The sequence below is a fragment of the Haemaphysalis longicornis genome, unplaced genomic scaffold (genome assembly GCF_048455015.1).
Source record: "Haemaphysalis longicornis isolate Haplotype H1 unplaced genomic scaffold, Haemaphysalis longicornis Haplotype H1 scaffold_8, whole genome shotgun sequence".
In the NCBI taxonomy this organism is placed as follows: domain Eukaryota; kingdom Metazoa; phylum Arthropoda; class Arachnida; order Ixodida; family Ixodidae; genus Haemaphysalis; species Haemaphysalis longicornis.
This window is the reverse complement of record NW_027526445.1, coordinates 8,524,738-8,668,484: the sequence shown is the minus strand read 5'-3', so window position 1 is coordinate 8,668,484 and position 143,747 is coordinate 8,524,738. Positions and strand designations below refer to the sequence as shown.

Below are 143,747 nucleotides of genomic sequence, written 5' to 3'. Positions count from 1 at the left end.
AATAGACTCCTCAAGTTCATTCAAGCACTTTTGGGATTTTGAAAGCTCGACACGAAGCATAGCAGTTTCAGCCATCGTCGCTTGGAGCTGCTGCTGCAGCCGCTCATTCTCTCGCTCAACTTTCAGCTCCCTTGCTTTACTTTCTGCATGTTGGCGTTCTAGAAGAACCACTTGTTCTTTTAAAGCACAACACGCAGTACAGGTGGCAGTTTGAACCGGGTCCTCGCTGTCGGAAATTGCATGCTGCATTTCCGCAGGACTGTGTCTCGTGGTGTCTTCCTCACCAGTCGCACTCGCTTCGCATTTGTACTCTGGACATCTTCATTCCTGCTTTTCTTTTTTTGCGGTGGAGCTGTCACTTGTCTTTTGCGAGGAGATTTCCTTAGGGGCTTTTTTGGGCGAAAGGAAAATTGCGATGGCACGTAAGACTCGTGCAGGTACCGACGACCACTGGGAACGTTTGCCACACAGTCAGTTTCCAGGAAGTGATGGGAGCAGGCTTTAGTAGAACGTGAAACTGTAAAAAGTAGCCCTTCATCACGCTTGATGGCTGCGATCCACTTCTTTCGCATCACTGGATCAACAGGAAACCCGTGATAAGTGATCTGCATTTGTGAGGCACATGTTCAAATTTAGCACAGGTTGCAAAACAGGTTAATAGAGGGGGAAAAGTTGAAATAGCACAAACAGCTTACACGTCTAACGTTAGACTTAGCGCTTTTCTGATTGAGACAACACTCTGACTAACAGACGAGCTTCAAAAAATATACACGCAGCTTACATATGACGGGCCAAATATTGTTTTCATTCACGTTTTCATCCCCACAGCTCGTCTTCTTTTCAGCGGTAGTAACCATCGCGAAGTTCAGCAAACACAAACTAGCCCAATTTTTACTTTGCTACAGATCTAAATAAAACCTAGGCAGAACCTAAAAGCGCGCTTTACCCGTTCCCGAAAGCAAGAACCCTTTAAATTTCGTCATGTATAACCGAAAGGCGCGCGTTGCACAGCCAGCTGTGCTCCCTCGCGCAGCTTACGGCCCTCGTTTTCCGCCAATCTGTACCAACCGATGTGTGCACGCACTGCAAAAACGCGCACTTCAAACGATTAACCTTATTTTATGAGCTAGCAATATGCAACTGACGCCGTTGAGAGCGATTAACTAGGAGAAAAACAAACACCGGCAGCCGTACTGAGAGTTGAGGGTCATCTATACTTCCACAAAAAGACGAAACCAAGCCTTCACGACATGTACACAAAGAGAGAGCCAGCCACACACGCTGGGGTGCTGTACCAAAAGACCTCGCACCCAACCAATCTACACCCACGCAGGACAGAGTGGGAAATCGCAAGAAAAAGTTGTCATCCTTTGCACCTGCGCGCATGCAGGCAGGGCTAGGCAATGCATACACGCTACGCGCGGAGAGCATTTACCGTGTGCTTACCTTTTTTCCGGACTTGTCGCACCGACCGTACCGTGTGCACAGTGGAACACCGCAGTTGACGGGCATGCTGAACAGCGCGCGAAAAAACAGGCAGCGCGATATCGGACGAACGATCTTTCATCAAACATGGCCGCCTGAGTCTAGTTCCGGAAAAGGCCGTCGCGTGGCGCGTCTTTCGGAAATTGTCTATAGGCAAATCCAGGAACTCTGTGTATCGGGACAAGGCGGCCATTGTTTGGCACCACCGTCGGTTCAGCCAACAGCGCCGCCCGTGGCGAACCGCTCGTCAGTGAAATTCCGGTGGCGGTCAGCGCAGCGTAGTTGTGCATGGCTTTCTGTCGTTGTGCTGCAGCGGGGCTTGAAAAGTGTAGATGACCACAAGTACTTTTTTCAGATCGGTAAATCTTGAAAGTAGAGGCGACCTTTGCGAGGCATTGTTTGTGTGGGATTGACGTCACACTCAGTAATTACAAATAGCAGACGACACTCAATACACTTAGCTGGAAGTCAAGCTGGAAGTGCAATTCCGTTGCATCGTGCAAATTTTTCATGCCTGCATGCAGTTTGTCGTACCCGGAAATATATGTCACGGTCACCGCACCCCCTCCACCTTATACAGGGTGCCCCAGCTATCATGCACCAAGTTTTAAAAAAAGAGTAATGGCGTAACTCGAAGAAAACCTAGTGGATAATGTTTGCAGTACTGTGAAGAAGCGCTGACTAATTTTTTCGTTATTGAGACTTAACTAATTATTTGTAATTAATTATCTAACTTGATAATTACTGTCCTAATCACTGAAGTGTCAATGAGGCCTTTGTATGTATCACCAAGGGGCATTTAACTGCGGTATTTTCAGCGACCAAATAATTGCGTACTCATTTATTCTGACTGATAAAGAAAACCCGTGAAATATAAAAAATACCACGTGATGGCGCATCCGCGCTCATTGTAAAGCAGCGTAAACCAGCTGATTGTAAAGCAGCTGATTGAAAGCAACTGCTTCGCGTGTTACCGAACCGAAGAGGCAGCGCATCACCTTGATAAGGCGCGTGTGCAGATAAGGCGCAAACTTGGTGGGGATTTCATCTTTCTTTCTTTTGTTTCTTTCATTATGGCAAACTCAGAGGCAGCCTGTTTAAAGGCGTTGCTTTACGATGCGCGCGGACGCACCAACACGTGGTCTTTTTCATATTTCGCGGGTTTTCTTTATCAGTCAGAATAAATGTGTACGCAAAGAGTTCGTCGCTGAAAATACCGCAGTTAGATGCCCCTCGGTGATACCTACAAATGCCTCATTGACACTTCAGTGATTAGGACAGTGATTATCAAGTTAGATAATTAATTACAAATAATTAGTTAAGTCTCAATAACGAAAAAATTAGTCACCGCTTCTTCACAGTACTCAAAACTTTATCCACTAGGTTTTCTTCGAGTTACGCCATTACTCTTTTTTAAAATCGTGGTGCATGATAGCTGGGACACCCTGTATATTGGGCTGTTTTTATAAGCTGTTAATGACTGTATCAGAGAAAATACAGACTTCTTTCAGCAAGCACATCTGCAAGCTTTGAAAACTATGTCTTCTATCCTTGGTAGGAATACGTTTATTTAAACTTTCTAAATATGAGGCGACAGCATCCTATAACTTTCAATCCTTTTTGTCTAGGCAGTAGCACACCTTGTCGTGGCAGAGTCCTCTGCAATGATACGTCTGAAACAGAAAATAAAATATAGTGTTACCGCTGGACTAATATGGCTCATTGAAGGGTCTTCAAACGTACAAAGTGACTAGGGAAGGGTGAAAAGGCTGCTTCATCTGCACCTGATCACTCAGCGCTGGCAGCACCGTCCGCGTGCGGGCTTCAGCGCCAGCGGACGACATGACAAGTCGAACGCTTCGCGGCTGCTTCGCCGGCGCTTGGTCCCACAGTGTCTCCATCAATGGCGCGATGGCTGGGTTGTCTACGCGTGCCCTATAACGCAAGCGAAATGATTAATGCAATCAAACAGTAAGGAGGATACAGCTAGACGGCACGCTGGGGAGTCTCAAGCAAAGGCAAACTTTCACTGTAAACAGTGTACGCATTCCTGATTCTCAGTCATGATAACTGAGTTTAGATGTGTTAAGCCTGAGCCATCTTTTTTTAATGCTCAGCCTGTGGGGATCCTTGTTTCCGTACGCCTCGCCTGCACTTGTTTTCGCGAGCTGGGAGCCACCATTTTGGGCAGCCGGCGCGTCGCGTGAGTCGTTACCTCTTCATGACCCCAAGCGACGCGCCGAACCGGCTCGCCGCGAAAGTGTGCGTGAGGGCGCTAGGGAACGAGGGCCAGCTTGTCTCCTTCCTTCGCGCCACCCTCTTCCCGACCAGGGGAAGACCTCCTCTTCCCCGGAACCTACCTGCGGGACGAACGAGCGCTCCGCCGGCAGTCGACTGGGCGATTTGGTCAGAATCGGTTAGCTCGGTAGTGCCTACTCCGAATGTCCCGATGACGGTGAACCCAGTTGGCTCCAAGGGACTCTGCTAAGAGAGTCTGTCCTGGTCGGTCGCAAGGGATGCCTCTCCCACTCCCGCGGCCATGATGACATATATCGAGGTCTGAATCCCGCGGATTGGGAGCGAACGGAGCCACTGTCTCCCCGCAAGCAATGGTCCTGTTGTCTGGTGTATGCCCTGTATCTGCCAGGCAATAAAGCCTAACTTTGGACTGCCGGAGTCTGTCTACCGCAAGTGAGTACCCGAACGTGTGCGTGAGTCCTCGGATTCTGCAGAGGCTAGCTTATGGCGCGTAGCACTTTCTCTAGCGAAGCTAGCTGGGGTTCTCGCTATCCCGTACGTTAGCCCACAAGCCTTGAACTCTGCACGCGTGGCCAGCAGCGACACGCCGTTGCAATATTGGTCACATCCCTTTCCAGTTCAAGATCCAGTTCTTCCCTTTGTGGTCAAGATTAGATTGTGGATGGTGCTTACTGATCTGAAGAGGCAAAGTGGGTGGGGAGATTACAAAGTTGACGGTACGTGCAATAAGAAAGCGCATAATTGCATTGACCCACGCATTACGAACAACTAATGACCGAAACGGTTTGTCGGGAACCGTTCACCGTTATTTATTGTCTGATTTGAAGCGACGTTCTGCAGCTGCGTGCTTTAATAATGACAGTTTGGGTTCTGGTTCAGTTTAGTACGGCCTCCGCAATCGGCTCCCGGCGGCGCGCCACCGGCAGCCGATCGCAGAGGCCGTGAGTTTAGTAAGGTTGAAGTCTGGGCTATTTGGTTACACATGACTCAAGGTACGGCGCAGCAAGAACACGCACAAGGACAAGAAAGGGACGTAGGAAGCGCTGATTTCCAACTGATGGTTTATTAACAAGGAAAACATTTATAAGCATGCCGGATAAGGTAAAACAGCAGCTTGAAAGCAGATAAACAAAGATTAAAAACGCAAAGGTAACAACGCAGTACACTCATTCTATCCGCCGTTGCCGTCCAGCGCCAACACGTGCATCTTTAAGCACGCGAGTTCATTCTCGGTTAGAAGCACGTGTTGGCGATTGAAACAGATAAGAAATTTGGAAAGACTTGGAAAGGAATTTGGAAAGGAATTTGGAAATTCCTTATCTCGTTCAATAACCTACCACATCCTCCCCTTTGCTTTCCGGGGTTTTCTTGACTGCTAACCCTTATTTCTGTCTTAATTCAAGGAGCCCCTCATTTACTATTTCCATTCGCTACATGCATAGCGGGGGCCTCTGTTCTGGCAGTCTTGGTGCCAAAGGTAGCTTCAGAGGGTTCAATGCTGGTCGACCACTCTCGACCTGTCGTAGACACTCGAGGCACGGCCCGGGTGTTAAAAAGAAGGTCCCCTGCACCCCGATTTGTCCGAGTGGCACTGGCGACCACCCCCAAGTGCAGGAAGCAAAAATGCCTTAACATACATACCCCAGAAAGTGGAGGAGAAAATAGCCCCGCCGGTAGCGTAGTGGTCATTGCACCAGACGCGTATTCTGTAGGTCGTTGTTCGGATACCTCCCGGCGGGCATTTTTTCTCCACTTTTGTTCGGTCTTTCCAAATTCCTTATCTGTTTCAATGTCCTACCACATCCTCCCCTTTGCTTTCCGAGGTTTTCTTGACCACACCAGTACTTTTGAAATCATTCTCCACTGTGATAGCAAAGTGAACATTGCTCTCTCCGAGTCGCAATACTCACCGCGCATTCCTTGCCGTCTTCGGCATCGGATACGCACCCAGGAAAAGTGAGGTCATCGTGTATTCCCTGTAATCAGCGGAAAACGTACTGTGAGATTCAGAGTGGAACGCAGCCGTGTTTTCTCATTCAACGTAGTCGCGGTGTTCCCTACCAGGCATGAGAAAAGTAGAAACACAGGCCCGCTGCCTAGCTTCTTCGCAAGTCGCTCAGTTGTCTTTCTCTATTGTCAAACTATACGGGGGTTTGCTACAATGCAGGACATGCCCAGGTGCTGTAGCGAGGTTTGTTCGCCTCAAAGTCAAAGCACGTCAAGCGGGCTCTCAAATCCTCGAGCTAGTCTCGCGAACAGGCCCAGCCGATGAGACTGCCTCTCAGCGGCCGTCACGTCCCCACTCGGAGAATTATGCCAATTCCGCCTCTTTGTCTCTCAGCTGAGCACATACAAAACACGCCTACTTAGCTGAGAGCAGATGTGCTTTAAAGGAGCCATGAGGACAAAATACAAGCTTGTTTTATTCGAAATATTTCGTGTTTTATAGGGCTCCTAGCGCTTGTACGCAGCAAAATAATGATGCCGTATTCACTGAGAAATTAATCAATTTAGGTTAGAATTTTGATTCTCCCGCCAAATCGTGCGTTTCCGGGACGTCAGCAATGAAGTCATAAGCGCGCATATACAAACGAACTTGCACTGCGTGATTCGGCTGCAGAGCTGCTTGCCCTCAGTCTTCCCAGATACCATACTCATGCACGGACCGATGTCTGCCGTTGCTTTGTTTTTTGCCGTATTTGCACCTGGCTTGTTTTTGTTACTGAGGTAATCGTTTCGTGAAACATTGAATATCCTCGACAAACAGGGTCACGTAAGACAACGTCGCTTACGCCAATCGGCCCGTTCGTGTAAGACAACTCGAAAACGGCGGATTGCTCTGCAGCTAAAACAAGCGTAGTGCGCGCAGTACCAACAACAGTACGCTACTTTATGTTTACGTGTGCTTTCGCAACTCCCACTGTTTATTCCACAATTCTTACTGCTTTAAAAAGAATGTGCACTAAATTGAAGCGCAAATATCTCGCTCGGCAATCTTATAAGCTCTGCCTAATCTGCGTTCGCTTTCACCGGCCTCCGCCAATCGCAGATCTGGCAGGCATGACATCATAGGTTCTGTTGCGGGAAATGAGCCAGTGGGTCGCATGGCCATTCTCTTTTTTCCTAATTATAAAGCATATTTGAGCGAAGTGTGTGTTAAAAGTGGTGTCAGTGTGTTTCTAACGAGGCAATCTTTCGAATGAACCAACTTGTCTTTTTCTTGTCCTCATACCCCCTTCAAGGCATCACCAGAGGCCTGAAAGGCATGAACACAGGGGCAAGGAATGTGTGTCGCAGCCCCACTAAAAAGAAAATGTTCGTTTCACCTTGTAAACAGGGAGTTGTCAGTAAAGTGATATTTCGACAATAACATGGGCTAGCTTTGGGGCAAAGCCATAACGTGACATAGCTAACGTTGTACGGCTAGCTTCGCCAGAGTGTATCTATTGCGATCATGGTCGTACCCAGGTGAAATATGGGGTTGTGAGACCCCAACCCCCCGCTAAATATTTTCTGGCTTCAACATTTTGTGGAACAAGTAATGAAAAAATCCGCAAAATACACTAAACCCCTTTACATGGCATTTATAGACTGTGAAAAAGCGTTTGTTGCCGTGCTCACCGCGGCCGTGCTAGAAGCACTAAAAGACAAGAGAATAAAGGATACCTACTTAACACTTTTAGAAGACTACAGAGAATGCACGGGCACGATGACCCTCCACAAGCAAAGCGATAAATTCCCGATCCGGAAGGGAGTAAGACCGGGAGATATCATCTTCAAAAACTATTCACAGCATGTCTGGACGGGACGTTTAGAAACTTGACTAGGAAAACAGCATTAGGGATTAACTGGAATACTTGAGCCATTTGAGGTTGGCCGACGACATAGTATTGCTGAGTGAGACTGCAGAGCACCTGCAAACAATGCCTGAGGAACTACAATCAGAAAGCGCTTCCGCGGGGCTAAAAATAAACATGAATAAATGTAAAGTAACGAAAAATAGGCACGCGAAAAACGGCCTCTTCAACTTAGGAAACGAAACGCTAGAATACATAAAAGAATAAAACTATCTCGGATAGATGGTTAGTACAATTCCCCACCAGGAAAGAGAAATCCGGCGCACAATAGGCATGGACTGGGGATCACTCGGCGAGCACTCCCAAATAATGAAGTGTAAGCTACCTCTGTCACTCAAAAGAAAAATCTACAACCACTGACTACTGTCGGTTATGAGGTATGGAGCTGAAACTTGGCGCCTTACATACAACTAGAAAGCAAACTTAGGTCGGCTTAACGGGCCATGGAACGTATAATGCTAGGGTTAACACTCATGGACAGGAAACGAGCTACCTGGATCAGAGAAGAAACTAGCGTTGAAAATATAGTTGAAACGAAGAAAAAGAAATGCACTTGGGCTGGCCATGTAGTGAGGCGAACGGACAGCCGGTGGACAATGTCGATACCAAGAGATGAGTCTACAAGAAGGTGAAGGCCTGTAACACGATGGACAGATGAAATAAGGAAATGCGGGGGTAAACTGTGGACCGAGCAGTGCAGGGCGGGAGCAGTTGGAGGTCAGTGAAAAAGGCCTTCGACCTGCAGTGACCCTGGGTAGGCTGATGATGATGATGATTAGGCGCATGATGCATATGCGGAAATAAGCCAATATAAATTTTTAAGGTGACCGCCGTTATGCCCGCACCTGCCCCCCCCCCCCAAACGGAAAAACATTTCCGAGTATGGCCCCAATTGCTACAAAGAGTACTTGCACGCATAATTGCAACACAGTCATTCGGACTGTAGGGCAATATGAAATATACAAGCAAAACGAGAAGCATAAAGTGGTAAGGCCCATTAAAAAGTCCGAATGCCAGATGGCGTGTATTACACACAACATTAATAAGAAAAAGCGGAACAATTATGAAATAAAGCTGAGCGGAAGTAGCCTAAAAACAAATGCATTAATGGGGGACACCAAAAGCAAACATTAAGGTTCTCTCATCGTAGAAAGCTCACGCATTTTTAAGACGATATTCTTTCTTGGGTCAGGTCAACACCAAAATTTCCGTCTGTCTGTCTGTCTGTGCCTTCAATGAGCCTACCGGCAAACATTTAAAGCATATTTGAACGAGACGTTTGTACAGGCAAAGCTTTTCTGAACCACTAGAGCACGCTTCATGCTTGTAAACGTTGTTAAGCAAAAAAGAAAACATTTGGCACATTTGAAGCAAAATATGAATGCATAGGTTGTATTTGCAATGTTATTTTCATTAAAAATACATGGTTGTTTCTAATTTGCGTATTGCAGATTAAAAATGCATGTTGAAAGGAAAGTTTTGCCCCAAGAAACACCAAAAGCGCTCGTGGTTGAGCCTACACCTCGTGGAGAGATTCGAAGTAGAACAGTACCGAAACGTTCTAATATATGGTAAGCGAGCAGAGCAATTGGGGAAAACTGAATATACTTGCTGACAGAAATTCAGGCTGCTAGCCTAGATTGCACGATACGCCTGCTCCACGAACATATACGGGTCAGCGCAAGCGTGAAATTTATGAAACTTACCTAATTCACAAGGCAGGCGGCGACTGTGTTAGTAAGGCTTCTGTTGAATTACGAAGTAAGGAAATGCGCTATCGGTAATCATAAAAATTTGGTTGTTCCCTCTTCCATAGGAACCGGTAAAACCCTAAAGTGAAATGTGCGTTCACAGGAGCTGTTGAATGTTTATTGTGCATCGACATGAACTTGCACGTCGCTGTTTATATTTAGTAGGTATGACGTTTTTCTGGCGATGTGATTTCTGTGACAGATATGTCGTCAGTTAGGTCTTGGTGGACCCCTACAAAAAACACTTTCGTGTTTACAAAAAAAAAACAAGCTGCACCGTCCAGGATTGCCTCTCCTTGCCTCGCGCCTCTGGCAACGTGTTATATCGCTGCGCTGTATCAGCATTGCTATCTTTTTGGTCAATTCACGTGTATAGATTACGTGTTTTCTGTCAATAATTGGATGTACTTCCTTTGTATCTTCCTTCTCGGCTTCCTTCCTTCCTTGGGTATATTTCGCAAACCGCGGAATAAACCAACCAGTTGCTAGTCAGCGCCGTGTGTCGTCGGTTCTTGTCCCGTCTTTTTGCGATGTCTTCAATTTCAGGTGGTATGCACCAACTAGTCCAAACCACCATCCTAACGCAGTGGATATACTTGAGCGAGCATCCACCGGGTTTATCCTGCGAGGAGCGAGCCGGGAAGAGGAGGAGTAGAGCGTGAGAGGTGGGCCCGGAGAGCGAAAAGAGGCACTTACGCGTGGCAGGGGCAGCAAAAGAAAGCATCGTCTTTCTACGACATTTGCCGCAAAGTGGGCAGATACGCGGCCAAGCCTGTGTGCAGGGGTTAAGCGGCAGCGACGCTCGCCGTTTACAGCAAAACACACGGTGAAAATATGGTGGAATAAAATCACGGGACGACACCAGGTTCTGAATATGTGAGCGAGCAGCATCAAGGAATGCACTCGCAAATGAAGCAGCATGGAGCCTGATAAAGGCCGAGAGAGAGAGAGAGAGAGAGAGAGAGAGAGAGAGGGAGAGAGAGAGAGAGAGAGAGAGAGAGAGAGAGAGAGAGAGAGAGAGAGAGAGAGAGAGAGAATAAACTTTCTTTATTGAGAAAAAAATAAAACAAAATGGAGCCTTTGGGGTGGCTTCCCTAGTCCAGGACGCCTTGAGGTCGGGCCGCGTCCACAACCCTCTCGACCAGCTGACGCTTATCCTCGAGAGTGGAGCTGGCCAAAGCTCTCTCTCAAAGCTCATAGGTGGGATAGAGATTGCGGCGGGGAAGCGAGGCTTGGTCGCAGCCTCCTACAATATGATAGTGTCCCGGGGGCCCCGCAGAAGCGGTACTGCGAGGGGAAACAGGTAGGAGCCAAAATGTGACTTCTGGTGGATGACGGAAACTGTTCGTTTGAAGGGCAGAGGAGTCGCTCAAGCTTTCTGGGGAGTTGTTTGTGCGCTGGGGGGTAATGTTGTCACTCTAGGCGGTCGAGTTGCACTGAACCGCGTTTCCGACAACCAGGCATGCCTGCTATTACAGCAGCCGCTAACTATGCGACTTTATTAGGCCAAAGCCTTACATGTCTCGTCGTTCAGCCGAACTTCAAATTCTTTGAGCGGAAATCGGTGGTTAACACCGACGATTGCACACCAAATATGTTGGATGCCACCAGCGAATTAACTGCACTTATAGCCGATAAAAGCATGTCTGGATATGAAATCAGGACCAATTGTATAATGAAGGGTGACAAAGTGGATTACAAGCGATCAATCTAAATTACGAAAAATCAAAGTGAACTAGCGAGAACCACAGTGAATTAGATCCGAAAGAATAACAAGGGATACATTTGAATGGAGATGGATCGCAGTGAATTAAGGAAAATAACGCCACTTAAAAGGAAACAGTCTGAATGGAGACTAATGAGAGCAAATTAAAATATAATTAAGTGGAATAAAATATATCAATGTGCATTCAGAGGAATGAAATTGAATTAGACTGGATTAGGAGTATTCAAAGCGAACTAGAGTGAATATCGAAGTCGTTTAAATGAATGACGAAGCGATTGAAGTGGATGACTCAGTTAATTATCCTAGATGACTAAGCGGCGCAAAAAGACAATGAAAAAAAGGTAGAGGACGACAACGTAAATCATGTGTCTTCCTTTATTTCATCGCCACTCAGAATTTCGCCCTAAAGTCGTCTTAGATATTGCGTAAGAGACCCTGAGAATTTTTTCCATTTCTTTAACGCTATCATAACGGTGGCCGAAACATAGCGGATTCGCCGCCGCTACAGGACTTCTGCCGAAGATTCAAGCTGCGAAACAGGCGAAAAAAGCTTCCACTCTAATCAAGCTACGTACAAACACAGGGCCGTGGGTTATGGAAGGTCCGTGTCCAAACTGGAAGGTTCATTGGTCGTCCGCATGGTGCTGCAACCTGATAGTCGAAAGCTAGTTGAAAACAACTAGCTTTCTGTGTTTTAACAATGCCAACTTATTTTTACGAGAAGGTCCTCAAAAATGCGAGTACTTAGATTGTGCCAAGGTACGACAACCTTTAAATAAGGACTGACACAAAATTTTCGTGCTACGTTTTTTTCGTTGCTATGGGTGTCTATTAGCCCAATAATCATAGAATGGCACATTAGACGGTCGATCGCAGCGTAAACAATCATTTACGGAGTCGTTTATTCGTGTCAGTTTCAGTTTCGCCAAAACGAACGCCGAGCAGCCGCCAAGACAGGAGATAGCATCTGACGTCACAATTCTTGTCGCAACGCTGTCGGCCTGGACACGCGAACGAGCGAGCGAGCGCACGCGATCGCCCAGGCTGGCCGAGGTCTACACCATCCCCGTTTGCCCGGGCAGCGCGACGTCAGTCCCAAAACCATGACGTGTACACACGGTGTAGCAGCGCGCGCCAACCGCGGACAGCGCGTCGGCTACGTCACGGGAACCTCGACGTCGGTAGTTTGAAGCAGTAGCAGATGATGTCATGCTGGCCTGCTCTGGGCTTTACCGTGCGGGCAGAGATTAAAATGGGTCTGAAATGTGTTATACTGAACGGCTACTATTGAAACTAGCTGGGATATTTTACATAGCATTTGCCATAGTTATTTACATAGCATAGTTACATAGCATTTTACATAGCATTTTATAGAGTTATCTCAACTGTGAAATTTTGTGTCACTAGAGAATGATACACGCCCTCGACACTAGAAATAAAGTTGAGGCAATGCAGTGAGTGATAGTTTTTCATCCAACATTTTAGGCACAGCCGCAAGGCGGCGCACAGGTACGCAGCAGCAGTTGCAGCTTTTTGGCAGAAACTGCTTACTTTAAAGTAAAAGGTACCGACCGGAGCCCTTGCGACGGCCCAAGAAAGAATAGCAGCAGGGCTAGAGGTGTTCTATCGTCTCAGTTGACATCTGACGTCTGACTTCCCCTTTTACTCATCATCATCATCATCATCATCATCATAGTCGTCAACAACAGCCTATTTATGCCCCCTGCGGGACAAAGCCCTCTCCCATTGACCTCCATTCACTCCTGTCTTCCGCAGCCCGAGTCCATTCTTTGCTTCCGGATTTTCTCCATAAAGTTAACGGCCCTCCTCTCTTTCTACTCCCGTCTCTGGGTGTCCTTTCTTTTACTCTCGTCATCCACCTGTTGTCGATTCGTCTCCCTACACGGCCAGCCCAAGTCCACTTCTTTTTCTTAATTTGAGCTACGATATCTTCTACTCGAGTTTTCTTCTTGGTCCACTATGCTCGTTTCCTGCACCTAAGAGTTACGCCAATCATTATTCCCGCCATTGCCCGCTGGGCAGAGCTTAGTTCACTTCCCAGTTGTTTCGTAAGACGCCATATTTCTGCTCCACGCGTCATAACCGGCAGCGCACATTGGTTATATACTATTCCTTTCAAGGAGAGAGGGAATTTGCTCTTTATAATTTGCGAGTGCTTCCCGATTGCACACCAGCCCATGGCTACTCTTCGCTGGATTTCTTTCTCGTGGTTGTGATCAGCCCTGACCGTCTGGCCAAGAGTTATATTCTTCTACTTGTTCTAGCGTTTCGTTATCCATGCCGAGGAAGAGCGCATTCACCCTGTTTATTTGTCATTGCTTCAGATTTATCTATACTTGTTTAAGCCCTACGGCGCAGCTTTCCTATTGTAGTAAGCTTCAGTCATTTTTCTAACTGTTCTGCAGATTCATTGAGCAAGACCACGTCCTCTGCAATCCTTAGCGTTTCCACGAAGGATCTGTCAACTCGGTGAGCTGCGGCGCCCTACATTTATTGTCGGTGCGTACGGCCCGGCCGGAACTGGGGAGCTGTGGTGACATGCGCCCGACCGGGTGCGTAGTCGTGTTCTATCTTTCTTACGGCAACTCTGATTCGCCAGTCCACGCACCGCTTATGATGATGGTAGGATGCCGGTTATGATGATGATGATAATGTTAGTGTGGCTGATAGCAGATTACGTTGCCGTCACTACAAGTTCAACTATCCTCTAAATATTAGTAGCCCTGCGTTTTCCCAGTCAAGGTTCTTTTTAGGTGCGGAGTACCTTTTAGGACCACACAATGTCCGTCAACGTCCGTGCGCATAGCCTTCACAATCGCAAAAAATCACACAGGCACCGGCAGGATTGGAGCCTGTGTCTAGTAGACCAGACAGAGTTGGTGTCAGTCGTCTTACCCATTGGGCTACGACCGTGAGTTAGTAACCGAGAGTCAAACGGCTTACTCCCTCGACCGTAACAAATGTCCGTCCGCGTCCATCCGTGCGCACACCACCATCAAGCGAAAACCAAGTGAAATTCGACTTCAGCCGTGCAGTTTCCGTTAGAGACTAATCAAGGTGCAACTCATGGCTCAAATCGAATGACGGTCGGGGTGCAACTTGTATGTCATTTTGAGCCCCCGCCCTCCGAAACCTCGCCATCATCCACGGAGTAGAGATGCTGCCATTTTTTAAATGCAGAGCATTTCAGTAACTCACGATGTCACCCGCGTTGACGTCCGTAGTCCGCACCGCACCCCTCCCTGCTATATAAAAAAAATACTATCCGGCGGCCGGTTTCCATCCCTCGACCCTGCGGGCGGAACGCAATGTACATGGTGCTCTACCGACTATGCCACAAAGCCGACACAGAATGGGACGCTACGATCGCGCCTTATATCGTTGACTCATTCAAATTACTGCTGACGAGCACTCTCTCGTCAGCAGTTGCCACAAGTGCAACAACATTAACGTAACGCAAACTACTTAACGTCGTGCGCCCCCGGAAATGCTCTGCATTTCGCGCACGGATCGTGCCCCTCGAGAGGGGGATGTTTCACTGCGTCTTCTGTCGGTCGCGGGACCCGTGGCGCCATCTGGCGGAGGCGCGGTACAACTCGTAGCACTTTCTTTGAAAAAGCGCCTCGAAAGCGCGGCAAATATGAAATAGGGATGACGCGCTTTCGAGGCAATCCGCCGACACGGCTGCTTTGTGTACAGACTCGGCGGCGAGCGTCCCGGGATTCTGGTGCCGACTGATTTCCTTCTTGCTTTTAGAAAACTAAGTGCATACGAGTTCAATCTTCATTCAAATCGAAATGGGTTCATGCTCTCCTTTCAAGCTGACTAGTAATAATCAAACTGTTTTATGTAAATAACCTCACCAGCCCGAAGCACAGTTAAAGCGTATAACTTCTGCATCTGAAAAGGCAACACTACGTCAAAGTTAACAACATTTTTTTCAGTTCCACTTTCAGATATGCTGCGAACAATTTCGGTGAGATGGTATATCCCTGCTGTACTCCCTTCCGGATCTGGAACATTTCGCGTTGCTTGTGACGGATAATCCTGCCCGTGCATCCGTCATATATGTCGTCCAGGAGTCTTATACGCAGGCATCCTGCATTTCTTAGTCTTTTAACGATTTCAACACTGCTGCGGTGTCTATTGAATCAAACGGTTGTTCGTAGTTTATAAATGTCATGCAAAGTGGTTTTCTGTACTCTGCGAATTTTTCCATTACTTGATTGGTGACACGGACGTGAGCCACGTGATGCCCACCAGCGCATTCCTATTCTGTGCCGGTTTCCTTCCTCGCGGCTGGGATCAGCCCTGACCTACTAGCCACGAGTGTTCTATTCTTCTACTTGGTCTAGCGCTTCGTTATCAATGCTGAAGAGTGCGTATTCAGCATGTCTATTTATCATTACTTTAGATTCATTTATATTTATCTTTAACCCTACCGCGAAGCACTCTGATTGTACTTCTTCAATCATTCTTCGAGAAACTAATATATTTAACTGGTATTTTGATCAAACGACCATTCGGCGCGTATTCAAGTGCCACAAATGAAGACACTACATCCGAGAAAAGTTGCATTTTATCTCTCACTCGTAATATTTCTTAACTTTGTCGGTACTCCAAAAAACAAGTGCATATTGCAAAGATTTGACATAGAGATAAATTCTGTCACTTGTCCGAGTGAACTGTCAATGACTTTAAGGAAAACGACAAATGATGCTTACAATGTCACCTAGTGGAACCATTTCTTCCTCTTCTGTAATATTTGTCCCCTCCAGGGAACGCTCAGCAGATTTGGGCATACACTGAAAAAAACAAATAGTTACAACTCAAGTTGCTGAACCCTGTTTGATACAAAGTTCGGGTGACCATTCTTACCTACTCCCACTTCGTGTGCGCGAAACTTTCGTGACATTAGGGCGGAGTGCGATCCCGTGATTAAGCATCAAAATCACATATAGGGAATCCTGAACGTATTACGCTGTGGCCATATGCTTCGTGAAGTCTGTAATTAGCAGCGTCTACATATATGTACCGTATTTGGCCTGATAGGGTACTTTTTGGCCAATGCCCGTGCACGCTGTACTCTTCGCTTCTGATTGTGCGCTGGATGCATATTGCGCGGGAGTGGGCGCCCACGTGCAAGCCATTAATTTCTTGGTGAATGGGGACACGCGCGTCACTTATTATAGGTGCTTTGATGCCTAGCCTGTTCATAATGTGTCAGCCAGTAGGTGCTTCCCACAGGCGAGAGAAGTGGTTAAGTGGGTGAGCTTTAATTAGCTCTTCCGCGGTATTATAGACGCCGAGCTGTTCCAGTCGGGCAGTGGAAGTACTTTGAGGTATCTGGAGAGCAGTTTATAAGTTTTGTGATTAAGACAATTGATTTTAGATAATTCACATGGAGAGGGATTAGGGTATGGCGAAAAGTAAGTAATGCGGCTAATTACAAAGCTTGGATTAGCTGTATTCGCTCGGCTTCTTTTAGCCCCTGGTAGCGAACAGTAATTCGGCGTATGAGGCCAATCATTTGATTGATCTGGGAGGTGAGCTGGGCTATGTAACGAGTGTTGGCTCGGCTATTATTTATAGTGAGCCCTAGAATTTTTATGCTCTGTACTGACGGTACATTTGTATGGCTCCTATAGATTTTTATTCAGGTAGTTGACTGAGCAGTTCGTTTTGCTGGAAGTACAAGAAGTTCGGACTTTTCTGGGGAGCATTCAAGGCGTCCCTTAGTAGCTTCTGTAACGACTATGTCAGCCCCCGTTTGAAGAACATCGATTTGTGCATCGCTGCCCCCCGACGTCCAAAAGATGATGTCGTTAGCATAAATACTATGCCGAAGATGAGGAATCGGAGCAAGCTGCTGAGGAAATATAGTTCAACAACGTGTGGGTACGAGCGAGTTGGTAATCCATGAAAACTCCGTTAGCGCAGTAAAGGAAACACAGGACTAGAGAGACAAGGGCGAGTGACACAACTGAATTTTAATAACAACCACGGGACATATAAATAGAAAAGAAGAACCACACGCTCAAATGACTATGAAGTTTATCACGGCACTGCACAGCCCCCCCCCCTCCCCCTACGCACTCGTCAGGCACGCACGTGTGGAAAGTGCTTATCCATGAAGGAGAGCTCTTTCGAACTCAAAGATATGGACGTCGTGCTGACGCAGTCACCTATCCGCTGTATTTCCGCGGCCTCAACAATCTCTCGCGGGCGCTGATCCGCGTCTCGAAAAATGACGGAACACGCATCGTACTTAGGCTCGCACTTGCCGCACTTTTGGCAATTAATACCCAAATTGCTATCTTTGCCTTTCTGTATCTTGTTGCAATGTTCCCGTAGGCGAGTGTTGAGTCAACGTCCAGTCTGGCCGACGTATGCTTTTTTGCAAGTAAGCGGCAAATTGTCGATTACACCCTCCGTGCAGCGCACGTACTGGTTTTGGTGATTAAAGGGACACTGAAGTGATATGTAAACATTGCGGGATTACTAGCGCAAATTGTAGTCCGGAGTCCCCAGGCCATGTTTCGACCACTCTAGGCGCGTTTACGCGATTTTATTTAGTAGAAAAACTAATTCGAAAACGCTGTCCTCCTCTCTTAACGCTCGCCCATTTTCTGTGGCGTTTTGGTGTGACGTCAGGAGGGGATGAGCTGGCAATTGGCTGCGCCACGGCTGCGCTACTGCACGGCTCCCCGGCCGACAGAGTCAGTCGGCCCAGCGTTTCGTCCGCCGGCCGCCGGCGGGTCGTCGCAATCAAGGAGGTTAAAAAAAAATTGCTTGGTCGCAATTCGTTCGCTTAGTTAAAACGAAGCCAGGACACGTTTGTGAATGGAAGAATGTGCCTTTCTTTACTTGGTTTGTTTGTACACTGTATCTAGCTCCAAGTCAAGGTCGCTTCACACAAGCGCTGCACATGCGACGCTTCGCTGACTGGTACGCCAGTAGGAAAATATAAGGCCTCTTGAAGGCGGGAGAAGAGTCAGCGAAGTCAATATAGGTACTAAGCAAATAAAATCAACTGATATTTTTACCGTACAGCGTAAAACTAGGGCGCGGGAAGCACTTTTTTGCGCTGGGCGAACAAGCACAGCAGTCAGCAGCACGACTACGCATCTGCGAACGCTTTTCCGTCTACGAAAAGCAATTGCTAGACGTGAGCTACTGTGGAAACTCGGGCGACGCTTACTGCACGATCGCAGTACAACAAATAGTCACCTAAGCGGCTTGAAATGCCAAAACTAAATAAAAGTGTAAACCGGTTATGCAATCTATACCCTATATTAGCAAGGCATTCGCGTCCCGCTCCGTGGCCTAGCAGTCTGGGGCGCAAGGAATTCACCGCAAATGTTTTGCGAGTCACGAGTTTGAATCCCCGCGGGTACGTGCTTTTCTTTTTTGTAAGTTAACTTTTTTGTTTTCCGCCGATGTTTTCTATATTGAGTTCACCTTTTTTGGGGCCGCAACGTTCATGGCTACACGAACTAGTTCACAAAACGCGCGCAGGCTGGCACTGGCGCGCTAGCGAGTTCTCGTTGGCGTGCTGTTGCCATAAGCACCGACTGCTTGCAGGCAGTGGGCACAGGCCAGAATGAACAGACCCTTGGCCTGGTGCGAACACGCTTTTTACGATACAGGCATGAGGGAGACAAGCTCCAAATATGGGGGAAAAGCGCATGACATTTGGGCGTCTGCGGGTACGCGGAGGGCGTTCATGCACTGCGTAGGTCTCGGCTAGTGAATGCTACGACTACAAGCCGTCCTGGGAGGCTTATCTTGTGCATTTTACAGCCGACAACATGGCAGAAGCGCGGTACGATGATTACTGAGATATTGAGAATGCCCATCCAACAAAGCCATTGGTTATGTTTTACAGAACCGAAACCGAAACCGAAACTTCTGTGATTGCTAACCTTGGGCATCGTCCAATCACGGCGCCCCTCCTCTCAACGTCACAGCCTTAGTTGGTGCGGCCGCCGCAAACCGCGCATGGTAGTTTTTCTTCTTTCGCGCTTTGTAAAATAATTACCGATTTGTCAACCGGATAAACGATGAAAAGTGTGCTAATTTGAGCCAGTCTACGCAGTGCAAGCAAAAACGGGAGCTTGACAAATTCACTTCAGTGTCCCTTTAATGAAGCATCTGTTCTTTTTTTTCTTTCCTGACATGGCACGTGTGGCTGCAGAGACTAGACCGTTTATTAGTGAAAGTTTTTATGTCGGCCTCTGATAAACTGTATAGGCTCTGCAGCCAAACGTGCCATGTCAGGAAAGGAAAAAACCACTTCCACTGCCTCGCCACCTATCTTAAACCGCTGTGCAGTCCCGAGGTTATTGTAGCAGGGTGGCGAGTTGGGCGAGTTGGTGTACTTGCATCTTGGGGAACAGCGCGAACTAACAGGGACACAAAAAGAAAGAAGTAGACAGGACTAGCGCTGATCGACAGTGGACAGGAAGCGCTAGTCCTGTCCACTTCTTTCTTTTTGTGTCCCTGTTAGTTCGCGCTGTTCCCCAAGATGCCGAGGTTATTGATCATTACGTTAGTTTTGCGCATAATAATTTTCAGGCTCACGGCTCTACTCTGTCCAGTGCGGTAGGCATGCTTTGAAATGTGACGATATCGGCTCGTAAACCCCATTCCCAGCTATGGAGGGCGCAGTGGTTAGCAGGGCGGGGTTACTTATTCTCCCGCTAGGAGAGGGAGCCCCGTGCTGCTGACATTTATCTGCTGATTCTTTCGCGCGAACCATAGATTTTGCGCGACGGCGGCGCTTCCGTTCTTGGGCGAGCGCCGTTGACGTGAGAGCCGGTGCGGGAAAACCACAGATCCGCTGTTTCCGCCGATTTCACACTGGCTGGAGTTGGGTTTTGTTTCAATTACTCTTTACATCGGCTGCCATTTTTGTACCGCCGGACAACAGCACCAACGACCACATCAACGGCAGATTTTCGCACACTTGGGCCCCTAAGGCTTCCTTCTTAATAAACAGCGAGAGAAATAAGGGCGTCCCAGACTCCTCGAGGGCAGGCTTTGTTCAAAAGCACTCATTCATCGTTTCAGCTTTGTGACTTACACACTGAAATGTTCGGAAGCACTCAGTTAACGCCGTGCTTTTGCACATTTCATTCTTCAGCATTTCTTTGACGCGGTTAATTTATTTTCTCCCCGTTTAATTATATAGGGTGGGGAATTTCTCACTAGCAACTCCAGGCACCTTTCAGGAAGAGTAGAAATACATTGCCTTACATCAACGCCAAATGGACAGTTGTCCAAAAACAGCTGCAGCGCTGAAAAAGAAGAAAGACAGTTAGCGCTTCGAGTGGCTTTCGGACAAACGCGGCAATATTAATTTGCGTGAAGTTCTCAAGAAATGCTGTCGAAGTCGAGGCGAAGCTTTCAGAAAGGGAGACGTAATTATGGCACTTGAGTCCTGAAAATGTCTCTCCATCGTCCTATCATACAGAGACACGTGAAAGCGGGTTATTAATACAGTGATCTTCCTAACATATCTTTGTCCAGCGCGTTTAATGTGCGTCGTTGTTCTGAAATACGCAAAAAAAACGTCTTTCGCAGCATCCAACAGCCGTTACTGACGTTGAATTGCACTCTAGCAGCCCCCTTGCGTAGAAAGGTTTCTGTATGTACCTACAGAGCGATTTCACTTAATCTCAGTGTTGAGGTGACGTCGGCCACAAGGTCATGATACATTACATTTGCAAGGTGCACCTGCAAAAGCCTTCATGCAAGCTTATTTCATTCAAGTTTCACGCAAAATAATCCAATGCTCTAAATTTCGCCTCGCATAACAATCACTAACTGGAAGATTTGGTGTCAGTGTTGATTCTTTTACATTATTCGAGACCATCGGTGTAAGAAAAAACGAGAGGCTAGGTTGGTTTTTACGCTGTCACCTGTGTTGTATCTTTCTTGCGAAATATGGCAATATTACTGATAACCTTTCATCATATAACATTATGGTTCCCGAAACACCGAGGAGGCACGGAATCACTCGAGCCGCTCTACTTGACTGCAGGAAACTCAAATCCTCTCAGTGGAAACTCCTCGATATTGAGTACCATGTTTTCAGCCATTGTTGTACAAGCAGTATAATGACCACTCACCTATTACAAAAGTTATGATTTTCAGCATCCTGATGAATTAAACAACTGCACAAATTTTCACTTGCCTCTTACTTTACTCAGTTGAGGAACACGAAAAGCCCCCGCGGTTCTGAGGGGCACTGCTTTTTATCGCGCAAAACAGGTGCCACGTTTTATTTAGCTATATTGTAATGTTCCCGAAAGAAAAAGATTATGGTCCCGAAGAAAGAAATTTTGTTTATTCCTTTCCGGAATATATGGCCGTCTGCCCTTCTCGCATTCGAACTGCTTATCCGGCATCCGTCTCCTGCTTAGTGAGTTTTCTGTACGCCTGTGATATTGTTGTTTTTAGATAGATTCAACACTTATTTTTTGTTACCTTCTTAAAGACAAGGCAATATCTTACTGTCACGCAATTTATGTTGTAGCCTCCATCTTACTTTATTGCGCTTTTAACCATTCATTCTTTTACTCTCGTTTTAATTGTTTTCCAGCTATAAGAGCCTGTTTTAACGGCAAGCACGTACTTTGCGCAGCTCTTTCGAGCTATTGTTAGTCAGAAACAGCTGTTCTGCTTAGTGCTAAGCCATGCCATTTCGACAACTCGTCGAACTTTTCTGGGAATGAACAGGAGCCTGCCATAAATTTCTATCGGGGTAGCGGTACTGAGCCGTTAGATAACATGCGTACCTGACTCGGAGAAGCATCACACTTACGTGCACACGAGTAATATTCCGCGCGTTCCAGAGTATCAAGTGTTTTGAAGCTCAACATTTAAATTTGGGGGTTATATAACGCGCTGAAGCTACACCTGGTGCGGTATTCTCGTGTTTTGTCCGTTTTGTGTCCGTTTCAAAAGTGTCCGTTTTGAGCAAGCCCTCATCGGATAAAAGCGAACCCCCAGATGTGACGTCATGCAAGCACAGCGAGCTATAGCAGCGGCTTCTCGGAGCGACTCGGTGGAGACGATTTAGAGCAGATGATTTGTCCTCGCATTGTTGCTGGTTCGCTGGCGGAACAATTAGCACATAAAATATAATTTAAAATAGGTTTAGTCCTGTAAAATGTGTTTACAAGAACAGTTGCGCAAAAGCTAACCCAAAGCCCGCCTACAACTGGAACTACGTCACAACAAAACAGACGCAAAATGGACGTTTTCAATACAGACAACTACGAGAATACCGCCCCTGGGCTATGGGTGCGCCGTAGTGGAGGACACCGTTTTAATTTTGAACACCTGGTCATCTTTACCGTGTGCCAAAATCTCGCCTCACTGGCGTTTTTGCTTTCCCCTACATCTGAAAAGCACCCACTGCCGAGTCCGAGATCTTGTTTTTGCAGCTTTTAGAGATGTCTCGGGCTGTATACTTACAACGAAGTCAAGCCAGCTTTCACCTCCATATTTGAGCATGAGTTTTTTTACACGTTCTCGTGTTTGTAAACGTCCTGTTCGCCGCGAATATGTTCCTTGTTGCTTGTGCTCTGTTCCAAAGAAAAACTTTTAATGGACAATTTGGTAAATGTGGATTCTGTTGTCGTCGTCGGCGTTCGCGACTGCTTGTCTGAGTATATAGGAATGCAACTCCGTCCTCCTACTCCGGGCATTTGTTTGTCGCACCTCTCTCGACGGAGCTCTTGGCGTTACACGCCGAGCCCAACTTGGATGGTCACAATAAAGACTTGACATGCCCGGCAAATCATTACTAATTCTTTCGCAATAGCTACTTTATAGGGAGTTCTCAGGTGCCACACATTACTTCCTTTCGTTGAGTGACAAAATTTTAGAAAGTCTTGAGTGTTTTCCTTCATGTGCATGAGCAATTTATTTAGAAGGAAACGAGTGGGGTAACTTGACACGACTTCCGAATATTGAGCCAGGAATTTCCAAAAGAACGTTTCGGCATTTTGTTCTTGTTATGAGCGAATTCCAAAGAATCGTAGATTTTATTTTATTGCCGAAACCAATCGGTAACCTTAAGGCACAGCAGACAGTCACAGCAAAGTTCGTTCTCACAGAAGGTCTTTATTATATGGCGATGCGAACGCGGAATTGTGCCACATCGTAATAATGGAGTACAAGTAATTGGTCACGCGTAGTAAGCGTGAAACGCTGCTTGGTGTCGCAAACTTCTTTTTGAGTACCACGTGACTCAAAATACGCGTTGTTCTCCACCTTCTAAGCGTGACGCGGGTCGAGAAAATCCACATTCGCTTTCTTTTACACGTGATGCAGGATTGTATGCGTTTGAACCGGAAAAATTAAGCTTAAGAAATCCCCGCCCCGGCGATCGCGTCTGTCTTCATCACGCATATACATAACGGGATTGAATCCCGAATGGTGCCGTGCGACGGGTTGCTGCATGCGGGTGTGACTCATGCTTCCTCTGTTTCTGTTTTCTTTCTTTTTTAACACGAAGGCATTGAAAGGTGGCGCTTGCTTTAGTGGTTTTGGCGGGAAAACGGAGTTACAGCCGTTGGAGGCATCGGCCGAAGCAGGCGCTTTGTGCGTCGTGTTTGCTTGCCATTCAAGTGTGTGCTGTGCGGAGTGCTCGCTTTCTTGCGGAAAAGAGTGGCGAAGAAGGAACAACGTGATGAGTAACTTGACATCGACTGGCCCGTAAGGTGTGCCGCGTGGTAGGTGCGAGAACACCGAGTGTCGATTGCCGGAAATTCTCGGGCGACACGGCGAATTCCACTTTTATTTCCGGGTGGCGTTGTTGCAGTCGGCAGTCAGCTGTCATCCACGGTCACATGGAACATACAGGTACGCAAATTATAAACTGACATCTTTGCTCATTGTGTATTTTAGAACTATTTTCGGAATAACGACGTTTTTAGTTTATTGTGTAGGTCTTCCTATTGACCTCGGAACGTCGCATTAGTGTCAGGCCTAGTTCTCTTTGAAGCTTCTGTTTGACACGGGTCATGCAGTCGAACGGGAAATATGACCATAAAGAAGGAAGGGATGCGTTTCTTCTTGTAGTGGCTGTGAGTCGTTTCTTTCTTTCGCCGTCCGGTTTCCGCCGGTCTCGGCGCCTCCCGTTAGGCATATTTGGCTCAGTGGAATTAAATTTCGCGGCCGCGCTCGCGGTTCTCGTCGGTGGCCGTTCTCGGGCGAGGAGACGCGACACCTCCGGTGCACTCTAAGAAAAAAGCGTGTGGTAGTTTTAATTCCGGTTCCTCGATGCCAGCGCTACAGTACGGCGGAGACGCGCGTGAATCGAGGCGGCCGACTTCAAGGCTTATAGAACCACGTTGCCGTGCTCCACGTGCGTTCCATGCAGAACGTGGAACCTAGCTTGTGGAACCTTTCGTTGCAGTTGCCGAGTGATTTCTCATATGCCGCCAGGAGATGGCGCGGGCAACAGCAGGCGGCGATTTTCTGCATATCATTTGCTATCGAAAAACCATGCATCCATGAATTTTTTATTAAAGGAACACTGTATATATCCCTTGTGTACTAAATTTCGGTCTTATATTTGCGTAATGTCTGGTTCATGTTGAACAAAGTTGACAAGTATGAACATATAAACCGGGCTTAGACGCTCACATTTGGCTGTGAGTATATAAGACTATTGCGCAGTAATATTTTACTCTGGTCGGGTGGCTGAGTCGAGTCACAGACAGACATACAGACAGACCAGAATTTCTGGGTTTAAGTAGCCCAAGAAAGACTATCGTCTTTAATAAATGAAATGAAAATACTCTTGCTCGAGTCGTGTGCAATCACCGAAACGGTTTTTCAGCATTGCAAGAGAATCCTGGTAACATGCCTCCGTCGTAGGTAGCCCGCCGATTGCCGAAGCAGCATCTCCTTTCAGAAAGAGTCGTAGGTAGTGAAATTTCTCGCAAACTGAAAGGCCGCTATTCTTGTTTATCACTTGGTCGAATAGCTCCCAAAATTCATTCCATCGGCACAGGTAGCCATAGAAAGGAGTGATGGCCAGTTTCGGTAGGCTTGGCCCGGTTCTCTCCAAAGAAGTAGCAGCGGCTGGGGGGGGGGGGGGGGGGGGAACGACGTTCGTTACGGGTCCTGAAATAGGTGCAGCTGCCTGGGAAAGGTGGTTGCTCTTCTGTTTAGCTCACCGAGGAGGCGTGTCGCGTTATCTTGGTACTCGATCACGCTCGCATATTTGGCCTCAAATACCCCTTGATTCTGAATGTAGCTTCGAGCTCTTCGTTGATTTTATTTAGCTCATCGTTATTCGCCTTGAGCCTCCCGGAAAGTTACGCTAACAGGTCGGTCGTTGCGCAAGGATCGGCCATGGCGGCACTTGCCTCGTTGATGATCCTTGTGTTCTGCGCCTGCCTCGATGTCCTCTCAAACTTGAGCTTCCCCATGGTGGCTCCGCTGCCTGGATGCTCTCGGTAGGTCCGGCTGTGGGTCCCGGGTCGTCGGCACCAAAAAATGTTGAGCCAAGGCGTGGTGGGAACCGAGAAAAAAGTAAAAGTGATGTCACTAGGGCTTGTGAGGTATCAAATTTTAGGGCTCGATGAGGGGACACATGGGACAAACTAAACTACGAGTTGTGCCGCGGCTCCGCCAGATGGCGCCACGGATCCCGCGACCGAGAGAAGACGCAGTGAAACATCCCCCTCGCGAGGGGCACGATAAAATGCAGAGCATTTCCGGGGGCGCACGACGTTAAGTAGTTTGCGTTACGTTAATGTTGTTGCATTTGTGGCAACTGCTGACGAGAGAGCGCTCGTCAGCAGTAATTTGAATGAGTCAACGATATAAGGCGCGTTTCTAGCTTGTCCCATCCTGTGTCGGCTTTGTGGCGCAGTGGGTAGAGCACCATGTACATTGCATTCCGCCCGCAGGGTCGAGGGATCGAAACCGGGCGCCGGATAGTATTTTTTTATATAGTAGGGACAACGACGGTGTGAACTACGGACGTCAACGCGGGTGACATCGTGAGTTACTGAAATGCTCTGCATTTAAAATGGCCGACGATTGCTGCACTCCCTAAAGCGAAATTTGTGCGCCGCGCGAACTGCAGTCTTCTCGGTCACGGCGAACAGCTGCTGCGTCTGAGGAAGTGATCGCGTGATAAGCGGGCTGACGGCAGCGCGCGCTACTCTGCCGCTACTTCGCATTGCGCCGCCGCGCATGTCGTTGTAAATAGTGTTTGAACCCCCCGCGCAAATGTCAGCGATGGTAACCCTTTGCGTCGGCGGCGCGAATTGCGTCTCAGGAAGTGAACGCGTTATCGTCGAGCGCACGACGGCACGCGCTACTTGGCGGCATCTCGCAGAGCGTCACCACCGCCCACCGTGTCTCACTGCCTCCCCTTCACGCTTTCTCCGCGCGTCACGCCGAGGAGCGTCTCGCGCCGCTTCGGCATATACTGCCCTCCCCCTCAGAATTCCGCCCCTTTTCTTCGCTTCTGTTTTTTTTTTTTAATGCAGAGCATTTCAGTAACTCACGATGTCACCCGCGTTGATGTCCGTAGTCCGCACCGTCGCACCCCTCCCTACTATATAAAAAAAATAATACTTACCGGCGCCAGGTTTCGATCCCACGACTCCGCGGGCGGAACGCAAGGTACATGGTGCTCTACCGACTGCTCCACAAAGCCATGAGAGAATGGCTCGTTACGAACGCGCCATATATCCTTGACTCATTCAACCGTCGGGCACTGGTGCGCCCTCTCCCCCGTGTCCTCCTCTCCTTCTCTCCGCTCGCAACACCCTCTCTCACCGCGTTGGGTTCGCGATGAGCAACAGTCGGTTCGCGCGCAAGAACAGGTGGGGGCGCTCGCATCGCGCTCTCTCGCCGCGGTCGGTTCGCGCTTAAACCACATATGTCGTGACGTCAACATCACGCGTGATCGTGACGTCAACATCACGCGTTCGTGTGGTGGCTCGATTTCGGCGCTATAACTCTCTCTCGCGAGGGGCATTGGATTGGCTTGGCTTGGCTTGGATTGGATTAAAGTGGATTGTGTTGGATTGTGTTGCGTCATAGCCGCTCCACGTTGCGTCATAGCCGCGGCAGGGGGTTCACGGCACGTTTCACGTTTCACCATCGACTTCATCGACAATGTCTGTGCTGGAAGACAACAATTACAACAACAACCAATACGTAATCCATACGACTTGCAGGCGCGCCCCCCGCGGAAATGCTCTGCATTTGATCGTGCCCCTCGCGAGGGGGATGTTTTTTCTAGAACGTAATTATCGAGACGTCTTTAAACCACCTAAAATGCCGATTGAAAAGTCCCATTGACAGTCTTATACACCTCTTGCAAAATCCCACTTTTAGACCAATTTCCGAAGATGTCTTAAAGCGGGTGAATAAGTTGTCTAGAAATAGTAATACCCGCTGGACATTAAACGTGATATAAGAACTCTTTAAAACGCCGCGAAGCGTTATGGGATTGTCTGTTATGTTTACAAGCCGTTTCTTTCGTCCGGAAAAATCGTGATAGTAGACGTCCTTAAGCTCTTTCTGTCTTTCGTGCTTGCTAGTGCCAGAGTCCTTCGATGCATTGAAGGACTGTGCTAGTGCTAAGCGTGTTGAATGGCACCGCGAATATACGCCTGCGCCGACAGCAGAGAAAACTGTTTTGCACCGACGGCGTGAACCGCATGCGAATTCAATCTGATTTTGGCTTTCGTTGTGAGGCCCCGACCAAACGGCCAGGGCCATCCAAAAATTGGCTGTTAAAGCTCATTGTACAGCCCCTCCCCACGGTGATCTTTAGTAAAAGGCGAAAGATCAATCCGCGTTGCTTTGAGGGGAGGCTTGAGCGTATAATTAAAGGTGCGTTTTGTGGACGGTGCCCATGGCGACGAACCGACAACATTCGCCGCTGGCCAAATGTATTTGTAACAAATTTAACAACCACTGGGTAAGGCAGTCACACTTACGTCTTTTGATTGTCGTTTCCCAGGTCAAGAGGCACGTCTTTATTATTGTAATGATTTATATTTACCCTTGGTAAGTGATTTAAAAGATATAGTTTTTGGTCAAAGGCTGGCTTTGGTTGATGTCAGAGTTCAGAGCTAAAATCGAAGCATGCTTGCCTCATAAGTTGGGCTTGTTGCCAACTGAACGTGTACTGCGGGAGCCCATGAAGGCACGGGTCGCCAATGACTATGGCAGCTGGCACTAGAAGTTCAAACACTTCATCGCCTCTCGGAAACAGCTTGTGCCAAAACTCGCTAAGAAATATACCATCGTCATTATCGTCGTCGCCGTCATCATGAAGCAGTCCTTGGCCGAAGAGTTGTGCGAGTGACGTCCCGAGCATCTGCCTGGTGATCGGGTTACAAAAAATAAGATGCATGCCGCGCTATCTCCACTAACATAAAACCTGGGGAGGGGCGAATATAGGTGTATTCTTGGGAACTTGGCCTTTTTTACCAACGGAAATGAAACCATTGGGCGTTAGAGGTATACAACTTTGCTGTAAAAATCTTTGCCTTTGAAGGACGAAGCTCTCTAGCGCGAGGCGTAAACGACCGCGAAGTCGGCGTCTCTAGCGCGAACTAGGCGCCTGTGCTCCCCACAGTGAGAAACCGTATGGTGCTCCCCACTTCAGGCGCGGGCGCATGTCAAGTGGCCTGGAGAACAGCATGCGAGATCATGCCACGAGCTCTGGGCAGAGTGTTTTCGAAGGCCCAGCTGGCCGACGCCTGGCGCTCCTTACGAAGCGCACACTCACGTGCGCTCGGCATTTTCTCTCGGTATTTTAAATGCAGAGCATTTCTTTAACTCACATGTAGCGTCCGCCGTCCGTCCGCAACAGCTCAGCGCGCAGGTGCGCCCTCTCCCCCACTCCTCCTCTCCCGCATCACGCTACCCTCCACGCTCTCAACAACAGGTGCGCACCCCTCCCCTTACACTATATAAAAAACCGCATTTCCCTGAGGGGAAGAATGTGAAAGTGCGAATGCAGGAGTTGAATTCGCGCGGTTCGGTAATGTTCGCGAAAGAGAGATCACACACACACACACACACACACACACACACAACTACAAAGAAAGAAAGATACATTTATTCACAGACACCTATTTGTGTTGTCGTTGTACTTGATTGCTAGAGCGGATCTCAGCTTTGAAATTTCGTGTCAGTACTCCTTTAAGCGGGTGCATTAGCCCTTCTCACGCCCGATTCCTGGCCAATCCCCCACGTGGGTATGTGCCATGTCAGCGGCCAGGCAGCACGCGCCCATCTCCCCCCGTTGCCAAGGAAGACGAGGAGATTCCTGGCCAATCCCCCACGTGGGTATGTGCCATGTCAGCGGCCAGGCAGCGCGCGCCCATCTCCTCCCGTTGCCAAGGAAGACGAGGAGCGCGCGCACCCGCAGCTGTTGCTATGTGGACGGCGGCGGAATGCGGACGGCGGCGGACGCTTCAGGCTCGCTTAAGAAGTGCATTTGCACTTAAAAAAATAATAGTTATCGGCGCCTGGTTTCGATCCCACCACCCTGTGGGCGGAACGAGAGATACATGGTGCTCTTCCCACTGCGCCACAAAAGCGACACAGAATCAAAGGGTACGAACGCGCCTTATATCCTTGACTCATTCAAACTACGTCAAGAAGCTGCTGATACACGGCAGCAGTTGCATCGATCTCGTCTTCACCAGTTGCTGCAACGCACGACCACTGCTTAAAGACCCCTTAACAGTACACTTTAGCGACCACGAAGACGTCGTTCTCAGCGTCCAATACAACGACAACAGCAACAAATAAATAAATAACGACTTACAACAACCTACTCCTTGCCTTCACTTCTTGCGTCACAAAAAAAGAAAAATTGGGCCCATCTCTCCACGAGGGGGGACTCGAGTCGCAAAATCACGAAAGTAATAATTAATTTGTGAAAGAAATAATAATAATTAGTAGTAATAAGCAATAATAGTTACCACGTTCACTACCACCCCCCCACCACCCCCAAAAAACTAACGTTAACGCAATACACCCACCCCCTACGCGACGCATTTACTCGAGTCCCCCCTCGTGGGGAGATGGGCCCAATTTTTTTGCGAGCTTATGTGGCGCGAGCGCACACGCAAGCCCGGGCGACGCCGGGCGCTAACTCCTCACGAGGCACACGCTCACATGCACTCGGCTGAAAGGAGTTTTCTGGCAACGCTCTACGGAAGAAGGAAAAGCTTAGTCAGCTCTGCTCTTAATAAATCCCGAAGCGGAGGCGTCAAAGGCGAGACTCGCGGGCGCAGACAAGCGCCGCCGATGAAGGCGGCGCAGCGTTCGTAAGACAATCCTCGGAAGCGTGTACGATTATCGCCTCCTGTGTTTTTTCAATGTTAAACGCATCAACTCCAAGCGGCCAAACAAGACCTTTCCATCTACACCGGCCTCTATCCCCAAACCCAGGTAGTACAAAAGAGCTTAAGGACGTCTACTATCACGATTTTTCCGGACGAAAGAAACGGCTTGTAAACATAACAGACAATCCCATAACGCTTTCGCGGCGTTTTAAAGAGTTCTTAAATCAGGTTTAATGTCCAGCGGGTATTACTATTTCTAGACAACTTATTTACCCGATTTAAAACGTCTTCGGAAATTGGTCTAAAAGTGGGATTTTGCAAGAGGTGTATAAGACTGTCAATGGGACTTTTCAATCGGCATTTTAGATGGTTTAAAGACGTCTCGATAATTACGTTCTAGAAAAAACATCCCCCTCGCGAGGGGCACGATCAAATGCAGAGCATTTCCGCGGCGGGCGCGCCTGCAAATCGTATGGATTACGTATTGGTTGTTGTTGTAATTGTTGTCTTCCAGCATAGACATTGTCGATGAAGTCGATGGTGAAACGTGCCGTGAACCCCCTGCCGCGGCTATGACGCAACGTGGAGCGGCTATGACGCAACACAATCCGACACAATCCACTTTAATCCAAACCAATCCAATCCAAGTCAAGCCAAGCCAAGCCAATCCAAGCCAATCCAATGCCCCTCGCGAGAGAGAGTTATAGCGCCTAAATCGAGCCACCACACGAACGCGTGATGTTGACGTCACGATCACGCGTGATGTTGACGTCACGACATATGTGGTTTAAGCGCGAACCGACCGCGGCGAGAGAGCGCGATGCGAGCGCCCCCACCTGTTCTTGCGCGCGAACCGACTGTTGCTCAGTGCGAACCCAACGCGGCGAGAGAGGGTGTTGCGCACGTCCCCACCTGTTGTGCGCCCGAACCGAACGCGGTGAGAGAGGGTGTTGCGAGCGGAGAGAAGGAGAGGAGGACACGGGGGAGAGGGCGCACCTGTGCCCGACGGTGAATGAGTCAAGGATATTCGCCGCGAGCTCGACATGTAGGTGGCGACAGCGTCGCGCTGCTAGTGTGGATGCTCCGCTGAGCGGCCCGTAAGAATGCACACTGTGGGCGCGCTTCGTGCCTTTTTCTCGCCGTATGTGCGCGCGACAGGTGCAAACAAGAGTGGTATGCTGTAGTTCGGTTACTCAACGTTCAATGTATAGCATGGAAGCGGCAGTCAGTTTTCATTATTACGTCAAAAAACGCGACGACTCATCGGGAATTTCAGAATGGCCGTAATTGTGACAATGAACTTGTACGCTGTGGCTCGTAGCAAGCTCGATCTTTCCATACTATGGCTTTGAGCCTTCAATAAAAGCATAAATAGAAACAAATCAGGAAGCCTCGATCTCTGAAATTCAGTTTACAACGGCAATCTCAATCGCTCCCAAGAGAAAATATTCTGCTGGTTTCTGCTGGTCCCCGTTGAGGTGGTTTATGGCCAAATTCCCAGCTGGGACCAGCAGGCTGCTGGTCCCAGTTGGGACCAGCAAGCAGCTGGGACCAGCAGGCTGTTGGTCCCCGTTGGGACCAGCAAGCTGTTGGTCCCAGCAGGCTGTTGGTCCCCGTTGGGACCCACAGGCTTGCTGCTGCCAGTTAGAATTAGTCACTTGGTGGGCAAAATATATATCGCCAGTGGCATGTGCCTCCAGCTAGAACAGCATGATGTACACATTACACATGATGCATTCAGATGCATTTTATTTACCAGCAAATGTTGCAACTGCCATGCACACTTCCCTTGTCGTTTTTACAGCGAATTAATTTCCTGGCGTCTTGAACTCCTCTGGACAACTTATACAATCGATATTGAACAGCATTCCCATTATGAATTTATATCAGAACGGCATTCACCTTTGCACAGCAAGCGATGCAGGTAGCGTCTTTTCGTCGTCATCAGGAATTTAGTACACAGGACACACGACCTCTAACAAAGACACACGAAGCGGCGAGTCCTACGTACCACACCATGACGCCGCGACATGCGGCCGTGTTCACGCTCACAAAAGTTCGGTGGGCAAAAAAAAACGTCTTCGGCAACACTCGATGACATGACGCCGACTGTTTTGATGTCGAATTTCGCTACAAGATGCTCAATTGGCGCCGTATTCGTCCCGCGCAAACACACGATCACACACCGCACTTTGTAATCGTCGCCATGTTGGCTAGGAAACAACTAGCTTGGCATGGCTTCAGTTGGCCAAGTTGGCTTCGCGGCCGGCTTGTTAAAAAAACGTTGCCGGTACGTTAACGAACAATCAGCGGCAAAAACACATTTATACCTTGAAGCGGCAAATTCAGGTTCCTTGTACAATTGTCAGCTTTTAGGTCCGCTCCGACTTGGCTGCTTTATGAAGGGCATAAGTGTGGGTTGGGGCATGGCCGATTTTTGCATTGTTGGTGGGCGAGGGTCCGTTTTTCTTTCTCTTTCTCTTTGGTTAGAAAATAGAATATTCGGCGAGTATATTATGCCTAGAAATAGCTATAAAACCAGGACTCAAGGACCGAAGTGGGCACATACACTGCAGCTCTCCAATTGTTTCGGGACCAGGCTTATATTTATTCGTTTTAAGAGCACAAAGTTGAGCTGTAGACGTCCTAGACGACCTTCGGCTAATGATTTGCTGATTCCAGTAGGTCCTTTAGCAGAGACCGTCTGGGTACAAAGAAGTCCTGGGAGCAACTGTTGGTCCCAAATGCAGCCATTATGGTCCCAACAGCAGCCCAGCTGGTCCCAACTGAAGCCTTGCTGGTCCCAATAGCAGCCCAGTTGGGACCAACTGGAGCCTTGCTGGTCCCAACTGAAGCCCTGTTGGGACCAACAGTGGCCTAGCTGGGACCAGCAGCACCCAATCTGGGACCAGCAGCGGCCCAGCTGGGACCAGCAGAAACCAGCAGCGGCCCAGCTGGGACCAGCAGAAACCAGCAGCGGCCCAGCTGGGACCAGCAGAAACCAGCAGAGACCAGCAGAGACCAGCAGAGACCAGCTAAAACCAGTTCAAATATTTTCTCTTGGGCACTGGTAGCATGACGCATTCTTGCATTTGTGGGATGCTCTGAAATGGTAACACTACTTAACTGCCCCGAAATTCATTCTAAGAGCTTACGATATTTTTTGTGTGTTCAAAAGGCAACATAAAATTACTGAATTTTGATCAGCGCAGAGATATAAATGTAACCGCTCTAACGGGTCTTTTAAATGAAATTTTAGCGACTCTGAAGGAAGGTTTCATGAATAACGGTTTTGGATCACTTATTTACGGCTTTCGTCGCAAGTGAACTTGCGAATTGAATTGTCAACGCACGCAGTACAATCAACATCTCATGTTTACCTAGGTTTTCGCAAAGTGACAAGGCTTCTGGGACCTCACAGTGAGCACAAATTTTCTGTGACGGCTGCTCTGTTGACGATTTGCGTTCCTTTTAAAATCTAACAGATGCCTGCAACAGCGAGATGTGTTTGCATTCTTGCGTATAAGGTCGCTTACGAATCCTAAAGACGGCAATAAATGAAGTTGCGCTGTTTCAGATGTAGTAAAACATTTCCTTTTTATTTCTCGTTGCAAATCAGCGTAACGGGTTCCCGGTACCTACTTTGTTTTGCAAACTGAATATCGCCTTTGTCTTGGCATTTAATTCTTGAGGATTGGTTAAAAAATGAAATTCTGCGCATTTCATTTTCTTTTTTCGGGAAAAGGGGGGGTGTCCTGCCAACGTTGCAAGAGCAGCGAGAAGAGAACGCATGTAACGCGCGCGAAAAGCCAAACTATGGTTATCAGTATTATTTACAATCGAAACTACACTAGGCGTCGTGTTCTGTAGCGGTGAAAATGCAGTACACGTATTTTCCAAAATGATTACCCCCCCTTTGGTCCGAGATTGTCCAGGAATTGTGGGACGCCTTTTTCAAAATTGTATTGAAAGCAAGCATTGTGGGAAAAAAAAAAAAAAAAACCAGCGAGTCATGCCACACACACACATGTGGGCAACGTGTATTATATATTACGCGTTTTCTCCTCTTTCTTTAAACTTAGGTCCACCTTAAGAGGTTCAGACGTGACCAAATTATGCATTTGGTTATGCTGAGTGAGACACGTTTCTGGACAAGGTGATTCATGTCGGATTTGAAAATGATATAAATGAAAATGACACACAAAATGCCACATGACTGACGCAAACTCACAACTGCTTAATTTTACCGAAACATTCCCCCTAAATACTCTTGCGCATCCATAGAAACGTATTTTAAATAATACGTAAAATTAGCAACTCGATACAGTTGAATAAATGTTTATTCCTCCTCCTGAGTATAACCAACGACTGTCCAAAAATGGTATTTATTTTAGAAAAGGTACGGGAAGGACACGATCACACAGACGCTTGCGGGTGTAAAATACGTGTCCGGTAATGTATGGGCGATAGCGCACGGGTCGTGTGCAGTGTAAATGTTTTTGTTTGTTTCTTCTTTCTATAAGGACGCAGCGCACTTTTACAAGGGTGTGGAATTTGCACGCGTATGCACAGGTCTTGTCGCTTCTTACCCGTTTCGCGTACTAAACTTTTATCCTTTAAATAATCGCCACGCCACCTTCAAAAAGCACCCTTCGACGTTCCCGAAACGGCAGACGACTGCACTCAACAATAAGAAAAGTGCAATGTGTGGAAGCAATGTTTATAACACGTTTCACACTCATGCGGTGACCACAGCGAAGATGTTTCGTGGAATTAAACCAGCGCATTAACGCGCAACGGCCGCTGATTATTGCGTTTCTAGAGGAAACGAGCACGCAGAGGTTACTATGTCATTGCTTACTGCCAAACGAGCACACATATTGGTTGTTTTGTCGTGTGCAGCACGCGTCTTGCGCCGCACGCAACGTGAAAAAGCAGACGACGCGAGAGCGCCATCCACACTAGGAGCGGTTCGTCCCGCCGCCGCCAGGGGCCGACTGTGTTCGCGCTCGGGGCGAATAAGGCGCGTTCGTAACGAGCCATTCTCTCATGGCTTTGTGGAGCAGTCGGTAGAGCACCATGTACCTTGCGTTCCGCCCGCGGAGTCGTGGGATCGAAACCTGGCGCCGGTAAGTATTATTTTTTTTATATAGTACGGAGGGGTGCGACGGTGCGGACTACGGACGTCAACGCGGGTGACATCGTGAGTTACTGAAATGCTCTGCATTTAGAAGGTTTTGGAAATACGATAAGAATCCGTTTCTTGGGATATTTAGAGACGCATTTTACGCGTATAAAATAGCGCTGCACTAACCCGCTCTCCTACCCCCCCACCTTCGCCCGGAGGTGATGCTATGCGTGAATGCGGCCGGTTTGCTGCCTGCATTCGCAGTAAAAAGGCCTTTGGTTTAAGAAAACATTTTATTTGAGACCAAACAATGGGGGAAAGTACTGAGCACAAAGATACTAATACCATTCAAAACACAATTCAGTGGAAAAACCTTCCTTGCACGTGCCTGAAGCATCATTATACAAATACACTACGAATGGAGCGCACACAAAACATTGAAAACAAAACTAAAAAACAATCAATGCAAGAAACTTTTACCATCAGGTCAAAAACTCTGCACATTTCCTTATGGCTATTTGGAGGCAAGGATGTAGCCAAATAAAACATTGTAGAAAAAAGGGTACATGCAATATTACGTCCACAACTTTGTACATTTGCGTATGGTTATTTGAAATCAAGAATGCAACACAAATAAAACACTGACAAAAAACGGTCAATACCGCCAAAATTTACCATCAAGTTCGGAACTTTATATATTTGCTTTTTTACGCATAAACGATAAAATGCAAGGAAAACCGGTTCTGCAAAAAATGACAGCCACTTAGGAAAGTGGAACAATTAAAAAGAGTTTATTTGAAATATAACATTGTAAAGAGTGTATTACAAAATGACTAGGCAGAGTACCAGTGCTCACCTGACGCCAGCAACGTTCAAAACTATTTCTACACAAAAAAAAAAAAGCAATGTGCAGCATGAAGACACTTTCCTCCTTGGAATAAGCACTAGAATAAGCACTATAAGCACTGGTTAAACCGCCTTCTAAAAAATGACTACTGCAAATAGCACTTGCTAACACAGCATAAAAAGAACATTTACTGGTCTGGATAACACAAACTGAAACAGTGCCGGAAAGCGCATGCAATGAAAAGGTAAATGAGTAACTGGACAAGTCAAATACGGATGACAGCACTGCAGCTAAACAAATTAGCTTCAATTATGTGCACTCTCCATAACACCTTGCGTTACTCCGAATAATGAGGGCAAGGAAAAAGACTGCCCACTTGCGTTAGAGCAAACAGCAGTGTAGTCAGTTTTCCCTCCCCCGACATTTAACGTTTAGGTTCGTCTTCACTTGTGGCGCCGCGCGCGCCGCAAAACGCCGTTTCGCGTTAAGATTCTTCTGTCGCGCAAGGATGGGTCTGCGAGCCATTTTTGCGGCAAGGCACTTTGTGCAAAACTCAACGAGCCAATCAGCGCGCGGTCCACGTGTGCTGTGAGGTCAGTCCTCTCCCCGGAAGCTCGCCAGCGCGGAGCGTGCTCCCCCGTCGGAGAGGGCTTAGAACCGGTTCTCTCGGCCGCTGCTGCCGCTTTTGCGCGCGCGCGCTCCAGTAGTGCGGCCTTCAAAAAGCGGCGGCGTTTCTGAGCGCGCGGCGCGGCGCGCGATTATTGCCGCAAGTTAGGACGTAACGAGGTTGGTACAAGCACTTACTTGCTGTGCCAAATACCCGTACGTCGTGCTTTTTGATTTGACCGGTTGGTCAAATTGAGTAATTGCCTTTTTCAGCCGTGCTGTACTGTAGGCGACCGGTCAAAAGCAAATCTTGTCCCATACCCATGAAGCAGGTACAGCCTCTACTTCATCCGTCTTCAGGAACCGCACAATTGTAAAGGCTGCAAACAAGCACATTGCATTAAGCGCACTTGTGACACGGAAGCCTTATAGTTTTGCACATTTAAGTAAACTGGCATTTACTGACATTTGAGCAGGAAGTAACCTCCAGTTGTGAAATTAAAGAAGTCAAAAGCGCACGCACTAGAACAATGATGATAGCTTTTAAGCAGCTGTAAATAGACACAACGAAAATAAGAAAAAAAAATTCAATGCTGGCATGCATAGAAGAAATAGTTTAGAGCTGATATATGTTATAAATCGCTTAAAATATTCAAAAATGACAATCGCACGATATTTCCGCACTAATTTAATTTAATGCTGCCCAACGAGCCTTGTCGCAAACCGGGTTTAAACATAATTACAGCGCGTACCACGTCCATCATTGAGCTGGGACGGTATGTCGCCATGTCGACGTCGGGTTCTCAGTTCTGAGACAAAGCAGGTCGTGGTTGGAACGTGCGTACGCAATACCCGGCAATGCGTGTATTTGAAGTTTTCCAAAAAAAGAGGATAAACAGGTGCAAGTAAACCCTATATACTAGGGTTTATCGGACAGGTAAGCGCCCTGACAGACAAATAAACAACACACACATGCGCGCGCCTGAAAGCCGCCGGCGAACGGGAGGACAAGAGAAATCTCGAGCAGGAAGTTACGGGAGCAGACGACGTACCCGTGAGCCTTTGCGCTCTTTACCGGCCACATATTGGCGTGCCCTCGGAGGCATCAGTGTCCCATCCACCGATAAGATGGACACACGTAAGATAAGCCAAGTTAAAGAAGGGACGACCATCACCTCTGCTGCTACCTCAGTCTCCGCATAACATAATTGCGAAGGTGGCGGCATTTTTGATTATTTGGTAAGGCAACTTCGCTTGCGTCTCCTCGATTTCTATTTTTTTTCATCCACCCCTTGCCCGACACCTGAGACAAGCGGCGAGTGCAACTTGACCAATGACGAGCAGGACTGCCCAGCCTGCCTGTGCCACGAAGAGGTTCCGCCCACCGCCAGCCCCAAGGTAACGCGCAGAGCCGACTGCCCTTCTTCGTTCAACAATGGACTGTATGTTAATCCAATAGTTCTTAATATTGTTAGTCTATTCGATTCATAGGAAATTTGAAAATTACTTATTGTCAAGCATGTTGAATATAGTTTGGCTAATCTAGTAACTCCAGCCTCCAAGCTGAAGAAGAAGAAGAACGGGTACGTTCGAAAAGGGGAAGAAAGACGCTGGGACCTCTCGATGGTTTGGACAATCGGCGCACTAGTCTTCCTTCCGCCTCAAGAGCCAACGTTCTGCAAATAAACCTATCCCGGACGTAACAGATTGGTGAAGGTGCTGGGTACGCAACGGAATCACAAGGCGTGCGCCGAAGCCAACGCCTTGCGAGCCTGCCACCAGCGCTCTGTACCATGCCTCCGCGCGGTGATAGTCATCAGCCGCAAACGGCGCCAATGGCCAGCTGGCATCCCCAACGAGAACCACGAGGCTGCTGGGGGAAAGAGGAAGAAGACGTTGAGGAGTGGCTAACACACTTCAAGAGGGTCAGTCGCCACAACCGCTGGAACGCCTCTGCTGAGCTCTCGAACGTTGTGTTTTCCTTGAATGGAACACCGCTCACGTGGTTTGAAAACCAGGAAGAGACGCTTACGACTTGGGACTGATTTGTGGAAGAGATATTAGCCCGTTTCGGCGACTCCGCCGCAAAGAAGAAGAAAGCAGAGCAGACACTGATTCAGCGGGCTCAAGTACCCGGCGAGACGTGTACCACATATATCGAGGAAGTACTAAAGCTATGTCGAGTCGTCAGCCCACAGATGTCGGAGGAAGACAAAGTTGGCCATCTTCTAAAAGCCGAATACGCATACCATTTCCTGATAAGCCGGGAAAAACTGGAGTCCGTGGCGGACGTAATCCAGCAATGTCGTACCTTTGAGGCATCGAAAACCCGCCGCATTACCCCTAAGTTCGGCCACGTCACCAACGTCCCCACCGTCGCAAGTGTTGACGATAACCCTCCGCCTGACTTGGCTGACACTATCCGCCGCATCGTGCGCGAAGAACTGGCGCGACACCAGGCACACGAAGACAATGTCGACCGCGGGCATACGCGTAAGACTACTTTATCCAAGAGGTGCAGGCGAACACTCTCCAGCCCACCAACGCCGGCTTCAATGACCGGAACTTTGTCACTGAGAGAGAAAGTTCTCGGCGTGTTCGTGACCACGAGTCAGCCGGGTACGGTCCCGAGAATTCCCGTCGCCGTCCCCAACGACCCAATTATCCTCCACGTTTCCATGACGCGTATGACGAATACACCAGTGGCCGTGAGCGCGAACCGCCTGTTTGCTACTAATGTGGCGTGGCTGGCCACATATCCCGCTACTGCCGTCGTCGACGCCAAGGAACAAGGTACGAGCCCCAACGCGTGTTCTACCGCTCTGAGGCTGGGGATTCCCGCTACGATTACCACTGGCCGACGAGCTTATTTTCCGGGGGACAACCACCGACACGTCACAATTCACCGTCACGTCATGATTCACCGGCTTCAGACAGCAGCGTTACACCGAATACCCTTCGCCAGCGACGTTCGCCTTCACCTCGGCGTAGGTCACCGCCGCCGGGAAACTGGCGCGACCAATGGAGGTGAGGTCGCTGGGCAACCACGTCTACTATACCTCCAACCGGACTGTCTACGATGGAATTACTTTCGCCCGTTCTCATGCTCAAAAACAAAGTTGGAATTGTCGATACAGGGGCTACAGCTTCTGTGATGAGTACTGATTATAAAAATAGGCTTGGACGTAAGGTGATGTTTAGTTGGGACGAGGTGGCTACATTTCAAGGTGTAGGTGGTGAGTCGCTGCGACTTCTCAGCGTATGCTCGGTGAATCTTTGCTTCGGAGGTCAATACTTCACGGCGGAGTTCACAGTGCTCCCACGCTCAACCCACGACGTGATACTTGGGATTGATTTTTTGAAGCAGTGTGGTGCGAAAGTTGACTTTAAAAATGGAGAAATTTTCATTGATGGGGCTGCTTTATCTGCACTTGTTGAAGACACTGCTTGCCATCAGAGCGCCCTTAGCGTTTTAGAGGACACAATCATTCCCGCGTGGTGTGCCCTATTTGTGAGAGTTGCATGGCCGGGCTCGCCGCTGCGTGATTTCGACGCTGTAGTAGAGCCTACAACCCAGAATTGTGCCAAGAAAGTCCTAGTTCCCCGTGCCGCCATTTCAGTTGTCCGGGGTCAGTCCCACTTGTGGACAGTCAACTATTCCAGCGAATCAGTAATGTTACCTCGTGGTCTCAATGTTGCCAACGCAACTGCAGTATATACCCACTTCGATAGCCGTTTTAACTGAAGAATCGGGCCCATCCGTTCACACTCAGCCAATGGACTCCTCCAAGCTTCTCGATATGATTAACAAGTCACCTTGAGCCGGATGAACGGCGCGCCCTAGACGATGTTCCCTCCAAGCACGCGAGTGTTTTCGGTTTTTCTCAGCAGGAACGGTGTCTTGTAATTCCTGCTACCCGGACTCGCCACTCAATACATACTGGAGGAGCACGCCCAATTCGCCAAAAACCTTACCGCGTTTCCCCGTCCGAGCGACGAGTGCGACGAGTAATCAACGAGCAAGTCTAGGAAATGCTGAGAAATGGCGTCATTCAAGAATCCTGCAGTACTGGGCAGCAGTACCTGTCATTCTTGTGAAAAAAAACGACGGTTCATGGCGATATTGCGTAGATTACCGACGTCTCAATGCTATTCGCCGCGAGCTCGACATGTAGGTGGCGACAGCGTCGCGCTGCTAGTGTGGATGCTCCGCTGAGCGTCCACAAGAAAGATGTTTACCCGCTGCCCCGACGACGCCATAGAGTGCTTCCATTCAGCAGCTTACTTTTCCTCCGTTGGCTTGATATCAATGCGAAGCCGTACGAGTCTAATACCCCCATTTCTCGCGCCCATGTATACAACTCGGGGAACCCGCGTTCAGCGAATGGAAAAATTCTTAAATAAAAAAAGGTTTTAGGGCTCTCATATTTTGACATTAGACAGTATCTTCCCAGCAATGTCTTAGTGCTTAGACAGGAAGCCGAGTTTAAAGGGGGCCGAAGTAGGCTTCCGGAGGTCGCGATTTTAAGGGCGCAATCGTTACACTACGTATTCACGACAGCGTTTTCCCAATATTACACCTTGACGAAGCGCAGGGGCAGTATACAAACAAGCAAAAAAGGCAGTTCTTTCTTTCGTTCTTTACATGTGAATCATCGCATTCAAGAGCACACTGGCGTAGCTTTACCAGGATCATAGAGTTTATTATACTGTGTATATTGTAAGAAACTCTATGACCAGGATGGCATGGCGTTTACGCAGCGGTATGCTGCAGCCAACCAGCGTTCGCGGCTGTGGGGGAAGCCGTCGGTGCACGTTTCGGCGGTGAATTCGAGCAGCGGATGCGAGCGACACTCGATTCCCGCCGTGGCCGATCGTCGCCATCCGTCTCACGAGCTTAGCATGAGTCAGTAGGTGTAGCGCGTCGATTAGGTGATAAGACTAACGATGAAAAGCACGGGGCGACTGTTCAGGCGGAAACGCCGCTACACGCGCCACCGCGGCAAGCATTTGCGTGTACAGCGGACAAGGTGTCCACTGTACACAGGTCCTATCTTGTGCAGGAGCTGGAACTTATCCCCGCGCGCCAGAGGAGGTCAATTCCTGAAAAATAGTTTATGAATGCCTGAAATATGGCGGGAAAAATTTGTGACTGAATATAACTGCGGCGATGCTAAGCCTTCCTGCGCCTTGGTGCTGCGTGCAAGTAACGCTAGCGGGACGCTGGCCGTTGGTGAAAATCTTCAATTGACGTCGTGAGCCAACATGCACAGTTTGGGACCCCTCTATTTTGCCTTGAAACGCTAATTTGTAAAACTGACGTGCCAACGCAAGCGCGGCAGACGCGAGAAGCCCGGCCGCCCGGCAGCTGCTTCGGGCGTGCCGACTCTGCCGAGCAGTGGCCCCGCTCGGCACAGCCAGTAGTCGGCGGAGCATGCGCGCAAGCTGCCAAAAAAACCGTGACGTATTACTGCCAAGCGGAGCCGATGGCTGGGCGTATCACGGAGCGACAAGGTCCTTGTCTTGTTTTAAATGCAGAGCATTTCAGTGACTCACGATGTCACCCGCGTTGGCGTCCGTAGTCCGCACCGCACCCCTCCCTACTATTTATAAAAAAGAAATACTATCCGGCGCCAGGTTTCGATTTTTTTTTATTGCCTGCTTTGACATTTGTACAGCACATCACACATCATGTCATGTAATGATCTGTCAACCCTACTTGGCTGACTACTTGGCTTTAAAACTTTCTAAGACACACTAAATCGTCAAGCACAGGCAACCACTCAGGGGGATTATCCTCAGCACGAAACACTTCCCGTATATACCGTACGCTTTCAATGAAATTTTCCCTGACAGGCCGGGCATTTATATCCGCATTCCCCACCGCCATTCTCGTCTTCAATATACTATGAAGGCTGAGGAGCATGATCAAATCGTACGGCACACCGCCCTCATTTTTTACAGGTAAGAACCGAATTTCACGCGGCTTTATGGGTAAGTCTTTCTTTAACGTACGTTGGAGGACGTCCCAGTGGAACCCTGGGTCCCAACAGTCGATGAAGACGTGATTAATAATTTCTGGCTTTTTGCACAGTCTGCAGTCGGTTGTCCACGGCACAAAAATACCTCTTCCTGCTAACCAAGTATCTACGGGAAGGGTTTCACTGTGTAGTTTAAAGAAAAAAGACTTCATTGCAGGCTTCACAGGCATACTTTTAACCCTCCTTAAATCATCAAGCCCTGTGCCCTCACCGTATAACGACCTATAAAGTGGCACAGGTAAACAAACATCAACTAAATCTTTGTACAGGCGCTTCCTGGAAACACTACACAGGTAGTCGAAAGAAAATCGTACCTTCAAAAATTCAACAGACAGAGCCACTTCACGCAAATATCCTTTCACCCCCCTGCACACCTGCACACAATATCACTTGAAGACACAACAAAGTCAGGCAGCACATTTTTCAACCGCACTTGAATTACAGTGCGCAAGAAGACGTCTTTTTGATCCCGCACAAAACAAAACCTTGCGACTACTTGTCGTAAAAATAAATGACAAAGACCAAGACCCCCTTTTTTGACTGGGCGAAAAATGTTAGAGCGACTGGTTCTTTCCCAGCTGGAAGACCAAATAAAGACCGCAAATACTCTGTGGATTTTTTGGACATTAGCACGTGACATACACAACACTTGCAGCACGTACCAAACTTTGGCTAACAAAAAAAGGTTTCAGATAGTGGCACGGGCAAACATAGAAAAATTGCGCCCTTGCCAGTTTCTGGTTTTGTCTCTCAACTTTTCGGTTTCGTTAGTCCAGTAGTCTCGGCTATCCCTATAATGATCCAGAGGCACCCCTAGATATTTTGTTGGTGCCGTGGTCCATTGTATACATTCAAAAACGGCGGGGGTTGAGCACCAGTTCCCGTGCCACAATCCCGAACATTTATCCCAGTTCATTGCAGCCCCAGATTTTTCACAAAAGGACTTAAACACCTCAACTGCTTCGCTTATGCTCTTTTGATCGCGACAGAAAACCGCTATATCATCTGCGTATGCGAGCAGTTTTACTTCAGTGTTCTGTAATGCAAACCCCCGTATTCGTTCATGCTTGATTATTTTTAAACAGAAAGGCTCGAGATACAGCGCAAAAAGAAGAGGCGATAACGGACAACCTTGCCTGACCGAACAACCAACATTTATACTACTTTCACTTAAATTTTTGTTAACGATTATGCTCGCCTTGCATCCGGCATACGCCATCTTTATACCATCCAAGATAACAGACCCAACATTCGTGTATTCTAAGATTCTGAAGAGTATGTCATGGGACACCCGGTCAAAAGCCTTCTCAAGGTTGAGTTGCACCATCGCCACACGACCTGAGAAGGCATCACAGCACTCTAACACACCTCTGGCGACGTGCACATTGGTACTTATCGTGCGACGCTTAATACCGCAAGTTTGATGCGGTCCTACCAAAAACTGAATTACGTTTTGCAACCGTCTAGCGAAGACTTTCATGTAAATTTTGTAGTCAACGTTGGCTAGACTAATTGGCCTATACGCCTTTACGGACAGCAGTTTTACTGCATCTTCACACTTCCGTATCAAGATGATGTGTGTCTCCTTAAAAGACTGCGGGAGAACATGTAGTTTGTAAGCCTCTAACAATACTTCATATAAAGATACAGCTACTTCCCTTTTGAAAGCCTTGTAAAATTCCGCGCTTAACCCGTCTGGCCCGGGTGACTCACAGGTGTTCAGATCATCTATTGCATTTTATAATTCCCACACACTAATTGGTGCTTCCATTATTTCACAAAGCTCTGGTTCTAATTTGGGCATAAGCGATAAAAATTCATCAGCAAAGCCATCGTTCATTGGAATGTGCCTGTCTAACAGCTCAGTGTAATACTCGACGAACGCCCACTCAATCGTTTCTCTTTGGGCCGTAACACCATTTTTGTACCGTATTTCCCTGATTTCGTTTTTCTGCGCGTAACGTTTTTCATCAGACAACGCACGCTTTGTAGGCATTTACCTCCTTCCTAGACGTCCCTTTGCATTTTTCTTTTCTCTTTGTTGTACCACTTGCCAATAAATACTTCTAAACAGGGCGCATTGTAGCGCACCTTTCCTCCCAAAAAAGGAGGGAGGGCAGTGCATTCCCTCTCATGTGTATGTCTTGCGTTTTTTCTTGTTTTGCTGAATGATGACGTATTTCTTTTAAAGAGGGCGCACTGTAGCGCAACTTTCTCTCGCTACACGCACCTATAAAAGCGTTCTGCAGTGTACTGTAAATGTTACTCCGGTGAAGACTGGACCACCAGTCGAAACGTTAGTAAACATGTCTGTTTTTGTTTTTTGAGACTTGCGTCGGACCCAATTTTTTATATTTCTTCTGGACCATTCGAAACTTCTTTTGTTCAACCGTATACTCACCATGGCACCAGCACCGACGACGTCCAAAAGCATTGTGTGGAGATACCCCAAGAACACGACTTCAACAGTAATCATCGGCGACGCGCAAACGAAGCACCTCTTCCAGCATTTTGATCCCAACCGCATAGGAACCCCTGCCTTCGTGACAAAGTGTGGTGCATGCGTCAGCGATGTGCACGACCTTCTAGACTCCATCCCAGACAGTGCCAAGACTGTTATTCTAAATGTGGGCACCAACGACCTTCCTTCAAAAAAGGCGACGGCCGTGTTCGAAGAATACCGCTGCCTGCTTGACGCGATCACCAGGAAGCGGCCCCAAGTGTCGCGCGTGTACGCCAGCCTAATTCTCCCTAGGAGCACTGATCGCCGTCGTGGCGGCCGAAACCGTTCCCTGGTGACCCGCTGCAATCAGGAAGCTTGCCGCTTCAATCAACTGCTCCGTAACTTCTGCCGCCGTTCCCGGACTTCATTCTACCTGGACCATGGCTTGGAGTGGCTCCCGGCGGCACGGGTACTAGCTGCCGACGGCCTTCACGTCAGTTTTGAGGGAGTCGCTATCATGGCCAGTCATGTCCGGCGCCTGTGTTTTCAAAGACCCAGCGATGATACTACGTGGTGCAGCTTCGCTTCAGCTGATCCACGGAGCCAGACAACCCAGGACTCCCCCCGACATAATAGGACGCCATCGGTTCCACAGAGACACACGCCATCGGCTCCAGCCGTGGGCCGTCCACCCCAGCCATCGGCTCCGCACAGACCCCAGCCAAGCCCCCGCCGCTACAACCTTCGGAGCAGCGATGCTGAGCCCTCAACAAGCAACCACCAAAATTGACTTCCCATCTTAGACACTGGTAAATCTGCTCCCTTAACCGTGTCTAGGAACTTCCAAAATGCTAGAAAATTGGCAGAAAAACGCATTCGCTTTGAATTGCACGTCACCTCACTCACCCACTATTTGAATGAATCTGCTGTTCCGAAAGGTCTCATGTTAAAATTAGAACCCGCTACGTCTGAATTGTCCCCTCATAACCAAGCGAGATGGAAAAATGTCCTAACTTCTGCATCCCTAGAATTAACCAGTATTGTTTTAGATCACTACAAATCGGAAGTTAAATCTGTGCATGAGCAAGAATCGACTTTGGTGCCTCTTCTCACAAAACATGAATCTGATTCTCTAGCAGTCTTTGAACTCAAGAAAAAGTATTCAATAGCCACGATGAAGTCTAAAAAAATGTCTCGCGACATGGTCCCTCCTCCGAAGCAATTTGAATTACCCCCTCCTATGCCATCATCCTCCAAAATGACCGAGAAGAGTGACTTCCCCACCAGTAATTTAGTGAACTTGTCCAGTGTTGTGCTGACAGAGATCGAAGTTCGCAGACTATCCAAAGGCCTAAGTTTTTGTCCAGCAACGGGAGGTTTCAGCGAATTCCAGCTTCTTAAAGATTTAGACAATTTCGCTCGCAACATGAGATTGCGTGAATTCTTTCATTGGCGCCCTAACACGGACAATGCCAGCTCTTTACCCAGCTCCAAGCACTGGACGCCACTGACTCAGCGCGATAAATGTCTAGATCTATATATAAAAGCAGTACAACATGACGTGCTTGAAGCCTATAAAAAGCAGACGCCTTTTAGACCCAACCTTTCAATTAAAGAGAAAGAATCACTTGAGAAGTTGGCATGTCGCCACGAAATTGTAATCAAGCCCGCTGATAAAGGTGGAGCAATAGTGATAATGAATCGAGATGATTACATCAAAGAAGCAGACCGACAATTATCCGACACATCCTTTTACAAAATCCTTCAATCTGATCCAACTTTTGAATATAAAGAAATTGTCAAGGAAAACCTCGAAGCACTACTGGAGGCCAAGGAAATAGACAAAACGACGGTGCGTTCTCTGATACCACTCAGCCCAATAGCAGGCAGGTTCTACCTTTTCCCTAAAATTCACAAGGCACATGTCCCTGGTCGCCCAATCGTATCTGGCATAGGCACGGTTACCGAAAATATTTCCCTCTATGTCGACAACTTAATCAACAAAATTCTCCCTTTCCTTCATACATACGAGATACCAACCACTTTCTCTCTGAAATATTAGACCTTGAGATTCCCAGTGGCTGTCTGCTTGTCACCATGGACGTCACGTCACTATATACCAATATTCCCCACTCTGATGGAATACAAGCGGTGATCCACGCTTACGGTGAATCGCGGGAGCCTAAGCCCGTTGAGAATTCCACATTGGCCTTATTACTGAGATTAATTCTTGAGCTAAACAATTTTGAGTTCAATGGCAAACACTATGTTCAAGTCAGTGGTACATCCATGGGCACCAGGATAGGGCCAAATTATGCAAATATTTTTATGGCAGTTCTCGAGGAGGAGTTTCTTGCAAGCGTCGACTTCAAGCCATTTTTTTACAAGCGCTTCATCGATGATGTCTTTCTGATTTGGCCACACGGAGAATCCAGTCTCCTAAGATTTATAGCCGAGTTTAACGCGGTCCACCCTAACATTTCTTTCTCACACCAGTTTTCCGCTACCAGCATCAATTTCCTCGACGTGACGGTATCTGTCTCGCAGAACAAATTAGAGACCACCCTTTACCGAAAACCGACGGACTCCCATCAATATTTGCATTTTCAAAGTAGTCACATTAAGCACTGGAAAACGGGCATACCCTACAGTCAAGCGCACCGCTTCCGCCGGATATGCTCCAAGGAAACAGATTTTCTTTCCAACTGTGAGGGACTGAAAAACGATCTGCTTAAACAAAAGTACCCGCTCCAATTAATTGACGATTCCATTCGCCGAGCAGGAGCGCTGAGCCGCAATGAACTCCTTAACTCCAGGAAGCCAGCCGACCGACGCCCTTCAAGTAACCTAGTTCTCACTCACTCCGCATCTGTGCCGAATGTTTCTGGCATACTTCGAAAGCATCACAACATATTAAGTCAAAGTCCTCGACTAGCATCTATATTTTCCGAACCACCACGTGTTGTCTATAGGCGAAACAAAAACCTGCGCGACATTCTGACATCTTCGAGTCTCAGCCATTCACCAGTGACCGGTTGTGGGCCCTGCAACAAGCCTCGTTGTCAGGTATGCCCCCACATGACGAAAACAAAAACCGCCTCTAGCACCGCCTCGCACTTCTCTGTAAAACTGAAGGGAAATTTTAACTGTGACAGCGCCAACGTAGTTTACCTGCTCGAGTGCAATACCTGCCACCTGCAATATATTGGCCAGAAGGCGAACGCTTTTAGATTAAGGTTCAACAATCATAGGGCACACGCCAAGTCTCTTCCTAATCTTCCTTTGTCCCGTCACGTCGGAATCTCGGGTCATTCATTTAATATTTTGAAGGTAACAATAATTGAATCCAATTTCAACAGCAACCACGCACGCGAAGTTCGCGAATCATATATCATATTTAAGTTCAAAACCGCATCCTCTGGGTTGAACGAGGGCGTGGGCGCCCTGACATGTTTGCCACAATAATTACTCGCCTTTTTTCCGTTCGCTTCTTGCGTGACCAATCCTCTTTTTAGGCATACCAGCGCCGGCTTCATCCCTCCTGGTTCACTCAATTAGCCTCTTAGCGCCGGCGTAGCCACATAGCGCCGGCTTCACGTGACACATTCCTAAGACGAAAAGCGAAGGCGTGCTGACGCGTGCTCCCCAGTTCCTTATCTCGTTCTGCCGCCTTTACTCCTTTCTCTTCCCCGCCCCCGCTTCTTCTGTTAATTCCTATGAGGAGAGGCGCCAATTTACCTCCTTCCTAGACGTCCCTTTGCATTTTTCTTTTCTCTTTGTTGTACCACTTGCCAATAAATACTTCTAAACAGGGCGCATTGTAGCGCACCTTTTCTCCCAAAAAAGAGGGAGGGCAGTGCATTCCCTCTCATGTGTATGTCTTGCGTTTTTTCTTGCTTTGCTGAATGATGACGTATTTATTTTAAAGAGGGCGCACTGTAGCGCAACTTTCTCTCTCTACACGCACCTATAAAAGCGTTCTGCAGTGTACTGTAAATGTTACTCCGGTGAAGACTGGACCACCAGTCGAAACGTTAGTAAACATGTCTGTTTTTGTTTTTTGAGACTTGCGTCGGACTCTACTTTTTGATATTTCTTCTGGACTATTGGAAACTTCTTTTGTTCAACTATATATATATATATATATATATATATATATATATATATATATATATATATATATATATATATATATATATATATATATATATATATATATATATATATATATATATATATACAGTAAAAGCGCGGTAATTCGACTCTCGTTAATTCGGACACGTCATCTGGTCTCTGTAAATATACGCATCACTCTATGAGACAGGGCGCTCGTTATTTCGGACAGATTTGACCGCAAATCGGATAATTCGGCGACTTTCAGGCCGCTGGCGAGGCTTAAAAACAAAAAAAGAACAATTCGGAACAAAAGTGAAGCTCAAACGCAGCATCGCCATGGACATCAATTATCGACTTGGCTTGACTTGAGACTGGTTGAACGTCTTTTCTTCGCGTGTAGGTTTGGCGGTGCCATCGGTGCTATTTTGTGGCTTTGTTCCCGTTGCTGAGCACCTTGAACGGTTCAGCTCGGAAAAATTGTGTCCGCGCGAATTTCTGCTCGAAAGCAGACAAGCATACGCGATTACGCCGTAAAATAAAGGTATGTAGAAAAAAACTTGCATTTATTGTGTTTATTTCGACCATTCGATAATACGAACATTCGGTTAATTCGGACATTTTTTCCGGGTCTTAGAGATCCGAATTAACGAGCTTTTACTATATATATATATATATATATATATATATATATATATATATATATATATATATATATAAACTTGGGTGCAGACACTTGGAAAAGACTGAACAAGGGTTTTATTGTTCCCAACAGTGCCGAAAGGAGAACCTCTCTTCTTCAGGGGTTATTTTAGAATAGACATAAAAACGCTTATACACACTTTGCCTCCGAGGGGTTCTCTTAATCCTCACCCTCGTCAATGAGAGCTCTCGGGGAGAGTAAAAGAGGGGGAGAGTAAGAATAAGATGTCGTAACTATACTACAGAAGGTGGGAAAAAGAAAGAAAAGAGGAAGGGAAAGAGGAAAGTTGGAAATGGGAAGGAGGCACAGTTGCGGCATTGATAGACAGAAAACAGACGCATAAAGTTCAACCAATGTGTGTCTACAGAGAAAACGGCGTGCTGCGTCTGCGTGCGGAAAGAGAGAGAGCAAGATACATAAAGTTTGGAGAGTCGAAGCTCGAAAGCCTGAACGAAAAGTCTGTGGATGGCAGAGAAGCATGCCGACCTCTGCCTACTGGTGACGAATGGTAAAAAAGAACGAAAAAGAGGCATTTGCTAATGGCGGTTTGAGACCGTCGTTAGACAGAGACAAGAACCACATGGCCGCAGGTGCCCGAAGGAAGCTGATCGGGAAACGAAACATTCGTGGACACCCTTGAAAAAAAGGATCAGTGAGTCCCCAATGCGCGGAGGCTCGTACGGGTCCGTCTGAGTGAAATGGTCCCGAAAGTGTGCGTAGAAAACGATTTACGCCTTGGAAAGAACCACAGGCGGAGAAGGGTTTATCACCTCACCGCCGCCGGAGGGGCAGTCGCCACGCCAACTGGCCCTCCCGCTTCCCTCCCCCCACCGACCCCCTCGTCTCACAGATGCCGGCACAACGCGGTTACCCTCACGGGCGAAGGATGTGCTCTACGAACTTAAAAGAGACAAAAAAAAACTATGGGATGATTATTCGTTTCGCCCTCCCTCAAAACATCTCAGGGTGGTTACGTCAGTTTCGAAAGCAACTCAATCTCCCTTTGGTCTCATTTATTCCTTCGGCAAACGTCCGAAATTTATGTATAAAGAAGGATTCTCTTTGTTCCCGCTCGTATGTGCTGCGGAAGCCGGACTGAATTAAGACGGCCTGTATTAGAGTGTACTAGAAGTTTTAGAGTGGCCCGACCGGCCGCCCGGAGAGGTGCTCGTTTCGCGCAGAAAATAGCGGCGGCGCTGTAGTCAACGACCATTGAAAGCGAAAGCGGCGGCTGGCCGCGCGCACGGCCGCGTGGCCGGCCGGGCCAGGAAGCGCTTTATGCGCGGAGCGCTGGAAATTTGTTCTGCGGGTCGTCCAATTGCTGAAATGTACTGTAGGTACAGTGGACTGTGGGTAACGAAATGAAAAATAAATGCTGTAACTCATTTTGCGTTAGTTTTGCCTTTCCCGCTCGACAACAAGGAAAATTACGGATTTTCCTTCGGTGCAGCATTCGTAACGGATTGTAAATAAAGTAATTGCAGCGACATTTTTGCTATTCCAGTTTCCCATCAAAAAGTATTTTGCGTTCAATTGCGTAACATGAACCAGTTCATGATTGCTTTATGATTGTGTCCTTATTGTGCTGCTTGATGGACATGACACGAAAGAATATGAGGACTGGGATGATAGCTTCTCAGAATAATTCCTTAGTTATTGCCTTGCAATTTACGCTCGGACTGCAGTTATGTGGGTTAATATCATAAGTTGTGTTTGTTTTTTATTGCGCGAGTTGTTATTATAGTGGTATTTAAGCAGTGGCCCGCCTGGGATAATTACGGGTCACCGTGGTGGCCGAACAGAAAATGACACACGCAAGCGAGATATCTTTTTAACTAAAAAGGGGTTAGCCCAGTGGTTAGCCAAGTTGTCCCAATGACCGTCTTTCATAGAACTATTCCCGCAAAGTTCTATTAATCGCACCACCTTTCACCTGATTCGGTCCACCAAGGAGTTGAATCAAATTAACACAAATTTAATTCACAAGTATGCTGAGGGTGCAGTTACACGCACATAAAACAAATGCAAAACATAGATCAGAAAATATACTAACCGCGACAAAAATGAAATATAACACGTCTACTATAGAGGTAAAGGTTCAAGAACGCTAACATGGAGGTTCAAATAAACGGAACTGGAACAAATACACATTTTGTTTTCATTTTCAATAGCCCAGCAAATGAAATGTAACGCGGGAAATCATGCACAAAGTCTACACATGTAAAGGTTTAGGAATAACGCTAACATGGAGATTTAAATTGACATTTTTGGCCAACGCATTTTCATAACTCGCCCTCGATCATTAGCAACGGCTAAGTTTAAAGTGTTGCTCCCACCTTCGCATGTAATCACAGAAATTTTAGACATTTTATGTAGAAATGAATCCGTGTCACGATATATACAGAACCAAACCAAATTTGCTGTCAAGGTCTCACGTGCTGGTCGCAACCAACACCGTTAAGGTGTTTGTTGTGAATAAGGGCTGCAGCACATCCATAACGCTGTCATGGTGGAGCTCCTTGTCGCTGAAGCAACTGGTAAAAACGTCCTAGAGATCGCTAATAAACTTAAAAAAAAAAATGCGCGGAAGGATTCAGTACCCCCAAATTACAAGAGGTAGTCAACACCGCGGCATCGTCCCCTGGCATGTAGGTCTGGTCCTGCAGACTTGGCACTTCGTTTTCAGTGCACACTTCCTTACCAAGGGCCTGCATGCGACATAGCAGGTTAATAAAATAAGAAAGCCCACTAACAACAGTACAAGCATCAACGGTAGGGGTATCCCAGAAGAAGGCTTTTGGTATTTTTGTTCCAAATAGGAACGTAAAAAACAGTAAATTTTTTGCAGCATAGATTGTGCGCCCCGCCGCTTTTGCTTCATGCGCAGAGTCAGGAAGGGGAAGGGACGAACATTCCTGGTGCCTGTCCGTAATCCTTCTTTAACTCGAATTCTGCTATATCTCAAAATATCTTCTCGAAACCTTTTCTCGGCGTGTGTTTACCTCCCAAAGGCGCTATGCATTTGCCCGCTTTATCTCCAAGCATTTTTTTCAGAGGACCACGGATATCTCGAAATACTGGCAGAGAGGACACAAGGCAAAGTCCGCTGCAGGCAGCTGATAAGGTCCCCGTTCGTATGATTACTCCCACTACTCACCGAACGCGATCGTGAAGTGCAAGCTAGTTTACGCGGACTACGCGTCCCCGTTACCGGAATTAATGCTGTCTGGCGCGTACATCATTAAGATAACTGTGGGCGACGCAGCTGATCATGCGGACGAGGAGGAGCCTCCAGAAGTGCCTACAAGGGCAGAAACAACATACATGCTGCTTCTGCTTTGTAACAAGATAAAATGTAGCGGTGGCGACCACCAATTCATGCGAGGCGTTGAGAATTCTCGGGTACGCTTTTCTGGGGTGCAGATGCGAACGCGAAACAGCCGAGCGCAACACAGTTCTTTCTTCTGCAATAATAAAAGTTTCTTTTTCCTGCGAATTATTTTGTCTTCATTACGAAATCTCCCCTGTGCAATAGTGCTTTTGTTAGCAGTGCTAGCTGTTATTTCAGGGACCTGGCTACAAATTTTCTGCATTCGACTTAAGCATAATACAAATTTATTAAAGGTTTCTAAGCTTTTTGCCAGGAGATAGGGTAATGCTTCGAAGTCATCAGGACTGCGGACTGTGTCCTTCACGTTGCTTAGTTCTGGCCAGAATATATTATTCCAGTAATATTCTTCTCCACCCCAGAAATATTCATCATAGCGCTAGAATAAAGGCAGGAACGACGTTTATTGCACGGTTAACAGTACAAATATTCGAAGAACGATTCTTAATAGTCGAAACTCCGCGCTTATCTAAAAATTTTCAGCTAATTTTACGACTGAGTTAACGAGAAATTACTGTATATCAACAATTAAAGAGAAATTATCTTTGGGGGGGGGGAGGGGGAGGCAGGTAATTTTATTGCGGGCCGTACTAGTTTAAAGTTTGCTCAAGCGGAGTCATAACGTTTCTGCGTCTACTTTCTAAATCAGCTGACCAAAGGCGCAGGTTCGATTCCCGGCCACGGCAGCTGCTTTTGTGATGGAGGATAAAAGCGAAAAACGCCCGTGTCTTCGAGATTTCGGCGCACGTTAAAGATCCCCAGGTGGTCAAAATTAATCCGGAGCCCTCCAGTACCGCTTGCCTCATCGCCTGTGTAGCACCGGCGCGTTAAACCTCATAATCCAAAATAAATCAGCTTCGCAAGCGCAAAACACCGCAGCGAGCAACGCAAATATTGCCGCGCGCAGGCTGGGAGCTAGTGCCGGGGAGCGCCGGCTGTTCAGTTGTTGACGACAGCAGCGCCGCCGCTATACCGGTTTTATTTTCTGCGCGAAAGTCGACCCGGCGGAGCAATGGGAGAGGCCGCCGCTCGGGCCACTCTAAAACTTCTAGTACACTCTACCCAGGCGGGTAAAGCTGGCTCAAAAATGTGTCTAAACATGGATGCCGCCATGATGCCACGCTCGCTTCTGCACGCTCGCTTCATGGTGCACACCAGCTCCGCCCTGCTCACCTTCCAAATGAAGTACGTGCCTTTCTACGTGACGGTGGGCAGCGTAATGCACCGCTGCCGCCCATTCCCACGAACTGTTCCAGTGTGCCATGCATGTGGTGACGTAGGACACCGGACGGACGTCTGCCCAACCCACGAACATTCAAGGTGTGTAGACTGGTCTCGCTGACCCACCCACCAACCACTCGTGTGCCCCCAAATGTCAGCTGTGTTCTCTCCCACGTGCCACGGCGAGCAAGGACTGCCCGCGCCGCTATCTCCCTCAACCACCTATCCGCAAGACCAACACGCGTACATCCGAACAGGTAAGCTGGTCTGCTCTTGCCGCGCGCTCCCCCGCTGCTCAACCCTACACTACCACCACCAAACTTACCGATCATTTCCCCCCTTACCATCAACCACGCCATTACCACCCCCCAACTGACCCGACCGCACCAACCCCCCGACCTAAATGAAATGATGTCCACATTCCAGGAGCAGATTGCCAAGCTCCTCTCCCGTGTCGAAGCACTTGAATTTGAACGCACCCAACCACCCCCCTCACCCCCTCTCCCCAACCGCCGAAGTATGTTACAAACGCCCAAATTGTAGCAACTGTCAACGCACGCTTGAACACAATCATCGACTGCGGCTTCCAGACTGTTCTCATGCCGCAAGTAGAAAAGCAGCAAAAGCAACTCACGGCTAGCCTCACCAAGTCCATAACTGGCACCATGGACCTTCTCCGTTCTCTCAACGAACGCATCGGACATATAGAGTGTATAATGCAATCAGATAACCCACCGTTAATAAAAACAACGAACTCAAGATGGCCAATAGACCCCCCTCCTACCCACCTTTAACAATATACCAGTGGAACTGCCGCACCTTTATAAACAAAAAGGCCGGCCTTGAACTTTATCCCACCTCACATCCAGCCGACATCATTTCACTGCAAGAAACCAACACCCCCCACCTCACCATTCAAGGATTCAATATGTATACCAATCCCCCCAACACCTGTACGGCCATATTCGTATCCCAAACTCTTACCGCTCAAGTGATACCCTCCACGCTTCCTATCGACCAGGTGCTCATTGAACTAATCCCCCAGCAACCCACCACTCCCTGCATCTACCGCATTTACCCGATTCTAACGCGCACTTTTTTTCTGGAAAAATAGGCCGAAAAATCGCATGCGCGTTAGAATCGGATACAAAACCGAAACTGCCGTAGCAGCGGGGATTTCGTCCCACCCATCGCCATCGCAATCTCAGGATGGCGCCGAAGCTTTTAGCAACGATTTTTCGGCCGCAGCAAGCCTAGGCGCTAAGGCGTTTCTATCGGAGTTCCCACAAATCGTCAAATCATTTCCCTTGCGCGCTTGATAACAGCAATGGCAGCAGCGGCTCCCACACGTTCAAAACGAGCGGTCGGCTGAAGCGTGCACCTCTGGAGAAGCTCTCGGGATGGGCGTGCGATGCCTGGGCCATGATCCTATAGACCATGGTTGAACGTTCGTTCAGAAGTGTGGCATCGCGAACGCGCTTGAAGGCACCGAGGCCGAGCTGTTGTCAGCGGAGAGCGACGAGGAGTGAGATGAGTGAGATTACTTCGGGAAATAAATCGCCCGTTTCTCTCGCGTTCGTTTGTCTGGGTCACAAAGTCCCGTGCGCGTTACAATCGGAGGTGAACGTTCTTTCGTTTTTTTTTGCCAGGAAAAGCGGGTGCGCGTTAGAATCGGGTAAATACGGTATATACTAAACGTCTACAGCCCCCTGAAGCAACCCCTCACCGACATTGAAGCTCTCCTGAACGTCACAAGCAGCCATGCCAAAACGGACCCCTGCGTCGTAATAGGTGACTGCAACATCCCCCTCACCTCATGGGGGTACCCGCAAGCCACACGGCAAGGAACGGCACTGCTCAATGCCATTCAGCACCACCATTTCACATTACAGAATGAGCTTACTCAACCTACCCGTATAGGCGCCAGCGTTAACGTGGACCACGTAGTTAGACACCCTGGGCAGCGACCACCTAATCGTAAAAATTACCATCCCGTCTCCTTATCAGAAACACCGCACAGGGGTGGACAAGCTAACAGATTCGGAGGCCTTCCGCATGGACACACTCCCACGCACTACTCCAGAAGAAGACCTGGACCGCTGGGCACGAAGCATAATCAACACCCAGGCTCGACACACCAGAATCTCCCAGCAGCTGACAACCATCTCAACCACACATGGGAAGCACGACGAAGCCTCCAGAATCTTTGGCGCCACAATCGACACAACCGCAGCCTAAAACGCCGCATCGCTCAATTAACAGAATCGGCTCTGCAATATGCCAGAGAACTTCAACAGCAGAACTGGCGCTCATCCTGTGATCAACTAGCGGGGGGCTCTAACGACCAAACGGGCTTGGCACATTCTCCGTAAACTCATGGGTACATCCCCCTCCAAAATGGCCACCAACCAAGAATCGCACGTCTGATCAACGCAAACCTCCAGCGCTGCTTCTCTCCACGCTCCGCCAACGACTTTTCCCAACACCCGTCAAGCCACCCCATCACCCGAATTACCAAGGGGCCCAAAACCCGGACCTCGACGCACCTTTTACCAGCACGGAACTCCTTCAAGCTTTCGCTAAACTCACCCGCAATACCGCACCCGGACATGACCAAGTCACCTACAAACTTCTACGAAATCTTGACGACGAACATCTCGAGACCCTCCTCAAATACTACAACGGCCATTGAAACCGCGCCCCGTTGCCACCACAATGGCGCCATGCAGATATCAGCCTTCTCCCAAAACCCAACAAACCGATCCACTTAGTCAATCTTCGGCCTATCCCCCTGACATCATGTATTGGCAAGCTACTAGAATGCCTGGTCACCCATCGGCTCACAGCCCACCTCGAAAGCACTGCCCAGCTCCCCCACGCAATGTTCGGGTTCCGGGCCAACCTCTCCGCCCAGGACATACACCTCCAAATTAAAATAGTCATTGACGAACCCACCCAAGCTCCATTCTAGCACTAGACACAAAGGGGGCCTTTGATAATGTAACTCACTCAGCGATTCTAACTCAGCTCCAACACACCAGATGCGGCGCCGCAACACACAACCATGTCCGAGCTTTCCTTTCGAACCGCACTGCTACTCTGAGCATCGGCCCTCACAAGAGTGACCACTTTCACACGTCAGCGCAGGGCACACCAGAAGGCTCTGTCATATCGCTTCTACTCTTTAATATTGCCCTGGAACGTCTCCCACCACTACTGTACTGCAAACCAGATGTCTCTCATGCATTTTATGTAGATGACATTACTCTCTGGATTCGCAAAGGCTCTCCTGGCTACCAGCAAGACCGGCTGCAAGAGGCCACAGACACTATTTCGCACTACTTACAGAACTGTGGGCTCTGCTCCCGACAGTTACCATCGACGCCCAGCCCATACCAACGATCAGAACTCTATGCATCCTCGGCGTGCAATACTATCACACTGGCTCGGGGGCGGCCTTTCTCCCCAAAATAGGCACAACAGTACCCCAACTGACTCACCTTATCCAACGAGTATGCTCCCGTCGACACGAACTCCGAGAGGCAGACACCTACCGGATCGTGCAATCCATGATCACAAGCCGCATTGTCTGTGGCGCCCCATACCTCGCTTTACAATACCAGGAAATCGTGTCGTATAAGCCAGCCCTTGGGCTTCCCACTTCGACGGAACGCCTCCTCTGGCTGGGCATCTATAATACCGTTCCAGAGCTTATTGAAGCACACCTTACAAGTCAACGCCAGCGGCTACAAGCTACCTCCAGAGGCAGCCACCTCCTAAACCGCCTCGGCTACCCCTCCAACCGAAACCTTCTGCACCCACTACCTGCGCTGCCATCCAAGAGCTCCCAACACCAAAGCACATGCACCCCATCTACAACAAAGAGCGCCGCTCACACCGCACACGACTACTACTTAAACGTTATAGCAGAGACCCACCACCTACTACACAGACGCCGCGCCATACAGCACACTCCCTGCACACGCCATCGCAATCATACACTCAACAGGCAACACCACCACTACGGCCACCATACGCACCACATTCGTTGACACTGCAGAGGAGGCGGCCATTGCACTCACCATTGCACACACGCCTGCTACGTACATCACCATCCTGACTGATTCCCAATCCCCCTGCCGTCGCTACGCCATGGGTCGCATCACCAACCTCTCCCTTTCCATCCTCACCCAACGACCTACACTACCGGACATCCGTCTTGTATAGATCCCAGGGCATTCGTCTCTTCTCAGGAATGAGGTGGCTCACGCCAACGCCCGCGCCTTGACCTACCGGGCATTGCCGGAGGGGATGAACCACCCACCACCCCCAGACCCTCCTACCCTCCTGCCTTTCGCTGTACGCCACTTTCTTCCCGGTTGCCTACTTCTTCCAGGTCTGGTAGTTCCTGTAGCTCATCGAACAAGTCTCGCTCGTCGTTGCACAGGTTGCGTAGGACACACGCACCCATGCTTATAAAGCAGCACTGGCTGCATCAACCAAATACAGCCTCCGGAAGCGCTGCTTCAAAAGTCCACATGCAACCTTAATGGCAACTCTTTGCTGGGAGTGGCACTTGTACTCCTTCTTCCAGGTGGGGAAGCTTCGAGCAGTGTCTTCATAGGGGGTCATGAGCCACGGGAGCAGTGTATAGGCACAGTCCCCTAGTATGTAGCCGCTGCTGCACTTTGTGTTACTTCCTCGAAAAAGGGTCCCTTACGCAGCACCCTAGCACCATGAACCGAACCCGGGAATTTGATAAGCAGGTCTGGGAATCTCTTTGTATTGTCAAAAATCCCCTGTAGAATCAGCGACGGAAACTTCTTCCGGTTGAAGTACGACTGCAGAGATTCCTTTGAGGTGTTGATCTCCACAAGGCTTTCTCCATCCACGCAGCCAATGGTGTTGCATGGCCCCTTTCGAGCAGTCTTTAGCAAGAAGCCAGCCTTGATGCGTTCTTGTTCACGCTCGTCTGGTCAAGAGGTCACTTCAGCACTGAGGCTGTGCAAGAGGTCGAGCACTCTCTCATTACACGCGTACACAGATGATTCTGATATGGCGAACCTGTCGGCGATCGAGTACATGTTGCACTGGTTTTCGAGGTAGGTCAGGATGACAAGACGCGTTTTGTGAGCACTGATTCGTGGGCGCCCTCCACTGAACTCGGGGAAGAAAGGAGACGCTTGCGGTCTGCAAGATTGTTGAAGGTCTCGCGTGACAGTCAGAACATCCGCTTGAATTCGAACTGAAAATATCTGCCAACGACCTCCTCACAGTAAAGTGGAATACGATTCCTGTCCTTTCTCACCACCGTTACCGCTAGCGCTGCGAGCAAGTCGTCGAACTCCTCGTCTTCACTCGCGGAGTCCACGAGCTTCATTGCTACTTGAACGACAGTTGCTAATGTGGCACAGTCCATCGTCGTCCTTCGGCGCAGCAGCAATGTAAACACACGCAAAAATATCCTTCGCGCTTACACGTAAAGAAAGTAAAGCCGCAAAGTGGGCTTAACAAGTTCTCTGGCGCGCAAACCACTTGCACGACAAAACAAAGTGCGGCGCGCACGACAACACGAAGCAGACAGCCTGCACAACACCTGCCCTTTGGCATTCGTTTCTCCGTGGCACTAGTGTCGCGCTGCAGCTGCACCCCTTGAACTGGCGCTGCAATAAAACGGAACCCATCCGTGCGCCATTGTGAACTGGTGCAAGCGGTGCACCCGAAACGAAGAGACCCTCAATGTGTGGTGTGGAATTTACGATGGTAGTATAATTGGCCCAGTCTTTTTCGACCAGACATTGACTGGACAGCATTATGTGAATGAAATCCTTAAATGGAACGGTTGATCGGTGCCTCAGCGAAACCCTGCTGTCACATCTTAATCTTATCTGGTATCAGCAAGTCAACACAGCAGCAGTCCAGTACGGAACTGGCTTGAACGACAATGGATTGGACGGCACAGGCCAGTAAATTGGCTGGCTAGGTCCTCCACTGGATGTCTTTCTATGGGGCTACGTGAAAGATCACGTTAACACCACCGAGACGAAGATGTCGGATGAGCTGAAGGCAAGGAAAACGGATGTCTGCAGTACAATTCCTCCGTCCGTCGTCAAGAAAACCAATGAAGATGTGATAAAGCGGGCTCAGTACTTCGTAGCTGCAAGAGGAGACCTGTTTGTACACGCCCTCTAGGTGGTAGCTAATGACCAACAGCGCTTACAGATGCAACCACTATTAACCCATTAGCCTGCAGATCAACAATATTGTAGACCCAAGGATAAACCACTTCTGTTGAAAATACGCGCCTAACGTAAGCTTAGGTATTTCACTAAGTCCAGCGGTAACAGGACATTTGTTCTTCATTCCAGTTGGTAAATGAGATGACAGAGGATGCCAGTTGATGCATTGTTGACAAAAATCTAGCAGTTCGCGGTGTGCTGACGTTCTCCACCCTGAAGGAACCACGATGGTTCCCAGAGCTCCTACACGGTAAGCAGATCGAGATTTTTTAAACACGCAGAAGCAGGCATGAGGAAGCAGCTAAATAAATATCGTGGTGTTGTTTAGCCAAGACGCTAGCCGCGGTCCACAGCATCGTTGAGCGGCCAGGCGAGGGTTGAGGAACGCCACGCGTGCCGTATGAAGGGTTTCGCTGCTGTATGCCTCAGTTTGCGTGCTTTTAGGATTATAATAATTATTAGCGGCTGAATTATTTTTATCGAAAATAAAGCTGGATAAGCTTTTGCAAAAGGCTGCAGGGAGAGCCATAAATACTCAGCAGTTTTTCAACATCAAAGCTTTGTGCCGCGAATATGGTATGTTTGAAAGTGCAACGATGTGATTGGATTTTTGTGTAACTCAGCGATCTTTTTGTTTGCAGGAGAGGACATCTTCTATGGAAAGCGGGGAACGGAGAGGGGTGTTGCTCTTGTTCAACTCCATCCAAGTGACTCTGAACGTGACTCAAGTGATGATGACAAGAGTGATGAAACTGTGCGCACTGATACCTCAGAAGTGCCATCAAGCCAGGACGATAGCGTGACCAGTCGGCCTGATCGCTCGACGAGAACCAGTCTAGAGCGCTGTAGACGATCATTTTCGGCTAGTAGCTCCTGCCCTCCATTAACCTTTTACTGGTCGATGTTCCAAAATTAGAACACACGAAACCTGATTTTGCATTTGCTTCCCAACATACCGAATTTCCATATTTTTGTTTTCGCATACTCACTGATGTTTGCGGAAAACATCACAATTTTTGTTAACAACCCATTTAGATGCTTTGAATAACTGTTTACAAAACGGCATATTTTGTGTTTCCGATCTGCTATAAGCCCTCTAGTGAACATTTGCAGAAACTGGAATGCTACCTTTCCCGCCTTTCTTTGACATTATTTCGAGATTCTCTAGCACGTTGACGTTGCGCCATTCGACTGCAGCGTCCTCGTGAATGTAACTAGGGAGCGACTTACTAAGTAGTGGTGTTCTTTTGTGCTACCACAGTTCTGTACGACAAAATTATCGTTTATAGGTTATGGCACAACACTTCCTGACTTTGGAGGCTACAATTACCCTTTTGTTCAGCTTCTCCGACGAGGAGCGTGAAGGTGCATCTATGTGCCAATTGCCGCCTGATGAAGATGGCAACATTACTGACGAGGAGCACGTGGAGGAAAACGATTTTTCTGAAGTTGTTCCCGAGGATATTTGCGGGTGTGCAGAAGTTATGCTCTGCAGCGATGAAGACGTGTCGCCTACTGAATGCTTGAGCCCTGAGCCACGACGGAAGAAACCAGCGCGAAGGCAACTGTCTGTAGAAAAAGGCCGCAAATCTTCAGCCATGACCGGAAAAACAAAACCCCACAGCCTTCGCTTGAAGCCGACTGGAACGACCATGTCACGTTTGATAAACCATTGGCAAGCCAGAACCCTCAGCTGTTGCTAGAGGCATTTCCTGAGCTTGAGAACATGAGCCCATTTGAGCTGTTCAGCAAAATAATTTCTCCAGAATACCTTGGTTTACTGGCTGACATGACTGCAATGTACACACTCCAAAAAGGGGCAGAAGTACCAGGTACCTTGTACCAGTAAGGCAGGGGAAAAAAAGAAAACCCTAACCAGTGCGAAGAGTGCCGAAAGTGGCTGTACAGCAAGTGCTTCCCATCCTGCTATGGCAGGTGAAATGCTAACTGACTTACAGCGAGGATGATATTTCTAGATAATTGTTTTCACACTTTACACTCTTCGGAGTCATTTCAGGAGAATAGACTTGTCTTCGGTTACTCAGAGCAAGCAATTCCACTTTAGAGCAATAAATTTTTTTACCAGAGAACTTTTGTGTTTTATGTATCCAAAAACTGATCTCCTATGTTTTACAACGGTTTGACGTGCCGGCAACCAAACACTTGTTCAAGAAAAACACTGGTGTTACCATGGAAACGACAAGGTTTCGTTTCTACTGCGATGACTGCATGCAAGTAGTAGCGGAGACGGCGGGCTCACTTGCCGACCGCAATGCCGTCCTCGCCCAATGTCCTGGCTGTGGCAGAATGTGTGACGGTCGGCCATTATTAAATGATGGCAACTTTTACCCAAGCTTGCCCATCAAGCAGCAGCTGACCTCGCTGCTTGCCGCCAACGACGTGTCTACAGCCTTCAGCGAGCGCCTGAGAGAGATCAATAGTAGAAGTGACACCAGCATGGTACTGTCGGACATTACCGATGGGTCAGTGCACAGAACAGTCCGCCAGAAGTTGAACGCTCAAGACTTAACTCTGACCATCAACGCTGATTGCAGCCCACTCTTTAAATCGTCGAAGCACTCAGTTTGGCCGGTTCAGATCATGATAAACGAGCTGCCTGAGCATCTCCGTCCCAAAAATGTGCTCGTTGCCATGTTATGGTACAGCCAAACCCACCCGGACATGACTCTGTTGCTCAGCAGCTTTGTGGAACACATGGAGGACCTATCAGCTGAAGGCATCACCTGGAATGGTGGAACAGGCACTGCCCAGTCAAAGGTATGCAAGCGTACTGTTCTACGTGGTGCGCTTTAATTAGAAACAAAAAAGTTAATTAAGCCTGCTTAAGCTTTTTCTCAGTGGCATTTTCATCAAAAATACACTGGATGCAGTGCTAAGATATGTCACTGTTGGACCTAATTATCTGCACAGCTGAAAAGTACACAGTTAATGCTAACGAAAGTACTTGTGCAAGTACTGTTATTAACATTAACCGTATCAAAAAAATTTATTACAAAAGGAAAATATCCCTTTCAAGTCGAGCACATGTTAAATGTAAACTACAAGATTTTCAGAAGAGGTCATCTTTCAGTACTATTTCACACTGAAGATTTCTAGTGTACCAGCATTTCCTGCATGATCATATCAATGTACAGTGGAGTGAGGTTACGCAAATAACTCATGCATTTTCTAAATGCTTTGTTTCCACTGCAGATTTACTGCCTCAGCTGCTGTGTGGATGCCCCGGCCAGAGCCATCAGGCAGAACATGCATCGATTCAATGGGCACTATGGCTGTGGGTGGTGCCTCCATCCTGGAGAGGTGATTGACGGTAAGGAGCTTTTCAAAAGAATTTAGTATTTTTTGGCACGTATATATATATTAATGCTTCATTCGTGCAGAAAAGCTATCAAAGTAAGCTTTGAAGAGGGCTTTGAGGTTCTTAAAAGAACTTCAGAGTGAAGGGAAGCAAGCATCGCAGAAATTTAAACCCGAGATTTGTGCATGAACACATAAATTTAAACACAACCAGTTCTACAAGCCAGATACCTTTTAAGGCTCCTGGCCACACTAGTGCCTTTGTTTAGTGAGCCGCTGCACCTGTGCCTTTGCACAAAATGCAGAGTTATTGGAACCATGAACTGCTTAGCATGTGACAAATGTGTTAATATTTTTTTGTATTTTACAATATAATCATCATTAACTTGTCCCTTGTGCTTAGTGCTGTGAGTGAACAGTGAAGTTCTGTACTACAGTTTGATGGCTGCTGCTAATGTTAAGGTTTAATTTTTGTACTTCCTCATAGGGACTGTGAAGTACACTGTTTGCGAACCTGTACCTGAAAGAGACACAGATGAAACACTGGCGCAGATGATTGAAGCAGCAGCTACTGGCAAGCCTGTCCTGGGAGTGAAGGGAGCAACACCATTGATGAACCTTGAACATTTAGATGTGGTATGGGGATTTACCCCTGATTACATGCACTGTGTATTGCTTGGCACGACACGTCAGCTCTTGGATCTATGGCTAAGCAGTGTGGGAAAGCCATTTTACGTTGGCTGTAAAGATCTGTTCACGCAACTCGACAAAAGGCTATGTAGCATCAAGCCACCGTCATGTTTGCATCGGCTGCAGCGATCACTTTCGGTGAGAAAGTATTGGAAAGCCACGGAATGGCAGCAGTGGCTTCTATGCTTTTCGTTGCCGTGTTTACACGGAATCTTAAAGCCACTATATCTGGACCACTTTGCTTTGCTGGTAAGGGGAATAACTCTTTTGCTCCAAGACAAAGTGACAGAGGAGGATGTTTCTGAGAGCGTCGATTGCCTGGTGCAATTTGCCCTTGCCGTCGAGACTCTCTATGACAAAGGGGCAATGACGTTCAATGTTCACCAGCTCCTTCAGCTGCCCAAGAGTGCTCCATCACGGTCCCCTCTGGGCACACTCATGTTTTGCTTTTGAGTCAAACACTGGTCAGGTGAAAGATTTGATTTTGATTTGATTGATTGTGGGGTTTAACGTGCCGACGCAACGCAGGCGATGAGGCGCGCCGTAGTGGAGGGCTCCGGATTAATTTTGACCACCTGGGGATCTTTATCGTGCGCCGAAATCTCGTACACACGGGCGTTTTTGCTTTTCGCCTCCATCAGAAAAGCGGCCGCCGCGGCCGGGAACCGAACCCGCGACCTCGTGCTCAGCAGCGCAACGCCTTAGCCACTGAGCCACCGCGGCGGGTGGTCAGGTGAAAGACCTGGTGACATCGGCAAAAGGCGTCCCAATGCAGATTGTGGAGCGCCTCCCTCTGCGCAGCTCCTTTGCTGACCTTAAAGCACAGGCTTGTCCCCGAACACAAGCATTTCTGGGTGGAGGCAGTATCCCGAACCAAAAGTGTGTTGTGCCTCGTGGCAAGCCGCGGACCGTGTCACCACCCATTTTGCATACTGCTGAAAGCCAGATTGGTGACATCATTGGCAGGCCAGTTGTGGAGTACGACAGGGTTTCAGTGCGCCACGTTTTGCTTCGCAGTGGGCAGTATGGAAGACCAAACAAGACTGGCAGCACAGCTGCAATGTTGCCCTCGGGTGTGTGCTTTAAAGCAGATCATATACTCTCATTTAAGGATCCAGCTGGAAATGAAAGGGTCTTTGCTGTTACCCCCAAATTTTCGACTACACCCACACACAGGATTGCCCACATTTTGAAAGTGCGGCAGGGGCCTTCCAGTCACGAAGTTCTCGTTGACCTAGCTCACGGCATCGTGCCCTGTATATACATGGAGGTTGAAGGGAAGGTCTACTTTGTGCCTCTAGCTGGGAAAGCTATGTTTAAGAGTCAATAATAATGCTATTTTGTTTGGTAGCCTCAAATTTCATTTGTACATTTCAATGCTGCCTACATACGTGCTATGTGAGATGGCTAATGCGTAATGCACATCAGCCAGGAAAGCTTTGTACATAGTGTGTGTTTTTTATTGTTAATATTTCTGTCCATTATGCTTCAGTTGCTGCGGTGAGGGAAGTTATTTGCAATGTCCCAGCCATGCAGTCTATGTACATAGTGTATGTCATGCAGGCTGTGTACATAGTGTATGTAATTGTGCTGTTTGTAAAAATCCCTTGTTCCCAGCATTCTGCCGTACCTGCAGTGTGAAATGTTTTTTGCCACACACCACCTTACTGGCTGTGTAAAGAGTGCATGTCATTGTAAAAATCGCTTCCTGTGATTCTGCAAGGGGTAGGGACTTAGTACACCAGTAGTGCAGGCTGTGCCCATGGTGTCATGCAGCTGTGTGCCAGTATCGCTTTCTTTCTACTATCCCACGGCATTTACGGTGTGGAGAGTGGGCAATTACACAACCCATTCAAGCTATGCAGACGTGATGTGGCTGTGGTGTTGTTCTCTCTTTTGTACTTCTAATGAGTGCCAAATGTAACATTACGAGTTCGTAGTTTCTTTGGATGGTGCACAATAAAATAAGAAAGGCGATTTGGGCTGTGCTTCAAGTTTCCGCGCTTGCTGTCCAATCCGACAGTAGGCACACAGCTTGAGAAACAGACCAGCGGAGGTCAGTTTTTCAAGTTGTGTGCCTGTTCAACCCTATCGGCCGGCCACTGGCTAACACTATACTAGCCTATCTTGGGTACAGGTCCAAGCGGTTTTTTTAACCCACGCTTGAAATGGAAATATATAGTTAAACGAAATAAAACCACGTAGGCTGGAAGAAGCTAGTTTGGCTCCTGCTGGGCTGAAACCACGCCGTGCCAGCTGGACAGCAGCTATGCTTGCACTAGTTCAGACCAGCATAAGTGAGCTGGTCCCAGCAGCAGCTGGAAAGCAACTCAGCTTGTCCCAGCTGGTACCAGCTCCTGCATAGCTGGTCCCAGCTGGGAAACAAGTCAGCTGGTACCAGCTGGCACCAGCTACGTAGCAGCTGGTCCCAGCCGAGACCAGCTACATTGCAGCTGGTCCCAACTGAAACGAGCTGCATATTTTCTCTTGGGAAATGCCAATGTTCCAGAAATGCAACATTCCCAAAAACGTGCTTAGTCATTGTGAATGTGGTTGTATTTTTTCTCACAGGTAATTTATAAGCCAAATGCAAATTCTCAACACCAATTTCAGTTTGTTGAACGTTGGTTCCTAGTCCAGCGTTTAAAGGGTTAAAGAAAGCAAACGGCAGCAACCGCGTCCTCGTGCTCGTTTGGGACAATGATGATGATGATGACTCCGAAAAAGCAAGCGAAGACGTTCCCTCCAAAAGCCAAGAAAATGGGACAAGGTTGATATCCCCAACATACAAGTTCCAGAAAAAATTCCTGATCCGGTTTCCAAAGTGAAGTCACCGTATGCCCCTACTTGACGTTTATGCTTACAGACAAGCTTGTGGACCTCATCACCTTTGAGACCGACTTGTACAGCACCCAACAGCAAGGGAAGTCTATCGCAACAAATGCTCACCGCTTTTTGGGCATTCTAGTGCTAACTGGGAGCGTACAAGTTTCCCTCACTCGAAAACTCTAGCTGGCCAATTTCCCCCAGTCGCCGATGTGATGCCCCTGAAAAGTAGGGGTGTGCAAATATTCGAAATTTCGAATACGAATCGAATATTTTTCTTATTCGAAAGTTATTCAATTAGAAAAATCTATATTCGAAAATTCTCCAATATTCGGACCAGGCCGAATATTTGGTAAGATTGTCGAATATTCGAACAAGACACGGAATATTTGCATTAATTATCAAGGAAAAAGGATGAAACACTGATGTGTATTTTTTCACCCCAGACGAATACCCCTACTGCAGGCAAGACATTACACATTACAGCAATGCCGAGGCGCATGCACGCACTAGGACAGAAACAAAAAAAAATGATGCGACCGTGAATGAATATCTTTACCCTGGCTGGGTCGGTTATCTGCAAGACGCACGGGTGCCATGCGCGACAGGCTCCGCGAAGCCTGTCTTACTGCCCGCCGAAGTAAGAAGCACAGCCCCATCGTTCTGCTGCTGTTGCCGCGCTGCCAGCGCAGCTGCGCCGTCTGCTCCGTGACAGACTCGCGCTCAACAGTTTTTACTGTTTTGCAGCAGTGTTTATTTCTTTGACTCCTGTACAGCGATATATCGTAATTTTGCGTTCTGTAAAAATACCTAATATAATAAACTTATCTTGACTGTTACCTGGAATACTTTTAAATATAGAGAAAAATTGCTGCGAGCAGACCCTCAGAACATAGCGTGATAGCATCGCCATCGACATCGACAAAATGGTCGCCAACGTGTTTTCATAATTCTTTGTCCGACGTTCTCTTTTCGTACGATTCCGATGCTACGAGCGAAGCAAACGAAAACCGAGAAGGTCGTCGACCTCGGATGATGAGCCACCTTGAGAGCAGGACAAGAAAGCCGGACGCAGTACCATTTGGCAGCACTACACAAAACTCTCATCGTCGACAGCGCGGTGCAACTCGTGTGAACGTGTACTTCAGACGCCGACGGGGACAACGACCACACTCCAAAATCACTTAAAGGGACACTGAAGTGAATTTGTCAAGCTCCCGTTTTTGCTTGCACTGCGTAGACTGGATCAAATTAGCACACTTTTCATCGTTTATCCGGTTGACAAATCGGTAATTATTTTACAAAGCGCGAAAGAAGAAAAACTACCATGCGCGGTTTGCGGCGGCCGCACCAACTAAGGCTGTGACGTTGAGAGGAGGGGCGCCGTGATTGGACGATGCCCAAGGTTAGCAATCACACAAGTTTCGGTTTCGGTTTCGGTTCTGTAAAACATAACCAATGGCTTTGTTGGATGGGCATTCTCAATATCTCAGTAATCATCGTACCGCGCTTCTGCCATGTTGTCGGCTGTAAAATGCACAAGATAAGCCTCCCAGGACGGCTCGTAGTCGTAGCATTCACTAGCCAAGACCTACGCAGTGCATGAACGCCCTCCGCGTACCCGCAGACGCCCAAATGTCATGCGCTTTTCCCCCATATTTGGAGCTTGCCTCCCTCATGCCTGTATCGTAAAAAGCGTGTTCACACCAGGCCAAGGGTCTGTTCATTCTGGCCTGTGCCCACTGCCTGCAAGCAGTCGGTGCTTATGGCAACAGCACGCCAACGAGAACTCGCTAGCGCGCCAGTGCCAGCCAGCGCGCGTTTTGTGAACTAGTTCGTGTAGCCATGAACGTTGCGGCCCCAAAAAAGGTGAACTCAATATAGAAAACATCGGCGGAAAACAAAAAAGTTAACTTACAAAAAAAAAAAAAAAAAAAGCACGTACCCGCGGGGATTCGAACTCGTGACTCGCAAAACATTTCCGGTGAAATCCTAGCGCCCCAGACCGCTAGGCCACGGAGCGGGACACGAATGCCTTGCTAATATAGGGTATATATTGTACAACCGGTTTACACTTTTATTTAGTTTTGGCATTTCAAGCCGCTTAGGTGACTATTTGTTGTACTGCGATCGTGCAGTAAGCGTCGCCTGAGTTTCCACAGTAGCTCACGTCTAGCAATTGCATTTCGTAGACGGAAAAGCGTTCGCAGATGCGTAGTCGTGCTGCTGACCGCTGTGCTTGTTCGCACAGCGCAAAGAGTGCTTCCCGCGCCCTAGTTTTACGCTGTACGGTAAAAATATCAGTTGATTTTATTTCCTTAGTACCTATATTGACTTCGCTGACTCTTCTCCCGCCTGCAAGAGGCCTTATATTTTCCTACTGGCGTACCAGTCAGCGAAGCGTCGCATGTGCAGCGCTTGTGTGAAGCGACCTTGACTTGGAGCTAGATACAGTGTACAAACAAACCAAGTAAAGAAAGGCACATTCTTCCATCCACAAACGTGTCCTGGCTTCGTTTCAACTAAGCGAACGAATTGCGACCAAGCAATTTTTTTTTAACCTCCTTGATTGCGACGACCCGCCGGCGGCCGGCGGACGAGACGCTGGGCCGACTGACTCTGTCGGCCGGGGAGCCGTGCAGTAGCGCAGCCGTGGCGCAGCCAATTGCCAGCTCATCCCCTCCTGACGTCACACGAAAACGCCACAGAAAATGGGTGAGCGTAAAGAGAGGAGGACAGCGTTTTCGAATTAGTTTTTCTACTAAATAAAATCGCGTAAACGCGCCTAGAGTGGTCGAAACATGGCCTGGGGACTCCGGACTACAATTTGCGCTAGTAATCCCGCAATGTTTATATATCACTTCAGTGTCCCTTTAAAGCAGCATCCGTCATTGATGGCAACATACAAAAAAGACGCCGCAAACATGCCTTCGACGAGTCAACCAACTCTACTTGCTGTGATTCAAGAAAAGCAGCCCGTGTCTCAGAAGCGGGAGAGCGCACTCAACCAGAAAGTTGCAGAGATGGTCGCTTTGGACCTTCAACCGTACAGCTTTGTTGAAGACCGTGGCTTTAAAGCCCTTATGAGTGAAGCTGTACCGGGCTACCATCTGCCATCTCGAACGACATTGTCGCGCGTGCTGATCCCTCGCCTGTATGACGACACGAGGGCTAAAGTGAGGGCCGAGCTGCGAAAAGCATTTGAAGACGGCACAACAGCCCTGGCTTTTACGAGCGATATCTGGACATCGCGTGTTATTGAGAGCTTCATAAACCTCATGTGTAGGGATGGGCGAATATAGATTTTGAGGTTCGAAGCGAATTCGAAGCGAATAGTGATTTGGTCGAATAATTTCGAATCGAATAGTTCGAATAGTGCACATTGCAAATCACAAAGACAAATGAGCAACTTGTGACCTGACTAATGTACACATTTTTTTCTAATAATTAGAACTCACGTAGGCACAGCATTGTGTAAAACTATTACCAGTTGAACATTTATTGCGAAATCTTACACACAGCTTTCCTTTGCTGTATTCACAAGTTTTCATGAAGAAATGCCTGTTGCGCCACATGCTCTAGGTGCAGCAGTTTCCGCCGGCTGCTCATTCACAAGTTTAAGCGCCGCCTAGAAACTCGCAGAGTTAAGCGCCGCCTAGAAGTAAGGGGACACAAGGGTCTTTGATCAAAAACTTTATTTTTGCAGTTATGATGATGAAAATTGGGGGGGGGGCACATGTAGTTTCTCATTCTAATTGTAGATATCAAATTTGTTTTTGAGTAAAATGATTATGTTCAAATTTATTTGGATTTTTATATTCAATTTTTTGACAGCCTTTGTAAAAGAACTGCTGGAGGGATGCAGCTAAACAGGGAACCAGTAAACTGCGCACAAATCAAAGAGTGCAATAAGACTAACATTATCATTATATCTGGTCTGTAGCAGAAGTTACGACCACTTGAAGTTTGGGCCTGGAAGGCAAAACCGGTTTTTCTGGTTGCCATCTTCCAGGCCCAAACTTCAAATGGTCGTAACTTCTGCTACAGACCAGATAGAATGATAATGTTAGTCTTATTGCACTCTTTGATTTGTGTGCAGTTCACTGGTTCCCTTTTTAGCTGCATCCCTCCAGCAGTTTTTTTACAAAGGCTGTCATAAAATTGAATATAAAAATCCAAATAAATTTGAATATAATCATTTTACTCAAAAACAAGCTTGATATCTACAATCAGAATGAGAAACTACATGTGCCCCCCAATTTTCATCATCATAATTGCAAAAATAAACTTTTTTGGTTTAAGACAGTGAGCCCCCTTAAAAAAAGAAGTTATGTAGCCACTAGTATCCTCGGCCGTAGCCAAGCAAAGCGCAAGTGGCTGGCCGCCATTTTGAATAGGCTCGCTTAGTGCGGCGTACTGCCGCGCTGTGCGAACCTATTCAAAATGGCGGCATGCCTATTCAAAATGGCGGCCTGTACAAGTCTGCTGGCTTGGTGCCGTAATGTTCGGAGCGGTGTCGTTTCAGTGCCGCCTTTTTTTTTTTTTTAACCTAAAGTGTGCTGGCGGCCGAGAGCTTCGTCGAACCTCTAGGCAAGGCAGCAACTCGGCAGTGCCGGCACTGATAATAGAAATGTCCGCGTCGGTGGGTCTTGAGCCAAGCCTGGGGTAACTCTCGGAAAGCTTGACCGAAAAGCTTGGCTTTCAGCTGCCTATTCGGGAGCATCGAATAATTCGAAAATATCGAATACCTGCATTCGGATCGAAGCGAATAACGAATAGAGAGCTATTCGATCGAATATTCGACAATACCGAATATTCGCCCATCCCTACTCATGTGTCATTTTCTGACTGTGAGGTTTGAAATGAAGCGGTTTACGTTGAACACGCGACATATGCCTGAAAGCCACACGGCTTTGAACATTGCAGCTTCGTTGGAACAGCTATGCGCCGAATGGGAAATACCGGCCTAATGCGTCAAGTACGTGGTAACGGACAACGGCCGCAATATCTGAGTGGCTGCCAGGACCCTGCCATGGCGACAGCAAGCTTGTTACGCGCACACTCTGCAACTGGCAATCAGTGATGCTAAGTCAACAACTCCGGCGATCAACAAGCTTTGCATGAAGGCGAGGGGGAATGTGGGGCACTATAAGCATAGCCCTGTTGCGCAAAAAAGGCTGCACGACGTGCAGAGGCAGCTAAATAAGAACATACTCCATGTTGTGCAGGATGTCGAGACAAGGTGGAACAGCCAATACCTGATGTTCTCCAGGCTCCTCGAACTGAAAGAGGCCAAAACTCTTGAGCTTGCCACTTCAGACACACACATGGATGGCTTTAATTCTTCGGAGTGGAGAGACATGGCAGAGTATGTGGAGGCACTGAAGCCTTTATTTGATGCCACTGTCATCTCAAGTGTGGAAAAGTGCCCCCCACTTTCATGCCAAATTCCAATTATTTTTGGAATGCTGCATTGCCTGAAAGGCTGCAGAGGAAATACAGAATTTGCTAGCAACCTTGCAAAAAGCATCAAGGCTCGCTTTGCAAGCTACAAGTTTGATGAAGTGGCCAGCCTGGCCATGTTTCTTGACCCAAGCACGTGAGTAAGAAGCCAGACAAATGGTATTTTAAGATATTTCGCCCATCAAGCTCCACAGGATTCGTTCATGAGATGCTACTTTACCAGCGCTTGAGCACATTTTTCTATGTGTCACTGTCCTCTAAGGAGCAGGGCCTCCTCCCTGGTGCAAAAATGGTGTTGGCACTCTCGAGAACGATTGAGGAACCTCCTTTTTGACACTTTTTTCACCAACTATGATTGTATTCAGCTTATGAAAGCAGAACTGAACATTCACTGCGTAGGCACACTTCGCGCTAACAGGTCGGGAGGAGCCAACGGCTTTTTTAAAGATGACAAAATCTCGTCGAAGGAGAAACGAGGGCAATTCACTATTGCTCGTCTGGAGGTGTGGTAGCCGTAAAGGGGCACGACAACACATGGGTGACCCTGCTTGCTGAGCAATGCACACGGCGTAGAGCCACTCAGTCACGGCAAAAGATGTAACGCCGAAGAGAAGGCAATGGTGCCAGTTGCTTCTCCAGCAGCTGTACAGGCGTACAATGAGCACATGGGTGGGATTGACTCGTCCGCAAGAACAACCTCTACCAAGGGTACTGCATTTATATGGATAACTTTTATACCTCAACGGCCCCTTTTCTTGCATTTGCTGGAATGCAATTTGCCTTTGGAACAACGCAGAAAGGTCGATGTGGGTTTCCCCGTGAACTCAAAGACACCACCTGGGGAAAAAAAAAGCAAAGTGAAGCTGGCTGTGGGACAACAGTGCTTTGTACCCACAATGGAAGGACCGTTGTGTCGTCAGCATGGCTAGCACTGTGTATATGGCTAACAAGCACGTGGCCACAAAAAGGAGAGGGAAAAAGGATGGCAGATGGCAGCAAATTCCAATCACAAAACCAAAGATCATTGATGGGTACAACTCAGGGATGCTCAGTGTGGACAAATCCGACCAGCTAACAGGATACCACAATGTGCTCCACAAGTGCGTCCGCTCATAGAAGACGCTGCCCTTTCACTGCACTGACACTGTGGCAGTGAACTGCCATGTGATTGTTCAAGTAAGTGACAGGAAGCAGCACCCCGAGATAGCAGAGCTCTCCACAGTTTCCCACTACGATAAGCTGGCGTTCTGCATGCAACTAGTGCAACAGCTTCTCGAACTTGAAGACACACAATGGGGACCTTGTGTTCTACCCCCTCCTCCACCTCCTTGTGGCACTGAGCACCAACCGGAGAGAGTGGAGAAGACGTTCAACTGCAAGAAGTGCTAGAGAGCCAAGAACATTGAACAGAAAACAACTGTATACTGCAGAGCTTGCAATGCCCATTTTAACACGAAAGTGTTTTATTCCGGGATTCACGAAGATTTCTCTCACGTCATATCCGTCATGGAAGTGACATCAGTACAACTAGAGTCCTTCAATGCTTTACTGGTCACAAAACTGCTCCGTAACTCAAGGGGAGAGCTTCATATGCTGCGCTCGGCCGCCGCGCGGTGGCGTCACCATCTCACTGAGGTCACTCCTTGGGCGGCGATGCGCTGGCTCTAACGGCAGAGACGCAGAGAGTTGTGTTTGTTATGTGCGGGAAAGAAATGTAACGTGCATCTCGCGCTGTTGTGATGTGACTTAAGTAGTGCAACGACGATGCCGAACACATGTTGCGTCCCGGGATGTCGTTCCTTGTACTACAATACAACAGAAAATGTTTCCTTGTTCTGTTGACCGAGTGATGGAGAGCTGCGTGAGAGATGGAGGCACGCCATTCCAAGGCAAGAAATGGGAGATTTCAGCTTCGACTTAAGTGGGGAATGCACTGTGCGTGAGAATGAAAAAGCAATGTGCATCCTTTTGAGAGCATCCTGGACCTAGAATTGTACAATCAGTCAGGTAGTAGCGGTGCTTCATTATCGGTATGCAAACTTGTATTACCTTGCGCTCAGGCTGGCATGTAAAAAAAGGTTTGGGACGTCCTTGTGCTTTTACTTTCCATATTTTCGTGAATTATCCCTTAGGATTCGTTTTGTTTCTTTTGTAACAGCGCGTGGCCGCTTCCGCTTTTCTTATCTGGCGCGCCCGTTTGCTCTTTTCGTCGTACGTCCCGTCGGGCAACATTGTTTGATATGGAAAAGGTGTCACCTTGTCGCTAACTTGATTTTTTGTTTCTTCGACAATGTTCTCGATCCTATTTCCATGGATCTGAAATTAATAACGTTCCGAGAGTAATGCATGCATAGCAAACGCCACGCAACTCACTTTATCGACGTTCATCTGTGCACGTCACAGTGCGGACTGCTTCTTCGACGTTTGTGTTTCATTCTAGTCTTTTGTAGAGCAGGAGGTCGCTTTAATAAACTTCATTCAGAAAAGCTTTGCGTCGTTCTTGGCTACATGGCAATATTCTGTTAAAAAAATTTTTTGTTCGCTGGACCACGCTCTTTTGTCTCTCCTCGTAATATTGAAATTTTTTTGTTGCGTGTGATAAAATCAGTTTTATCGTTCTTTTTTCGCTTCCTTTTTTTGCAAGGATTGCAAAGCGTGGACGCGTACTTGGTTTCTTTTGTTTTTTTTATTGTATTATCCATAGGCCTGCAGCAGTCCGTGACTACAGAGCTACCGTATGTGTGTTTTTTTGCAACTTTTGCTTTAAGAAAATGGGCAATAGAGATTTAAAAATCCACAAACACGGCGGCGCAGTGCTTGTTCCAGAAAATGCAGAAGCCGTTGTTCTTCACGGCCGAAGTCTACAGTAATATACTTAGAAAAATAAAATCCCATTGAAGGCAGGTGATAGTTAAACCTCGTTATAACAAGACGGGCTATAACGAAATAATGGATATAACTAACAAATGGTGATTCCCCTTGAAAGTCCCCATAGAAACTAATGTATTTAGATATAACGAACAAATTTCGTTGAGAAATCAAATTTTGAGCTAATTCTACAACAGGGCAGGGCGCAACGCGGATTTGAAACAGTGCGCGACGCAGCAGCTGTATTAGCAGTTCAAAACGCCCGCCACGCGCGCGAAGCTGGATGGCACGCCATGCGGACGCTGCGCCCGTGAAGCCCCACCCTCCTCTCGCTGCACACGGCATGCAGACAATGGGGCCCTTCAACTTACAGTCTCGGACTCGCCGCGGGCTTCCCGAGAAGCAGTCCGACGTTCGATTTTTCCATGTATCCCTATGGCTTCGAGGAATCCTCGGACTACCCGCGGACTATCCGCGGTGAGTCCGAGAAGAGCCCCAATGCACACGGCGCGCACGGTTGCGTCGCCTTCCCCCCCCTCCCCTGTTCGTATCACCGGCGTCGCTGCGTAGTTGTGTGTACATGGGTTTTGGCAATCTTCAGCCTTATCTTTTATCATACTGCCCACGTGATTCGAACAACGCGAGTGCGACAGGCAGGAAGCGAAAGCGAAAGGCTATCACGCTTGAACAGAAGACGGCTATGAAAAAAGCCGTCGCATCGGGTGCGAAGGAAGGAAAGGTGCACTCCGTGGTAAGGTGGCAAGACTGATGTGTGGACGAGTACGCTGTCCACCATCATGAGCAACCGAGAGTCGATCGCCAGCGCTGTTGCACGTGGCATGAAAGGAAGCGCTAAGGACGACATCGGAGACACTAGATGCGGTGGACGTGCTGCGCCGCTACTTCGGCGCGCACGAGGGCGGCGAAGATGGCGTGAACATAGCGGCCACAGCTGAGGGAGCCATCGCTCGCATCAGGAAGGTGCATCAACTTCCAATTACGGACTTCTTCGTAGCCAAGTCTGTTTGAAATAAGAGTTTTGAACTGCAATAAAGTAGGTTCATGACTTTTCCTTTTTACCTCCGGAATGTGTTTATTTTACTGACTACCGCCATGCGGCAAGATGCTATTTCGCCCGCTTTTTGTTTTAGGTAACTACAATGCATATTATTTGCAGAAAATGTCGGCTATGGCTATAATGAAATGTTAGCTATAACGAGCAAATCGCGGCGCCCCTTCAATTTCGTTATAACGAGGTTTAACTGTATACACAATGACTGGACTTTTCATTGCTAACTACTACGAAAAAAAAAAGCACACTTAATCAGCGTGCAGACACCAAAAGCAGCGAGCGTTTGCACGCCAAGAGCTGGCCAATATGCCATACACGCCGCGGCTGGATGCCCTTCGTGCGGCGGTGGTGCCTGTAGTGGCGCCGACGGTCCCTATATGAAACGAGCACCGAAGTTTCATGACCAGTAAAGCATTCAAGGATTCTGGTATAACGAAGCAAGCGGCCCGTAAAGGGTGCACCCCTGCACACAGGGGCTTCTTGTGGGGAAGCAAACTTTAGTACTAAAGAGTACGTTACACTTGGGGTTGTTTGTTTTCGGGTTGTATATTTTAAGACAAAAGTGTTTTATTCAGGGAAACACCAAGATTTCACTAACGCCATATCCCTCACCGAAACGACGCCATTATACCTTTGCCAAAGGGACCCGCCAACAGGACGTTGCTCGCCGAGCGCACCAACAAGACAGCCGTCGACCCGCAAATCATGCTCAGCTACAGATTTCGCTGCACATTTCACTTTCCTGTTTTACCGATTCCTATGACAGAGGAATGAACCACAGTTTTTTACATCACCCACCGGAAATGCTTTGCAGAGAGGCATGCCGAGCGGTAAGGGGAAATAATTTCATAACAGGTGGAAAAGTACTCCTTCAAACACTTGCGGAAATTTTAACGTAACAGACACAAAGTGATGATGATAGCAACATTTTTTTTTGTCGAATATATGTTGAATGCCACCAATAGCATTTATTTCTCGTAGTGCTTGGTTTTTCAGTCATTATTTCTAATCAACTGAGCCCCAGGAAGCCGTTGGCGGTTTCCTGATTAGCCCAGACTAGCCTATGACAAGCCAAGCCGAGCTCCTACCGTCGAGGCCATCATGGCAGTGCGTTGTAGCTAAGCTGCTGTGCTCCAGTTTACAGTTAACCTTCTGCTATGGCTCAACACAGCAGCGTCCTTTCAGATCCGCTGTTGATGCGGAGTCTATCTCGGCGCGATATCAAGGATGCCTGCTTGCTGGAAATAGAACCGGAGCCGCCGCGCCACAATCTAGCAGCGCGTGGATTGCTCAACGTAGCAAGGCTAGGCAGCCCCGAATTTGAACGCATGTTCAGGTTCAAGAAAGCGGACTTTGACTATTTGTATTCCTGCCTCATGATGCCTGACAAGATTGTGAGCGTGCAGCGTGTGCCGGTGCCTGGACGCGAGGCGTTGTGTATGACTTTGAGGCGTCTTGCCCACCCGAACCGACTGGTCGACCTGGAGATGATGTTCAACCGGCATCTTTCTGTCCTTTCGAGTGTGGTGAACAAAGTTCTTGCACACGTGGAATACCATTTCGGCTACCTGTTTCCCGACCTGACAACACACACGTGGCTGCATTTGGACAGCCTGGAGTGATTTTCTGAGGTAAGAATATATACTTCACACAAAAGAGGTTCGCATATAAAAAAAAACGCAGGGCAAACAGAAACAAGCATTACAATTATATCGCTGTCTGTGGCATTACAGTGGAGAGGTACATACGCAAAAGATATAGTACCCACACAAACAAGATAGCACTTTTCAATCTCCACCTGGACAGTTTTTACAATGCCTTCACGAACCCCAAATGCCAAAAAAGAAGCTAGACCGTTCTATTCTGGACATGTTACGATAAAAGATAACTCTAGCAAATCAGTTGTGCTACATTCATGCACTTTGTGATTGTGGTCAGGTCACTGTGACATGTAATGTGACAAAACAAGCATTTGTCACGAGGTAGCATAATTTGTAAGTAAATATTGTCGAACAATATTCAGCCATAATTAATTTTTCTTGGCTGTAGCGTTTGCCACCCTAATTGCTGTTTGAAACAAAGCATGCTTTGTCGTCTTGTATTACTTTCAAAAGCATATTGCCCAGACAATTCACCAACTTGCCTAATTTCACTTCACGCAATGCTGTTGGTAGATCCCACACAATAGTACTGATCTAACAAATTTATGCACTAAATTTTGGAAATCTCGCAGAGTCTTCTCATGCTCCTGCGTAGGAAAGCCTTTGAGACAGTAGAAGCTAGAGTAAACACTCATTACAACGGAGTAACTTTATTTGAATTATAGCTTTTACCAAACTGCCGCGCTGTGCCAACCGAAATGCATGCATTTTAGATCAGATTACTGCAAGCGTGCTCAGGGCTTATACTGCTCAAAATGAACTGCCAAGTTGCGGATCCACACCCAGGTGAGCAGATGCAAGAATTATTGTGATTGAAAATGGGTCTCCTCAGACAACTGCTATCAGTGCTATTTCCAGGTTGTGCACGCCAAAGGTGCCCTCCTCAAGAACTGCTGGGGATTTGTCGACAGAACAGCCCGCCGAATTTGTCGGCCAACGGAGGAGCAACAGGAACACTTTTCAGGCCACAAGAGGTGCCATGTGCACAAGTACCAGGCAGCGATGTGCCCGAACTGCATAGTTTGCCAACTGGATGGGCCCTTCAGGGGGCGGCGACATGGCGCGGGTAAGCACGGTTGGGACATTCATTACGGGGGCCATGAAAGCAAACTGTAACTTCGTTCATCTTACTAGGCTTTAGTAACTCACTTATCTCCAATACACCTACAAGAGACATACTGTATTTACTCGCATAATTTGCGCCCTCGCATAGTTTGTGCACCCTTAAGTTTTTTTCCAGGTTTACAGAAAGAAAATTTTATTTGCATATTTTGTGCTCCCTGTCTCGCCCAAGAGAACCCATTGGCACGTGCGCACAAACAAGCACGCTTTGGACGGCGGCATGGCGCATGGGAGAGCAATGATACACGATGCTGCGCGCCAATAGTCCCTTCATTCTTTTCTCACTTCTTCCCTTCTCCCTGACTGCGTGCGCCTCCACTCCGCCCCTCCGTGACGGAGCGCAGGCGAGGAGGAACATCCAGGCACCCTACCCGGCTACATTCCCCTTCTCTGCCCTTCCCGACACATGCACACCCTTCCTATCGTCCTTTCCGCTGGGAGTCGGAACTGCTCCAGCGTGTGCCTTCCTCCTCCTTTCCTTTCTTTTGCGCAGTGAGAACTCGCACACAACACACACAAAGGGAGACGCGGAGTCGGAAGCACTAATTTCTGCATCAGAGGTGTGAGAGGGCGTATCAGCCCTGCCGCGGTGTCGCCTTGCCACCTCTTCTTTCCTGCGTTCGCGCTGTGACGGACTCCTCCCTTCGTGTTCACGTTTTGCCATCGCCTTCAGTCAGTCACCTTTTGCTACAGTAGCGATGGGCTACAAACTCAAACTCAAATTCAAACTCTGTGTCATTGAGTTTGCCGAGGAAAAAGGGAACCGTGCCGCCGCAAAGCACTTCAACGTGAACGAGAGCCACGTGCGGTATTGGAAGAAGCAGAAGAGCTCCCTTCAAAATACCAAACCTAGAAGGAGGGCGTTTCGGGGACCAAAGCAAGGAAAGTTTCCTGCCGGGGAAGAAGAGCTGTTGAAGTATGTTCGACAGATGACGATGTCCTGTCTTGCCGTGTCGTGCGAGATGCTACAGTTTGAAGCAAGGAAGATCGCACACGAGAAAGGGATCCCTGCTGCGGCATTCAAGGCGAGCAGGGTGGTGACGCGCTTCATGAGACGCCACCAACTGTCTCTCAGACGGAGAACGACCCTTGGCCAGCCGTTACCACAGGACTACGAGGAGAAAATTGTGTTGTTTCACTGCTTCGTGATTGGATTACACCGAACGGGGAGCTTCATCGTGTCCCAGACTGGGAACGCTGACGAAATACCACTGACGTTCGACATGCCGCCCAACACCACAGTGAGCGAGAAAGGCGTCTCGTCTGTGTCCATAAAGACAACCGCCTGCGAAAAACAACGCTGCACGGTGATGCTTGCCGTGACAGCTGATGGCCGTAAACTCACGCCCTTCGTCATCTTCCAGAGGAAGACAGTGCCCAAAATGAAGCTGGGGGCCCGCATTCACATCTGTGCTCAAGAAAACGGGTGGATGAATGAGGAGCTGATGCAGGACTGGATCGACACTGTCTGGGGCAAGAGACCGGGGGCTTTGCTGCGACTGCCATCGCTGTTGGTGCTCGACAGCTTAAAAGGGCATCTTGTGGAGAGTGTGAAGGAGAAGTTGTGCGACATGCGGACCGACCTGGCCATTATTCCGGGTGGCCTAACATCTGTCCTGCAGCCCTTAGATGTTTCGGTCAACAAACCCTTCAAGGACTACATGCAGAACATGTACGTCGAGTGGATGGCCAGCGGAGAGCACGGGCTCACTCCCACTGGGAAGATAAAGCGACCGCCACTGGAGACGGTCTGCGAGTGGATCGTGGCAGCGTGGGACATGGTCTGACTAGACCATGTATAATACCACTAACCAGACTGGATTTATGTAGGTACTTTTGACTGTGTACTTTTAACTACTTTTCTGTGTACTTTTGACTGTGTATGCGTTTAAATAAACGAGTATCGTTCGCTTGTGCTATCATACTCGATTTTCTCTTATTTGTATAGTCCGCGTCAGGACCGTTTACACGTTATTTTGGACTTTTCGCAAAATATTCGCGTAATTTTTTTGCGCACCCCGTTTTTGAGGCCCTAAATTCGCAAAAAAAAAAAGTGCGAAAATTACGCGAGTAAATACGGTATGTTAAAATCAATGCATGGACCAAGATGCAAGACTCCGATAAAGTGGACAGAGTAATCAAAGAAAAAAAAAAGCCCGCATGTGTGCTTGAATACACGAAGAAAATGGGACTCGTTGACAGAATAGACATGCAGCCGAGCTTCAGTGAAAGCATCAGGAAAACTCCGAAGTGAAACAAGAAGTTCTTTTTTTACCTGCTCGACATATCCCCGCTGAACGCACTTATTCTCTAGCATGAGAGAACTGGCACACCTGTGAAGCTTGCTGTGTTTAGAAAGAGAGTTGCAACCCAAATATTGGAACAGTACAAGTCCCAGATCCAACGACCAAGGCGTGGAAGACGAACCCCAGACAACCCGCTGTGACTGCCAGCGCGCCACTTCCCCGAGAGGGTGCCTCAGACCTCTTCCCAAGGCAGCCGCACGCAAAGAAGATGTCACGTGTGCGCCAACACAACTCGTCACTCCAAAAAGAGAATGGACACGCACTTTATGTGTGCAGACTGCGATAAGGCACTGTGCGTAGACCCGTGTTTCAGGGAAAACCACACTGAAATTCTATTGAACAGTTTTCAATTCTGAGTTATGCTGATGCCAAAATACTGTTCCTGATCATTTTTTACCATTTATTCTAAACTTAAGACATTTAGTACATTCCAAATCCGCAATAAACCAATTTGACCATCCGGGAAAGTTTTTTAAAAGAAATTCGACCCTCAAAGAACAGGCTGTCCCGAACTACTGCCTATCACCGTGCACTACACTTTTATGCGCACTCATTCTGTGCTTGTATGACGACACACCGAAGGAGGTGAAGGCTGAACTTTGCAGTGCTTTCAAAGGAGGAACAACAGCTGCCGCCTTTGCCAGCCACATGTGGACATCACGCACCAATGAAAGCTATGCGAGCATCACTGGCCACTTGGTGACACCCACTTTTCAAACGGAACGATTCACGCCCAACACTCGTCACATGGCTGCCAGCCACAGTGCCGGGAACATAGCAGAATTGCTTGGTGAGATGTGCAACGAATGGGAGACACCTGACGAATGACGCAAGTACATCGCAACACATAATGCGCATACTAACATTCATTATGTGGTCAGCAGGCTCCCCTGGGCTGAGCGTTCCCACATCGCTCACACCCTGCAGCAGCTAGCTATCAATGACCCTGCAATATCCTGCACACGAGCCTCTACTGATCGTTTATGCACGAAGGCTTGGCACACTGCTGGTCATGTGGCAGACAATGACAGCTAAACTGAAACATTAGCTGCAATTGATGTTCTTGTTCTGTCTAAAGTCCACCTATCTGGTGTTATCCAGAGTCTGTGAGGCTGGTGGCTTCAGAGAAATCAACTGCAGGTGTAGTAGGTAATTCTAGAGATTCGGCAGCATTTGTGAGTGTGCGTGAAAGCAGGCATCTTTTTCCCCCACCTCAACTGCAGAGCTTTCACTCTTTCACGTGCAGTTTACACGGCACCTCTACAAGGAAGAAAAAGGTACTATGCGGTACACACGAAAAAAGGAACTGCAGCCTCTAAACTAAACTGAATGTCACGAACTGCTTGAAAGCACCGTAAGATGTTTTGGAATCAACCTTTCAATCCATTGTTATTGGGTAAGAACGCTCCATGGGCCCAGTGGAGAAAGCACTAGGTAATCCGAATCCTTATATCAGGTGGAGATGCACATTCCGAAACCTCTGCAAATCACACAAGCAACAAAGCGAGCATCAAAACACAAACCCACCGGCCATCTCAGGTGTTGCATCACAGTCGGTTCACCTGACCCTCTAATCTACTCAAACACAAAGAAGCTAGCCCTCCGTTGAACTCGCACGAGCACTTTCTCTCAGCCTACATGGCTACACCGCCCCAACCCATCTGACCGCCCTGCAGGACGTAACTTTTGCTTTCAACCAGGCAACCCTAACCCACATCATCATGGGCTGTACTCGCACATCCCAGCCCTCCCACCTCTTTCCTTTGGGTGAACCTGGCGACTGGCACAGACGTGGACACCCAGCAACTACTGGTCGCCAGATCGTCACTTGAGCCCCCAAACTGACGAAACCTGCCCATTTCTCTGCTAAACAAGGTTCTCTACCACCACAGTCCAATGGACCCGGTGCAGCACAGCCCCCCCTACGCCAGCAGCAGCACCTGACCGGCCAGTCCTTCGGCCACTCCGCCGGCCGGCACCACGAACTCGGCCGCCTCGTGCCGCGGCCCCAGGTGGGCCAGGTTCCGGTTGCTGTCCAGGAGCCGCTCCAGGGGCCACAGGCCCACGTGCCTGCTCTTCCCCTGGCTGGCACAGACAAACACCGCCGCGTCCGCACCACCCAGTAGGGCCAGGGGGAGGAGGAGCTCCCTCGGGCTGCCTGATGCGGGGAGGCCGTCCTTGACGTGGTACAGTCGCTCGCACTCCGAGTCCTGCTCCAGCAGGGACTCCAAGGGGGGCTCCAGCAGGCAGGACGACTCCACCACCAGGCAGATCCCTGGGAGGGAAGAAGGCCAGGCACTCTGAATGCCAGAGGACCGGCTCAAAGGAGTCGCAACGAATTCCTTCCCATTTCAACAGAATTGGTATAAACGCAGCATATGATGACGACTTCATCCCTTTCCATGCATCTCCTTCTTCCCCTCTCACACATGCTTTTTAAGCACTCTGTGATGATATCACTTTGGACTTGGGTTTACGAAACCCTAAGCACACTGGGTCACTGCGAAAAAGTAAATTGTAGTGGCAAAATACAGCGCAGTCAGTGAGCGCTGTTGTTGGCCTTGCTGGCTGGCCACGATCCTGTTGCCTTGGAAAAGTCTGGAATGTGAGGCGAGAGACAAGACAGGAACAGAGCACACTATGCAGTCGTTACTGCACCATGCACGTGCACATGGTCTTCAAAGAATTGGGAGTTGAGAGTCGAGAATGTTGCAGCGGTAGCAATTTCGCCACGAGGCAAGCTGTGGTGGCCAGGTTACAGGTTACATTAGGCCGCCCACCAATTATTTCAAGATCCGTAATACTCGTAAAGAGAGAAGACAGGAAATTAGTCTCTACTTTCTGTTCACTCTCAACAACACTACTCATAACAAAACCGAGAAAGTGCGCCGAAAAGATTCCCCCCCCCCCCCCCCTTTTTAAAGAAAAACATGCCCTCATGGTGTGGTGGCGTCATCCCTGCCTGCCAACTCTTTGCTTGCAGGCCCCTTCGCATACTCGAAACACAGGAATTTTGCCATCAATTCGCAACCCCCTCTCCTACAGTGCAATCTTTCCCTGGCCAGCCCAGGCCTGGACACGCAGCTCAACCTCGTGACCTGAGCAAAGACAGCCAGTGGAAGTCAAGGAATCACAGACTAGGTATGCCTTTCACGTGGCGAGGCCCATACATACGCCTCTGCTCGACAAATAAAGAAGTTATTCTCTTTCTCTCTCTTACTTGCAAACACACCCGCCCCACAAGATTTCCAGAAGAGCACGTTATGCCCGATATAACATATAAAAAGACTCGGGACTAAAATTGAGACATATCAGTGGTGATAAACCTGCCTGCTTGGCCAACTTGCCTCGCCAGTGCGCGGCGTCAATGCCTTCTCATTAAGAAAGCCTTATTGTGGTCACAACGAGTGCAAAGGTCGACACAATTACTGTTTCCCTGGTGTCCTATACAGGAAGAACTGAAACATTACAGGTAGAAAACAGAAAGGCAGACTGTGCGCATCATTTGGTTAAATAATAGGGTGTGTGAGTATGTAGCTGGGCTTTCATATCTATACAGTGTTGACCAGGGCAGTCTGAAGCGATTATCAGGCTGCAAAAAGGGAGGCAGAGGGCGTAGCTGTCCCTATGCCAAGGAGATAGGAGGACCTGCCCAAAAACATTTTGCACTTGCTGCTTAGCCGCATGTCACCGGTGCATTGCGGGAAAGCCTGCTGTTCTTACAGGATGAAGCCAGTGCGTGTTTGCAGTGGTTGCTCGTATGCACTCAAAGTGCAACACATCCGCTGCCCCACTAGTTTTAACTCATTCCGAAGGATATATTTCACTTCTATGTTTGGGGGCAATTCTTCATTTTGAACAAGGCTTACCTAATTTCATGCACCTCAGTTCACCAAGACAATGCTTCATTTACGGTTTCCCTCCTTTGAAACCCTTCCAAAAAAATTGGCTGCGTATCTACTCCTTCCGTTGCAAATGTCGACAAAAGACTTTGTCTTTGTAGACATTTGCCAAGGAGATGCCACCCTTTGCTTTCCCGCTCACCTCTCATGCTGTTCCTGTACCGTCGCGCTCATCCCAAGGTAAACACACTAATGGTTTGATCATGGTGATTTGAATTTACCGCATTCCAATGCTACAGGCCGGGTTCCTTGATACAGGCACTGCAGTACGGCGGAGACGCGCATGAATCGGGGCGGCCGACTTGAAGGTTTAAAGAACCGCGTGTCCGTGCTTCACGTGCGTTCCAAGCAGAACGTGGAACCTACCTAGTGGAAGCTTTCGTTGCTGTTGCCGCGTGATTTTTCACATGCCGCCTGTAGGTGGCGTGGGCAACAGCAGGCGGCGGTTGGTTTTCTGCCGTAGATGTACAATATCATTTGCTATCGAAAAACCAAGCATCCATGAATTTTTTAAATAAAGGAACACTGTAAATATCCCTTCTGCATGAATTTTCAGTCTTATGCTTGCGTAACGTCGTGTTCATTTTGAACAAAGTTGACAAGTATGAACACATAAACCGGGCTCAACTCTTTCGCTATCGCGCCTATCAAAATCGATCAATTTGATCGATACTTTTGGGAGCACCTTTTCATAGCGTTCCAGGCGCTTCTCGAACAAGTAAAGCTGTTCGGAGTTAGATCAGAAAATGGCCTTTCCAAATCAGTTTTGTTTTCGTTTTTGCAACAGAAACGTGATTTTTGACACGCTTTCGAATCACCTGGGTGTGGAAAAGGGGCGTGGTCATCGCGCGTCATGGCTACCAACGAAGAATGCGTGCAACTCGTAATTACTTTGCACCAGCGCTTGTTTTTTGCTATCAGAGCGTGAATGGGGCACTAGCAAACGATTTTCAATCGTCAAGTTCGCGCTCTGACAGTAATAATCCCAGAAATCGGCTGAAAATGTCAAGCAGTGCCTGGTTGCAAAGTTACTTTATGATTTTAGGCAGTTTTATTGCCTTTGCGCACGTTGTTCTAAGTACTGTGGTAGTTCTACTTACCCCAGGACCATTCGGAAACAGTTTACAACAGTTTCGGTTTCGTTTCTGCATCGCGAAATTCATATTTAGCGCTACTACGCAGTTACCCAACTTCAAGGCTACCTGCCATGGTGCCTGAGCGTCCCCGACTGATCCTCGAACAAAGCACGGCGCTCCTGATTCCCCCCCCCCCTAACCCAATTTCTGCGATAAGAACTTCAGATGCAAGTCAAAAGGTCACACCCAGTCGCCAGATATCTGTTCCGCCGAGGGCAGCACTTCAAACCGGCCTTACACTGCCAGCTGTTCGCCTTCCAGTTTCGTTTTCATGCGAGGGTATATCCGGTGGTCTAATGTTGCTTTGCTGCTTAGTTGAACTGTTTATTCGGACGGAGTCTCTGATAAGTTTTTGTACTGTTTCATTTGAAAAATGCTAGGTGGTGCTGCAATAGAGGAGGCTCGTTGTGCTGATCTTTTTCAGCGCGCAACTGTTACTCGGCCAAAGATCGCAGGGCACGATTCCAGCTCATCGTACCTCATTTTGGCGAGCAAGGCTACAATTGCGAGTAAGAAGATGATAATAAAGCTCAGCTTTATGTTTTGAGAGATAACTGACCGTGAATGACAACAAGTGTCAGCCACGGCGTACTGTTTTCAACTTCATGCATGTTTTTTTCCGCATCGCGTGCTTGTCCCAAATATTGTGCTCGCTGTAAATGCAAAGTCAGCCATTGACAAGATGTTTTTACATTATGTGGGAGCAAATTAGTGCCTCTGATAATGACAAACCGCCAGATTTATTCTAGGAAACCACCCGAAATTGCACATTTTGAATTGGAGGTTGGGCTTCACCGCATGACACGAGCACCTTGCATCCTAACATTTTTTTTTGATGTCTGACAAACTGTTCCGTGCAAGTTGACATTTTTTCTAGGGCGTGTTTTTGAAATGTTTTCCTACAAAATGTATATTCTAATTTTTTTTCTACCACCGGTGGTTTGATATACACAACTCCTTTTTTATCATTATTTTCGAGAACTTGACAAAAATTTTGGTTTTGATATTTTTTTTTTTACAACTATGATATATAACAACCTTTAAAAAACTGGCATTATTGGAAATGTTGTTAAATAATCTGCATTTTGTGCTCCTGCAATTAGTGCCTAACCCATTTTTTAGCAGGAAAAAAAAATGTTTTCTTGGACCCCTAAAATTAGTCAATTTTCTGGCGGTAGCGAAAGAGTTAAACGCCCACATTTGGCTGTGAGTATATAAGACTATTGCACACTGTACATTTTACTTTGGCCGGGTGGCTGACTCAAGTTACAGACAGACAGACGGACATACAGACAGACCAAAGTTTCTGGGTTTAACTTGCCCACGAAAGACTATTGTCTTTAATACCTGTTCAAAGTTTTCAGATAGCGCATATTCAACTCGTGGCCGAATCAAATATCATTGCGTTTGCTTCTACATTTAAAAAGTTATGAATATTTACACACCCCTAATAGATAGGGTTCAATGGGCATGGAGCTATGTGGATCTTGTCACTGTACAAAGATGTTTATTACATCCAAGCACGGCGTTTTCTGGTTTAACAGTAAATGCACACCCAATTTCTGTTGAAAAAATGCAGCATTCCTAACATGCCCCTAGCCTGCAAACACCTGCTATCTTGTAAAAAATATTGCACCACTTCACTTGAAGCAGCAATGGATGCTTTTACCTACTAATTGCTTTCCACATTGATGACTTCAATGTGCTAACGCTTGACCACTGAAAGGTCCAGCATCATGTGGCACGGGCGATGAGTGCAGGTATGCAACTCCGCACACGGAAAATCCCTGCAGTTTCATCATACCAGGCTAGACTAACCCAACTTACACCGGAACGCTGTGATCTTATTCTGGGCTAAAGCAAAAAAAAATAATGTTAAAAAGATACGTACAACCTTTTGCTGATTGGAAGTTAACAAGTTCATTCCACAAACAACTGTTTGCAACTGAAGCCGAGAGGGTAATTGCGATTGCTATAAATATACAGGAAGAACCACATTCAACACAACTCTGGCTTTCGGAGAGCTTTTGCAGTGAGATCAACTGGCTTGCCTCTTTGGAAACCAATCTCTCCCCATAAAGCACAGGGACAAAACAAAAGGAAGTGGGTTTCGTGGCACATATTCTTGAAGTGTAACTTCTTTATTTGGTTGTTAAGAAGCAAATAAAGAGTGATGCTTGCAATTTGTTCTTTTCCAAAAATTGCTCACACAGCTCCTTAACTCTTACTTTTTACAAACTAGTGAAAACCAAGGATAGGCAACACAGAGGCAGCAATTTCATCACACTTGCGTAACAAATGCCTTTTTCGCCCTAATGACTGCTGAGGTGCTCCTCACCAGACATTTCTGCTCATATTTTAGTAGCTACAGCTCTACATGGACAGGAACAGGATGAAATTCCACGTTTCAGACAATTTGGGGGAAATTCGTAAAGAAGTAGCGAAGTATCCCCTACCATGGAGGACGGCCCAGTGCGCTGTGTGCCCGGACTTGAGGCATGGTTCAAAGTTCCCGTCCGAGTCATAGCTGGGGGGGCATGGTCAGGAAAACAAGCAGAATTTGACACCGCGATTGCCTGTATGGTCGAAGGAAGCAGTGCGACCGAAAACATGGTGCAGTCGTCTACCTATGCAAGAACGCCGTTTCGTTTCGTACAGACCAGAGTGTACCAGAGAGCAGAGTCGTCGAAATGCCCACACAGCAAGCACCAAGAAAGCGAAGCCAAGAATGGGCCCACTCATTTAATTTAATCAGTCTCCTCGAGGTGGATGAGGTCGTGTGCACGATTTAAAAATCACCCCATTGCGGCTTCAAAGGCTATGCCATGGCAAGAGCTTTAAATAAAGCCCAGCTGCAAAACATTCCTCGTTTACACGCTACAGAATGAGCTTTGGTTTCCGGGTGGTGGTGCATTCACGCTCCCATGCTCTCTTCAGTTTTCAAGCAAAGCTTGCGGTACTGGCTGACCAGTCGGTGTTGCTGCTGGCGTCGTGCGCAAAAAAAACCCCCCTTCACAAGGGATGTCACGAGGGATCGGTTCATGGTTTCACAGGGTCAGACAAGCTTTGCAAGCACCTTCGTAACGATCTCAGTAGGGGAGGGGTGGGTTTCTTTCTTCCCAAATTTGAACAACACTTCATTCAAATGTGGCAGAGGGCAAATGTTAAGTTCTTTGGCACGCTTTCCCTGTTCTGAGAGCTGGGCAATAGTCAAACACAGTCAGCACCAGGCCACTTTGTGACCTCTGCAACACCACCTAAGGGAACTCGATTCCTGCAAAAACCTCGATCCGCTTTACCCGAGCAGGCCATATTTCGGGTAGCTGCAGCAGGGGTTTGTAGCGAGGGTGGAGGGATGGGGCCAGGGTTTGTTTTTGGCGGGGTGCCCTGACTACGGGCTTTTCAAAAATCTAGCACGGAGGCAGAATTAAGGAATTAAAGTGCATTACTCCCGTCACACAAAGTTTCTTGACAGTTCTATCAACAGCAACTTGTCACAACACAGCATCTGCAATTGGTTCTGCGCAGAAGATGGCCTGTCCTCTTCCGAGAACGATCTATGATCCACCGCCAAAGGTGCTACTACTAGTGCACTCTCGTTAATAATCACGCTCATCAAGTGGCTAATCAAGTTGCTTTGCCACGGGGCAGGAAGGCTTTAAATCTCTGTGACTTGTAATTTGAGACAGCCGTGGTCTTATTTTCGATTTTCTCCAAAGATGTACTATTGAGAAAGCCCTCCTGCGCTGTCCACACCACACTGCTCAGAACTATTGTGGACTGGGAGACTGGCAAGACCGCTTGCCTCACCAAGTTATCACTGAGTACCACGTTGTCACCTTTTAGTACAGTGCAGCGGGACAACGAATCAGTGGGCTTCAAAGGCACCCTGCTTCAGCACTTGTGAGCCCTAGCTAGCTGCCAACTCTACCTCAAAACGATTCCCACGGTCTTGACACGTTCAGCTTGGCTCCGTTTGCCTACTTTCAATGCACCCGTGCAAGGCTGCGGTGGTTCTTCCACCAAAACAAACAGACCTGCCCATTCCGCCCCATCCCACCCACGTCCCCGATGTTATGACCAAAGAGTGAACAAGAAAGTGCACATTCCCCCACCCTGATTGGCCGTGCAAGGCATCGCTTACCCGCATCCGAAACCCCACAATTACGTTACACTGATTCACATGTGGAGCACAGCACCCGCAAATAAAACCTGGAATTGCTGGTAAAAAAGAAATTCCAGGGAACAAAAGAATAATACGACTACCTCGGGCAGATGCTTAGTGCCGACCCCAACCACGGGAGAGAGATCCGACACAGAGTAGGTACGGGTTGGGGAGCGGTCAGCAAAACTTCCCAAATAATGAAGAGTGAGCTACCTCAGGCACTCACAAAAAAACTATACAACCAGTGCATATTGCTGGTGATGCCTCACTAAACAACTGGGGAGAAAAGTGAGGTTGACTCGACAGGAGGCGATGGAATAAATAATGCTAGGAGTAACACTCAGGGCCAAGAAATGAGTGACCTGCATGAGGGAACAAGCTAGAGTAGGAGATGTCATAGTTTAAATAAAGAGAAAGAAATGGACTTTGGCTGGCCGTGTAGTGAGACGGACCGACAACCAGTGGACAATCAGGGTAACAGACTGGCTACCAACAGATGGCTTTAGGAGAACTGCAAGGCCAATGAGACGATGGGGAGATGAAATAAGGAATTTTGGCAGCCAACACTGAATTCGAACAGCGCAGGACCGGAGCGGTTGGAGGTCAGTGGGAGAGAGGCCTTCACATGACAATGGGCCTGAGTAGACTGTTGATGATGATGATGATTATTGTTACCCCCCCCCCCTTATTGAGTCAAAAGCAAGCATGCCATTCTGCAGAGCTGATTCCTTGGAGACAGCCACCATGCATGAAAAACTTCCTCTTTGCTTGTGCTGGGTACAAAATGCCCCCTTTGACCACCACCAACACTCTCACTTCTGCTTAGTGGCATAAACACGTTTGTTTTCTCTCTATCTCTCTTTCTCCCCAACCTTCGAAAGTCAACAGCACTTTTGATGTAGGTAGAGGTAGGAAAATTGCCTCTCCAGAACAGAGAAAATCTCCAATGTCTTTCTCCTCCTCAAAATACACCAGTAAAGTACAGGTCCAGTGAAGGTGTAACCTCGCGGTGAAATTTGAGTTTCACCTGAAGGTCAATTTTTGGGACATCAAAGGCTAAATGTGCACAACTTCTAGTTGTAGCTAGGAAAATCACGGCTTTCACACCACTTTCAGCTTTTCTACACTGCAAACGATGCTCTGTTTGTTTAGAAATAACAAAGCACAGTTGGCATTTTCCTCTGCATTTCCCTCTATTCCAACAACAACCACAACAAAAAAAAAAAAACGCATCTTCAAGTGCGTAAGCTAGCGCTGAACAAGCGCGAACAACCTGACAAAGCACTATGAGCTGCCACCACCCATGCTGGGGATGATTCGTTTTGCATCTGGCCATTTGCGCCAACCGGCACAGGAGATGAGTGGACACTAATTTCAGTCTCCTCCCCCTTTCGAGAAAGATAACATAAATAAAGTGTGAGTTAGGTGAGAAAATTCCACCTTCATGCCCGACGGCAGTTGGCAAAAAGGTGGCGTTCTCAGCTAAACCATTCAAAGCAAGTCTGCCAAGCACAAACGTCACAGCACCAGAAGTTGATGGGCCGAGTGCAGCGGAATTCACGGCTGAAAGGATACGGTACGAGCACAGGCTTCCCACGGATCAAGTGGCGGACGACCTCTGCTCTGTGGTCATCGCGAACGAGGCTGGCTTGGCAGCCTCCCAGGCAGGTCTCGGCCAAGGTCTTCATGTGACCAGCTGAAAGAGGGAATGCAGGGCATAGCTGTGAAGCCTCCGAGTGGGCCTTTGCATTTAACTGACCCAGCCGCAAGCTGGCATCGCGTGTTCTAATGCGTAGCATTCTCTGCCAAGCACCCGCATAGCCGGGACCGTGTAACACCCTGCATTTCCACAAAAATGCCAATATCGTGGAAGTTCCACCTGCAACCAATATAATAGTGTAAATTGAGATAACTGCTCGCTCGAAATTTTGAAACACTAAAAAATACCAAAAATATAAAAAAAATTATACAAAAGGGCAAAACGTGTAATGCCCTGCATTACCCCAATAATGCAGGTTTCGTGAAAGTTCCACCTGTAATCGTTATAATAGTGTAAATGGACATAATTGGTCAGACTGGCTTCAGCAAAACCGAAAAATTTGGCTATACAGAAGTCACACTCAAAACAGGCTGCATAAGAATAGTACGCATTAGCAGACGATTCTCTAAATTTCTGGAGAATTTCTGTTGTGGACAGTCGAGGTGGTGCCGTGCTGCAACAGCAATCAAGATCACCAAGATGGGCACAGGTTTCCCGGAGGTGCGAATCGCTTTACTGCAGAACACCGCTGACCGCTCTTTCACAACTGTTTTTGCAGCTGTCTTTCACGTTTAAGCACGCACACAAAAGCGGTTGCCAGGTTATATGTGCGCGTCCAGGGAGTGGAGGGAGGAACGAGGGAAGTGCACGCGAGGCTATATGTTTCACGCCCTCACTGATGACATGTACGCTCTGCTGCCAGGAGACTCGCACGTGGACGTCAAACAGCCAAATGCGGCCTGTCTGGTGTCTTTGCTGGTCGAGTGGATTGGGTGGTGTGTTACACAGAGAGTACGATGCTTACGACATGGCAGGGAGAGACACAGCGCCCTGTTCGTTCCCTGGAATAGAGCTCGAGTCCTTCCAAGTTCCAATCAGCTGAATTGTTTTACGAGGCATGCTCAATCGAAAATTACCAACCAACAAACATGCTTTGTATCACGCATTCCGTCGACTGCGTCCAGCTTCGCAAGCTTACCTATCTTCCCAGAATGGAAAGGCACTGATGTTTTGTTTCTTTTCTACAAAGGCGGGCATGTGCCATCCTTGATCTTGGTGTTAAACAGACCCCAAAATGTGACCCTTGTGTCAAGTTGGAGCGCAAACAGAGGAGCAGTTTGCTCGGGAAATATTTTTGAAGAAGCTCATTTACCCATGTAACACCCTGTATAGAAGGCAATGGCCGATAAAAGCTGTAGTGGCACTTGCATTAATTTTTGTAAACTTACACATGTGAAGACAAAACATTAGAGTGCAATCGAAATTGAAACAAAACTTAACAAAAGCTCTGCTGAGAGAATGCGCACAAGATTGTGTGCAAGTGCCTCTAAAACATGTGCTCACCAGGGGCCTCCTCCCATACACTTCTTTTACACCTGTGCATGCCTGCCTCACTGTTTGTCCCAGGAAAACACTTGGACGTCAGAGCCCCACCAGTGACGTTTCCTTATTCACGATTGCTGACATCACAAATGGTTTTCCAGCTTTGGGCATTCTGACCTTTCACCGGCAACCACTGCCACTGCAACTGGTAGTATGCTTCTTTTCAAGGAACTGCAATGCAATAACAGAGCCCAATATGCTTCAACAGTCGAGTGTTATTTTAGGCCAACTGAAAGGAATTTGTGCCAGAGGACAGCCAAGCAGAGCGTTTTGTGTCTCTCTTGTGCAAGCGTTTTCTTCAACCAGGTTGAACAGTATTAGTATGCTCCTGCTTGGCATACACCCTCACAAAATTCCACCAAACTGCTCAACACACGCACCACTTTTCATACGCACTGCGTGATCAAAGTCGCTCTTGGAAAAACCTAGTTGTACTTGCAGGAAGGATTGCACTCTTACTTCAGAAGACACACTGCTGCCCCAGCACAACAAGCAGGGAGCTAGATAAGATGCTTTTTTGAAACATTCAAAGCTTTGCTAGACTTGTGTTAGCATGAATTTTAGGTTTTAGGCAAACTGTGGATGCACGCAACGTATACAAGCGTTCAAAGCACACACATAAGAGTTTGGGAACGTGTTAGCCACCGTGTTAGCGGAGGGCACTGTAACTGGGGTTTCCTATGTGGGTTTGCAAAAAGGCCTGCACCTTCGCTGAGCGAAGTAAGAACTCTCCCAACCTGAGAACATCTCCCCTTTCCTGGTGAACCGAAGTGACTTGGCTGTTTCGAAAAGTGCCTCGACACTCACTGGGTGGCCGTCCCAGGGGAGCAGTTGAGATGCCATGCTGAGAGCGACCAGCCCGCATCTGAAACAGATAGGGCAGAGGGGGTCAGTGTTTTCCACCCGACAAAATAACAGGTGGACCAATAAGAAAGTTACAAACTACTACCAGGATGCTCTTCTGGCCGTGGTTAGGGTGCATGGAGGGTGAGTGCAAACTGAACTCCTGACCTTCTGAATGAATGCAAAAGGTTAGCCAATCCCTCAGTGACAACGTTTACTGATCAAAATGTGTGCTATCAGTTATCAACACGCCCCACTGTCTAGTGTCACGTCCAGATGTTAAAACTGCGTTAAAATTACACAGAGACAAAGCTGCAACCAACGCTAGAGTTACATCCAGACAAAACACCTCTTTTCTGAAATACAAGGTAATAACACGCATTTATTTTATACACAAGGGATACAAAGACACCATGTTACACTTTAGCGAATTTTGGTGTCTAGGGGGAGAGGGATCAGGTAAAGGGAGTTGGGGAAAAAGTATGATACATCCAATGGGGTATGAACTTAACGGAAATGGTGAAGGCCAGAGTTCTCGACGAAGTTTCGTAGCGTGGCGCGCAGGTGCTGTTCTTCGCTCTGATTGGAACAACTTGGATAAGGCCAATCATTAAAAGGACCCTGCAACACTCTTTGTGCAGTGCAAGTAAACATGCGCGGCATTTAGATTACACTGCCAGGAATACCTGAGCCAAATATCACACGTGCACGTGAAGCGGTAAGCGCGCAAATCAATGTGAAAGACGCTGAAAAACCTACCGCGCTCTCTTCAATTCTCCTCATTATGCACCCTTGGCATGGCCTGAACTACGTCATTTGGGCCATGGCTCTCCTATTGGCTGTCACTGGTCAACTTCGCGGCTTATTTCTCACATTTCCTGTGATGATCCGCTGTCGTTGGCGCTGTATACCAACCTCTACTATGTCTGAACCTGTACATACAGTTCTCGCATTTCTTTTGTGTTTTGAGTGGACGCAGAGTTTGAGTGACGGACTCAATACTCCTTTTTCAACAAGACCACTCGACAGCAAACGTCTCCAGCCTGAGTGTGTGCTTGCGCGCAGGCAGCCATGCCTGCTTTTTTGCGGCACCGGACCGGAAAGAGACCCCTGCACGTTGTGGAGAAAACTCCCCAGCCTGTGACATATCAAAGGCCACCGAAGAGAACACCGCGAGCGGCCCCCCTCTCCGGGAGAGAGCATGCAGCTTTCGTCGCGTTGTCCATGGCCGAGTTGAGAGGGAACAATTATGTGCGATTTCTCATCGGGCGTAGTTTCAGTGATAGTGAACGGATATTTATAATTCTTGAGGGAGCAGATTGCTGGGATAATAGACTTAACCCCAAAATACATCCGAGTAGTCCATGTTAAGTGCTGCAGGGTCCCTTTAAGGCTGGGTGGGCTTGTCAATCCTACGTTTTTGAAGGCTTGTTGTCGACAGTCGGCAAAGGGAGGCCAGTCCCACAGGATGTGTGCAATGTCGTTATTGGCTGAGCACCGTAAGCACTCGGGATCATCTAGACTGCCGTATATTGTAGCGCGAAAGCGCGGTGTTCTTGCCGATCCGGTTCTAATCCTGGCCAATGCTGAGGATATATATAATCAAGAGGTGCATTTTGGTTGGTGCAGTCTTCACTAGATGGTGCTAGCTGTCTAGCAAGCAAGACTTTCATTTTTGATTTCAGGGCCAGAGAGACATCTCTTAAATAAGAAAACTAAGCCGTTGTGAACACTTGTATGTATTTGTAAAGGATTTCCTATTGTGCACGATGGTTTTTAAGCACGTGGATCGTGAAGTAGCAAGTCCCATAAGAACGTTAACAGGAGAGCCCCCTTACAGACACTGTTGTAATCCCAAAACAAAAGGATCAGCATGTCTGGGACATAACTGAATCGTTCCATATTAGAACGAGTGAGGACAAGTGAGTGAGCGCTCTGTCCACGGTATTACTAAACAGGGAATCCGATTTCTCATCTGGTGGCGGAACGTAACTAGTTGTCGTGTGTAGTGCACTGCTCTGGAATCGAGAGCAGGGTTTTAAAACGCAACTGCCTCCTTTCGTCACAACGTGTGATCACACCACTGTTCAGGTTTTGGTATAAATGCGTGTTACTACTCCCCAATGAACTTTCAGTAACGACTTCAGCTGCCCTTCCTCCTTCTGCCTGCAGTCCTTGTATACCTCACGCTGTTCTGAACATCTCGAACACAGGCCAAAACTGTTAACAACAGTGCACGAACACGCGGCCATGCCATCAATGCATCCAGCACAACCTGCTGATAGCCACCAGCATTACGAGCGAGATTATGAAACGACGCTGCGGCACCCAGGCATGTGCAAGTCATTGTTTCTTCTAGTTTTCTTGGCAGGCAGCGGGCATCTTGGCCACGTTTGGGGGAATCGAAGTAAAAGAAGCCAACTCATGAATACCACTGCGGGTAATTACTCTCTCAAAAATGATGCACAAAGCGTCGCATGTTTGCGCATGCGTGCTAAAACTTCATGGCACTGATTATGATCGTCTGTGTCAAAGAACCGTGCCTAACTCGAGATCAAGGCTGCACTGACTATCGGCCCAAGAGAATTCCAAAAACAGGCATTTGCCGCTATCGTGGGGAGGGACTGCTAATGCCAAACTTTGTCTCCCCGAAACAAACAAGCATCCACAATATCTTTCACATGCCTTAGCTGCCACAATGACATCCACTAATCTTGCTGGTCATGCTGCACACATCAAAGGCCACACATTTGTGCGTTGTTGATAACTGCTTTGACTTCTGTACTTAAACCAGCTAGCCCGACTCGCCATCTTTCCAAAACAATGTAACCAAATCTTGGGAGCCTCAGGCCCTTACAGTTGACAGGCTCATTCTACAGGTCGCAGCCCACAATGACAGTAATTCGAGGGGGGCTATGCCACCTGTAATGGTCTAGACTAGTGGGCGGCAGCTGCAAGTTCAACATCACGCTGTATCAGCCTTTCTTTTTTTTATTTTGAGAAATTTTATGATCGCTTTCATTTGTGCTTCTTGGTTGCTCTGGTTTTCGGGGTAGCATTCAATAATTGGCCAACTGCACAAAGTTAGGCTTCACAATTACATCACGCGGTCACAAACCCTGGCTTCATTCCACGTTTTTCGTCACTACAAATGCTCGACGACACTGTATTCTTTGAACACTGTATTCTCCCAAATTCATTGGTAGCACTACATAGCGGCATGACAGCAGGGTTTCGATTACCCTTGTAATTGGTTCGAATGGTTGTGAGGTTATGTTAAGTAATTTGCAAGCATAGCTCTTATTCTTTGATTTTCGATAGCATCCCATAACGGGATCCTACTAGTCTTGCGTTCATTTGGGTACGTCGGTAACATTCAACAATATACTCATGTTGGGTTCCGTTACTGCAGCGTAACTTCAGCTATGTGCAACAGCGCTTTAGACGGACGTTCTGTGGCTGTCATAATCCGGCCTACACCGATCGCTTGAGAATAACTTCGCTGCACCCGATAGCTACTCTTATGTTCGGGCGTAAGGCTAGCCACAGCGTAAACACGTGCGCAGACTTACTGTGGCCCGCTTTGGAGCACTGGCTTTAATGACAACACTTTCGACACCACGATAGCATCGAGACGGCCCGCTGTCATCCAATGGAATCGACGTTGGAGCACGTTGCGAACCGATGTCTCGGCGTTGTCCAAGCTGTTCCCGCTTGGGCGCTCGTTGGTTTGTTTGCGAGCTGGTTGCAAGGGTGGAGGAGGTGGTGGCGGAGGAATGAGCACAGGTGTTTCCATGGGCTAAAGCGGCACCAGCCAAATGAAAAACACTCCTCGAACGAACAATTTCTACAGCACAAGAGTAGCGCGCTTGCTTGCTGTTCACGTGTTTGTTTTGTTTTTCTTTTCGCTGTCTATGATGATGTTTCTGGCGATGGCAAAGCCAATGAAACCCTGACCTAAAGCGCCCGCTAAAACAACCATACCTGGATTCACAAAACTTTATAATGTAGTTAAAAATATTTGTTGCAAATTTTCAAACTAACATAAAGCTTTGAACTAGCAAACTCAGGTATTTCTAAATTAATTTGATAGATTAGTCGTAGTTCATTCGAGCCGAGTCGAGCCAATCTCGAGTTGTTGTTCCCGCGCAACACAAACAGTTCGTCCTGAAAGTGCCTGAAATGAGCAAAGTTGATAAATGGATAAGCAACTTTCGTGTTATGAGCTCCCCGAAAGCGTTAATGTTTCAGTATAAACGTGATAGGCAGTAAGTACGGCACTGCTGCCCTGGGTTAGCCCGAAGCGGGAACGGCTGTCATCGCGTCCCGAGCCGACAATCGCGCGAGAGAAGGCGGCAGCAGCATGGCCAAGGCCGCGACGCGGGTTCGCCGCATCACGAAGAAGAATCCCGACCCGAACCCTCTGTTCACGGAATGGCTGCAGGAGTGGAAGGACGCCGCCGTGGCGCACAACAGCAAAGCGCAGCACGTCTACGGCAAGGTCCGGTTTGCGGGAAAACGCTGCGTGGATACTGTGCAACCCCCGCGACTAGAGAATAAATGGGCGCTGTAAGTAACTGAACAAAACGCTCAGAACAATTCCCCTAGCTTCAAAAAAGTGCTTTTGAGGCGGATAAACTCGGAATTCTGCGTGGCCTGGTCTAACTGGCCAACGATAGATGCGGTGAGATTCGTTGACTACGGCACCATCTTGTCAAGCCGCTCTTGGTGTGCTGAAAAAAGAAAAAAAAAGGGAGGGGGGGGGGGTGTTAATGATCTTGTGAGTAAATTGATATATAAGGGCAGTTTTGAGACAAACTTGTTTGCATATAGGAGAACATTGGAGGGTGCAGAGCGGAGCAGTTATCCGGGACCTTTGGTGAAAGCAGCTCCACATGCGAGAAAGAAATTAGTTACTAAATATACGCGCGTTGCGGTGCTTGCTTCCTGGAAGCACCCCACCAGTCCATGTTTTAACTCTCACCCCAAGAAGCCTCAAAAGCACAGGTGTTCAGTTGTGTCAGGATAAGTATAAAGAAGCATTTGCCCTTTTGCAAGGGAAAAGTTTGTAAGCGTCATTAGTTGTCGTACAGGCAGACTTGTTGAAAGTGAAAGTAGGTCATGGGAACGAGATTGTTGTTAACTGGGGAAAGCAGAGAATGTTTCTGGTGCCATTCAATTGCGCTGCAATGATCTTCGGTGTCGCATTGACGGTTTCAAGGGGTTCATCTGGCTCGGGATACGGCTGTGGGAGACGTCCATGCTGCCAGATGAGCTGCCTCATTTTTGAATATTCTGCATAACTGGCTGGGTGATAATTTCGAGTTGTGCATTTTTAATGGTGTTTGTTGGCAGTGAATATGTTCTATTTTGTTCTTTAAATGCATCCTGAGGTTGGGCCAATGCTGTTTGAAAGGCAATCTGAGAGCTTCACAGTGCGGAAATGGGCCAGGGACAACAAGGAGAGGCACTGCAACAAGTGCTGACTTCCAATTAATTTTGATGGAAAGAAGGCCCACACTTAAATATAAATTTTATCACGTCACAGCAGATAACATGATTGCAAAACAGCCACGTAGACAAAAACAAATTAAAACCCACTGTCAGAAGACGTAGAAACAACAGAAATGATGACATTCGAAATGAATATTCTGAATTGGGTGCCTAAATAGCTTATTTCATTTTTTTGATAAAGCAATCGATGGGGCACCGACGAACTTATTTGTGTCGCTTCCTATTACAGCTATTTTGATAATCTCTCGGGTTAGTTCATGACCGTGACAGCTGACAACAAGACGCTCATCAAACAATGGTTTGCAACCTGCTGGTCGCACGAATAATAATTAATGCCAGCTGAGATGTCGCTCCAAACCATGCCACACGTTATTGTTATGCTCACGCAACCAGTCATTCAGATAACTTATGGTCAATTGCAGTGGAAATCGGTGCTTGTTTGTAGCCCCTCTTGTTGTCGTCCCCAATCCATTGTGACGCCGTGAAACTCATGCATTACCAACTGGCCGGTACCCTCACACTCTTAGCAATCTGAGAAACTGCAGAGTTTACGAAGGGCTAATGTCACACCTGTGCAATCGCAGTTAGGGTGGGTGGTGCATCCTGAAAGGAAAAAGCAGCTACATGGCATGGGCCAGAATAAAAAGCATCGGCATTCTTGTAGTCATTGGGTAGCCGGTGTTTTTCTTCACAACATAACCCTCTTCTTAGCAAACTGTTCAAGTACATGCAACGCAGCATTCGTGGAATGCTCGCCCTCTAGCTTGCTACTCTTCTCAGTGAGCCGGCCGATTTCTGCCTTTTATGCAGTCATTTTCTTTTGTTCTCTAATGCAGAGTCCCTGCCTGACACCCTTTCTAAATTTTCCCTTGCATAAATGTGGTTGCTTCCTTTGAAGCTAATTGGGCCCATTTTGGCCGTCTTCCTTATTTCTAATTTATGTCTTTCTCTTCCAAAACTATTCTTGCGAAAATTGCACTGCTGCTCACTTTTCCACCCAAGTTAAACTATGGGACTTCAAAAAGCCTCCGTGTTGCTGGGAAGCCAGCCGTAGCGTTTGCAAATGCCCGTTTCACCTGGACCGCCCAGCACAAACATCTGAATTGGACGTTGCAGAGATGTAGCGATGCTGACGCCACCAGCCATTGGGTAGGCAAAGGAAGCGAGCAATGTTTTAGCATGGTTTCTGTCACATTAAGCATGGTTATGGCAGCCCTGGGGGGAATGTGTCAAGTCCAATTGTATAGGGTGCACGTTGTCATAATTTGGGTCTTGAGATGTCATAAGGTGTGTGAAATGAGCAAACAGACAAGAGAGAGAGAAACAAGAACCTCCCAGGCGGAGCGCCAGTGAGCGGTTGTCGGCCAAAGCCACTGGGTAAAGTAAATGATGCATGCTTGTACCCACAAGTGTTGAGAACTGTCTTTGAAAAGAAGGGTTAAAATTGGTGAACAGTTGCAGTTTAACCACGTTCATGCGTTTCAGGTGTCACATTTCATTACTACCTAAAACAAGCAATTGTTAATGCATTGTCAGTGCCAGCTCTGTATATGCTTTGAAGGGGCCATGAAGACTAAATGCAAGTTTGGTTTATTAGAAGGACAACATGATAACTTTGTCAGGATAGCTGTTACATCATCTTTATCGCAAAGTTGAAGTGGGCAATCAGACCGAGCATCTAGTCTCTAGAAACACGTCATGAACTGAAATGGGAAAAATGCGGGTTTAAAGGTGCACATAGTGTAAGTTCACACCGTCTGCAGTTCACGCCACATCGACGTAATAATAGCTCGTATTCTTACACGAGAGACACCACCGCCTTTGGTGACCAGACTCTTGGCAACTTCACGCGGTTGTCTCAGCCACAAGTTGGTATTGGTAAAATTTTTTCCTCTGCATTTGGATCCACGAGTATGTACATGCGTTGAAATATTTTCCCTGCAGTGGTTGTTAAGCGGTGGTGTTTCTCTAGCACGCGAGTTTGATTCCCGGCCATGGCAGCCGCATTTCGATTGGTGCGACATCTAAATCACACGTGTACTTTGACATAGGTTGTCATGAGTGAAAGAAGACGCAAGGCACGCGGCTCGAAGGTCTTTGAAACCGGCTACGGCACCGAAGGCTCGCGACCCCGGCACGAGCTTGCGCTGGCGACCAGCCAATGGGACGCGGCCAACGAAAGCAGCTGGCGGGAGAAGCGGCCGAAGAAGAACACCGAGAGAGCTGCACAGGGAGGCTTGAGTGTGGAGCGAGACCGGGATGCGCGGCGGTCGGGCGACCGGACCCGTGTCGTGCCCCAAGAGGTCCGCCTCAACTGCAACCCCCAGAACTTCACCACCGCAAGAAAGTCGTCTAGCCGTGCGTCGGTAGGAGACCGCGACGCCCCAAGAGAGCTGCGTTCCCCACAACGGTGCAACGGGAGCTCGGTGCGCGCGCTACCACCCCGGCCTTGACACGCCACCTCGACCTTTCAACACCGAAGCATCACGACGGCGCCTCCGCAACGAGAGGTAGGGCAACTCCGTTCAGCAGCGGACACGTGTTGTGGGCTTTTCATTACCGTGCTTTGCCCTCGCCCGTCATTACCGGACTTTGACTGTTCCCCGTATGCGTGAACTTATTACCGTGTTCTATACCACTTTGTTGCCGTTCCCCAGTGTTTAGAAGTTCCCCACCGTTCTTTATTATCCCTACTTCGCTATGTATTTCCTTTGGGGTTTTGTGTATAACATCATAAACTAGTCTCGTTTTCAAAGCTTCCTCTTCTATTTATTATTGTCCACCGAACCTGACAGGTGCACAGACCCAGGTTGTCTGGATTAATTCCTTCCCCGCTAAGGCATTCCTTGTAATCGTATCTTCGGGATGTTATAAAATCTTGATGCACTACATGAAATGTCATTAAAATTACAGTATCGTGACTATCAGACCTAGCAAAAACACATTTTTAAAACAATGCGTACAACTAGCCTCAAGAAGCGCGTAAAAGTAAACTCAGAATATTCATTTTAATGCTCTTTTTTACACTTCACGTCGAACTATTAACGGCCAAGCGTAAAAATTCAAGCCCAAGCCTAAGCCTGGCCCTTCCCCGTGCAGTGCTCTAACCACCCAATTTTTTTCTTCTTTGCAAACCTTCAATTTGAAAATCTGGCTCTGTGACAGAAAATTTTATAATGTGTCAGTGCGTACTTCTTTGGTCTGGACAATCCCTAATTTTACGAAAGGGCTAAAATAGTGGGAACACAGTGGACCAGGTCTCCCCCAGCAGAGGTAGTGTAGGGAGGCGGAATAGATGTTCTTGCTGCGTGGGCGAGAGTGTTACACTTGACTGCTTGGCAAATGGCTTCCTCACTTCAAGAAGTGTTGGGCTGTGGATGCAGCTGATAAAGGGGGCTCAACAGAGATAAAGGATTGATTTTTAACACCACACGTTGACATATTGTCATGTGGCAGCAGGATGAGATGAACTAGGGTAGATAACACGCTGGTGTAATGGCCGGCCGTCGTGGCAGGAGCCAACACCAGGGCTATGCCATATAATTCCAGACAGTCTTGTCTTCTTTCGGCCTTCTATGGTTTGAGCTTCCACGGGCTGCTGGCTTCCTTCCATAGCTGGCCTGGAGGAGTGAGTGGTCATGGGCATACACACCTTGGAACATGGCACACTCCTCACGCACCACGCCCACGAAGTGAACAACCCCGTGGCTAAGCTGATGGGTTTACCTAGGGGAATAAGTGGAGACGTGGCTCTTAAAACATGCTCTTTCAATTTTCAGGTAACCTGTGAAAATAGTCAGTCTCGCTGCTTTTCCCCTACTGATCTCGAATATGGTGTTATTTTTGGAGTCAGTCAGTTACAGTTCCCGAGATAATTACAGATAATTAGCCATTTTTGGAGGAACAGTAAACAAAACAGTGTTAGTTGTACAACTGTACTGTTGAAATTTTCCAATACTATGAACCCTTGTAAATGCAACAAGAGAAGTGGTTTTTTGATGCACTGCTTGGAACTAATTTTACAGCTCATGAAACTTTGGTGTTTGAAATAGGCATTTGAAATGGTTCCGTGCCACTAAGGCCACGAAAGTGTAATGAGCTGTAAAATTAGTTCCAAGCAGTGCATGAAAAAGACATTTCTCTTGTTGCATTCACCAGGGTTCATAGTATTGGAAAATATCAACAGTACAGTTGTTGTACAACTAACACTGTTTTGTTTACTGTTCCTCCAAAAATGGCTAATTATGTGTAATTACCTTGGGAACTACAATTCACTGACTCTAAAAATAACACCATAATTGAGATCAGTGAGGAAAAAGCAGCAAGACTTACAATTTTCACACAGTTTGCTTGAAAGCTAAAAGAACATGTTTTGAGAGTGACGTCTCTGCTTAGAACACCCAGACAGTGTGTTTCTAGTGCGTTTTTGCCCTTTATTGGCCTTTATTATTCCAAGTTTATTGGCCCAGGGTTGTGGCAGCTGCTCCAACAGCAGTCTGTGCGTCTTCTGTTCTCTCACAGGCCAGCTGGACCGGAGCGAGCTGCCATGACTGGATGAGCAAGTCGGACCTCATCATGGCTTCTCAGCCCCTGTGCGACGCCTCCTTCACCCAGGTGGGCCCATCGAGGCTGTTTGGGCTGAGGTTGCTGAGCGTAGCCACCTCACCTGTTTGGTGGGGGGGGGGGGGGGGGGGGGGGGGGTTGAAAACACTCTGGTGTGCGCTACGACGCCGTGTTGGGAAAATCGCTCGTCACTGATCTATGCCGTCGTCACAGCCAGGGGGCGCCACTCAAACATCTCATCGCCAATAGCAGCAAAAAAAACGTAACACGAAAATTTCGTGTCAGTACTCCTTAAAAACAGCCTGAACCGCTTTTAATTTTAAAATAACGGAAGCGCTGTCAAAACGGCGGTGGTCTTTATCAGAAGTTGCCCTAACATGTAAAGATCCGGTCGCACAATTCAAAATGGCAGCCAGAGTCGACGACGACGGCTCGAAAAAAAGATCTTATCGACGCAATCGCAGATTACTTTGTGAAGCGGGATAAAATTTACGGCCTCTGCAAGGCACGCTCGTCGAAAGATTAGGATGAAACTTGTAGAGTAGACGGTGTAGCAGCGGTGCGTTAACGTGCAAAGCCAGGGAACGTTCGGAATCTCTACTCAACTATTTGAAAAATCGAATATTGGATACTCTATTCACGAATCGAATTATTCGCAGATGTACTATATTCAATTCGTATTCGAATATTCGAGTATTCGCACACCCCTACTTAGCATCAGTGAAATGAGCGGATATGTGAGATGAGGAGCTATGCTTTGCTGGCACTAGTGAAAGTTTGGTGTATTATCTTTGCTGCATCTTCTTGAAGGGGCCATAAAGACACAATACAATTTTGTTCAGCGTGAAAGGGCAGCTCACTTGGCTCCTTGGGGCCAAGGGCTCCTAGCTCTTTGGGGCAGCTCACTTGGAGCCAAGTGAGCCTTGGGCAGCTCACCTGGCTCCATTGCAGCCAGGAAAGATGTTCGTTTGCGTGAAAGAAAAAATGATAATATAGGCAGGAGGGATGTGATAAGGGTCAGCATTAAAAACCTGGTTATCTGTGCAATAACTGCAGGTTAGCATTCAAGTGATGTGGTCAAACCGAACTAGAGGCCTCACTACAGTCGTTCAGTGATGTTTCCTGGCAGGCCGCCAATCGCACTAACAAGACTGCGAAGTCGTTGAGAAATTCCTGGGAAGTAGTTGGGCAGTCGCCACTGCTTCGCATGTTTCATAGTACCTCGGTTACGTGTTTGAGGTTAGTGGTGAAATTGGTGTCATTGTTACTTGGGCAGAGCGTGCTTTGTAACGAACCAGACTTGTAGTATTTGTCTTCGCAGCCCCCTTGAACGTAGTGACCTCTGCTTTGCCCTCCCTCTTCTCCACAGCTGGGAGAGTGCTGGGCCCCCTGGTGGAGAGGGAGCGCACCGACGACCTGGCCAAGAGCATCATGGACGGCCGCTTCCACGAGCAGAAGGTGTGCCCAGGAACAGCAAGGGGGGCACTGCGGCACCTTGCGGGGTACCTGTTGCGGTTCCAGGCACGCCCGCTCACTCTTTCCTGTGTTGCCATCTCTGGCTGTCCGAGCAATTTGAAAGGGGATACGTGACAATGTGCATTTTCGCGTTGCACTGATCGCACCCTTGGCAGTAACACGGAAAGGCGAGCTAGTTGGTCACACTTTGTAACTGCCCGCATTTCATGCACGCATAAATGGGAATGAAGATGAGCGGGTGGCACGAAGGCCAGCGCAACTCGCAAACTCTTCATGTTGTGTCTCATGTGCCACCCCAAAATGCACGCCTTGTGTTAGCACACTGCAATCGTGGGAACAAGAACAGAGGGGTTTGTTACGTCTAATTGAGGATACACAGAAACAGAGCCCAAAATAGAGCTTTCTTTTCGTGTATTCGAGCTCTTAGCTCTGTTCCTGCCTGTGAACACAGAAGACATTGCACACAAGTATTCACAGTTCAGCGATTGTAACCGTAAGCGGCTTAGAGTGTTCTGCCTCCTCCTCCCCCTCCCCCCCTTCTAGGTGCATCTGGTGGCCTCTGGTGTTCGGCCCCTGGTCTACCTGGTCGAGGAGGCCGGGGGCAGGGGGAGCCACTGCATGGCTGACTCGGCCCTGGAGCAGGGCGTGCTCAACACCCAGGTGGGGGTCGCTCAATCCCACGTGCGCGTTTGGGCAGACGTCAAGTCGAGACAGCAGCAGTTGCAACGGCAAAATGGAGACGGGAAGTTGTGAGGGGAAATACTCACACATGGCCAGTTGACGGAAATTTTTTTTGTACAGCACTGCACTTTAAAAGGGGCCATGAAGACAAAATGCGTGTTTGCTCATAAAAAAGAGAGCTTTGTCAGGATAACAATGGTGGCACCTTATCGCAAATTTCAAGGAAACAATCCAGGTATAAAAGAAAACAGATGGAGCAGTGGCAGCTCCCCGGTCACTTTCTGGCGATGCCTTTAGACATCACAGAATCTCGTCTGGGTGATTTGTGGCCACTGACGTGAGCCACCACCAGGAAGCAGGGCTGGGCCACTGTACTGGGGCGTCTACTTTCGTCTGATTGCATCACTGAAGTTCTGATGTGCAGTTGGAACACTGAAATCTACAAATTTCAGTTGCCCCCGTTGCGTCACTGCGACACGGAATTTGAAAGTGTTTCAATACCTTCATTTTTTTTGTTAAAGAAACACCTTTTGTGGCTAGAGTGGAGCCGAGTGAGTTACCATATGGTAGTTCTTTCATAGTCAGCAAAGGTGTACCGGTTTTATTCGAATATAACGCGAGTTTTTTTCCCAAAACCCGTAGTCTCAAAGTCATACCCTGCCTCATATTTGAAGCTCAGTATGTGTGTTTATGGCAGAGATGAGACAGCTGCGCATATTGCGCAGATTTGATACAAATTTGTTTTCTTGCGCCAGGCCTGCAAAAGCTTGAAAATTGCAACAATTGTGCCAAACTGCTCCAAAACAGTCCGAGAGCCAAGGATTTTAACGCTTCCGTCAGTTTCCGTGGGGAAAAATTCTTACAGCATAATTTTCCAGCACCCCCAAAGTGATGCGGTTCGTAAAGGTTTCATTCAATAAAAAACCTGGATAAAATTGTCCCCGAGACTTTTAAGCAGGTAACAGATTTACATTTTTGCTCGCAATATCAATATTTATAACAGAAAAAACACATTCATTTTGCATACGGCTCTTTCGCTATTAAAGTACTAAATAAATAAACAAAATTTTCTATACCTTAGGCGCGTTTCGCCAACATCCAACCTTGAAATGGGGCATGTGAACGTATTAGCATTCTTTCTCTTTTTTTTCATGTCTTAAGAAAAGATAAAAAGTTTTGCACGTTTTCTACAAGCGTTTCCGTTTCTCTCGCTAGTTTGTTGATGATATCCTCACCGTTGATGCTTTTAAGAATCTCCGTCCCCACGCTGAGCAGCGACAAATCGCTGAGGCAGCTGTCAGTCACCACTGATCAAAGCGGTTTTTGATCGATTTCAGCTTGCCGAATGACCTTCGCCAGTGAAATTCGTTACCCGCAAGCACAAGAAAAATATAACACCAATATATAAACATCTGGGAATAAACCTTCAAAGTTTTCACAGATTAGAAGTTTCGCCATGTCCGTCACAGAAGAGCAGCCTTTGTTGCTCGCATATGAAATAAACTGCCCAAGCTTATCGGAAAATATGTGCAAGCCAGACTAGATGGATACTTTTTGCAATGTCCAGTGCCTGCAGGCTCCTCGGAGCTGGGGAAAAGCAGTTCCAATCTTCAGTAACAGCAAACTGCGAGGATACTTCGGAGAATCCCTTACGAAAATGCCATATATGGCCCATATATAAATTATATGTGGCCATATATAGCTATATATGTGTTCATATCAGGCTATAACTTGCCATATATGGGGGCAAATAGGGCCATATATGGCGTGGTCAGCCCATATATGGTGACAAATATGGCCATATATGGCCCCACGTGGAGTCATATGGCGCGTCCAACCCATATATGGCTTCAATTGCATCCATATATGGCGCCAAGTACAACCGTATATGACCTGGTCAACCCATATATGGCGCCTTCTACATCCATATATGGCGCTACATTCTTCGTTATACAGGGTGTCCCAGCTATCGTGCACCAAGATTTAAAAAAAGAGCAATGGCGTTACTCAAAGAATACCTAGTGCACAATGTTTGCAGTACCGTGCAGAAGCAGACAGTAATTTTTTGTTAATGATACTTAACTAATTAATTGTAATTAATTACCTAACTCGAGAATTACTGTCCTAATCACTGAAGTGTCAATGAGGAACTTGTAGGTACCCACGAGGGGCATCTAACTGCGGTATTTTCACCGACGAACTAATTGCCTACTTATTTATTATGACTGACAAAGAAAACCCGCGAAATATGAAAAATAACACGTGAAGGAGTTTCCGCGCGCATTGTAAAGCAGCATCCCCATATAAGCTGATTGAAAGCAACTGCTTCCCTTGTCACCTGCCCGAAGAGACAGCGCATCACCTTGATAATAGAATGCATGGAAGGAGCAGCCACAGCGAGATTTGCGGGGCGCGTGTGCAGATAAGGCACAAACTCGGTCGCGATTTCTTCTTTCTTTCTTTTGTTTATTTAATTCTGGCTAACTCAGAGGCCGCCTGTTTGAGGGCGTTGCTTTACGATGCATGCGGAGGCGCCGTTACGTGGTATGTTTCGTATTTCGCGGGTTTTCTTTATCAGTCAGAATAAATGAGTACGCAATTGGTTCGCCGCTGAAAATACCGCAGTTAGATGCCCCTCGTGGGTACCTGCAAGTGCCTCATTGACACTTTAGTGATTAGGACAGTACTTCTCGAGTTAGAAAATTAATTACAATTAATTAGCTAAGTCTCATTACCAAAAAAATGCTGCCCACTTCTTCACAGTACTGCGAACATTATGCACTAGGTTTTCTTCGAGTTACGCCAGTACTCTTTTTTTAATCTTGGTGCATGATATCTGGGACACCCTGTATGGCTTGAACAGCTATATGACACAATCAGATTTATGTTTTACACTAAATGCAGCCAGATATGCGGCCAGTTACTGATATATACAATTGATTAACGCAGTTCCAAATTAATGTATATGCAAATTCTCTAACTATTTAATTAACAATCACAGGAATATGAATTTCCTGTCAATATAAATTCTCCGAAAACACTTTCTCTTTAATTACCCAGTTACGTTGCTGATAGTTTTTCTACTATACAGAGACCTTTCCTTGCGTACTTCAAAACTGCAATTATATTTAATGCAGCTGCCTTAGTTCTTTATTTGTCATATTTGCAACAGCACCACAAACAGTTTTTATTCTTTCTTTTTCAACACAGCATTTATGTACAGCATCGTCCAATAGCTGGTTATGCTTGCTGTAAAAAACATTTCGCAGTCAGCAGCCTTAATTAGCTACGAGAAAAAGATATTTTCAGTATACAAAATAAGTAGTGGTGGCATTTGAAAGCTTGAAACCTGTTTATTAATCGGAGCGCTCTCGCGAGTAGGTTTAAAATTGCGTTCAGTAGACAAAGAGAATGTTCAAAAATCATACTCTGGCCTAGAACTCTTCCCGTGTGTACGAGATTTCGGCGCACGTTAAAGATCCCCAGGTGGTCAAAATTAATCCGGAGCCCTCCACTACGGCGCGCATTATCGCCTGCGTTGCGTCGGCGCGTTAAACACTACAATCAATCAATCTAGAATTCTTCTGCCATCGGGATTTTTTTCCAGTTTGAGAAAGATATGGTGTTCTTCCACATAAAATCATTGCCTCTCAATAAATATCTCTTTTAAGTAGTGATGTGTAATATTGCACTACTTTATTGCCATTGTGAAAGCATTTGTGAATTGCTTTCACAGCTAACGAGATGGCATTTGGGTAGAACCGTTCAATTTGTCTTCCATTAATGCTCCGTGCCGGTGCGCACCGCCACGGGGCACTGTACAACGTGCCGGATTTGGGGGCAAGCCTGGTGCATGTTTATCGAGGACGGTACACAGTGACGCAACTCGATCGGTTAGCGATAGCTAAAGCACGGCTCCGAAGCGGCGGCGCCTCCTGCGCCTACCCAATATCGCGGTCGCTACCTACAGCATGACGTGCGTGGCGCGTGATTCAGATCATTCAAACAGCCCTACAGCGCATGGCACCTTGAAAGAAAATGGACCTTTTCCAGCAGCGATGTGAGCATGTGGGCTGCCGGTCCGCCATTCTTGGAAGGCGTCTCCCGCAAAGTAAACAAAGGGGCACTCCTCAGCTTTCCGCTTGGGGAGCGGCTATGCTGTCCAGCCCTGCACGTTTTTCTTTTTTCTCTTTCGGCAGCTCGCGGTGGGGTCCTAGGGGTCGTAGGAACACCGATTGGAAAGGGAGAAAGGCTTTGTGCAGGTGCACCCTTTCCACTCGCGAAGCAGCCCCGCGGAGGCGATCACCCCTCTTGTCACTGCGACTTCTTGGAATCACACGTTGGGCTGCAGGATGTCCCCTCTGCACCGCACATTCCGCATTCCCCAGAGTGTCTTTTTCCATGTGCGCGCCTTCGCCGTCCAGTCGCTCGTTTTCTGTGTGTTTCTGTGCGTGTTTCCGCGTCTGCAAATTTTGGCAATGTCAAAGTAAGTACCCGCCGTGCAAGTGCTGTGTACAACGATGCCGCGGCGACTACACCGCGGACACGAAGGTACACGTGTTCACGTTCCCGAGGGAAGAAAGACTGAGAAATGCATGTATACACGCGGTGCCGCGAGAAAGCCTCACCGAGAATTCCAGGGTAAGCTTTTTTTTTCATTTTGGTATAGGCTCCGTGCGCTGGTATGGTGGCGACACAAGCGCCCGAACAACGAGCGCCATCTACGGCCACTGGAGGCATTTATCGGATGTTGTGGTCGTCGCATGCGCCCTTCCCCGTACGCCCGTGCTACGCTTCGATGACTGATTGCTCAAACCAGCGCGCTCGTTTTAACGGTTTTAGAGAGGTGGGAGATATTGGCTCGTTTTCTTTTTTTGTCTAAGAAAGCCTCAAAACGCGGTCACCAGCTACACGCCGCAAACGATGTTTACTGCGTCCGGGAGGAGCTAGCGAACGCAACGGACCCGTCCGATGTTTCCAGCAATGGCGTTGGGCGCATAACAGGCGTGACCCTGGGCTGCGACTTTTGTACAGTGAATGGTTGTGAGTTCTGTTGTAAACACGGGGCTCACGCATCTCTGCACTAATGAGTCTAAGCGAGGTAGGCGGGGGAAGCTGCACGCGCAAGGCCGGGTGCCACGGCTCGCGTAAACATGCCGATGCAGTTGCTATGTTTGTCAACTCATAACGGTGAGCACCGGGCAGATATTGCCAAATTTTAGCGCCGGTATCAACGCCGTTACGCCGGTGTTCCAACTCTGTCCGAATCAGCGAAATGTTAGTCGTATGGAGTTGGCCGCGATATCTGCGTCAAAGCAGCGGCCGAGGCCGCACGGGCAAATGCTCCGCGCGTACACCTAGGAAAGGGTAAGCAGCGATGAGCACCATAATACAGAAGAGGAATAAACGCCACAGATTGCTAAAGCATAAGCAACACGTAATGCTAAAATGCCGGGGAGGCATAAGCTCAGCGATAAAAAAAAGAAAGAAAGAAAGAAAACGACCGACACCGTCACTGCTTCAAGATGATTGACGCGCATATTAATGGCCCATTCGTTTAGCTGCGGTGGTTGCCTGTGGGATCACTGCAGTTTTGTGTCGACCGTTACGCTGCGTCATATTCCGTAGCACTCAGGTAAGATTGCTGGGGTGTATGCTGGCGCGCTGAATTGTTCCCGATGAAGTTCGCGTTGCCTATGCAAGTTTCGCCGGGCGCCGGCTGTCGCAGGTCCCCTCGGAAGTTGATGGCGGGCGTGCACAGAAACAAGATCCTAGAGTATAAACCACATTCACACAAAACAGCAAAACGAACGCTTATGGCCAGAAGTCGATCGGCGTTGTTTACATTGCTCGTCGCACTGCGTGGGTTCATCGCTGTCGCCTTTCCGCTTCATTTCAAGGGAACCCAGATAAACTATTTTTTCGTCAGCCTTCTCGCGACCTTTTTAAAATGTTGCGGGAGCCGTAGACCCAGCAATACATGCAGAAATACGCACTACTAGCTCGACTTTTTCACAACGACTGCGGAATCTCCGCCCGGTACAGCCGCTCCTTCGGGCTGACCAACATCCGATTTCTGACGGCGCCGCTGGTCGGCGGCGCTGCGGTCGCGCTCGAAACACCAGCGCACGGAGCCTTATATTTGCGCTTTCATTTCAAGAGGATACACGTGCACGTGTAACTGGCTCCCAAGCCGCACTTTTGTATGACAAGCACCGAAGGCTTTGCTTATTGGAGGTAATATTTTTTCTAGGCATGCGAGCTTCACTTCGCGGATGCGGATATTATCCGTGTAGCCACGCATACAGATCAAGCCACTGGCCTACGCTCTCGCGGGTACAAGTGTACTCCAACAACTGCTGTCCGAGCCTCGACCGGTATAAACACGCTAGAACCAGTGGAACCGGCGTGTGGTTCGAGAATCGCTTAACCTGGCTGGTGCGTCTGATGCGTTCTTACACTCGATGCTTTACGCTTTCGAATTCTCTCGAAAAGTTTCCGCGGCAACCCTACTTTTTTTAATAGAAGCGCTGTTTTACAGCTCACCCTCTCCGTCCCCTCCTCCGCTGAAGAAAATCGTATTAACGTAAGGGCTTCTTCTCGGAAATTTGTCGTGCGCGTACGTACGTGTTGAGGTTGCAGCTAATGCGTTTCCAAAAGTTGTAAGGGTGGTAGCGCTCAGTTTTCTTCAGAGCTGTTAACCTGGACACTGTGTTTCCCTGTTTTACCGCCTTTTCCTGCATCTATTTTTCAAAAACTTAGTGCGGGCCACTAGTTCGATGTGCAAGATGTGCAAGACGCGGAAAAACAAACCGCTCTCTCTTCAGTTGTCCTCATTATGCATGGCCTGAGGGACGTCACATAGGCCATGGCTGCCCGATCGGCTGTCACTGGTCAACTTCGCGGGTAGATTCTCCCATTTCCGTCGTCGTCATCGCTGTGTACGAAACTCTTCTGTGCCTGAACCTGTACGCACAGTTTTGCCGTTTCTTTTGTGTTTTGAGTGCGCGCGGAGTTTGAGTGATGAGCTCAATACTTCCCTTTCAATGGGACCACTCGACTACAAACGTTTATTGCTTCAAAAACGCCCTACCAGCCCGAGCGCGCACTTGCGAGCAGGCACTTATGCCTGCTTTTTTGTGGCACCAGACCGGAAATAGGCCCCTCCGCGTTGCGGAGAAAAGGAGAAAACTACCCGGCATGTGATATATCGAAGAGAACGCCGCGAGCCGCCCCCCTCTCCGGGAGAGAGCGCGCAGCTTTCGTCGCGTTGCCCGCGGTCGAGTTGAGAGGGAACGATTATGCGCGATTTCTCATCGCGCGTACTTTCGTTAATTGTGAACGGATTTTCATAATTCTTGCGGGAGGAGATTTCTGGGACGATAGACTTTATCCCAAAATACATTACTAGTAGTCGATGGCAAGTGTTGCAGGGTCCCTTTAAGTTCGCTGCAGCTGATAATTCGCTATATTAGCGTTCGTTATAGCGTCGTTCATCTGTACTCCGCTGGGCATTTAAATATAGCTTACGCATCTTAACAAAATAATATCCACGGGGCTTTCACTTACATTTAAAAGAAAAATCGGTGAATATAAATGCATGTTAATGAAATCTTAGTAGCACTATCGCCATGTCAAATCTGCCCGAGAAATGTGCCCCTTGCATGAGCATGCTCTCCTGCTGACTGTGTTTAATGAATTTTCGCTCATTTCTGTTTGTTGTTTTTGGTATTAGGTATTAGCACTACAGTGGGGTTGAATAATGAGGTGCTTTTTTGCCTCGTCGCATTCTCCAGAAAGGGTTTAAAAGCCAAATGTTTGCAGATTCCAGCCATCCAGCAGACACCTCTGCATGCAGGAATGGATGCCATTTTGGGCCACTTTTTTTCTTATCAACATAAGCAGAAAAAATGTTCTGTGGGCTGCAATGTGCATTTACATTTGACGAAGTGAATAGCTGAAGTGCATTTGTTTAAACCTCAAGCTGTCCAAATTGTCAAAACTGTCAATTGTCAAAATAAGGAGTTCTCGATGTAGACAAATCAAATTTATTTTGTAAAAGTCGCATAAAGGTTTTAACATGGCCTATGGTGACAAAATTGCAAGCAATTACCTTTCAGCATCACTAATAACAATTGCGTTCTGTATCCTGTTGTGAAGAATGTAAGGCAGAATAAAAGTATTAGCAAGGGGGAGAATTGGTTGAGGCTCTCTAATTATTTGAGGACGTGACAGCAGTTTTTACGAAATTTATTTTCAGGATTAATGAAAAAAGAACTTGGACATTGACTAATGATAACTCTATTTGTTTCATTTCATTTGCAAGATTTAGTAAAGCCACAGGTAGATACAAGAGGTAAAAATAAATAAATGCAGTGAGAAACTTGTGCTTCCATCAAAGGGGCCAAGCTGGCCAAGAAGAATGCAGCCACTGACCCATCGCCACAACAAAGCAACCTGCAACCACCTTAATTCGCATGTACGCGCATCATTTTTGTAATAAAATGTGGAAGGTATGTCATGAAGTGTTTGTCAGCATTTAGGGTGCAGCATTAATTGCTGCTGTTAACTGAGGTTCATTATATAAGCTATCCACGTGGTCATAAATTCAATCCATATATAGCCGTATATGATGTTAGGGCGCCATATATGGCCTCGCCCATATATGGCCACGTCAGAAATTGGGCATATAAGGCCATATATGGCCTACATCCATATATGGCCATGTCAGGAATTGGCATATATGGTCATATATGGCCACATATGCCAAATTCCTGACGTGGCCATATATGGCAATTTTTATATATGGCCATATATAGCATTTTCGTAAGGGATGACATTTCAACGAAGTTGCTACAATGATTGAAGTTATGTATTACACACACACATAATACGTGTACACGCAACTAGCAAGTGAAGGCGGGCCTGTCTGCGTTAAATGAATAAGAACGCAGCCAGAAGACTTGAGAAGTCCTCGAAAAGCTTCCAGCCCGATTGGCCGTGAAACAAGGCACTCACTGCACAACAAAGCACTGATGAGTATCCCCCCCCCCTGGGACCGTGTAACGCCCTGCATTTGCACAAAAATTCGTAATTGGCGGCGGTAACACGCTAAATCGTCATTTAGCATGAATAGATATAATTGCACAAAGTACTGAGAAACCAAAAAATAAAACAAATGTAGAAATTTTACAAAAATTTACAGATGAGAATTAGAGGCCTGAACCTTATAGGCCAGATAGGCCTTATAGCCATCTTATAGGCCTGAACTAAAAAAAGCTCGAAAAAGGACGATGCGAATACGCATTAAAAATAGCGAGAATGACCCAAAAGTTATGCCTTGCATTTCCACAAAAATGCATAATTGGTGGAAGTAACACATTTAATTGTTATATTTGCATCAGCAATTTTTGTACAGAAAAAATTTCAAGAAACTAAAATACACCAAAATAGAAAAAAATCATCAACCTACCTTTTGCTACAACCTCAGGGGTCATCCACTTGGGAAAATCAATTAAAAAATTAAGGGGGGGGTCAGGACATCCCGACCCACCCTCTGGATCTGAATGAAAAATCAAACCACCACCCCTTCGGAGTCCTTCCATAATCAGAGAATTCCATACCGTATAAGTATTTCATTGGGCGTTGTTTACGCTATCATGAAAGCATACTATAGCATATGAACCTCTGCGTTAGCTTATTTCTAGTTATTTTTTTAAGCGCATGAAAACTGGTTTCAAACAGAAAGTGCTCTCTATGCGCTATGCGCGTTCCGAAATTGTTGGACCGCAGCTGCTCAAATCCCAGTCCGGCCGCTATCTGTGTCCATCAGCTAAACTAGCTTCTTCGCTGTACGTGATGCATCATTCTGGGCGATGGCAACGTTTTCCCCTCAGACTGATGAACTGTGAGCTGACTTATGGTTTATGCACACTATGCAACGAACAGCCCTTTCGAAGCATTCGTTTTGTAATAGATAATCTCGGTTTTAATATGGAGTTCAGCAGGAGGCTTAAACTTTTTTTTGGAACACTGTCTGCTAACCGGGCTCTCTAAGCCCGAAAGGCCCGGTTCATTTGAAGCCCCACCATGGATAATTCGTCACCGTGTTTGGGCTTACGCGGCGTTTAAGGAATGGATAGCGCAGCCTCGCTAACGCTCTCCGCTTTTCATTGTGTGACCATGAAGGCCGGGGACTCTGGTCCAGCCGATAGAGATAATCCTAGACATGCAGACAAAGGTTGTCAATGTCATGTTGCGGCTGGCCGCACCTTCGTTAACTTAGGCCGAAGTGACGGTGAAGGTGCCTTGTGGCTTCAGCGGTAGTCTTTCTAGTTTCCGGGGGTAATTGCCGCATTAGAGCTTGCAAAGCGCAGGTGTAGGCACAGTAGCGCGGGTGCGTCCTGGACAGCGGTGTTACTATAGTGTTACGGTCGCTGCGACGTCATTCGTGGGCCCAAAGATGAATAGTGAAAGGCGCGCCGCCGCATTCAGAGATGTTCGAGAGCACGCAGTGAAGTTCACATTTGTTATGGGCCTGGAGTGTCGCCAAGGCAGCGGATGTGTGACGAGGGATGGAGAGCTCCTTTTGTAATGTGCGTGCCGTCTTGACAAAGGCGGGATTTCGCTGGCGTCTGGAATAGTTCCGTCTCACGTCGTATGAACAGTACTTTAAAGAGGGGAATAGTTTGGGCTTGCGTTGTATATGTACAGTACTTTAAAGAGGCCGCCCGAAGGTCGGTGGCCGGCGCTCAGGAGTCAGAGGTCTCCTTTAGTTGGTTGGATTTTTGGTGTGTTTGTGTTTCGATGAATACCTGGTGGTTTACGAATGAGAGTGAGAGTGTGGATCAAGTGATCATTTCTGTACAAACAGGACTAGTGTGCGTTGGTTAATAGGTTCTCCTCACTCTAAGTTGGGAAACGCCCTTGGAGGCGTGCTTTTTTGCGTAATAAAACTGAAGTGTTTAGTGTTTTTTTTAGTGTTTTGGTGGATTGATCTAGAAAAGCTAGTGACGTGTATCAGCCGACCGAGCGAGAGCGAGCGAGGAGACCCTCGTGAATTTAGATACGTTTCTGTTTTCTTGTAAATTGTGTATATTCCTTAAAGGCCAACTGCAACGAAAATTTGCCTACCCTAAATTCTGCTTCATTTTGTGGTATGCACCTCTAAAGACTGTCCCCTGTGACCTAATTTTAAACTCCACAAAAGCGCAGTTTTTTTATTAAAACCGTTCGAAAACACGCCACTTCAGCCGACGCAGCACCTAGCGGAGTGTCGCCGCAACTAGTCGCCACTGCGGCGGACTTCCGGATGTGACGTGCCAGTCAGCACTCCTGTGCGGCCGTCGCGACTCGCCTCTCCTCAGTAGCCCTTTTACGTGCGGCCTCACGCGAGTGAGCAGTGTAATTCGTGCCTCTTGGAGGAATAATTGCTTTCACGCGTTTCCGTAATGCGAGAAGCTGAAGAAACTCTGAGTTGCCGATACATAAAGAGCAAATTCGAAAAGTGCCGGGGCCGGTCTAGACCGAATACGGCAGTAGCACAACGGCCGATTTCGTGGTCGCGACGGCGGCAGCAGGCTCTCGGTTGACTCGACGAGCACGCGCAACGCGTGTACGGCCTATGTGAGGCAGTACGCTGTTGGCACTGCCGCTCGGTGCGTCGGCGCGCGAACGACTACGGCGGCTGTGCGGCGCACTGGAAGCTCGTGGCCGGGCGTCTCTACGAGCAGAACGGCGGACGCGAGACGACACGCTGTTGTCGCGGCCGCTCGGTGCGTCGCCGCGCGAACGACTACGGCGGCTGTGCGGCGCGCTTCAAGCTCGCGGCCGGGCGTCTCTTCGAGCAGAACGGCCGGCGCGAGACGATACGCTGTTGTCTCGGCCGGTCGCGGGCGTGATCGAGTACACCAGCTAGCCGGCCGGTCGACTTTTCGAGAGTGCGAGTACGCCGATGCCATCGAAGAGCTCTGCGCCGACGCGAGGTTATACGCTGTTGTCACTGTTATTGCTGTTATCGCACCGGTCGGGGCGCGGACGAGTACAGCACGCGACGCACTACACGGAATCTATTTAGATCAAACAACTTCGTCAAAAAAACAAATAACTACTAGCCGCTTTTGGCAACATTTCTCTCGCCAGTTAGAAAAAAACACATAAAAACGAGGCCACATTTCGCAGCACTGAGCCTCGGGGAAGGTCACTGCTTCACGAGGGAAGACACTGCAGTGCTTTCGTCGCTGCATGGTATCATTATCTAAAGATTTGGCGCGGGCATCCTGCTAACAGGAACAAAACTGCCTGTGTAAACAAAAATAATGAAATTCTGGATTTGAACTTTCACAACATGTGCTGAAACCGAATGCTTACCCTCTAGCCGGCATGTTTCGACACTTTCCTCCCACGGTAGCTTTCTTTTTTTCTTTTCTCTCACAAACACAGGATGGTTCGATCGGCACAGGGCATATTAGCTGTGCTGGCGCCACTCTACGGCTCAACACTGCCTTTTGTGCAGCTTCGCCAGGACGTCTCGCGATGCCTGTGTTTTCGTTTTACCGGACGTTGTCTCAGGAGCTCACAACGAAGTAATAATGGTTGCACGAACTTCCCAACCCTTTTTCCCGCATGTTTTAAATGTATGAAGCAACAGACGACCAGAAACACATCGAATGCGCGCCGTCTTCTCAGTCTTCTCACAGGCAGCTGTGGGAAAATCCCCCGGCTGCGCCCACTCGATTCACGAGTGTAACGTCACTTCCGGCCGTCCGTAATGGCCGCCCTTTTTTTCCAGTTTCTGTTTGAAAAGAGCGTTTTTGATCTTCGTTTACGATGCAGCGAAGCACGTTTGGGCCTCCAAATTTTACAGGTAGGAATTTTTAAGGTTATACTACCAGAAAATAGTGCATTTAAGGAGCCGAAAATTTCGTTGCAGTTGGCCTTTAACTGCTATTTATATTTGCATCGTAACCAAATGTCGCCGTTCGTAGGTTAAGCACTGTTACCCGCAGGGCCATCACAGTCATCGCGGATCATCGCCGGACAGAAGTGTCCTTGTTGCCGTCCTGCCGTCCCACTGCTGCGGGGCCTCACTCGACTGATGTGAAAATTTCACAAGTAAGAAATGTGTGTTTGAAAGTCGTCGTCAATTGGATTGTGAAGGTGGAAGACGGCAAATGTGAACAGCAACATGCTAAGATGTTGAAGGCGAAGCGGCAGTGCAAAAAAAGGACGTGTTTTGTGCCGTTGTGGCGGAGCGGTTATTGGTCGACCAATGAAAAAGTGTCCTCGTTCACCGCGCCGGCAGACCCAGCACGGCTTGCTGAATGAGAGAGTAGGATCAAGAGGGCAGCAGACAGAAGGTTGACGCCGAGTGCTGTCGTATGCGAGAAACATTTCGAGAAGGAGTGCATCGAGCGATCTTTTCAGATTACGGTGAATGGCGTCGTAAATGAACTCACCTGAGAGAAGCCACGCCTGAAGCCCGACGCTGCCCCGACCGTGTTCGACAACTACCCAACGCACCTCGTGCCCAAGAAAACAGCGAAAAGGAAGATGCAAAACCGTCGCGATCAAGGGCCGGCAGCTAAACGAAAGCGAAATGTCGAGCTGGCGAATCTCGAGTTGTGCTCTGCAGAAGAGGATGACGGGACGCTGGTTGGCCTTCATTGCGATTACACGTCGAGGTGAATCATAGGAACTCCAGGAGCATTCCGATTCCGAGCTGTCATGCCTTGCTGCAGGACAAGTGTGTGACGGCCGAAGCATACCGCGGTCGCCTTGCCCAAGTGAGGTTCGGCACCCTTTCGATGGACTCCTGATCCTGGTGACGTGGATGAAGGTGCCTGCTGCGATAAATGACACTTTAAGGTGACTTGTCCAAGTTATTCGTCGAAAGAATGGTGACTTTTGGAAAGCCATTGCATGAGTCTGGTTGGGTAATTGCCACAGTTTACTTCAGAGAAAAGGAAAAAGAAAAGCGCGTGCTCGCAGCCCGCCCTGAGGCGGAGGCATTGATCAAAGAAGTTGCTCTGCTTGGCCTCTGCAATGGATGTGGCATATCATACCTGTTGCAGGCAAGCACACTTTACACAGAAGTATGTACCTCTCCGAGAAATGCTTGCTGGTTACCGATGGAAAAGAAGAGTCGTGTTTTCACTGCAAATATTTGCGGAAACTCTCCAGAACCACATGTACAGAAGAAAAAAGCCGAAAGACCGTTGCAATGACAACAAAAAATGTAAGGATATTTCTCGTGCTTTGCGGAGGACAAAGAAAAGCCTGGCCAGTGTTCAGGAGCAGGTGACTCAAATGAAGGAGCAAAACAATGCACTAAGCAAAGAAGCTCTCGAAGAAAAAATAAAGGCACTCCGAGAAAGCAGCAGCTAGCTGTAAGAACTTGTTTCATGGCTGCACGAAGAAAGTCTCTTAAATGGCATGACTTGTGATGATGAATGGATTGTCGAATGTTTCCTCATGAGAATGCGGAGCTCGAAGCTCTACGAGCACCTTCGAAAGCAAAGCATTATGATTCTGCCCGGGCGAGGTTGCCTGCAGAGGTGTCTGCAACGATTCAAGGGTGGCTTTGGTCGGAACCCCAAGGTTTTTGTGGCCCTAAGCGAAAAGACCAAGAGTATGATGGACGCCTTCAGCTTTCATGGGGGCCTCCTCGTGGATGAGATTAAACTCTCTGAACATGTCAACATGAAGGCAACTGGTGAGTTTTCAAACTACTTCCAACGTGCCATTCTTGTAGCTTTACATTGTTTCTGCAATTTCGATGGAAAAGCAAGATTGCGTTTTATTTGCTGCATTAAGACAGTACGTTCTGCATGATGTGTAATGTGCTTTTTGTAGCAATTCAGGCGACATTGAAGGTTTCGCGGATCTTGGTGATTACACGACCAGTGACCACAAGGGTGTGCTTGCAGACCACGGGATGGCTGTGCTGTTTCAACCCTGCACTGGTAAGTTTTAGCAGAGTCTGCTATCAAACTCGTGGCATCACCAACACAGTTATCTCATACCATCATTGATCTCACCCATTTTTCAGGGATCTGGACGCAAATCCTTTGCGTTGTTGCTTCGAAAGGCAATGTAAAAGCAGCCACACTGGCAAAATTCATAGTTGAATGCACCATTCTGGCCGAACAAGCAGGCTTGTATGCCGACTCCGTGAGACCTGTGACGGCGCCAGCTGGTACAGAAGCATGTGGCGGATCTTTGGCATACATGGTGAGCAAACTATTAATTTCATTCATTTAGTGATACCGCCTGCCTGTGTGTGGGTATAACAGACATTCCAAAACCAGAATTTGAAATTTTTTTATAGTAGTCGAACAAAGAAGCTCTCGTCATTTATTGTATAATCAAAACTTCTTCAAAATGTGTGTAAATCATAGGTGGCAACGAATTCCTTAAAGTAAAGTGTATATTTTTTTGTTTTCCACCTAATATATTCAAAAGCTTGAAGTTTGTTGTCCAGCTGCAGTTATAAATGTAAGAAAATATGCCACCCTATTAAAAAGTTATGTAGGTAAAGCCTACATAGCGTCTATCTGCACCTGTTGCTAGCTTTTAAAAACTTTGTTCTGGCATGATTTTATAATTAACTAATGCGCAATATATGCTTTAATAGGTACTGCTAAACACCTGCGAACAGCGCGAAGCACCCTGTGGAACCCTAAATGGCAACTTTTCTTCGTGTCTGATTTTCCACACCTTTTGAAGAATTGGCGGAATGGATTTGTCGCCAAGGGTTACCCGACCCCATCTGGCCACGTTCACAGTGGAATTTTTGAGTGAGCTTGGGAATCGTACCGTGACAATGTTACCCTGAAAGCTATGCCCAACATAACTAGTACGCACCTGAATTTGAGTTCGTTCGAAAAAATGAGAGTTGATTTAGCGTTCCAACTTTTGGGGGATCAGGTGATTAAAGGACTTTATGTGCACAGGAAACGGATTGATTCTGTGTACAAAAATGTGCGACCTACGGAGGACTTTATCAAGCAAATAAATCGTCTTATCTGCATAATGACCTCAAGGACGAGCCAAAAGGCTGTGAAACGTGGTAACGCAGACAAAACGTTCCTAGAAGACTTTCTGGACTACCGAGATGCATGGGAGCGGCACGCGGAACCAGCTGGGGGCGGATTTCTTACTCAAAACACAGCTTGTGGACTAAGGGTGACGATCAGGAGCACGTTAGACTTGCTGTCTTGTTTAGGCTCCACCGTCAGGTACAACTACCTTTTCACGTCGCGTCTAAGTCTAGACAAACTGGAAAACGTTTTCCGCATTGTAAGACAGTCATCCGGTTGTAACGATCATCCTACTGTGTCCCAGTTTCTGGTGACTGTTAACTTAATGTCCTTTTATAACCTGGCAAAACCTCCGAGGGGAACAAACTGCTGTTGAGCGAAGCCCCTACATCCGACTCTAGCACTAGTGGGGCAGCCCCACTTTTGAACTTTATTGATGACGTATTTGACCATGGAAAAGTTGATGAAGTTGAGGAGGCCTTTGACAGTGTTCTGTTCAAAAACGATCATGCCGGGTACGTAGAAAGGAAAAGTATCTCTGCCTTGATGTGCTATGCTGCAGGCTATGTGGCGAGAAAAACAATTGCAAAAAACGCATTCCCGCAGTGTGCTTCTTGCCTTTGTGTGACTCCGAATGACGCAAACAGGGATGAGAGCCTCACTTCAGGGCTCATTTTGACAATTGTGGGCTTTATTGTCCTAGTCCTGCCCTGTCCACTGCCCCTAAGCTAATAGAGGACGAATTCACCGTCTTCTTTAGCAAGAACGTTCTACGTGAAGAGAGTTTGGTCGATTTCGCAAAGGGCATACGTTTTCTCGCACTGCCGCAACTTGGCTGCTCTAGCCATAAAAAAGAAAATTTGTCTGAAGTGGTCAAGTTCTATGTCTTGTTAAGGTTCAGATTTTGTGTTAAAGGGCCTGAACAAGGAAAGAGAAGGTCACAGGCAGCGACAAAAACACCTTAAGTTGCGCCGCTGCAAGTAGTGTGACGTGTGTATAGTTCTCGTTTGACTCCTTCCTTGAGTACCTTTGTTCGAGATACCTACACTTTTTTTTTCATATTACCGTTCTTTGCCTTGCAGTTAGTAGTTGAGCGCGTTTTTTTCTGTGTAGAACTGTGTATAAGTGTATATATGCATGCGTAGACAAATATCTTTATTTTTGTTTATTTTTCCATGTTGTAGAGTTCCCTCAACTGTGCTGTAATTCTTTGTTTTTTTTGGCTCACGACATTTCTCATACTCCCTTCCTAGTTGCTTTATCATTTTTTTCTTATTCCCCTATTTGTAAGAACCGTTTGCTCTGTTCGATTGCATGCATAGACAAGTGTTCTGAAATTTGCGTTGCTGAGTGTTTAGGGGGCTGAGGACCTTCGTCAGGCCATCTGTACCTTTAGTCCCAGTGTCCTATCGCTCAGACAAGAAGTAAAGTTTTTTTTAATGTTCCATTTTCAGTTATTCTGTTCAGTGTTCTGTAAATAAAGTACTTCGTTTCATGTCAGCAGTAAATTTATTGCATATTTTCACAGATTTTTGTTTTCATATTGTTTGCCATTTTTATAGTTTCCAGATGCCCTAGATCTAATTCATACACTTGCCATTGGCCCGACTCATTGAGACAGAGCACTTAGACAGTGTTGTAAAAAAAAACTTTGTCTGGTAAAGCTTGTTTTTTAGGATGCAGTAAGACAAACAGGTTAAATAGTTGGCCTGTTTTGGTATACACCAGCCTCTGCATGCTGCACTGAACACAGTGCTTCAGTTCTTAACATCACACTGAGCTATCTGGTGAGTAGGTTAGTTGAATCACGAGGAAACTTTTGGGATTGGTTAATGTATAAGAAATCTTGGTTTATATTGTTGGTCAGGCATTTCGTGAAACACAATTTAGAGTAGCAGATATAACAATGTTTTTAATTTGCTGCCTCGTGAAGCACAATAGCTGCTTTGAGATTTCGAACGCCAATATTAATGGCATTACGACAAGAGTTTTAAAATCTATTACAGGTTCTGTGTAGTTATTTAATGCTGATGCCGTAATAGGTGAAGTGTAGGTTGTTAATTATGCCTTCCGCAAACACCGTCCTTTGGAGACATTTACAAATACAGTTGAACCCCATTATAAGAGACACGTACCGCGGAGCAGTTTCTGTCTCTTCTACGAGATGTCTCTTATAAGCAGGGTACCATGTTTTCACTTACTAATCAGACCCTAGTTCAATGTGGGCACCGTATGAATAAAATAAGCTCAAAAGAACGCCACAACATTTTTCAAAAGATTCATTATAATTATTGTTTGGTCCCAGAATTTATGAAACTTTGTTTGCTTCATGACTGTATTTACACTGTTTTTTTACAACCGATTCTACAAGCTTTTTTTCCTTTCCTTGTTTGTGGAAGATGAATCGTAGATGTTGAGTTTACAAGCCTGATGAATAGCCTGAGCGCACAGCTTCTTCCGCTGTGTGCTCAGGCTATTTATTACGCTTGCAGGACTCGAAGTCTGCAGTTCTTCTTGATTGGGAGCTACGCGACTAGGAGAGACCGCATGTGTGATCGCGCTCCATCCAATGAATGGCAGTAGGCTTCAACCACTTCTGTCAGTTGCATTTCTATTGGCAGGGCTTCTCATTGTCATTTCATAGCTGACTGAACCACTTTGTGTTTGCTGAAGTTATAATAGCGACTGCAGCTCTCTGTCGTCCACCTGTGTTTCCACAATGGAAGCAACTGCAATTAGTGACTGGTGGCACTGCATCTGAAGTTAAAATGTCTGTTTCAAGCGAGATTATTGATTAAACTGCAAGGATGACTTGTCCCTTATAACCAATCTTCTACATCCAATGTCTGTTATAAAAGAGGTCGATTTAATGGGAAAGATAGGGCAGCCAACCATGTGGGTGAATAGTGTCTCTTATGCCCATTTGTCTCTTACATCGGTGTCTCTTATAATGAGGTCCAGCTGTATCAATCTTCCTTTGAAACAAGTCGAAGGTGTCGCTTTAAATGTCGCTGCCATAATGTTTTCTTTTTCTCCTCTGATATTGCCGCACATGTTATCTCTTTTGAGAGAGAGAGTGTCGCGAACTAACGCCACCAGCCCAGAATAATCAGCACAGCGCAGCAGCGCAGCAATTAAGGCACTTCTGAATCTCAAACATTGCTTTAGTGTCCAGCTATTTGGTTGTCATACTTGCCATTACTATTTTCTTTTCACTTCATTTCTGGCCGAATGCAGGCCGCGTGGTAAGGGGTTTCAAGCTTTCTGTGATATTTTTGCTCTCAGAAGCAAAGTATATAAAAAATCGGTGGGGTGGTTACTGACAAGTGAAAGTTTTTTGCGGGTGGGGGGAGACGGCGAAGTTTACGGCACACATTTGTCTACATTGGGTTTAACAAAGTGCGTGCACTCTAAACGCACTCGCGTAGTTCTTATATAGCATGGCGTTTTGTAACGAACGCTCCAAATACACAGAAAAAGTAAATGCTCGCTTCGCGCTACTCGGCTAAGCTTGGGGAGCGCGTGGAACGCTGCCCGGACGCCGCGCAGATGCACCCTCTCGCACTGCAGCGCACCAAGCGGGCACCGCCGCAAGTCATCACCGTCGGGGCCTTCTCCGCGCCCGCACTCAGCACACTAGCCAGTATCAAAATGGCGTAGCTTGAGTAGTACGACCGCCCTTGCCAGTTCTACGAAGGCGCCTTCTGGGCTGCCGATTGGCTGGAGCGTGCGCACACGGTTTGAGTTCGTCGTCTGACGCCTCCCATTGGTCGGCGTGACCTCTACATCACTTGTTTTTTTTTCGCCGTCATGGCGTCTGCTACGCGCGTCTGACGGAGTAACCAATCTCCACGGATTCCTCCCAACCAGCAACTTTCTACTGTCATGCTTTGGGAGAGCGCCTTGGCGAGCACCAGCCTGGACGACCAGCTTCGGCTGGCTCAAAGGGCGGTCGATGCTGCCCGCACTCAAGGCATCCTGCACTGAGGACGCCTCCTTCAAGCTTCAGTACAATCCCCTTGGTTGATTTAAATAAACGTTTATTCTCTCTCTCTTCCTCTATCCGCTCTTCTGGCGCAGCGCTCGCTTTGAGTGGTTTTTGGTAGACATTTTAGCGGTTTCTCGGGATTCTTTCATCGGACACTTTCGTGACTGATGCCAGGAGACGTACATTTGAAGAGGACGACCCGTCATGCGAACGGGAAGCAAAAGCGTCGTCCGCCCGCGTAGTGCGACTTCAGGCGGCTCGACTCGGCCGGATGAAAATTGTTCGCTGCCTCGTATTGCTTCGCCTGTCCCATTGCCTGACTAACTACCTCGGGAATCCAGACCTGGTCCAAGCACGTCTTGTCGACTTGACATAAGGTTTTACACGGCGGAGGAGATCGCCGCGCGTACGGAACACGCAGACGAGATCAAGCGTGGCATGGAGACCAAATCTCCAACGCAGTGGAAATTCGACCTCCTTGAAGTGGCTCTGGCGCACTCAAAGTTCAAAATTCATTTATTCAGCATTGTACTCTCATACAAAGTGGAAATAATGAGGGCAGAAACAACAAGCCGCTAAGAAGCAACTTGACAGGGTTTCTGCCCCGTTTTTGACAGCAAAAGAACAGCAGAAAAATGAATAGAAATGGTTGAACTTTTTTGGATATAAAGAGCATACACAAAAGAATAATTGTCACGTGGATGCATCTGAATACAAATAAAAATGTACATAAGCAGTCATATGTACACTGGGATATACATATATAATAAGAAAGTAGATACAAATGCACAATACATATACATACACTCAAATAAAATATTACAAATATTTGTTTAATGTACCTGATGCAGTGGAAGGTACTAATGAACATCCGTACCAAGTGGAAAACCAAACAACCTGAGTAGTAAAAACATACAGCCAGAGAAATAATAGGCCCATGTAACAAACTAAAAGAACATTTTCGATGAACCAACAGGGAAAAAAAATTGCATTATAGGAAATGTTTCGGAGAGAAATCCATTCAAAAGAATATAATTGCGGTGTGCGTGGCTGTCACAAATGTATTAGTGTCATAAGCGAATACTTATTTCTATTACGTGCTCTTTCGATTTTTTGGTGGAGATAATATTTATGTGGATATTTTTGCTTGCTAAATTATTTAAGAGACTGAGCATACACTACTGTAGCCTGCGAAATCCATGGTTTGTATGGGAGAATGGAGTCATCCAAAGATTTTTATGCCTGATATTATATATAACTTCCAAAGGTGGTGTAAGGTTGGATAAAGTAAGGAAACATTTGTGATTGTAATGGACAGCCTGCTTGTATTTCATTCCAAGATTATAACTTTATAAGCTCGGGAGAGGCAACACCTCAAATTCTGAAAAAAGTTCTGCAGTGTGGGCGTCGTATGAAACGTTTGCAATATGGCGAAGTGCTTTCGTTTGCAGTAAAAATAATTTAGTTATGTTTGCTTGAGATGTGGTGCCCCATACAACATGGCAGTAATTTAGGTGGGGGGTGAAAGTGCGTTGTGTAGGAGCAGTTTCGTTTTGGTGGGGATAACATGTCGCAGTCTGGAAAGAATACCGCAAGCCTTAGCCAAGCTTCCTCCTAGCGTTGAACATGTGTATCCCAAAATAAATGTTCATTGAAAGTTACTCCCAGGGTTTTGACTTCTTTTACAACGTCTACTTTCTCGCATCCAAGGTATAGGTTCAAATCCGAAGTAATGTTTTTTGTGCAGTAGAAAATAGTACAGCTTTCGTTTTTCTTATGTTTATTTCGAGGGCGTTTAACTCACACCACTTCAGCAAATTTTTAAGGGTCATATTGGCTGAGTTTGAAAGTTCATTTAGGTCATAAGACTGAAAAAAGAGCCTGGTATCGTCAGCGTAGACGACATAATGGGCAGATTCACTAATATTGAATATATCATTTATAAAAATAATAAATAAAACAGGACCGAGAATGCTACCTTGCGGAACTCCCGCTGTTACGTTCCTTAGCGAAGATCTAGTTTCTTTGATTCTGACGCATTGTTTTCTGAAATTCAGAAAAGACTTCATAAGTTCTAGAGTAACGCCACGAAAACCGTAGTGTTCTAGCTTGGTTAACATAATTTCATGGTTTATCCTGTCAAAAGCTTTCGACAAATCCAAAAAATGCCTAAAGTAATTGTTTTATTTTCGAATCCGGTAAGTATGTGTTTTTTTTAGTTAGCAGGGCGAGTTCTGTAGACATACCTCTTCGGAAGCCAAATTGATTCGGTGATATAATGCAATGTTTCTCACAGAAGGACACAATGCGGTTAGAAATTATTTTTTCCAATCCTTTCGACATTACAGGCAATATAGAAATAGGTCGATAATTGCCAAATTCATTTTGGTTTCCAGACTTAAACAACACCGTAACTGAGGCGTGCTGCATATTTTTTGGAAAAGCACCCGTGGTAGAGATAGGTTAAAAATATGGCAAAGCACGGGAAGCAACAGGTCAAGTACAAGTTTTAGCGGTTTTATTTGAAGGTCATCAATATCGCGCGCTGTGCTATTCTTTAGGGACATGAAGACTGAATAAACCTCAGAGGGAGTAGTTGGCTCGAAAAAGGCCAAGTAACTGTTGGGTGGACCCAAAAACTGTTTCGAACCGTTTGTATTAAGACTTGGCACTAAGGTTGTAAAATATGTATTGAAACTGGTCGCCAGCTCGATACCCTGTATCGTTCTATCACCGATTAATAATTCAAGTTTTTCAGCCTGCCTTCACCCACGGTTTAGGAGCTTGTTTATTTCGCGCCATATGACGTCGTTACGGGAGCAAGAAAAAATATTCTCAAAGTAAGTTTTCTTCGCCTTACGCAGGAACTTCGACACAAAATTCCGATACTTCTTAAAAGTTTTGAAATCATCCGGCTTCTTTGTTTTGATGAACTTCGAAAAAAGGGAGTTTTTCTTTCTAATAATCTCAAGGCATTCATTTGTTAACCATGCTTTCATTATTTTTTTAGATGTTCGTACTGTCTTTAGATTAAAGCAGTTAAGATAAACTTCCTTAAGACTATGCATAAACGTGTCATAAGCCTCGTCTGCACTGTTTAATTGAAATACTGGGTTCCAGTTTATTCTTTCTATTTCCCTCCGGAACTTTACTAAATTTTTGGTACTGGTGTCTTGCACGCTGTGTGACTCCAGATCAGCTTTTATTTTTCCGAGTGCTTCGTTGCGCTTATGAAACATGTAGATGGGAAAATGATCGCTCAAGTCCGACATAATAGTCCCAGATACTATGCTATCAGACATGTTATTTGTCAAAAACAAGTCCAAAAGTCTTTCAGAGTAGCAGGTGATACACGTAGGATGCGTAATCACATTCTTGCACGAAAAGGAATCCAGTAGCAACAGCAAATCTCGAAATATTTTTGTGCACTGCAAAAGATCAATATTGCAGTCACCACGTATTACTTTATCTAGGTTGTTCAGAGACACAAAAGAAAGCAGCTTTTCCAGAAAAGAGTAAAATTGGTCCGTTTTCCCATCGGGTGGGCGGTAAACGACCGACAAAATTATTCTATTGCATTGCAGGGTCAGAACTTCAAAATATGGTGTTATGGTTGAAAAATCTGCTAGCATGCTGCATGCCAGCTCGTTTGATACCAGCTGCATGACACCCCCGCCGCGTCGAGATAATCTATTCAAGAAAAAACTATTGAAGCCAGCCAGACGGAACACTTCGTCTTCACACGTGTACCAAGTTTCGGTGAGCACGACTACTTGGAATTTAAAGTGAAACTCGTTTAAAAAAATGGTAAGATCGTCGTCTTTGTTGCATGCAGACTGCACATTGCAGTGCACTCGGACGTAGAATCTGGCACAGATTTTGTCTTAGTGGATATAGCAATGCTGAAAGACCTTTTTGTGCACGTCAAGTGCGGCAAGTTCGGGCTGGCGGCACCGGATTTGAGACGGCTGACAGGCAGTACAGACTCGCCGTGAGGCTCCAGGTGACGTGCTCGGTTTACGAACATCGTGTGGAGCGTTTTTCATCACCAAGGACCGAAGGATCTGTCAACAACACTCCTTTCGAGCGAAGCATAACGGCTTCGAAAAGTATTCAAAGCACCAGAAAGGGGGTGTCTGCTCTGTCGGATTTTTGTGCTGGGATGAACTTATCTCACCGAGGCTAGCCTACACCACAAGACGTTCCAAACGCACTTGAAAAAAGTGGTCTAGGTTTGCGAGGACACTGCAGCAGCCAATGAAGCAGATAGTGTGTGTGTGTCGTCAAGGGTTTGTACAGGGACCTTGCTCAGCCGCCAAACAACATTGATGTCATGTTTGATGGCACGTGGATGACCAGGTGATGGTGTCACACATTGGAGTGGTACAGCAAGCCTTTTGTCACTTGTGAAAGCCCCCCCCCCCGTCCCGCTTAAAACTTCAGTGCTGCGAAATAAAAGCTCAGTGTTTTATCACAGGATCCCCAGAACGTTTCTTGGCATACTGCCATAGGCCAACAAAGCTTGCCTTTCGGCTAATTTTTTTCCCCAAAAAAGCTCTTTTCAGGGCCAACGACGTGATGCATTTGCAGAGAACGCACTGCGCAGTGTCCCACCCCTGTATCCTCTCAAACTTCCTTCGCAAAAACCACGACTAAAATAGCCTCACCAAAGAACAAAAAAAGGGGGGCATCTGGAGCAAGTTTTACCCCTCCCTCCTTTGCCGTACCGAATTTCTGGGTACCAAAGTGCACTGTAATGAATGATGCAAGTTTGTGAAGGACTGTTGCAGTTTTCACAACGCCAGTGAGACGACACCAGATTTCACATCGCCTGCAAGACGCCAACCGATTTGAAGTCGATAAATTTTGCTTAATTTCTGATGGTGTACGTTACTGGGCCTCTGGTATCTCCAGTTGTAGTTGACATTTCAGGAACCCAAAGACAGATTTGGGAATGTGAGGACCATCTCTTTGTTACAGGGAAATACTGCAGTTACACTACTGACCGTTCATTTCATAACGCATGGCCAAACTTCAAATGGAGTTGACTAAGGTAGAAAGCTGGGCCAGTTATTTTACAGTCATTGAAGTGGGAGCCAGTGTTTAAGACGCTACACAGAAAAAAAGAATACAGACACGGACGGCACCAGTGCCGTCCGTGTCTGTATTCTTCTTTCTTGTGTAGCGTCTTAAACACTGGTTCCAACCAAAGACTTCAAATGCAGTTTTCTCCGTTTCATATTTTTTGTCGTTTACCTCAGCCTTGCGCAGGTTTTTGGAAACTTCTTTTTGCTTCATAAGGTCAATCTTGGTACCGATTTTTTTTTTCAGTACAACCAGAGGTACCCGATGACATTCTTAGTTTTTCTATTTAGGCCATGCATAAATAAGGACTTGCAGTTATTTTAATGAGCCAAAATATAGAATACTGCCATCTTTTATACTTGACATGTTCTTTTTGAGATGCCATGACATTAGAGAAAATGAATGTCATCGGGTATGGGAACTCTCTGGCTATCAATACAGGCAATAAAAAGCTACAAAATGCAATGCGAAAGTTCATTAAGGCTGCGTAACAAATTACCTAATTATGATTTAGACTTTGCATGATAACTTTCAAACTAACTGCAGCAGCTCAAATATAATTGCATGTTTGAAATCTGCGGAGAAAAATACTTTGGATGCAAATTTTCATAAGTTTCTACCCATAAATAAAAAAGTTAGTTTTAGGACCCTCGTCCCCCTTAAAGGAGTACTGACACGAAATTTTCGCGTTGCGTTTTTTTTGCTGCTATGCGCGCCTACCAGCCCACTAATCATAGAATGACAAATTAGACGGTTGAGCGCAGCGTAAACATCCATTTACAGCGTCGTTTATTCGTGTCAGTTTTGTTTCGACAAAACGAACGCCAAGCAGCTGCCATGACAGTAAGTATCACGTGATGTCACCATTCTTGCCGTATAGCTGCCGCTCTGGGAGCGCGCGCGAGCGAGCGCACGTGCACGCCCAGACCGGCCGGGGTCTTCGCCGTCCTCACTGGCCCGGGCAGCATGACGTCAGTTCCAAAACCATGACGTGTACACATGCCCCAGCAGCGCGCCCCAACCACAGCCAGCATGTCGGCTTTGTCACGGGAGCCCCGACGTCGGCAGTTTGGGGCAAGTAGCAGATGTCACGTCGGTCTGCTCTGGGCTTTCTCGTGCGGGAGAAGATTAAAATGGATTTAAAATATGTTACGCCGAACGGTTGCTGTTGAAACTTTCTGGGAGATATCTCCTGATAAAAAGGAAGCGTTTTACATCGTTATCTCAGCTTTGAAATTTCGGGTCAGTACTCCTTTAACATCGTGATGCAAGGACTGGCTGTAGAGTTGCGGAAAATTCCGCACCTGGGCTTGACATTCTACGCGGATGATATCACGCTGTGGGTGGACCCCAAGGGCACGAACTTGAATGCAGCAGATGTACAGGGAATCATGCAGCAAGCCTTGGACACCATCGATAACTACCTCGGTTCCACTGGCATGCAGCCGTCACCGGAAAAGACTAACCTCCTCCTGGTAGGTGGCTATGACTCGGAGCGAGTGAATATAAGCCTTACACTGGCCGGCAGGACCATCACCCGACCAGCGGAGCGGTGGGTGAGAATCCTTGGGGTTCCCCTCAGTGAGGTTGGTGGACCGAAGAAATGGATCCGTCAGCTTAAGCCAATGTGGCGCCAACACCTCCACCTCATCCGCCGCATAGGCAACCACTTTGGCGGGGCCAGCACACGCACCATCAGGACATCATGCCTGGCAACCCTCACTTCCAAGGCTACGGAGCAGCTTGCTTCACGTTAAACCAAACACACTACGCACAACTGGAGGTCCTCCATCTCAAATGTCTCCGCACAATAACTGGCCTGCCACGTCACGCGAGGACTGAAGAGCTCTACAGGTACTATGGCCTCCCTCCCCTCAAAGCCTTTATCGAGGCGCACAATGAAGGCCATGAACTACGACGGCAAAACACAACTGCAAGCACAGGACTCCTCACCCTCACAAAAGAACTACCCCCTGATGCACCCAAACTGCCACGCCTGCTGGAGCCTTGGCTCGATGTGCTCCTCAAGCTTCCGAAACCACTCTCCAATAAGTGCCACCAGCAGGATCATGAAGCTGAGCGTAGAGCAGCAGCTGCCCGTACTGACCGAAGCTGTAACTCTGTGTTCGCGGCAGCCACCTGGGACCCCGTTACGCACAGAGCCAGGCTGGCTGCGATCTTCCCAATCGGCACATGCACACAGATCCACGTGTATAAGCACCAACCCAGCCCAGACCAGATTTCACTGTCCGCCATCCTGTGTGCAGTGGACGAGGTTTTTGGGGAGACCCATCGAGGACTGAGGCAGACAGAGGAGAGGGTGGGGATCTACACAGACAGTAGACAGGCCATAAAAATCCTTTGCTGCACCCCCAGGACTGGCACGCTTGCTCACGGGATCAAAATGGCAAGCACAGTGCTGCACCGGCACTATGGAGTGGAGGTGAGGGTGGGCTGGGTACCAGGTCACGCCGGTGGCATTGGCGATGGAGCCGCACAGGCGTTGGCGAGTGAGCAAATGGACAACCGCTCCGCCCTGGTGACTTAGACTATGCCCTCACCAGACGACCCCGACCCAAAAGCCGAAATTCTGGCAGCCAAGAAGGAGCGAAGGCGCGCCTTTTGGCAGCACATCCCCACCAACCACCACCCACTGCCCCGAGGACTGCCACGGAGGGCTCAGGTCCTCATCCACAAGGCACGTGCAGGGGCCGCACTAACAGAAGACGTGCTCGCCAAATGGCTGGCCCACCACCGATGCAGGCCCGGGGCTACCGACGACGACGGTGACCTGGAACAGGGCCCCATAGTGAGCTGCTCCGCATGCACCATGGAAGTGTGCCCAACAGTACTGACCCACTTGCTGTGGGAGTGCCCTGTCTACCAGGACCTCCGTGCCCAGTACCTGCCACCGCACATCAGCACCCTGCACCAATGGACCACCCCCAACTACAACAGCCGCGACACACTGCTCTCCCTCTGGGCGTACGCTCACGAGGCCGGCATTGATCCCTGCATGTGACTGTGAATGTACACCATATGGACGCATGTGTGTATGAACTTTTTTCTTTTCTTTCTGTCTTCTCTCCTACACCCCTCTTCGCCCTATTAGGCCAAAAAGCCATCCCACAATAAAGACATTTCATTCATTGAAGGATTTCCAGATGGTTGAAATTAATCCGGAGCCATCCACTGTGGCAAGTCTCGTAGACCAGCAGTAACTGAAAGAATTCCCAGATGGTTGAAATTATTCCGGAGCCCTCCACTGTGGCAAGTCTCGTAGACCAGCAGTAACTGTAACACGTTAACACCTTCCTGACCACGGGAAAAGCAGTGATTTTGCGTCGTCTTGCAAGCAATTTTTCCCGTTAAAAAATGCAACAAATTTCCTTCGCAGGGGTAACTGTTTAAAACAGAAATTCCTATTTCAAAAGAAGAAATAGAAAAAAAGCTGTGCAGAAAAGTCTGGGGACAAACACAGACAAATACCCAAGAATGTCGCTGTTGCTCCACATAGAAAAACACAAAAACTTTAAGATATACATTTTGTACATATATGCAGGTAAATCTGGATGTAACGAACCTCCATGTAACAAATTCCTGGATTTACCGAAGTTTTTCTATTCCCATTGGCACCACGATAGAAGCCCATGTGTTTGCGACCGCTATGTAACAAAAGCATTGCGGCACTTATCCTTGATGTAACGAAGTCGCTGAGCTGCTCAGCCATTGTTTTTTTTCACTCTTTCTGCAAAATCCGCCGGAGAAAATTCGCTAATTTGCCGAATACTAGGACTGCTTTAAAGAGCCAGCAGCCATGAAAACTTCTAGAATCTCCAAAAACAAAAGTCGTTGTGAGGGGGATGATGATGAAAGCAGTTACTAGTGCCATCTCATGGCTAACGTAGCCCCACTTTGATTTGAGGTTGTGTACCGTGACATCAAGTGCCAAGAGTGATTACATTAATTTTGGGGGGGGCGAGCCTCCAATCTTTCTCTTCTCCCCCTCCTGTTTCCTCCATCTTTGTTTCATAAAGTTTATTCTGTCAGTCAATTTTTTGTCACTTGTACCGCAAACTACTGTGCATTTCCACGTAGAAGTGCGGTGTCAGTTTGAGAGTTACGTTTTGAGGTGCTAGGCCTGCCTGTCGGCTTGTATTCGGCTTGTAGCTGAGCCACCCGCAGCGGTGGATCCGTGGCTAAGGCGTTTCGCTACTGAACACGAGGTCGCGGGTTCGATTCTCCGCCACGGTGGCTGCTTTTCTGATGGAGGCGAGAAGTAAAAACGCCCTGGTGTACGAGATTTCGGCGCACGTTAAAGATCCCCGGGTGGTCGATATTAATCCGGAGCCTACTACGGTGCGCCTCATCGTCTACATTGCGTCGGCGCGTTAAACCACACAATCAATCAAACCACACAAGTTAGTCGGCCTGTATTCAGGCGTCTTCAATGGTATCTGGTGTCGGTTCGCCAGTAATGAGTGCTGTTTCCAGAAAACAATAAGTTTTTTCTTTTGCAAGGCAAGTTTGCATTTTTAAATTCCTTCCGCTCCCGGTACCGTATTCCAGCAAGCACCCTCTCAACAAATTTAAGTGGGGAAGAGAATATCGAGTTTTCCAAGAGGGGCCCTTTCAGCATAAGTTTTGTTCTTGAAACGCATTTGGAACCCAAAAGTGTCAAAGCGCAAACTTGATACTTAAAGGGACACTGAAGTGATATGTAAACATTGCGGGATTACTAGCGCAAATTGTAGTCCGGAGTCCCCAGGCCATGTTTCGACCACTCTAGGCGCGTTTACGCGATTTTATTTAGTAGAAAAACTAATTCGAAAACGCTGTCCTCCTCTCTTTACGCTTGCCCATTTTCTGTGGCGTTTTCGTGTGACGTCAGGAGGGGATGAGCTGGCAATTGGCTGCGCCACGGCTGCGCTACTGCACGGCTCCCCGGCCGACAGAGTCAGTCGGCCCAGCGTTTCGTCCGCCGGCCGCCGGCGGGTCGTCGCAATCAAGGAAGTTAAAAAAAAATTGCTTGGTCGCAATTCGTTCGCTTAGTTGAAACGAAGCCATGACACGTCTGTGAATGGAAGAATGTGCCTTTCTTTACTTGGTTTGTTTGTACACTGTATCTAGCTCCAAGTCAAGGTCGCTTCACACAAGCGCTGCACATGCGACGCTTCGCTGACTGGTACGCCAGTAGGAAAATATAAGGCCTCTTGAAGGCGGGAGAAGAGTCAGCGAAGTCAATATAGGTACTAAGCAAATAAAATCAACTGATATTTTTACCGTACAGCGTAAAACTAGGGCGCGGGAAGCACTTTTTTGCGCTGGGCGAACAAGCACAGCGGTCAGCAGCACGACTACGCATCTGCGAACGCTTTTCCGTCTACGAAATGCAATTGCTAGACGTGAGCTACTGTGGAAACTCGGGCGACGCTTACTGCACGATCGCAGTACAACAAATAGTCACCTAAGCGGCTTGAAATGCCAAAACTAAATAAAAGTGTAAACCGGTTGTGCAATATATACCCTATATTAGCAAGGCCTTCGCGTCCCGCTCCGTGACCTAGCAGTCTGGGGCGCTAGGAATTCACCGCAAATGTTTTGCGAGACATGAGTTCGAATCCCCGCAGGTACGTGCTTTTCTTTTTTGTAAGTTAACTTTTTTTGTTTTCCGCCGATGTTTTCTATATTGAGTTCACCTTTTTTGGGGCCGCAACGTTCATGGCTACACGAACTAGTTCACAAAACGCGCGCAGGCTGGCACTGGCGCGCTAGCGAGTTCTCGTTGGCGTGCTGTTGCCATAAGCACCGACTGCTTGCAGGCAGTGGGCACAGGCCAGAATGAACAGACCCTTGGCCTGGTGCGAACACGCTTTTTACGATACAGGCATGAGGGAGGCAAGCTCCAAATATGGGGGAAAAGCGCATGACATTTGGGCGTCTGCGGGTACGCGGAGGGCGTTCATGCACTGCGTAGGTCTCGGCTAGTGAATGCTACGACTACAAGCCGTCCTGGGAGGCTTATCTTGTGCATTTTACAGCCGACAACATGGCAGAAGCGCGGTACGATGATTACTGAGATATTGAGAATGCCCATCCAACAAAGCCATTGGTTATGTTTTACAGAACCGAAACCGAAACCGAAACTTGTGTGATTGCTAACCTTGGGCATCGTCCAATCACGGCGCCCCTCCTCTCAACGTCACAGCCTTAGTTGGTGCGGCCGCCGCAAACCGCGCATGGTAGTTTTTCTTCTTTCGCGCTTTGTAAAATAATTACCGATTTGTCAACCGGATAAACGATGAAAAGTGTGTTAATTTGAGCCAGTCTACGCAGTGCAAGCAAAAACGGGAGCTTGACAAATTCACTTCAGTGTCCCTTTAAGTGGATGATGACGCTACTGTCCCCCTCATCATTTTCACGTGTGGTCGGTCATATTTCAAATCTACCATTCACCAAAACTTACATATGCAACATTTTGTTTGCGGGATGTGTTTGGGGCCTATTGAATTCAGGCACTGTTGACGTCTGTCGTACCATGCTCGTTGGCAAAAACCACGAACAAGTCATTAAGAAAGTTGTGGAATGCATCCTTGCGATTTTGACGTTTTGTAACTAGTTGAACGAAAAAGAAAAGCCAGAAGCACAGATACCAGTAATAATTCATAACCCAAAAAGTCGGTTCTTTATTCTAAGGTGCGTATTAAATATAAGATGGTTGTTTTAGCTTAATTGAAAGGTTGAACTGCATAATGATTAGTGGAAGAAACATCATTCCAATGATTCTTTAGGTAAATGCATTCAAATCACAAGGAATAGAGGAACACTTTGCCCTGTAGATTTTTCATATCTCATCATCAACGTATGACGTGATGTGATGGCCAAAAGTTTCTGCAGAATCACCAGCAAGGCCCTGCACGAGAAGCTCTGGATGCTGTACGGAAGTTCTCAACCACTGCTGTGAGTCGAGACAGACCAGTGGTGGAATGTCTGAGGGAACAGGTGAAAGACAAGAAATTGGATTGCAACATGGGCTGCACTGCTATAAACACTCTTCCAGAGGTGGTCAGCATGCAGGAATCGCGTACATGTATAAATTTTCTGATTATTCAGAGCTGGCTGTGTGAGGTTTGGCCCCTGCTTCTGGCTGTCCTGTGTTTGTTTTTGTTTGGCAGGTATGCTGGAAGTAAAGTTGTTGTGGGGACATGGAAATTTTGTGTGTTGTGTTTCTTTCCAGAACATCTTTATTTTTGTTTCTGTGTTTGAGGGAGAGACTTTATTTCCAGGCAGACCAAAACCTGTTTCTATTGTTCCGCCAGAAGAACCGTGGCCAGGTGGTTAACGATGGCCACCTACGCCAACCACACCCGCCATTTAGGAGGAGAAGGATTAGGGTAATGAGGCGACCATCGGCTTGCGAGTGAGTAAAAAAGGATGGGCCCATCATTTGCCTACGTAGAGGGGCATTGGGGACAGGATGGGTCTGAGTGAATGGTCTAGCGAGAGCGACATTATGAGGGGTGTTATACACCACCGGGAGAAAAAAAAGGTACTGTGCCAGATGCCCAAACAATATCTTAGTCATTTTTCTGAATGAATAAATTTCAGGGGTGCATTCTCATACTGAGACAACCCCCTGGCTACACCTTTCGTCTGGGCGGTAAATATATAGAGGTAGCAGAGACATGCTGGGTTGGTGAGGCTGTCCAGCTCGATTGCCCGAAGGGTGTGCACTTGTGGAGTGCATGGGGGACTGTGGGTTGGCAGCAGGGTGTGTAGTGAGTGGCAGAGGTGTTGGTACTGTTGTTGGAGGGTCCTCTTGTAGGAGTGTGCCTCGTCCACATTGGGGAGGAGGAGGGGGGGAAGGCCAAGAGGTCACCGGCGCCTGGCAGTGGGTAATCTCGCCGGCCAGCTGGTGAGCCAGCTCATTGCTGGTGATCCCCGAGTGACCGAGGCACGGAAGGAGATGGAGAGCTTAAGATGTCATCATGCAGACTGGGACTCCGTTGCCACGAAGAGCTCAAATCGCCGCCATGGAGTCGGAGTGAATGCGATAGTGAGGAGAATGGGGTGGGAAAGTTACTTCTCTAGTTGTGTGAATGATTGCCTCCTGTTCGAGGCTCAGTGGGGCCAAACATAATGACATAAGCAATGGAGCCAGAAATAGGGTGATACGCCGCGTCAACATAGCATGAGACACCGTCCGGAGGGAAGGGGTCGTGGTAGAGGGGGCAGGCTTGCTGTCTTCCCTCGTGAAGGTGTGAGGTCATGCTGAAGGGAGTAGGTACATGGGAGACTACAAAAGTTTGTTCAGGCTGTGTTCACACAGCCAGAACAAAATGAACGCAGCTGTGCATTCATCGAGGCCACCACCTCACTCGACCACCCGTTGGACCAAGTGAGTATCTTTGTGGTATGCGGTAATTATGCACTCTATGACTCGGGGGAATGAATGGTCTTGAAGGGAAAGGCCAGAACGTGGCAGGATGAAGCGCGCCGGGAACGGGGGTACCATTGAGTGTAAGCGATGAGTGGGTTGGCACAGCGTTACTGTTTACTGGCAGGAAGCAGGAGCAGCTCTGACTTCTCTGCAGCTGCTCGCAGGCAGAGGGTCGAGAAGTGAGGTGAAGGCCAAATAGCGAAATTTATTCCACCTCCACTGGAGGCTTATGGTTGCACAAGTATAGTGTCATTGGTGTAGAGAAGTGACCGTGTTTAATATGGAGAGGTTTAATACTAATTGCCAAGTGCTTTCTCCACAAAAATTTGGGTAACTTCTTGCAGCTTACCTTATCAATCAAAGCATTTCCGTGTAGTGCAACCCAATATCTCTTTTTTTATAAACGTGCGAATGTTTTTCATTTTTGTAGTATCTGTGCATTGGGACTGGCAGCACAAAAAATAAAAGTATAGTAGTTGAAAGGAAATCGGGTGAAAGTGGGTCCAGATGGGAATTTAACCCAGGATATCCGTAATGCAAGATAAGCTTGCATTTCCAGTGCCTCAATGGCTCAAGATAATTAAAGGCAGACCCACAGTTTGCACTGGGGCCTTCGACTTGGAGACGTGTATGAGAGACATGTAGTACTGAGGCCTGTATGAGTCGTTTGAGCATGCTCAACTCAGAAGCGGCAAGTGGGCAAGCATCAAAGGGCATTCCTGCTAAATCTCCTTTTTGCTTGGCCACGTGAGTGCGGGTATGTGCTGGTTTGACGCTAGCAGCACCATAATGTGGCATCCACTGAAACATCCCGTAGCGGCCACTATCATCACCATGGACGGCTGTGCCAGCGTCATCAGCGCGTGTCCTCGAGAGAGAGAGAAACACTTTACTGTACAAGGCAGTTAAGAGGGCGGGGAGGCCGGTGGCATGAGCCTGGCGGCGACAGCGGTGGCTCGGTTCCCCGGATTTGGATCCCCGGATCCGAGCTACCCAGCGCCCCCTCCCACTGCTCTTCACACGCTATGGAGGGGAAGGGATCATTAGGACATGCCCACATGGAGTACGACACGGTGGCCAGAGCACCGCACGAAGGGCAGTTGGGGGAGGGAAATAGTGAGGGGTGAATACGGCGCAGCACTGCACGACATGGAAGAGTGTCGGTCTGCAAGAGCCGCCACGTGCGTTTCTGGGAGTTATTAAGACTGACATGAGCGGGCGGAAACGCGCGGCGGGAGAGACGGTAATGTAAGACCAAGTCGTGATAGCTGAGGAGGCTATGTCAAGCCGATCTGGCACCGTGGGAGGGGACAAGGCTGGGGCCCGCTCTTATAGTGAGTTCTCGAGCAGTAGCGTGGGCCGCCTCGTTACCCCCCACACTGGTGTGGGCTGGGGTCCAAATCAGTTCAATGGGGGTGTCGGGTGGATTTTTGGAGAGAATTTGGAGGGCCTGCGGGGTTATTAGACCCCGGGCGAAATTTTGCACGTCCGTCTTCGAATCAGAGATTACGATTGCGGGGGCTGGCCGTTGAGTTAAAGGGGGCCTGAGATGGATTTCAAAGTGTTTTTGTTTGTGTCAGAAATCTACTCTATAGTTCTTGTAGAAACAAGTCCAAAAATAGTAAGCATATTCGCTCACGCTAACAAAAGTTATTACCCCGACGAGACAGAACTATTTGTTGGCTCGGCGGCATGCGATGACGACATAGTCCGACCTCGTCCGAGGCGAAGCACTCATTTCATGGTTGGCCGCCGGAATGTCCGCGATTTTTGACGGCGGCGGTTTGGTTTAGAGTGTCGTCGTTACCATGGTTATTTCAGCGAGTGGGTCGCACATGAGGCGACGACGTCCTTTTTTTTTTTTTAAGCTACGTTTTTCAGTCTTTACGGACTTTGAGCAGGAGATACTGGTGATTGCGGAAGTCGACCTTCCATGCGCAAAAGTTTCCGTGAACGGTAACTTATTTTTACCGTCGCTACATAGCGATACAGAGGCTAGAATTTCTACCGACTGTAGTAGCGAGCCCCCTGCCCCGGCGAAATGTACGCTCGCGTTTTGATTAGATTACCGGAAAGTTCCGAGTGAACGCCCTCCCCCGAAACATCGCCCACCCCCTTTTATGGGTGAAATATTCAATTTACTGAAAGACGCGCGCCCACCCCGTAAAATCCATGGCTTTAGCGCCGATGAGTGAACAAAACAAACCCGAATCATCTCTTCATGTGTAGATGCGGTCACTTAATCGTCCTTTCCGCGCTTGAC

General features: G+C 47.6%; 3 protein-coding genes, 1 long non-coding RNA gene, 1 other non-coding gene and 1 pseudogene across 12 annotated transcripts; 3 read left to right on the top strand and 3 right to left on the bottom strand.

Annotated features, from left to right (window-relative positions):
- Window positions 1–3,024: 3,024 nt before the first annotated feature.
- LOC144148666 (uncharacterized) lies at window positions 3,025–21,353 on the bottom strand. The gene is made up of 5 exons (XR_013318020.1): window positions 21,233–21,353; window positions 20,358–20,398; window positions 15,824–15,904; window positions 5,655–5,720; window positions 3,025–3,158 (listed from the first exon to the last, which is right to left on the bottom strand). It is a non-coding gene; the product is annotated as an uncharacterized LOC144148666 (long non-coding RNA).
- A 6,489-nt stretch (window positions 21,354–27,842) lies between these two features.
- On the bottom strand, window positions 27,843–27,970 carry LOC144150348 (U5 spliceosomal RNA). The gene has a single exon (XR_013318504.1). It is a non-coding gene; the product is annotated as a U5 spliceosomal RNA (small nuclear RNA).
- A 26,852-nt stretch (window positions 27,971–54,822) lies between these two features.
- On the top strand, window positions 54,823–64,353 carry LOC144149761 (uncharacterized). The gene is made up of 2 exons (XM_077681412.1): window positions 54,823–54,930; window positions 63,272–64,353. Exons 1-2 carry the CDS (start codon window positions 54,823–54,825, stop codon window positions 63,995–63,997), a joined length of 834 nt encoding a protein of 277 aa, XP_077537538.1. The 3' UTR covers window positions 63,998–64,353.
- A 119-nt stretch (window positions 64,354–64,472) lies between these two features.
- Window positions 64,473–80,769, top strand: LOC144149760 (uncharacterized; annotated as a pseudogene). Its single transcript, XR_013318358.1, has 4 exons — window positions 64,473–64,504; window positions 65,029–65,660; window positions 65,925–66,157; window positions 80,697–80,769. The product of XR_013318358.1 is annotated as an uncharacterized LOC144149760 (transcript).
- Window positions 80,770–83,394: 2,625 nt separating this feature from the next.
- On the bottom strand, window positions 83,395–99,585 carry LOC144150200 (actin maturation protease-like). The gene is made up of 5 exons (XM_077682049.1): window positions 99,270–99,585; window positions 95,592–95,719; window positions 93,288–93,408; window positions 90,004–90,074; window positions 83,395–84,784 (listed from the first exon to the last, which is right to left on the bottom strand). Exons 1-5 carry the CDS (start codon window positions 99,491–99,493, stop codon window positions 84,432–84,434), a joined length of 897 nt encoding a protein of 298 aa, XP_077538175.1. The 5' UTR covers window positions 99,494–99,585; the 3' UTR covers window positions 83,395–84,431.
- A 261-nt stretch (window positions 99,586–99,846) lies between these two features.
- Window positions 99,847–125,458, top strand: LOC144148902 (structure-specific endonuclease subunit MUS81-like). Of its 7 annotated transcripts, none has more exons than XR_013318097.1 (8): window positions 99,847–100,266; window positions 105,733–105,825; window positions 107,144–107,232; window positions 107,794–107,910; window positions 120,939–122,644; window positions 122,785–122,894; window positions 122,981–123,162; window positions 123,566–125,458. XR_013318097.1 is itself a non-coding variant. In XM_077680428.1 (4 exons), exons 1-4 carry the CDS (start codon window positions 100,132–100,134, stop codon window positions 121,026–121,028), a joined length of 363 nt encoding a protein of 120 aa, XP_077536554.1. In that variant the 5' UTR covers window positions 99,847–100,131; the 3' UTR covers window positions 121,029–121,163. The 7 variants fall into 7 exon arrangements, 3 of the variants coding, with proteins under 3 accessions (XP_077536554.1, XP_077536553.1, XP_077536555.1); XR_013318098.1 differs by lacking the exon at window positions 99,847–100,266 and adding an exon at window positions 100,898–103,721; XR_013318099.1 differs by lacking the exon at window positions 107,794–107,910.
- Window positions 125,459–143,747: the final 18,289 nt, after the last annotated feature.

Excerpts from the sequence above, each read along its gene's own strand:
- LOC144149761 (XM_077681412.1), top strand. The coding sequence starts at position 54,823 with ATGGATGCCGCCATGATGCCACGCTCGCTTCTGCACGCTCGCTTCATG. Across the intron at positions 54,931-63,271 it reads ACGTGCCTTTCTACGTGACG|AACTTTTGTGTTTTATGTAT; the intron begins GTGGGCAGCGTA and ends TTTTTACCAGAG.
- LOC144150200 (XM_077682049.1), bottom strand. The coding sequence starts at position 99,493 with ATGGAAACACCTGTGCTCATTCCTCCGCCACCACCTCCTCCACCCTTG. Across the intron at positions 95,720-99,269 it reads GTGCTCCAAAGCGGGCCACA|ATGCGGGCTGGTCGCTCTCA; the intron begins GTAAGTCTGCGC and ends TATCTGTTTCAG. Across the intron at positions 93,409-95,591 it reads GAAAGGGGAGATGTTCTCAG|CTGGTCACATGAAGACCTTG; the intron begins GTTGGGAGAGTT and ends TCCCTCTTTCAG.
- LOC144148902 (XM_077680427.1), top strand. The coding sequence starts at position 100,132 with ATGGCTGCAGGAGTGGAAGGACGCCGCCGTGGCGCACAACAGCAAAGC. Across the intron at positions 100,199-107,143 it reads CGCAGCACGTCTACGGCAAG|CTGGGAGAGTGCTGGGCCCC; the intron begins GTCCGGTTTGCG and ends TCTTCTCCACAG. Across the intron at positions 107,233-107,793 it reads GCCGCTTCCACGAGCAGAAG|GTGCATCTGGTGGCCTCTGG; the intron begins GTGTGCCCAGGA and ends CCCCCCTTCTAG.